We start from the raw sequence: 144179 nt of genomic DNA, 5'->3' as shown, positions 1-144179 counted from the left end.
ATAAAAGTTCACAGATTCATGATTTTGCAGTTAGGCATGTCTTATCAGTTTATCTGCATTGTAACCCTCTTATATATAACCATTAGTGGTATTTTTTTTTTTTATCCAAAATCATGTTCAGTATACGCAAAACTTTAACTGAAGGGGAGGACTTTCACATGATCCATGATTGCCAACAAATTATTTCTGTGACCTGTGATTTGAGCCTGTTTCTATTCCTGTGATGTGTGATTGAGAATGTTTGTTTGTGACCCCCGGGGCGGATCCATGGGAGGGGTTTAACCCCCTTTCAGCAACCAGGGGAGGAGGGGTATAAAAGAGTAAACACAACAGAAAGCTTGAAGCAAGCAAAACTATTCAAAATATGTTCAAATTCACTGAATGAACATGTACAGTTTCATTTTCCAGGGCGCCTTCGGGCCGCTCGCCGACGCTTTTCGTAGAAATTATCAATATCCCCCACTTTCTTTTCAAATCCAATCCCCGCCCCATCCCGCGACCCCCTCCACCACCCCACCCTGTTAACTTGGCGGGAAAAGGGCATATGCTGGCTGACCTCTATCCCATCATGCTTTGCGGCTCTGGATCGCGTCAGTCATTCAAAACCCGTTGGAGCGACTTCCGGCCTCCCAGGTTTTTTTTATTGGTGCGAAGGGAAGGTGTTTGGTGATTATTGGAGAGCTTTGATTTACAGAATCTTTCAAGCTAAGAATGTTACCCTTGCTATTGTTGTCACTATGTGAATGTAAGGTGATTAAGTCTGACGATATATTATATGCAGATGTTATCATTAAATGTTTATTTTAATGAATGTTAGTGTGTGAGTCTCCACCGCAGGAAAGCACGCCATGGCGCCATGTTGTTTGTGGGGGTTGATGAGCACATGGTGGAGATTATTTTATGAAAAAATAGAAACACTACTTGAATAAATGGCTTACATTTGTGATCTGTCAGTCTGAATATCTGTGTAGTGACATCCAGTACTAATAATATTACTTATTGATGTGTGGTATTTTGTCATAAAATCCAACCATTTTTAAATGTATGTCTTTAATTCATAAATGCATAATGCTCACTCGTTTTTATGTGGCCCATGACACTAACCATTTCCTTTTTATGTGTTTTTATAGATTATCAGAGAAAGGTTCTGATGCGCCTAGATGAAATTGTGCAGAATTATCTGTAGGTTCTTACCTCTTGTAAAAATTTTATGTGTACATACGTCACATAATCTGACCATATAATGGTAAACAAGGATTTCCCAATTTATCATTGATTATAATTATATTTGCAGGCTTGCGCTGCTGTGGCTGCAACAACTAAGGAGACAACTACTGTACCAACCCACCATTCATCTGATTCAGAAACCAGAGACAGTTGTTAGCTCTTTCACTGCTAGAATTTCATCTCATCTCATCTCATTATCTCTAGCCGCTTTATCCTTCTACAGGGTCGCAGGCAAGCTGGAGCCTATCCCAGCTGACTACGGGCGAAAGGCGGGGTACACCCTGGACAAGTCGCCAGGTCATCACAGGGCTGACACAGACACAGACAACCATTCACACTCACATTCACACCTACGGTCAATTTAGAGTCACCAGTTAACCTAACCTGCATGTCTTTGGACTGTGGGGGAAACCGGAGCACCCGGAGGAAACCCACGCGGACACGGGGAGAACATGCAAACTCCGCACAGAAAGGCCCTTGCCGGCCACGGGGCTCGAACCCGGACCTTCTTGCTGTGAGGCGACAGCGCTAACCACTACACCACCGTGCCGCCCCTGCTAGAATTTCTATTATTGAATACTGTTTCACCATTAAATATTTTCTAGAGCCAGAACAAAAATAATGGTTGGCATGTGTGTAAATATTGCAGTCAGTCTCTGTAGGTTTTTATGACATTTTAGTGTAATGTAATATCTGACCAGTGGCCATCATAAAAGTGCAGAATAATACCTTTAAGTTCCTTTGCATGTTCATGATTACATTTGATTCAGGTAATGCATGTATTAATCTTCTATTTCATCCTGTGAAACTACAACACATCACCTGTTATGATTGTCAATTGTACTAGTACATACAGTTTTATGTGCATATATATATAAAACTACAACACATGACCTGTTATGATTGTCAAGTGTACTAGTACACACGGTTTATAGTATATAAAATGTTCACATTTCTAACCTAACCTAGCTGATGCAGCTATTTTTTTTGTTGAAATAAATGCACTGACCATGCAAAATATTGTTGCTTCTTCCATAATATTACTCGGGTTTTGTAAGGTAGTAGAAAGGATGTGAAAATGTAAGGTGGTGAGAATGTGCCCATATGAGTGTGAAAGTATCCATAGGGTAGTGGGAAGGTGCCCATAAGGTAGTGGGAAGGTGGTGGGTACGTAATTTCTCTACCTAACTTTACGATGTAGTAAAAACGTTGCTGGTAGTCCAGAATTTTACGTAGTAACTACAACCCCGTTTCCAAAAAAGTTGGGACAAAGTACAAATTGTAAATAAAAACGGAATGCAGTGATGTGGAAGTTTCAAAATTTAATATTTTATGCAGAATAGAACATAGATGACATATCAAATGTTTAAACTGAGAAAATGTATCATTTAAAGAGGAAAATTAGGTGATTTTAAATTTCATGACAACAACACATCTCAAAAAAGTTGGGACAAGGCCATGTTTACCACTGTGAGACATCCCCTTTTCTCTTTACAACACTCTGTTAACATCTGGGGACTGAGGAGACAAGTTGCTCAAGTTTAGGGATAGGAATGTTAACCCATTCTTGTCTAATGTAGGATTCTAGTTGCTCAACTGTCTTAGGTCTTTTTTGTCGTATCTTCTGTTTTATGATGCGCCAAATGTTTTCTATGGGTGAAAGATCTGGACTGCAGGCTGGCCAGTTCAGTACCCGGACCCTTCTTCTATGCAACCATGATGCTGTAATTGATGCAATATGTGGTTTAGCATTGTCATGTTGGAAAATGCAAGGTCTTCCCTGAAAGAGACGTCGTCTGGATGGGAGCATATGTTGCTCTAGAACCTGGATATACCTTTCAGCATTGATGGTGTCTTTCCAGATGTGTAAGCTGCCCATGCCACACACACTAATGCAACCCCATACCATCAGAGATGCAGGCTTCTGAACTGAGCGCTGATAACAACTTGGGTCGTCCTTCTCCTCTTTAGTCCGAATGACACAGCGTCCCTGATTTCCATAAAGAACTTCAAATTTTGATTCGTCTGACCACAGAACAGTTTTCCACTTTGCCACAGTCCATTTTAAATGAGCCTTGGCCCAGAGAAGACGTCTGCGCTTCTGGATCATGTTTAGATACGGCTTCTTCTTTGAACTATAGAGTTTTAGCTGGCAACGGCGGATGGCACGGTGAATTGTGTTCACAGATAATGTTCTCTGGAAATATTCCTGAGCCCATTTTATGATTTCCAATACAGAAGCATGCCTGTATGTGATGCAGCGCCGTTTAAGGGCCCGAAGATCACAGGCACCCAGTATGGTTTTCTGGCCTTGACCCTTACGCACAGAGATTCTTCCAGATTCTCTGAATCTTTTGATGATATTATGCACTGTAGATGATGATATGTTCAAACTCTTTGCAATTTTACACTGTCGAACTCCTTTCTGATATTGCTCCACTATTTGTCGGTGCAGAATTAGGGGGATTGGTGATCTTCTTCCCATCTTTACTTCTGAGAGCCGCTGCCACTCCAAGATGCTCTTTTTATACCCAGTCATGTTAATGACCTATTGCCAATTGACCTAATGAGTTGCAATTTGGTCCTCCAGCTGTTCCTTTTTTGTACCTTTAACTTTTCCAGCCTCTTATTGCCCCTGTCCCAACTTTTTTGAGATGTGTTGCTGTCATGGAATTTCAAATGAGCCAATATTTGGCATGAAATTTCAAAATGTCTCACTTTCGACATTTGATATGTTGTCTATGTTCTATTGTGAATACAATATCAGTTTTTGAGATTTGTAAATTATTGCATTCCATTTTTATTTACAATTTGTACTTTGTCCCAACTTTTTTGGAATCGGGGTTGTACGTAAAAACACTATGTAACATCTACCAAACTACTACGTTGTAAGAACGTAGTTACTACGTAAAATTGTTACATCACGTGAAACCCAAGAATACCTGCAAAACTATAACTAACTTTAAAACTAAATAAAAACTAAACCCATGCTAGTTAATTCCTCAAAGTAAAAATCCAACTGAAACTAATTATACATTTGTAAAACTAATTAAAATTCAGCTGGAATAAAGATAAAACTGAAATACTGAATAAAAATAAAAAGTAATGAAAATTTAAAAACTAAAATTACTCTGCTGAGGAGATTGCTCTACCTCCCTGCTTCATGGTGTATGTTCTTCCCCACTTTTACTATGTAAAAAAATCCCCACTTTGTGGTGGCCTTTGTTCCATTCTTATGCCCTGCATTAGGTGTAGCACCAACCCTTAGTTATGCAGAGGAGATCGCTCTGTCTCACTGCACTCTGGAGGATATTGCGTCTCCTGATGGTTGTGCTAAGTGGACTGCTCCCAGTGATTTGTCGGCCTAAGGGCCCAAATCAACAGAGAGACATATTGCCCCTTGATCTTCTCTGGACTGTGTTTTGCTCTGCAGGAGCAGTGTGTTAAGGGAGAGTTCTGTCAGAGTAACATGAAATTACACTACCCGTCAGTCCCTGCACATCACACGAGCCTATCACATGCCTCATACATCACCCTAACTTGTGTCTCATTTAAGCTTTCTTAAGCACCTTATTTAAGTTCTGTTGGTTATGGGTTCCTTTGTTTAGCTTTTGTTGTGTGTGGTTGCTCCTAGTCTAAAGTCCCTGTTCATGCTTATAGTCTCATTTTGGGTTGTGGGGTTGTTTTTCTTCTTTTTAATTTGTTTTTCATTTTGGGAGAGGGAAAAGGGAGGATAATGGGGTTGATTCTGTCCACAGATCAGAAACACATGTGCACCACAGTGGAATGTGTCCCTTTTCCAGTGCCACACCTGAAGTGATATTTTCAGCAACAGTAGATGAAGGTGTTATTTACAGCAACAGTAGATGAAGGTGGGGTGAAGTTTAATTTTATGCAAAATGCAAAACAAAGAGATTTGGGGACTGCAAATGACAGTGAGGAATGGTGGTACATTTCTTTTTTACCCCATAACTGTGAAACATTAAACTTTTTTTTCCACATACAGTATCTACTACTTCTCACAGCTTCTGAACGTATATGTAGTACTTACTGTGCTGCTATATGTTTGTTTGATGTACACAAAATACATCATTGCAAACTGATTTACTCAAAATAGGAAGATGACACTGGTATTTTCATCTTTCTGTGAGGTATATAATTTGTGATTTACGCATAGTGGTACAGCTGGTAAGGGCAGATACAGGGTCCATGGTTCGGTCCTGCTCGGATACTGTCTGTGTGGAGTTTCTCACTCTGGGTTTCCTCCAGGTTCTCTGGTTTCCTTTATTGTCCACAAACATACAAGTTGGCAGACTGGCTATGCTAAATTGAAAGCTGGAGGCAATGAGTGTTTACCTGGTGTCACATCCAAGGTGATCCTCCCCATTCTTTGGATCCACCATGACCCTAACCAGGATAAAATGGGTACTTTAGATAAACGAAGCATCTGATTTGTGGTTAAATTATGATATACATACATACACACATGCATGCATGCGTCCAAATTATGTATATACTTTAGGTTGCGAGTAGTACAGATCATTGTTTGTGTGGATATTGCACTAAATTATTGAAACCATGGCAACTGTCAGGAAATTAGGTCTGCACACTAGTGACCAATATAATGACAAAATATGCACATGAGTGACTATCATGGATTGATGTAAAAAATAGACAGGAAGAAAAAAAACAGCAAGAAAAAGCAAAAGTAAGAGAAGAAAGCATGAATAGACATGACAAAATAAAAAGGAGGGAAAGGTGCAAAGGAGAAGATGGGACACAGAAGAACAGATGCAGGAGGAGAAGGGTGACATTAGTGGACTTGAATGAGGGCAATGCAGATTGAAGAACAGGGCAGAAGATGATGGATGTGCAAAGAGAGGTGTAGGAGTGAAGCTGCTTCGAGTGCAGATAGCAAGGAGACAAGAATTTCTGACAGAAAAAGGTAAAAGATAAAAGAATGATATGTCAGGGCAATTTGGATAGACTAAGACAGGAAGATGAAAAGCCAGACAGATGGTTAGGGTGGAGAAACATAGTGGGAGAGAGACTGAATATAAAGAGTAAAGGTTGAGTTCTACAGTAAATGCATTTTAGGGATTAGTGTTCTCCTGAACCTATTAAAGACACACACACACACACACACACACGCACACACACACCCACCACCTTCACCCCAATTAAAATGTCAAAAATGTGCTGCAATACCTAATACCCTTTTCTTTACTGGTACAAAGGTTCTCCAGGGAAATGCAAATGATGCAGTATGCCATTTTGTTTGCCAATGCTTCCTCATAATATTCTTGGGATATGAACAAAATATTGCAAGTGCTCATGCTTCTAACCAGAAGAGTGTTCCATGACCTTTGACCTGCCAAAGCATAACTCAATTTATGGCAACTTCAAGAAAGAGGTATGTTTTTTGACCACTTGCTGACTGGGAAAGATGCTAGGGAAAAACTGTTGGTGCTCAAACAAGGTAAATAAACAGTAGTTAACTATGCTCTAATGTTTTTCTCTTTTACCACAGAAAGTAGATGGAATGAAAAAGCACAGTGTTTCAACAATGCCTCAACAAACCCCTCCAAGCACAACCAGCATGCCAGGATGAGGACCTTTCCCTGAATCAGTTCTCCAGCTGGTGCCACAAAACCAAAGAATAAAAGGCTAAGTGATATGAATGAAATGCTTACACCCATGATTGACAATGTATTCTCACAGTTATAAGATATTGGTGTCCAGAATGTCATTATTTTCCTGCTCTCATTGACTCTAGAATGGCTGAGAATTTCATGGACGAAAAGGTAGCTCAGTTGCTGAATTTCCCACATCCCCTACACACACACTGATGGTCAGGGCACTTGAATGCAAACCCTTAGGAAGGGAGGAGGGTTTCTAAGAGCACTATCCCCCTCATAATGTAGGCTGGTATCTTTCACAAAGAGACTCAATTGTGATTACCCAGTCGCCGAGTAACCCAATTATGTTAGGGTCCCCCTGGTTGTTAACCCATGAGTTCCACATATTCTGGAAAATGGCTGAGCTACTCTCATGGAGAGAAAACTGCTAATAACTGCTGCTTTCTGCCTGATCACTCTGTCTATATAGAACGCCCTGAAACCAAGAAAGAAGTGAAGATTCATGAACCCTGGCTGAAGTCTTTAGCAAGACCAAAGCCACACAGCTGCCTCCTCGCCACCCACGGGACTATGTCATTGACCTCCTACCAGGTACAACACCACCTAGAGGTCGGTCATCTCCTTTAAATATCCCAGAAACTAAAGCTATGAAGGACTACATTTTGACACAGGGACACATTCATCCTTCCATGTCTCCTGCCTCTGCTGTTTTTTTTTTTTTTTGGGAAGGAACATGATGGCCTACCAGTATGACCTTGTATTGATTGAAGGCTAAGTACAGTGACTTATTGTTACCTACTTCTTCTAGTCCCATTAGCCATTGCACAGGTGAGAGATATACACATTTTCACAAATTAAACTTGCACAGTGCACATAACCTTAATCATATGGTTAGAGAAGGTAACTGTGGCAGGTGGGGGCCTGGTTTCATAGGAGTTTGCAGTGGGAGTGCAAGAGAATGAGCAAATTAACATGGCAAAGCTACTGCTTTTTCACTGCTTTAATCACCAAGGATGGGCACATGAATGTTGCTTCTGTTTTTCAGGCCTTTCTAAATAAGCTCTTCTGTGAGTTCCCTAATTCGTGAGCTTTATCTGGAGACTATGGGCATGTATGGGCAGTCCTCAGGAAACTCATGGATAACAATCTTTATGTGAAGCTTGAAAAATGTGAGTTCCTTCAAACGTTAGTGAAGTTCATGGGCTACATCCTGAATGAAAATGGGTTCAAGGTTGAAAAGAGTAAGATGAAAATATTTATCACCACTTTATTTGAGGGTTCAGGACTGTAGCAGCACAGTCCTGTGAAAGGGATTCTCAAATCCCTAAACTGGACCCTGCAAACCTATCAAGTCTTCAACACACTCAAGCACTGCTTTACCGCTGCTCTGATCCTCTGCCACCTGATCCAGAACTCAGTTCATTGTGGAGGTTGATATGTCTGAGAGCGGAATTGGGGCAGTCTTGTCTCAACTCTAAGGTGATCCTATGCATTCTTCTCCTGAAAACTGACCTCAGCAGAAAGGAATTATTACATGGCCAACAGGGAACTACTAGCCATCAAAGTAGTTTTAGAAGACTAGTATCACTGGGGGTAAAGGTAGGGGGCAAAGTTTCCATTTATCATCCTCACCAACCATAAAAACCTGGAATATGTCTGGTCAGCCAAAAGACTGAACCCGCACCAAGCCTGATTGGCACTGTTCTTTACACAGCTTAATTTCACTTTGACTTACCATCCTGGCTCGAAACATGACCCGTCATTCATTCATGAACGTAAATGAATTATTCCTGAGTCATGTATTGTGGCTCCAGTACCTGATAATGAAGGATGTTCAAAGAGCCACCATGATGATCCACCAATGAAAATTTACATGCCACAAACCATGAGCTCATAAGTACTGTGATTTGTACTGCCCTCCCCTGAATTCTAAATGGCTTCCCCAGATACCAAAAGGGCGTTGATTCGACGGGGAATCATTGGCATGTTCTTCGACCATACGCCGTCAAATCATCGTGGATCACCGGCGTTGATTCAACAACGCTTTGCTCATACGAGTTTGCGTTGAAACGACGTTGAAAAGTGGATGGTGGCCGACAGAGAATAGACCCCCTTTCACCCTTTATTCAACTACGGGTTTCGGTCGATTTATAGTTTAATTTTCGGCGATGATTCATCCAACTTTACTTCCTGTTTTATGTACAACAGGAAGGCTACAAATTAAGCAAAACAGGCTAAATTAAACTAGCTAACAATAAAGCATCGGGGCTCTTGCCTAGGATGAACACACACATGCATACTTCAACCATGAAAGTGAAACTTAATTTATATCAATGTGCTTAGGCTACGTCCTGTTTTATGTACAACAGGATATAAAAATGCATGCAACAATGCACCTCTCCTAATGTTTGTCAAGCCATCTAATGAGGCATAACTTTTAACATTTATAAGGAACAGAACACACTTGAACAAGTTCTTAGAAACATTTTATGATTTATTTATAATTTATAATTGTGGCCTATTCCTCCTGCGGCGCAGACACCTGTACATGGAAACAGAAAAACATAACCAAAATTAATTTGATGCAGCATTGATAAAGAAAGTCAGCAGTAGGCTATGGGTTTCTAAATGCCACCCTACCTCACGTCTCCTCATCCCTCCCTCTCTCTCTGGCGCATACTTAAGCCACTTCTTGATTGCGTCACTAAAAGTAGCGTGTGTGCTCCCTGGCAGCTGCTTTTGTAGAGCATCTGAAAGAAAAAGAACAAAACAACATTGAGACTTTGCATGGTGATAATTGTTAAAGTTTGAGTTGTTAAGACTATGCACGTCACACTCTAGTGGTAGGTGGCAAGTAATGGTACTAGTACAGAAAATATATGTAAAAATCAGAAACCATAGATGTGAACCTTGTGACAATTTAAACGGGATTAAAAAAAAAAAAAATTAATTTCCCCATTGACACAAAGCGGAAATAGAAATGCCACTACCGGACCATTTGTCACTCAGTCAGCCTCCCTGGACTTGCCTGCACACCTGCTTTTTCTGAGTAAGGCACCTGTTGAGTTTCTTAATCCTTTTTAATCCTTTGCATCTTTCACAATATGTTTGTCGTTGTCGTTATAATCGTAATGTTACAGTTAGTGAAGGAGTTATCAAAGAACGTTTAGAAGTAGTGTGCAAGTACTTGCGACAGCTTACTATTTTACCCTCTTTTACAGCTTTGTGCACATGCATAACCTACCAAACAGGACATCATGGATCTTGGTGTCCTTAAACGCAGTTTTTTTCCCCCTTTCCAGCCCAGTTAAATTGGCTGCCCAAGCTGTTGACCAGGAGGCTATGCAGCATCCGCCTCACTGTGACCCCTACGTCGGTTCCTCCACAAAGGGCTAAGGTAGACACCTGATAGAATAAAATGTAGCATGAAGACAATAATGAGACAATAATGAGGCTACACAAAAGAACAGGTCAGCTCAAAACGACATGCGACCTAGGCCTACATGCTCGATTTAAACGCTAAGTTTTCACACCAACGCTAAGTTTTCACTCCAACAAGACAACTACTTCGACTCGTTTTTCGATTGAATAATGCATCTGCATTGTTGTTGTTTCAAATGGATACTAGTTGAGGGAAATTTCTCCAACGCGTGATATGACTGAAGTTCATCATAACTTCTTAAACTGCTTGAAATTGTATTCGAAATTCCCTTTATTAATAGTGACTGAATAATGGTACGTACCAGATGTCCAGGGATGAATGAAAATGTAGCGTGGTCCAGTGTTTTTCTCAATGTTGTTTCAATGGTCCAAGCGTAACAGCAGGCCGATCCACAAGAGAGTCGCGATCCAACCGAGTGGTGTGGAAGTTTCACGTGCACCCAGGTATATAACGGAAATGACGTCATCCAGTAAACAGCAGTAGTAATCGCACTGCATTATGGGACAGCGTGGGACATCCAACGACATATCGCTACGTATACGTACTGGCCCTTTTTTATATCATGCCTTGAAATGAAAGTCAATACAACAGAGATGAGAGACACCGGGTATGAAAGTAACACCAGGATAAGTTGTAACACCACCATTCCCACCAGTTAGGTATAAGATGCAGGTTTTGTAACACTTTCAATCTTCTTAGAATTAATTTATGATCATCTTGGAAATGTTAAGTTATTTGCAAAAAAACTTTCAAAGATAGAAGGTCAAATCCATTGCTGAGTTAAGAAAGTAAACTGTTTTTTGTTCTTATCATTTACTTATCATTATCACTTATACTTATATCATTTACTCGTATCTATGTGTAAGCAGGATAAGACAAACAGTGGCAATTTCAGGCCCGTAGCCAGCATGGGGGGGGGGGGGGGGGGGGGGATTTTTTTTCCCCAAAGGTGGACTTCATCTGGCCCCCTACTCCCGTACCCCCCAAATACACGAGCACACTTCAAATCTTCTAATTTAGACATTTTAAAAAATGTTCTACAACACTCTAACCTAGTGACTTACCAGTAACAAAATAGACTTGAAGTATTCAGATCCGCTCTGCATAAAGCAGCTAAATCCTCTCTCTGTCTCCGGGCAGAAAGCTCCTTGGTTTGCTTGTGTCTCAATCACAGCTGGTATTCTGTAGAAAGACTTCTTTTCACCTTTCCCATCAGCTTTGTTAGAACACCCTAACACAGCACAAAAGTTTACCATTGTAGGTTTTTGATGAACCAAGTGCCGTGGGTTCACATACCGCACGCTGCCGTTATTTCCCCCTAATCACGAGTTTGTTGGTCTTCCAATATGGCGCAGGGTTTGTTTACTTCCGGTTTCGGGTGACGTCAGTGAAAGGGGTCTAATGGGGGCATTACCGCCACCCACTGGATTGGGGTGTAAAGCAGTCCGAACAAAACGTGTAAACATAAACATAGGAGAAATGAACCCGTTTTTCTAACTCGTCCTCACTTAGTCTAGTTTTCTTTTTTGATTAGTCTGGATTTGATATTGTAAATTTAAATGTGAATCAATGTATATTCATCGGACATGAACAAATGAATAAATCTTGAGTAATCTTGAGGGGCGTGTGTGTCCAGGGGGGGGATCGAACGAACCCTCCGATCCCCCCTGGCTACGGGCCAGAATTTATATTCTGAACAATTAGTTGCTCATCCAACCAATGTTGAAAACTGGCCGGCAAAAGTGACGATGGTTCAACATCGTATATTCGACCTTCTCTGACGGTCGACAGATCAACCTTTACCCACGGTGATTCAACAGTGATAAATCGACCTTCTCCGACGGCGGAGAAATCGACGTTTCACGGCGCCGTTTCAGCATTGATTTTCTGACTTACGACGGAAACCGACCATTCTGACCAAGAATTGGCGCCGTTTCAACGTCCCTCTGCTATCTGGGTTCTTTTTTTATGGTAACAAATGTAAATTTAGTGTCCAATAAATAAACTTGTTACTAATAATATTCACAATAAACTGAAAACAAATTCTTCCCCACACGCAATGTATTCTGTTGAGTAAGTTTTGGTTATGAATATAATGGACAAAGATTAGGGTATTCTATGGACAGAAGAGTGGTTTAAGGGTAATGGGATAAAGCCTGAGTATATTTAGCACAAAAGTCTTTTAGCACAAGTTCTAAAGTCTCTTAGCACAACCCTGGATTATGATCACAATAATCGAAAAAAAAATACTCATCTCGATATTGGAAGGGGTTTATTATGATTACTTAGGGACTGGAAGCTGGAATTTCTGCTGCTGTGCATGTTAAGGATCAGTTGTTGATCCCTGAAACGTGGACTGAAAATCCGATTCTTTGGTGTCTTTGGATATTTGTAGTTAAGCCATAACAAACCTTGAATTGTGAGCACCTTCATAGATAACTTCAGTTATTTCTGATCATATCACAAATTCAACTGACTGTCAATAATTACGCGTTTGCTGAATTAATTAACCGGGGGATTATTTCTCTTGCCCTGCTTGACAACATGTGTTTTGCTGACTAAGAAGTAACCAACAATTGTGATATGTAAACAAATGAAAGAAACTTCCACTAAAGTATCCTAGAATGAATGGCAATTAAATTAAAGTGCAATATAAACATTCAGGAATGACAAAACAACCAAAATTAATAAATTAATTGTTTGTAATACGGCAATCCTGAAGCAAGAAGATGATGAAGAAGAAGAGATTACGCTAAGATGTAAGGGTTGTTTGATCATCAAGACAAGTCTCAAAGCTGTGGCTAGTTTACAGGGAAATTCACTCTGTTGCAGCATGTTTATATTTGATTTCAATATTTCTTTTTTTGTTCAATGCTATCAACTGCTAAAAAATGTTATTTAACACTAAATTATCAAATCAATAAACCACAATTAAACGCTCATTTGTAGATTATGTGAAAAAAAATGCAGTGCATAGATTACGACAATTCATACAAGTTGACCAGATCAAGAACAGCTTGCACTTTATTTGAATAATAATAATAATAATAATAATAATAATGTCTATTGTTTTGCATCGTTCTTTAAACCTGTCATTGAAATAACAATGAGATGGATAGGTGGAAAAAATTTTCACTTCTCTAATCCTATTGTTTTCTTTTAATTGAGCACTCTGTGAACAGAAATGAATGCATATGATATTCACCGTAGTGTGGAAATTAAGTATTCATAATAAAGATTAAGTGTTCTTGGATCTTGTGCTACAGAACTTAGAGTTGTGCTAAAAGACTTGTGCTAAAAAACTGTAAACCAAGCCTGCTGCCTTAATAAATCCATCCATACTGCTTATTAGTCAGGGTTGTGGCAGAATCCTACCTGATTTGGGGAAGAGGCTGGGTACACCCTGGGTAGGTCACAAATCTAGTGCAGGGCTAACATAGAGATGAACAACCATTCACATCTAATCCATATATACCGTATCTTTGGACTGTAGAAGGTAACCAGAGGACCTGGAGGAAACCCCACTCAGGCATGGGGAGAACATGCAAACTCCATACAAAAACACCAGTTTGCCATGAGGTTTGAACCCAGAACCTTCTTGCACTGAGTCGACAGAGCTAACCGCTGCATCACTGTGCCACCTGCCTGAATACAGAATTCAGTTATTGTGATATGGCCATCAGTTGGCATACATCAATGACTTTACAACAGACTCAAACTCAGCTCAACCAATTAGATTTTAGTACAATTTGACTTGAGCTCTGAGCACAGTTCTAGTCCCGACAGAATTATAAATGTGGATTACATTTACTTCATTTGCCAGCTGAAATGTCAAAACTATTCTACTGATCTTCACCCACAAAGAACCTTATAATACTCAGATAACTCACCATTCACTCTACCTTTATATTTTGCATTTCATATGCACTTTGTATTTTATATTTCATATTTATATATATATATATTCCTTTTTATATTGGTAAGCGTAGTTTGGTCAGGCAGTTGCAAAATAAGAATTTCATTACCCAATAATAAACCACTGTGCCTGTTATTGTGTATATGACAAACAAATAAAAAAAAAATCTTGAATCTGTTAATCTCATCTCATCTCATTATCTCTAGCTGCTTTATCCTGTTCTACAGGGTCGCAGGCAAGCTGGAGCCTATCCCAGCTGACTACAGGCGAAAGGCGGGGTACACCCTGGACAAGTCGCCAGATCATCACAGCATTGACACATAGACACAGACAACCATTCACACTCACATTCACACCTACGGTCAATTTAGAGTCACCAGTTAACCTAGCCTGCATGTCTTTGGACTGTGGGGGAAACCGGAGCACCCAGAGGAAACCCACGCAGACACGGGGAGAACATGCAAACTCCACACAGAAAGGCCCTCGCTGGCCACGGGGCTCGAACCCGGACCTTCTTGCTGTAAGGCGACAGCGCTAACCACTACACCACCGTGCCGCCGCCTGTTAATGGTTCCAGTTTAATGTTTTTATGTAAACAATTTATATTGTTTATGTTGCTGGACAAGAGGCTATGATAGGTGAATGATTTGTTCAAGCATCCAGAGGGCTGTGAGTTTAAATCCCACTATTGCTAAAGAGCTACTGCTCATTCCTTTAGCAAATGATTCTTAATCCTTAACTGATTAGCTACAGGCTTTAAATCGAATCCTTCTTCACATATGTTGTTTTTGGAAAAAGGCCACTGTCAAAATAATATTTATTTTCTATGCTCTGTGTGTGAAAATTTCATGATTGCCTCATATATTTGGTTTGTGTTTACCATCTAAACCTGCATACTAAACAGACTTCACTACTCTTCACAGCCCCCTCCAGGGTCCCAGCTTCAATACTAAGCTCAAGTTACTGGAGTTTCACATGCTTTCCACATGGATTTCCTCTGTTCAGAAACTTGCCAGTAGGTGAAATGCCCTTAGGTGTGTGTGTGTGTGTGTGTGTGGGTGGGTGTGTGTGTGTTTCATGCCTTGCACCCAGTGTGCCCAGGATGGGCTGTGGATTCACTGTGACCCTAACCAAGATAAAGCTGTATGTATATCTTAAATATAAATCTGCATGATTCTGTTAAGAGTGAGGAAGCAAGGTGAGTGAAGAAACAGACGATGGGATGTGAGGATGAACAGAATTTTTACAAAATGCAGAAAAAAGTAAAACGTGTGTGGGTAGGAGGTGTGAGAGAGCTGGAGGTGGAGAGATTCACAACAAATTCATGTGTGTGTGTGGGGGGGGATCCAAAATGTTCACCTCCTACACATAATACTTTCTCACACACACACACACACACACACACACACACACACACACACACACACACACAATCCTCCCACAAGCGCTCATGAGGAAAGCTTTCATCACTGTTGTTGCGTGCCTCCATTCATGCCAGCCTGTGTGTGAAAATAACAAAAAATTTATCCTACATTCATCCCAACATGACAATGCTAAAGACCCAATACCTTCACGCTGTAGAACCTTTTTTTATGTCTACTATCAGAAGCATATACCAACTTGGTCTGACCTAGTCATTCTAAAGACAAAAATACCACAGTGGAAAACAATACCCTTTCCATCTATTTTTAGAAGAAAAAGGGCTTCAATGCCTTAGAAGTTGATTATTTCCCCAGTTTGATTTGGTGCTGCACTTACTGCTTTGTATCAAAGAGAAATGATTTCCCAGAGTGCACTAGGATTGTAAACTGTACACCTTCATTCTGAGAGCATTGTTTCTATTAAAGACTGACCCATGAAAATCACGGTGGCCCTTTTTATACAGTCATAGGATATACAAGTATTGCTTTTTCACTCTGTAATCAACAAAGATCTCAATGTGTGTAAAATCTGTAGACACTGCTCAGGTGTTCATACCTTCCATGATGTCCTCGTCTAAATACTATATTATGCCACAGGTGAAGACTGTGGGCAATGATGAAATGCACGTCCACAAGTCTGCATACTGTCTCCATAAAAGCTATTCTTACTATACTGAATTTCTCCTATGTCTTAGATAATGGACCTTGAATTATTACACACACACACACACACACACACACACACACACACGTTTCCACTGAATTGCAGCCACTGAGCTTGATGTGCATTCGTTCATTTAAAGTTTCTCCATGGGTCAAAAGATGTGAAATTGCTCACATAATGGGAATTATGCACACCCATACAATAGTCTCATGTTGGGATAAAAGTTTGTGCCATTCTAACAGCCATAGGATTTCTGGGGGTTAATTCAACCAAGTGAGCTAACTCAATAAGCCAGGCTTATTTGAATAAGCCTGGATAATTTCAGTGAATTTTGATTCCATGAAGGAAACTCAGGTTAAGTGACACTCATGACACTTGTATGCTTTTGGACAAACATACTCTGCGTTAGGTTAATGTTTAAGACAAGCTTAACTTGATTGATTCTCATGGACAAGCCATGCAATATCATTACGCTTTCAGACAAAAATTTTAAAATAATACTGAATGTTCTTTCATGGTACTGTTTATTTATTTATGTTTTTGCCAACCTAGCCTAAAACAATATGACATTACAAATTAATGAAAAAAAAGAGTAGCCTGCATATTATAAGTTCATAATATTTTTCATACCACCCCATTTCCAAAAAAGGAGGGATGCTGTGTGAAATATAAATAAAAACAGAATGTGATGATTTACAAATAATGGAAACCCTATGTAACACTCGCATTTTGGGGAAATGAGGAAATGGGAGACAGGCTTGTAGTTAAAGTGCACTCAAGGTGCACTTTATTGCTCAAGTCTCTTTCTCTCTCTGGTTACTGGCACATCTCTGTAAAACATACCCAAAGGACACACCTGTCCCAACTGTTTTTGAAATGTATTGCTGGCATTTAATTCAAAATAAGCATAAAAAACAAACAAACAAACAAACAAAAAAACCACAAAATCCCAAATGTTTTGGAAATGGAGTTGTACTTGGACATGGATAAGAGCCATTGCATCTGTTGTACTTGTACATGGATAAGAGCCACTGCGTCTGTGCATGCCTATCCATACTCCTAACCCCTGCATATACCCCCCTAAGGAAGAACGCTCCCCCCACCAGCAAAACTGTCAAAACATGGCCTGAAGGATCAATCTCACAGCTCCAGGACTGCTTTGGAAAAACGAACTATGAACGAGGATGCTCTTCATAGACTACAGCTCGGCATCCAATACAGTCATCTCAGACAGACTGATTCCCAAACTGTCTGATCTAGGACTCTCTCAAACCATCTGTCACTGGATCAAGGACTTCCTCACCAACTGCTCCCAGATGGTAAGACGAGGCCCCCACACCTCATCTACCCTCATACTCAGCACTGGAGCAACCACAGGGCTGTGTGCTGAGCCCCCTCCTCTATGTCCTTTACACCCATGACTGCACTCCCACCCACCCTACCAACACCATCATCAAGTTTGCGGACGACGCAACTGTGGTTGGACTTCTCAAGAGATGACAAGACAGTCTACAGGGATGATGTCCAAAAACTGACAAGGTGGTGTGAAGAAAACAGCCTAGCCCTGAACCCATCAAAAACAAAAGAACTCATAATAGACTTCTGAAAATACAAGGACTACACACCATTGCTAATCAGCGGGGTCAAATGGAAAGAGTGCCCACTTTCAAGTTCCTGGGCACACACATTGCAGAGGACCTCACCTGGACCATGAACTCCACAGTGGCAGTGAAAAAGGCACAGCAGCAACTGTACTTCCTAAGGATCCTCAAGAAGAACAACCTCCATGAGCAGCTGCTAGTGACCTTCTACCGTTGCTCGATCGAGAGTGTGCTGACATACTGCATTGCTATGCGGTACACCAGCAGGTCTGTAGCAGACAAGAAAGCCCTTCAAAGAGTCATTGACTCTGCACAAAAGATCACTGGCTGCCCACTGCCCTCTCTAGAGCAACTCTACACCACCCGTTGCCTCAGCAGAGCCACCAACATCTTAAAAGACCCTTCCCACCCTGGACACCAGCTTCCTGAACTGCTGCCCTCTGGTAGACAGTTCAGGTCCATTGCATCACGGACAAATAGACTAAAGAACAGCTTTTACCCGAGTGTCATACGTGAACTGAACAAAGCCAGTCATCTGCACAAATGCCAGTGGTACGAACAGAAACAGGACTGAACGGTAACACAAACTGTCTACACCTCTACATGTCTACCTCTTACCTGAATAGTATATGCCTTCACAACCACATGCACCTTATTCTCTCAATCACCTATAATTATTTATTTATATTGCTCCAGCTCAGCTGCACTCTGTTAACATGGGCAAATGTGCAATTATCACACCTAATTGTGCAATACATTCACTTATTACTGTGCAATAGCCTGCTGTATCATGGGTCACAATCTAGATACATAGCTCCAACGTTTTTGTTTTTTTCTCAAGCAGTTCTTGAAAAGATATGTTTATCTTTTTATTGACATCCATCTTGTAAAGATTTGTTTATCTTTTTACTTGAATGTTTATCTTGAACAGATCTGATAACCCCCCCCCCCCCAGTGCCCCAACTACTGTAAGTGTTTGTATGAATACACCGGCTGGAGATATAAAAGCCATAAAGAACACCAGAGTGATCCATCCAATCATTATCCATAACCACTTATCCTGTGCAGGGTCGTGGGCAAGCTGGAGCCTATCCCAGCTGACTATGGGTAAGAAGTGGGGTACATCCTGGACAAGTCACCAGATCATCACAGGGCTGACACATAGGCTACGTTTACATTAGACCATATCTGTCTCATTTTCTTCGCGGATGCACTGTCCGTTTACATTAAACCGCCTGGAAACGCCGGGAAACGGGAATCCGCCAGCGTCCACGTATTCAATCCAGATCGTGTCAGCTCCGGTGCTGTGTAAACATTGAGAATACGCGGATACGCTGTGCTGAGCTCTAGCTGGCGTCTCATTGGACAACGTCACTGTGACATCCACCTTCCTGATTCGCTGGCGTTGGTCATGTGACGCGACTGCTGAAAAACGGCGCGTACTTCCGCCTTGTATCACCTTTCATTAAAGAGTATAAAAGTATGAAAATACTGCAAATACTGATGCAAATACTGCCCATTGTGTAGTTATGATTGTCTTTAGGCTTGCCATCCTTCCACTTGCAAGTGGTAAGTGATATGCGCTGGGATCACACACACAGCGGCTCAGTCCCGAATCACAGCTTGTTCACTTCACTCGCGTGCTCTGTGAGCTGTGCAAGGCCGGAGTGCGCACCCTCCAGAGGGCACTCGCTGTTCAGGGCGGAGTGATTTGGAGCGCAGGATGCCTGCGGAGCCGAGCGTATCCGTGTATTGGTATTGCTGTGTGCACGCAAATTGTGTATTGGTGTTGCTGTGTGCACACTAATCGTTTTAAAAACGTTAATCTGATGATCCGCTGATACGGTCTAATGTAAACATGGGCATAGAGGCAACCAACCATTCACACTCTCACATTCACACCTACAGTCAATTTAGAGCCACCAATTAGCCTAACCTGCATGTCTTTGGACTGTGGGGGAAACCGGAGCACCCAGAGGAAACCCACACGGACATGGGGAGAACATTCAAACTCCACACAGAAAGGCCCCCGTCGGCCACTGGGTTCAAATCCAGAACCTTCTTGCTGTGAGGCGACAGTGCTAACCACTACACCACCGTGCTGCCACAGAGTGTTCTAAATTAGCTAAATTTTGGCTAATTTATATCACAGTTTTCAATATTCTCCAACTAATTTTACTAATGGAAAACATAGTTTGTAAAAACAATCGCCCATATTGACTGCTCCTGAATGACCAAACATCTTGTTCTTGTTTGTAGAGAGTGCAGTTGAAGAATTATGTGTAATGAAAATTGCAGGAGCTCAGCAGTTTCTGAAAAATATAAACCAGCTCATCTGGCACCAACAACCATGCCAGAACAGCATGCATTTCTTCTGACCACTTTCCCTAAATCAAGCAAATCCTTTCGCTAAAAGTTTATGATGCAGTATATTTATATAATAGACTTTAGCTAGTTGACTAAACATAATATATATGGGATTTTTTTTTTTCTCTGTAGGAAAAGTTAGTACTCTCCTGGACAAATGTGAAAGTTTAAACCTAATCCTACTCTCATTGAAAATATCCAGGAAGTAAGTGTATATGTGTATGTTGCTGTGTGAAGTTCAGCTGCATATTGACATTTTTGTATGTGGTTGTGGTTTTTCATGTTCAGTGTGCTTCACTCAGTGAGCTCTGCTTATCTGGCCTGTCAGAAGTAGCTTCCTGAGAAAGGTACTCTGGGTTTGGGCTTGACTGAACACCATTAAAGGACTATCAGCTCACACTAAGAGTTTTACACACACACACACACACACACACACACACACGCACACGCCTAATTTCCATACTAACAATTTCAAATAAGCGAAACAGATATGGTCATATCCTGTCCAAGACATGGTCCACACTAGTTTCATGCACACACACATCTTCATTATTGGGACATCTATTGCTGAAATCCTCCCAAGATGATTTTTCACAAGGTTGGGAAATTGTTTTCCTGATTACATGGGAAGAGAAGCAATCATTTTCATTTCTGAAAAAAGAAAGAAAGAAATGGTTTCCAAACCTGTTTTTACTGTCCTAATGGCCACTGCTATGTACAGTATATTAAAACATCAAGAAACAAACCAAGAAATATTAGCTGCAATACAACATTTGATGAGAACATTGTTAAAAGTCAGAAATATACACAGATAAAAGGTTCACAAAATATGTGGGATATTCAAACAATTTGTTTTTCAAATCATTTTTTATTTCAGGGGGAAAACATACTGATAAAAACAAAGTTGGGGGGCAAACTAAACTGAAATGAAGTAAACTCTCAGAAATATCAGGGTGGCTGCATTAGTCTACTTCCATGTTACATTCACTCCCATATTTCCTAATCACATAATGGCCTAATTTGTTACATGAGCCTATTCACTTCTCTGTATGCCAAATTTTCATAAAAGCCTCCATTTGGATAAATAATGTATCCTATTCACAATTTTTTACCCAAAATAATTTGAGTGATATATTCTTCCATTACTTGTTAGCTACATTAATCTTGTAGATCCAGTGCAAGCCAAAATCAGACACAAACATATCTTGGCTGATTGACTCCAGTTAGGATAAAAATCACTAGCAATTTTTTTTAAAAATGTTCGACAAATTGGAGATAAAATCAGGCTGATGATAGTAGTGTATGCCTGGCATAAGGCATAGCACAAGCCGGTGTGCCTAAAGAGAATGCAATTTGTCTTTTGATATCCTTCAGGCCATACTTTGATAAAAACTAGATCTCAGTGAACATAAAAGTGAACAATGGATCGCAGCAACTTTTGATAACATATCATGCTGTTATGTCAATGCCATTTTATTAAAGGAGTGATCACATATGATAGCCTTGTAATGCACAGACAATCTGATGATCTATCATTGTTAATAGTGCAAAAAATGGAAACCATTGTGTGAAAGGAACAAAGTATATTTTCTTTTTTAGTATTTTATTCAAACAGAGACACTGAGCATCATCTATTTATAAATCCAATAAACTGCCCTTTGTGTTCAAGACAAATAGTGTGTATAATAGACGGTGCTCTTATAAACACTTATATGGACAAACCTTTGTGGGCACCCACATGTGCTTTTGAACATCCCATTACAGATTCAGTCCTCCTTTTTCTGTTATAATAACCTCCATTCTCCTGGGAAGGCTTTCCACTAGATTTTGGAACATGGTTGTGGGGATTTACCCATTCAGCCACAAGAACATTCGTGAGATCATGCACTGGTCTTTGGTATGATGCACTGATGTTGGCCATGTTTCACAGGTTGTTTGATGATGACCACTTTAATCTTTCAAATATCCACAGGTTTGAATTAAGTAGTAGTAACGTACCAATGATGCAAAATTGTAATACATTGACAGTCAGTGGCATGCTTTCAAATGTACATGACCATGCGTTCCAAAAAAATATTTCGTATTGAATAGTATGATTCTGGATCACCTTCTTTAGATGAGGCCACACCAAAAACATCCTTATCTCAGTTGAAGTGGTACCATTTTATTCGAAAACATCAAAACAAAAAAAATCAAAGTCCCATCTGGTCTTCCTAGGCAGTCTCCTATCCCAGTATGTGGAAATTCGGATGGGTGGGTGGAGCACAGAAGGACGGCAGGCCAGAACTGAGTTCAAAAAAACCTCTTTATTGGCACTTTTCAGTGATTTTTAACCTCTCCCAGCCACGCACACACACACACACACACACACACACACACACACACACACACACACACACACACACACACACACGCGTCGTCTGGTTGGGGAGAGAGTGCTCTCCTCTGCTCTCTCTCTCTCTCTCTCTCTCTCTCTCTCTCCTTAGGGCGCAGTCACTGGGGAAGACACACAAACACACGTTAACTCACATCAGGTGCAGTGATTCTGCCACTTACCTTCCCTGACTCTGCCCTCTGGTCACAGACCGACGCTTGACCATGCCCCCGCTGCCACATACCCCCACAGCCCGACTCAGGCCGGGCAGCTGTCCGGCCTGCAGCCGACCCCCCCCGATGGGAGAGGAAGTCCGCCACGACCATCTGTGCCCCCGGCTTGTGGATCACCTTGAAGTTAAAGGGCTGGAGTACCAGATACCAATGGGTGAGCCGCGCATTGGCATCCTTCATGCGGTGGAGCCACTGGAGGGGTGCGTGGTCCGAACAGAGGGTGAAAGGGCGTCCCAGCAGGTAGTAGTGGAGGGCGAGGACCGCCCACTTGATGGCTAAGCACTCTTTTTCTATTGTGCTGTAGTGCCCCTCATGCACCGACAGCTTTCTGCTGATGTACAGCACAGGGCGATCCTCCCCCTCCACCTCCTGGGACAGAACAGCCCCCAGCCCTCTGTCCGACGCGTCCGTCTGCAACATAAAGGGGAGAGAAAAGTCAGGGGAGTGTAACAGTGGCCCCCCACACAGTGCAGCCTTCACCTCAGAGAAAGCCCGCTGGCATTGCTCCGTCCACTGGACCGGATCTGGTGCCCCCTTTTTAGTGAGATCAGTCAGCGGGCTGGTGATGTCCGAATAATTAGGTATGAACCTACGATAGTAGCCAGCCAGCCCCAGGAACTATCTCACCCCCTTTTTGGTCTTGGGTCTCAGGCAGGCCGCAATCGCTGCTGTCTTATTAATTTGAGGACGCACCTGCCCATTGCCCAAGTGGAAGCCCAGATACAGTACTTCCACCCACCCAATCGCACACTTCTTCGGGTTGGCTGTGAGACCCGCTCATCTCAGCGACCCAAAGACTGCCCTCAGGTGTTGTAGATGCTGCGGCCAGTCATTAATATAGATTATAATATCATCTAAGTATGCAGCTGCATCGGTGGTGTGGGGGCGGAGGACCCTATCCATAAGCCGCTGGAACGTAGCGGGCGCCCCAAACAACCCAAAAGGAAGTATGACAAATTGGTGTAAGCCAAACGGTGTGGAAAAGGCCATTTTTTCTCGGGATAGTGGAGTCAAGGGGATCTGCCAATATCCCTTTGTTAAGTCCAGTGTCGAATAAAAGCGAGCCGTGCCTAGTCGATCCAGCAACTCGTCAATATGAGGCATTGGGTACGCATCGAATTTAGACACCGCGTTGACTTTTCTATAGTCCACACAGAACCAGACCGACCCATCGGCCTTGGGAACCAAGACCACTGGGCTGCTGCAGTCACTGTGGGACTCCTCGACGATGCCCATTTCAAGCATGACCTCAAGTTCTTCCCGAACCACTTTTTTCTTGTGTTCGGGTAGCCTGTAGGGGCGGCTGCACACTACCACCCCCGGGGGCATCTCAATGTGGTGTTCTATGAGGCGGGTGCAACCGGGCAGGGGCGAGAACATGTCCGAAAATTCGGTCTGCAACTGGGCAACCTCCGCATGTTGGGTCGGGGAGAGGTGGTCTCCACAGGGGACCGGAGAGGTAAGCAATGTCCCTTTTTGAACCTCCGGCCCCAGCTCCGCCTTCTCCAGAACCAATGACACCAATGCCACGGGGACCTCCTCGTTCCAGAGTTTGAGCAGATTGAGGTGGTAAATCTGTAGCGCCCCACCCCTGTCCATTCACCTCACCTCATAGTCAACGTCCCCGACTTGCTGTGTGACCTCAAAGGGTCCTTGCCACTTGGCGACCAATTTGGAGCTCGACGTGGGCAACAGTATGAGTACTTTATCTCCCGGTGCGAACTCCCTAAGGCGCGTACCTCTGTCGTACAGGCAGGTTTGACGTTCTTGGGCCTGCCGCAAATTCTCCTGGGTTAGGTGTGTGAGTGTGTGGAGTTTTGCATGCAGATCAATAACGTATTGAATTTCATTTTTGCTCGGGGAAGGTCCCTCCTCCCAATTTTCCCGCAGTACATCTAGGATGCCGCGCGGCTTACGCCCATATAATAATTCGAACGGGGAGAACCCCATGGAGGCTTGTGGGACTTCTCGCACTGCGAATAACAGGGGTTTGAGCCATTTATCCCAATTGCATGCGTCCTCACAAACAAACTTTTTAATTATCTTCTTGAGTGTGCGATTGAACCGTTCGACTAAACTGTCTGTTTGTGGGTGATAAACACTGGTGTGGATCGGCTTAATTCCCAATAACCAATACAGTTTGCTCAGTGTGCGTGACATAAATGAGGTGCCTTGATCAGTCAGAATCTCTTTGTAGTGGAGCAGGTTAAGGCAGAGTTTGCTCCAAATCGTGCACTTTGTGATATAAGCATGAAACTTGGCACAATTGTTGCTGATAGGTCACTTTTTCAGAAAAAAGTGCTAGCCATGAAAAAAATTCAATATGGAGGCCATTTTTTTCAAGATGGCCACCAGACATGTCCCTGTTTTGTGGTTTTGCTAAAAAAAACACAGTGCAAATTATGATATGAACATGAAATTTGGCAATAATGTTCTGTGTAGGTCATGTTATCAGCTAAAAGTGCTAGCCCCCAAAAAAATTCAATATGGCGGCCATTTTTTCAAGATGGTCACCAAAAAATCCCCCATTAGTGGTCTTGCTCTGGTGTCAAAGTACAAAAGATGAATTGAATGAAACATTTTTGATTTATTTCCATTATAATACTGAATTACATACAGAAAAACAGAATGATTGCACAATTAGCCAATCTAGCATGATGAAAAGCCTATTTTTCACAGTGGATAATCTTGTGAAACCCTTACGTTCCAATGCTTTTTTGGGAAAATTCCCATATCTTTCCTAAGCTCCAAGAGTTGTTTCTTGCTGATTGATCCTTCCATCAAATAGTCCCAAATGAATTGGTCACATGATTTTCCAGCATGCTCATAGGCCTTTCAGAGAAAAACAAGTGAACGAAAATAATGCTAATGCTCAACAGTGAAAAATAACTTGGTCAAATCTATGACATCGACAAAAATATCCATTGCTGAGATCTATCTTTTATCCCTGAACTGCTACCCCCCTCCTCCAGCACCCAATTACACAGTTTTAGGTAGACAATGCCCCCTACCATAAAAATGGTTTGCCAGCTCTGATTTATGAATGGATGTGTACCACTGTCCAAAGTGAAGTTTGGTAGACCATTTGAATTTGGATTACTTTGCCATTGCCAGCATGGCTAGGCCCAAAGTTCAGTCACTGTTCCTTGCTTAAAAATCTCACAAGGGCAACTGCACAGTGGAGTACACCCTATTCCAGCCTTCGAGCACTTGCATTTGGGATACTAACTCAATGTTTAGCTGACATTGAACCCCATGCTGAGTTTCACAGCAGTGTCTGTCACCAGTGTGCCCTGGTAGTGAGCGACATACACTCTCTTCTTACGCCCTATGAACTGCCAGAAGATGTGCCATTACTCGGTGTCCTCATAGTCCTGTTCCAGTAAGTGCCATTACTCGTCCTCCTCATCCCCTTCCAGTTAGTGCCATTACTCAGTTTCTTCTGCCAAGAGCAACTGGTTTTGAGGCACCAGATACCTGCCTTTCGCACCACCTCTATCTGCAAAATCACCCCTGCCGGCTCTGGAAGGCTAGGGTGGACACTTGACTGCCAGAGGCTGTGTGGTTCGCAAGCCATTTGGGATATTTTGTAAGCAATGAGAGCTCATTGCCATCCTGGCAATAGCAGTCCATTTTAGGGGCACACATGAGCACAACCACACAATGGGGATGTGCGTCTGGCAGCCATCTTGAAAAATGGCTGCCATATTGAATGTTTTGGTCTGTTAGCACTTTCAACTGAAAACATGACCTACACAGAACATTATTGCCAAATTTCAGGTTCATATGACAATATGCACTGTGGCTTTTTAACAAAGCCACAAAATGGGTATGCGTCTGGCGGCCATCTTGAAAAATGGCCGCCATATTGAATTTTCTGGAGGGCTAGCACTTTTAACTGATAACATGACCTACACAGAACATTATTGCCAAATTTCATGTTTATATAACAATTTGCTCTGTGTTTTCTTAACAAAAACATGAAACGAGGATGCGTCTGGCGGCCATCTTGAAAAATGGCCGCCATATTGAATTTTTTTCGTGGCTAGCACTTTTTTCTGAAAAAGTGACCTATAAGCAACAATCATGCCAAATTTCATGCTTATATCACAAAGTGCACGATGGTTTGCTTAACCTGCTCTACTATTGGGGATTCCGACTCGGGAGATGATGCGGAAGAGCGCTTATGCAATACTACATGCTGAGATATTGCGAAGAGGCACTGCTTCCGGGGTATCGCATTGCATAGTCCACCAGAACTAAAATAAAGTGATACCCTCGTGTTGACCGATCTAATGGCCCAACGAGATCCATCCCAATTCTTTCGAACGGGGTCTCGATTAATGGTAGAGGGCGCAAAGGCGCTTTTGGAATGGCTGCTGGATTTACTAACTGGCATTCGTGGCATGCCGTACACCACCTACGGACATTGCCGTGAATCCCTGGCCAATAGAACCGGGCCATTACTCGGGCTAGTGTCTTATCCTGCCCCAAGTGTCCAGCCATGGGATTAAAGTGAGCTGCCTGGAATACCAATTCCCGGCGGCTCTTTGGAATCAAAAGTTGTGTAATTGGCTCCTTAGTCTGAGTGTCCTGCGTCACTCAGTATAACCTATCCTTCATAATGGAGAAATAGGGGAAGGACGGGGTGGCATTTGGCTGGAGCGTTTGACCATCGATTACTCTCACTGGGTTAAACGCATGCGGCAGAGTCTCGTCCCATGACTGTTCTAACGGGAAATCTGTGAGGGATTCCCCAAGAGAAGGAGGAGGAGCCTGTGGCTCCTTGCTCTGATGTGGTGATGACGTAGACGGCTCTGTGACAGCTGCTCCCGCCAATGCCACACCGGGACCTCCCCCTGCTGAACTACAGCAGGACCCACTCTTCACTAAATAAGTCATTAATTCCCGAAATCCCAGCCAATCCGTCCCCAAAATTATCGAGTGGGTAAGGCGAGGATTAACCGCCGCCTTTACACAAAATTTTTCCCCTCGAAAAAGAATGTGAACTGAACTGATCTGGACCACTGTGCCCACCTCCATTGCCAAGCACTTCTGCTGGAGGTGCCCCGGCTCCCCGCAGCGCCAGCAAACCGGCCCGGGCTTTCTCTCTGCACCGGCACTCTGGGGCTCACTCACCTGGGGGGGGAGACAGACACGGAAGTGGGAAACGGGAGGGCATCACGGGTGCAGCGGGCCGGCTGGGGTGGAACCGGCCCCCGCCTCCGTGGTGGGGGAACGGGGCGAGGACGAGACACAGAAGGGGAGGGGGAGAGAGAGAGAGAGAGGGGAGAAGAGGAGATCTGCTGTCCTGCCATCAGAACAGCCGCCAAATGGTCCTCTGCCAGCTCGATGGCCTGATCCAGCGACGCCGGGCGATGGCACTGGACCCACTCCGCGGTCCTTTCGGGTAGTCGGGTGATGAACTGTTTCAGTACCACCAGATCGACAATTCCCTCAGCATCGCGGTTGTCAGCCCTCAGCCACCGCCGGCAGGCGTCCTGGAGTTGCTGGCCAAACGCGAATGGCCGGCCGACCTCCTCCAGGCGTAGAGCGCAGAAGCGCTGTCGATGTTGTTCTGGGGTGCGCCCCACATGCTGGAGGACGGCCCGGCACAGGTCTGCGTAGACCAGCCAGCTGTCGGCGGGGAGCTGTAGCGTGGCCAGCTGCGCCTCGCCTGTTAGCAGGGGGAGGAGGCGCGCCGCGTGCTGTTCCACCGGCCAGCCCGAGGCCTCTGCTGCTTGTTCAAAGAGCACGAAGAAGGCCTCAGGGTCATCTTGCGGGCCCATCTTCATTAGGGTGAGGTGGGGAGGGCCCACGGCGGTGGAGGTGGTGGACCCTGCCGACGCGAGGAGGTGCCGGAACGCCTGACAATCTTCCTGCTGCGCCAGCACCAGGGCCTCGAACCTTTGCTCCTGCTCCTTCTGGAGGGCGACTAGCGCCTGGTGGTGGCTCTGCTGGGCCGTGGCGAGGGCGTGGACCAGGTCCGCGAAGGGGGGAGGACTCCATGCTGCTGTTCTTCTCTGTGCTCCGATCCCGGGTTTCAGCACCACTGTGGAAATTCGGATGGGTGGGTGGGTGGAGCACAGAAGGACGGCAGGCCAGAACTGAGTTCAAAAAAACCTCTTTATTGGCACTTTTCAGTGATTTTTAACCTCTCCCAGCCATGCACACACACACACACACACACACACACACACACACACACACACACACACACACACACACACAGGTCATCTGATTGGGGAGAGAGCTCTCTCTCCTCTGCTCTCTCTCTCTCTCTCTCTCTCTCTCCTTATATAGGGCGCGGTCACTGGGGAAGACACACAAACACATGTTAACTCACATCAGGTGCAGTGATTCTGCCACTTACCTTCCCTGACTCCACCCTCCGGTCACAGACCGACACTTGACCATGCCCCCACTGCCACACAGTACTAACCAAGTCTTTAAGGCATATGGGTGCGGTGCTGATCTCCATTTTGATCACCCTCAGCCTCTTGCCTATACAGCTAGGATTATAGCAGGGGGCTGGTCCTCTGGTAACTGTGAGAGTTTGACTTCCCCACTCACACCACCAACATCATCAGCATTAGAGCCATCAACACCTCCTGCAGATGGAATACACATCCACTCTCCCAGTCCCCCCATCTTCACCGCAGACCAAGTCAGGAGAGAGCTGAGGAGACTCCACTACAGGAAGGTAGCAGACCCGGACAAGGTATGTCTCAGGATCCTGAAGCCCTGTGCTGCTCAACTGGGGGAGCCCCTCCAACACATCTTTAACCTGAGCCTTCGCCTCGGGAGAGTTCCTGTCATGTGGAAGACATCATGCCTCATTCCAGTTCCTAAGAAAACACATCCAAAGGAACTGAATGACTACAGGCCGGTTGCCTTGATATCACACATGATGAAGACCATGGAGTGACTGCTGCTGAACTTCCTCAGACCCCAGGCCCACCATACTGAGGACCCACTGCAGTTTGCATACCGGGAGAAGGTGGGAGTGGATGACGCCATCCTCTATCTTCTACACAGGACTCACTCTCATCTGGACAAGGGGAGCGGTGCAGTGAGGATCATGTTTTTTGACTTCTCCAGTGCCTTTAACACCATCCAGCCCCTTCTACTGAGAGATAAGCTGCAGGAGATGGAGGTGGACACACATCTTGTCTCCTGGATCACAGACTACCTCACCGGGAGACCACAACACGTCAGGATCAGGGACAGCATTTCTGACATGGTGATAAGCAGCATGGGAGCATCACAGAGGACTGTGCTCTCTCCAGTTCTGTTCACTCTCTACACATCAGACTTCAAATACAACTCGGAGTCTTGCCACATGCAGAAGTTCTCGGATGATACTGCAATTGTGGGATGTGTTCATGATGGACAGGAGGAGGAGTACAGGAGCCTGATACAGGACTTTGTGTTGTGGTGTAAATCCAACCACCTGCAGCTGAACACTGGCAAAACAAAAGAAATGCTTGTGGACTTTAGAAGGTCCAGGCCAACTCTGCAGCTGATCTCTATTGAGGGGGTTGATATGGAGATGGTCAGGACCTACAAATACCTGGGTGTACATCTGGATGACAAGCTGGACTGGACAGTGAACACTGACACCCTCTACAGGAAGGATCAGAGCAGACTCCACTTCCTGAGGACGCTTGGGTCCTTCAGGATCTGCCGAAAACTGCTGCTGATGTTCTACCAGTCTGTGGTAGCCAGTATCCTCTTTTGTGCTGTAGTGTGTTGGGGAGGCAGCATTAAGAAGAGAGATGCTGGATGGCTTGACAGACTGGTGAGGAAAGCTGGCTCTGTGCTGGGAACTGAGCTGGAGTCCCTTACATCAGTGGCAGAGCAAAGGGCCCTGAGCAAACTGCTCTTAATCATGGACAACATTCACCACCCTCTGCACAGCACCATCATCAGGCAGAGGAGCTCATTCAGTGGCAGACTGCTGTCCCTGCCCTCCACCACAGACAGTTTCAGGAAGTCTTTTGTCCCTCAGGCCATTAGACTGTTCAACTCCTCCCGGCTCAGCAAAAATAAGACTCTGTGACTCTGCTGTACTCAGGACTAGTTACACTGCTCTTTTCATGTCCATTGCACTTCTCTGCTGCTTACATAGATGTACATTATATGCATAGATGGGTATATACAGATATTTGTAGATAAGCTGGTATGTTGTGCTTTACCTTATTATATACTTTATTTTTATATACTGTTATGTACCTACTTACTTATATATTATACATACTGACACACACTAACTTAATATTTATATACTAACTTAATATTATATATTGTATACTATCACACTATTACCTATACTATATGTACTGGTATACTTTAACTATGCTTATCATGTAATATACTGTGCTTTTTATCTACCATATGCCACTACACACTGCACATGTATGTAACTGTCCACAAAGTATTTGCACTGCTCATTACATGCTTATTTGCACTGTAACTGGTTACTGCCAACTGCACTACCTCACTACCTCCCACACTGAGAGCTGTATATTTTATTACTTGCTCTAATTGGCAATGTTTTATTTCTTTTGGTATTTTTGTTTTTTTGTATTTTATATGTATAATGCTATTTAGTTTTTGATTTGATCTTGTGCAATGCGGAAATGTTACCGGATACTTTGAATATCTATCTATCTGTATTGAAGCGTGCCTTGCCAGATGGTAGTAGGTACCATTTTTATAATGGTCTTTTTTATGACCCAACCATGAATAGAACTCACAATCTCCCCATCGAGAGGTGGACACGTTAACCACTAGGCAAATTCACGGTCATTTGAAAACATGACAAGAAAATAAAATATTTAATTTATTATGCCTTGCTGTTTACCACCAAATTTTTCTACTTATGTGAAACACCATGAACATGCAAACTTTTTGGACACTTCTCAGAAACAATCAAACCAAGCATTAGGAAAAAAGATGGTTAGAGAGGAAGAGGGGAGGGGGGGAAGTAAAACATGCAAAAAAGAGAAAAATCCTTCAGAGACTGGATATCATGGCCTAATGGTTAAAGAAGCAGCTTTGGAACCAAAAAGTTGCCAGTTCGATTCCCTGGACTAGTAGGAATGGCTGAAGTTCCCTTGAGCAAGGTATCTAACCCCAAACTGCTCCCCAGGCTGCTCTGGGTATGTTGTGCATTGCTCTGGATAAGAGCATCTGCTAAATACCTTTAGTGTAATGTAATATCACCTAGATGACTTTGCTGCAAATAAGTCCTCAAAACATGACTTCTAAAAGGATTTACCTGTTAACATTTCAGAGTAGAGTGTGTTGAGTATGTTGTATAACTGAAAAGAGGTTTGATGCTAAGCTTGTGTCTCTTGTACAGCAGTTATTTTTATATTCAGATATCTGGATATTTCTGGTCGAAAGTGCATGAACAGCACACCAAACAATCATAAGTATGTATGCTATGAATGTGACTGTCATGTGAATGCTGGGAATGGCATCCAACTACAATAACCAGAACACAACACAGCCAACATACATGGCCACCATGGATTAAAGCACTCAACAATAACAGAGGCTGCCACATTCATCAGTTGACTGACCACACACACCTGAACCCAATCACAGCTATACAGTATATAAGAACTCTCTCAACATCAGTTCACAGTGAAGTATATGCTCTGGGTTTAATAACAATTGATATCAAGCCTTTATATTGCCATAGTCTATCTAGCTTTCTGAACCTGTTATGGTTTTTATGTTTTTGCCTTTGCCTAGTTCAGTTCATGTTGTTTGTTCTCCACCTGACCATTCCCTGATTATTGACCATGGTCTTGTCTCATGCTTTGGACTATTCTGCAAACTTTTCAAATAATGTCATTGTTTACCTGCATCTATATCTGCCATGTGACAGAATATTCATTTTCACATGGATCCAGCAGGTGCTCTGGAGTGGGTTCAGGCATTGGACATACAGGACTGCCTATTCAAAGAGCAGCAACAGCAGGTAGCCCTTCTTAGTGCACAGCTAACACAGCTCCACACTGCTTCTCCACTCCTTGCATGCCCAGAAAATATACTGCCAATTCCACAGGATGCAAAGGCTTCCTACTCCAGTAATCACTCTACCTATCAGGACAAGAAGGACTGGCCGAGCACACCAAGATTCATCAGCCTACTGACTGACAAAGCACCTGCATGGGCAACAGTAGTTCAGTCCCGGGAGGGTGACAAAACACCTTCATTTGAACACTTCCTTCAACTCTTACAGATTGTAATTGACCACTCTCCTGAAGATAAGGAGATTGGAACGATCCCTCAAAGCCATTCATATTGGAGGTAGATATCTCTGAGATGGGAATGGGGACCAGCCTCTCAAAGCTGTTTGGGGAAAAGCCCAAGCTCTATCCAAAGACTTTCTCCTGGAAGTTGCATGTAGCTTTACCTAGCACAATGAAATTATGACATCAGCAACCAAGAGCTTCTTGTAGTAAAACTGGTGTGTGAAGAAGAGTGACACTGGTTGGAGGGAGCAATTGACCCATTCACCATCTTGTGGGCTTGATCCCATATTATGCTAAGAGTTACAAACTGCCCAGGGGAAGCCTTGGAAGAACTCCATTCCCAGAGGTAGCACTTGCCAGAAATGGCATCTAACTACAAGGTCCAGGCACAATGTGGCCTAAAGATATGGCAGCCATGGACTACAACATCCAACAACCACAGAAACTGTCACAATCATATTCACCAGCTTCCTGATCAAACACACCCAAACCTAATCACTCAATCAAAATACAGTATATAAGAACTCTCTCAACACCAGTTCCTGGTGAAGTATAGGCTCTGTTTTTAATACTAGTTGATACCAAGCTTTTATATTGTCATAGCCTACTGGTTTTCTGATCCTGTATTAGTGTTTTTGCTTTTGCCTAGCCTAGTTCATTTTATTTTAATCACCTGACCATTTCTGACCATCTCTCAAGTTCTCACATACTATTCTCCTTTTGTAATGAAGTGACTTACACAGTAAGGTAAGACAAACAATGTTGTGCCCCCATTGTGTTGTCTCTCTGGACTTCCAGACCTGATGCCAAGAACTGAACAAAACTGCCACAGACTTGATGGATATGGAAGTTGCCCCGCAGTGACAACTGACTTGCTGACTGGCCACAAAGCCATCAGGATCGCAGGTGACCCCACCCACCCATCTCACAGCCTCTTCAGCCTGCTGCCGTCGGGGAGGAGACTGCGGAGTCTCCGGGCCAAAACCAGCAGGCTCAAGAACAGTTTCTTTCACCAGGCGGTCAGGAGGCTCAACTCCCTCCCTGTTCTGCCCCTCCTCCCCCCTCTGCCCCCTGCCACAGATTCTGCTTGCACACCCCCCTGCCCCCCCTTCAGCATTTGACATGTCATCCTCACAGTTTCCCCCCAACACACACATACACACACATACATACATACATACATCTCATCGTTCATTAACACACTGAACTCAGGGACCGCACATCTCACTTTACCTCGTTCATTAATGCACTGAACTCAGGGACCGCACATCTCACTTTACCTCACTCATTTGCACTATTCCGCACTACCTCACCTTAATAGCTGCTAGTTTGTTTATACTGCTTATTTCATGTTTCATGTTTACCTGCTATACCTCAAGTACCCTTGGCTGTTTGGTTATTTGTACCAATTTATATGTGTGTGTGTGTGTGTGTATGTGTGTGTGTATATGAGTGTTTAGTCTAGTTCATATCTAGAGTGTTTATACTGTTTATATTGTCTGTTTGAGTGTTTAGTCTGTCTTGTTCTTATCTAGTGTTTATACTGTTTATTTATACTGTTTATATTGTTTGAGTGTTTAGTCTATGTCTAGTTCCTATCTAGAGTGTTTATACTGTTTATATTGTTTGTTTGTTTGTTTTTCAATTATTCTATTTTTATTTATTGCATTGCCAGTTTGCACCGTGGGTCAGAGAGGACTGATATTTCATCTGTGCTGGATGTCGAGCATGTATAGCATATTTGACAATAAAGTTGAGTTGACTTGACTTGAGTGATGCCATCCATTGGCCATTTGAGTGGCTCTTCCACATGCCATCTGGTGGTGTTTCATTGACCCTGTTGGGTTCATCTGCCACATTGCACCAAAAAGTGCCTTGCTGACAGTGTCTTATTGGTAATGTACTATTTAACCCATAGCTGGAACCCAGGCAGGTGCTACCACTCCAGGTCAGAGTGGACCTGGGAGCAATGGTGATTAAGGGGTAACTCCACTTTCCCCAATACTCAAGTCCTCACGGACCTGAGACTCACCACCGGTTGCAGTTTAAAGTCATACCCAGGACTAAGTAAGCTTTTCTAATAATGCCATTTTTACCAGCATCTGCATCTGCCACCTGACAGTGACATCAAAAGTATCGAGTACACCTATTTACTCATTTTCTCTCTCCAAGCAACTGTGTCACTGAATCATTAGGGACCACTCTAAATGCAAACCACTCCAACCAGATACTGCCCACACAGGTGAATTGATTAGTTGTATGTTTCAGTTGGAAATTATTAGAACACGATTAGAATAGCATCTTCAAAAAGCACCTTCTACAGCACGTTCACTAGTTAGGTATATTTAAACTCCATCCATCCATCCATTATCTGCAGCTGCTTATCCTGTCCTACAGGGTCGCAGGCAAGCTGGAGTCTATCCTAGCTGACGATGGGCAAGAGGCGGGGTACACCCTGGACAAGTCATCAGGTCATAACAGGGCTGACACATAGACACAGACAGCCATTCACACTCACACCTATGGTCAATTTAGAGGCACCAATTAGCCTAACCTGCATGCCTTTGGACTGTGGAGGAAACCCACGCAGACACGGGGAGAGCATGCAAACTCCACACAGAAAGGCCCTTGTCGGCTGCTGGGCTCAAACCCAGGACCTTCTTGCTGTGAGGTGACAGTGCTAACCACTACACCACCGTGTCGCCATATTTAAACTCATGTTTGAAAAAAACAAACAAATATGTATTTAAATAATGAACATGTATCTAAATAATTTTGGACAAATGATACCAATTGAGAAAAAATAATAATTAGGTACAATTAATGTATGAGAGTGGCTGTGTAGTTGCTGTTATGCCATAAATTGTCTGCTAAGCCAATGTCACCAGGATATTTTCTGCAAGGTTGACAATGTTGTGCTAAAACAATAAGAAAGAATATTGCACACCTTATCTACATTATACTACACCTCTGTGCACCGTTGGGAATTTTAATGCTTTCTGAACTTCTTTTGTGTTGTGTACTTTGTCAAAATAGCTGTGGGTCATTTCATTTTTGCTTGCCATGGTAATTTTCTTTTTTCTCCCTCTACTGCATGCATACACACACGCTCACCTTTGTATTCTTGTCTTGTTATGGCTATTAATTATAACTTATTTCAATGCATCTATTGCTCATTTCTCCCTATTTCTAATCTGTCATTCAGGTTCTGTGCTTTAGTTGCTATTCATAAGGGTTGCCTCTCTCCATCTCACTCAGCTCAGAGAATACTTGCTTTTTTCTGCTTGGAGCAGATGGAGATTCATGTCATGGTGCATGAATATGGTCCCAACAATGGTTCGAGCCCTGGGGCCCAACCACCCTGAGTCCACTGGTCGTTGGTCTTGATGTTGACTTGGTCTTGACCTCCTTAATGATCAGTCTTATCTTGATCTCTGCAAGTCCTGGTCCTGGACTTGTCTTGGATTTGGACAATGGCATGCTCGACTACAGCCCTAAAATAAATGGAAGAAGAAGAAGAAGAGTTTGATATCAGGTAGTTGAGAAAGAGAGAAAGGACATGGATTTGAAAATGGGTAAGTGGTGGGAAAAAAGAGCAAAAAAAATAAGAGAGGGTGAGATGATCAGTAGAAAAGAGAAAGAGGAGCAGCAAGAGAGAATGACAGAGGATGAGAGATAAGAAGGGAAATGGGAGGTGAGGGCACAGGGACTGAGCGGGAGAAACAAACTGAGAAACAGAGGAGGAGATGAAGAATAAGACAAGAATGGAGGTGAATGAGAAGTGAGAAAGGGAGGTGGAGACACGGGGTGAAAGGAAGAAAATGAAGCGAAGAGAGAGTGGACGTGACAGGGCGAGAGTAAACTTAAATGAAACACAGCACAGCACATCAGAAAGAGAGGTAGAGGTGACAGAGCGCACTGTAGAAACCACAGAAAGATGGAGTGGAAGAAACACAACTACATGGCTAAATTAAAGTGTGTGGAGGGATGGGTGGTATGGGGTTAGAGGCGGAGTTGAGTCAAAGACCTGGGCTTGAGACAGACTGTCAAGTCTGGCAAAGAATTCCATTAGAGGCAGGCAATGACTGACAGCAATGACGAACCCCCCCACCTCCCCACCACACACACACACACACACACACACACACACACACACACACACTTTTATCCAAAAAGTGCACCTGGTGCACCTGCATGCAAGACATGAAAACTATGAAATAACATATGGAACATATGTGAAATTATATGGTTAACAAAAAATGTTTTAAAAAAGTTTCATATTTTAGATTCTTCAAAATAGTCAGCATTTACCTCGATGACGTTTTGCACATTATTGGCCTAATCTTAACCAGCTTCATGAGGTAGTCACCTGGAATGCTTTTCAATTAACAGGTGCCTCGTCAAAAGGTAATTAGTGCAATTTCTTCATGTAATAGGACATAGAGTTTTTAAAAAAATGCAAACTATTAACATCATCCAAAATTCCAAGACATCATGACATGATCATGTAACTTAATCAATGGCAATCACTCAATAATTAGTCAGTAGGGCACCATTAACCAATAACAAAAATAAAAAATCTTTGAGATCATTCCATATCATTATCAGTTCATATCATACTCAAAGGCAGCACGGTGGTGTAGTGATTAGCGCTGTCACCTCACAGCAAGAGGGCCCGGGTTCGAGCCCCATGGCCGACGAGGGCCTTTCTGTGTGGAGTTTGCGTGCTCTCCCCGTGTCCGCGTGGGTTTCCTCCAGGTGCTCCGGTTTCCCCCACAGTCCAAAGACATGCAGGTTAGGTTAACTGGTGACTCTAAATTGACCGTAGGTGTGTGTGAATGGTTGTTTGTGTCTATGTGTCAGCCCTGTGATGACCTGGCGACTTGTCCAGGGTGTACCCTGCCTTTCGTCCATAGTCAGCTGGGATAGGCTCCAGCTTGCCTGCGACCCTGTAGAACAGGATAAAGTGGCTAGAGATAATGAGATGAGATAAAAAAAAACAGTGAGCTTCATATTGCAATAAGGTTACTTTAGTCAGTGTTGTTTCTTCGACAGACTGTGTGTGTTATCTTTAATTATAAAACATTATAAAGTGGAATAGTAGATTAAACTCTTCATAGAAATTCTTTCTGAAGATGAAATTTTCTTTTCAATTTTTCAATTTAGCTAATGAATGCACAGGTAAAAGTATGTGCACATATACAAGCTCACCCACATGAACAACAAAGTAGCAATATAAATAAATAATGAGTAAAATAAACATCAGGGGTCCTTGAAAAGCAATTTTGTTGACATCCTCTTGTAAATTGGAAAGAAGAGCTTAGTGATTACCTCACATTAATATTTCAGACTGTTGCAGAATCTTCATGAGAAACACACACACACACACACACACACACACACACACACACACACACACCTTTCTGGAGTATTTTCACTGATTTGTGTATTACTCTAATTAAATAATGCAAATGTCCACACTTATAACCAGGCTTGTAGTACTCGAGTCTGACTCGTGCCCTAATTTTAAGGACTTGTGACTTTACTTGGACTTGAGCACTGATGACTCGGACTCGTGCATTAACTGCATTCGGACTTGTAAATTGGAAACAAGGACTCAGATTTTTCCTTTATTTTTTGTAACATGCCATAATAATTTGGCATAAGATATTTATATCTACATTAATTTTTGTACTAATTTCATGCAAGAGTGTCACACCTGCACGCCTTGGCACGTGAATCAGATAGACTCTTGGGCGTGCTCCAGACAGCACGCATGCCAAGCGGACTCTCGCATGCGCCATAAATGACTCGCACCTGCACAGGATTAAGATACAATCAGTGTGCCTATATAAAAACTGTGAAAACGCACTTATTTTGCGAAGTATTGAGTTGCATTGTTGACAAATTACTGAGCCTTATTTCCTTGTTTGGTTTCTTGATCCCTGATTTCCTGTTCCTTGTCTCTGATTCTGCCAAGTCTACGATAGCCTGTTTGTGCCTCACTCGACCTGTTGCCTGTTTCACTGTTTTATGATTTTGCCTGCCATTCTGGATTGTTTACCTGTCTTCACTTGGATTAATAAACACACTTTCTGCACTTACATCCGTCTCCCAACCATCTCTGACAGAATACTTCACACTCCCTGACAAAGAGAAGCACATTCACCTGTTCATACGTCATGTTCAGGAACAAACTAATATTAATGGCGCTAAAACAGCCACCGTCAAATGGCGCGGTTGGAGTCTTGTTCTCGGACTCGACTCAGATCAGTAGTGGACTCAACTCAAATTTTTTTTTTAATGACTTGGCCTTGACTTGGACTTGAACACTGGGGACTTGAGACTGGACTTGAACTCAAGGTTTAGTGACTCGACTACAACACTGCTGATAACTAACTGTAACCTGAGTAATCTTGATTAAATTTATTTAATCACAAAGATGCTATTTTTGAAGCATATTAACATTGATGCTATTATAGTGATTATGGGAAGTAATCAAGTTTGTTAAAAATTGTAGCAGCCAACTTGAAGCTGGATTCACTTTCAATGCAATTTAATGTTTATTTGTGTAGTACTTTTAACAATAGATGTATCATCATAAAGTAGCGTAACAGAAGTAGATCTGGTTGTAGACCCCTGAGTAAGCTAGGGTATGACAAATCATGAAGATGTTTTGTGTATGCTTTCCTCCCATTTCCAAGTATTCTAGTCTATACTGACGAAATACTGTGTATTTATCATTGATTGAACTATTGGTTTTTAATTGTTTATTAGCCTACTTCCAACTTGAAAAAATGTTTCTGATAAAACAGGCCTACTTCACATTAAATTAGTTTTTTTGGAAATGGATGCTTGACATTTCTATCATAATGCTTCACCTGCTGGCCTGTTGGTTGTCTAAATTCTGCTCTGCTAACTGGCAGCTCCTTAGCTGCCTCCTTCATGTCTCTCTCTCTCTCTCTCTCTCTCTCTCTCTCTCACTGTTGAAGTCTCATCCTTTTAGAAGACATTGCCTACTGTAAAACCCCTCAGATTAACATTATATTAAAAATGCATTACATTTTAAAAATGTAAACATTGCATGTTATCATCTCATTATTATTATTATTATTATTATTATTATTATTATTATTATTATTATGAAGAAGAAGAAGGACTTTTATCAACTATATCTGCTTCTTGGTTGAAAATCACAACCTGAATGAAACATGTTCAAGAACATAGCTAGCAGCTGAGGTCACAAGCTAGAAAGAAGCCAATGCCCACATTAGCTCATTTCATATCACAAGCTAATGTGGACAATGTTAGCTACTCTTAGAAAGCTTGCATTATGGGGGGGGGGAAAAACAAAACTAATGCTGAATTATTTCAGATGTCCGCCTATATGTTAGCCTGCTAGATAGCTAAGACTGGTGATCAGATAACATAAGGAAACATCCATCCACCCATCATCTGTAACCGCTTATCCTTTGCAGGGTCGCAGGCAAGCTGGAGCCTATCCCAGCTGACTATGGGCGAGAAGCGGGGTACACCCTGGACAAGTCGCCAGGTCATCTCAGTGCTGACACATAGAGACAACCAACCATTCACACTCACATTCACACATGGGGTGGCCTTGGGCTGAGGTGCCCTTGAGCAAGGTACCGAACCCCTGACTGCTCCCCGGGTGCTCTGGTGTGGCTGCCCACTGCTCTGAGTGTGTTCACTGCTTCAGATGGGTTAAATGCAGAGGATGAATTTCACTGTGCTTGAAGTGTGCATGTGACAAATAAAGGTTTCTTCTTATGGTCAATTTAGAGCCACCAATTAGCCTAACCTGCATGTCTTTGGACTGTGGGGGAAACCGGAGCACCCATAGGAAACACACATGGACACAGGGAGAACATGCAAATGCCACAGAGAAAGGCCCCCCATCAGCCACTGGGCTCAAACCCAGAACCTTCTTGCTGTGAGGCAACAGTGCTAACCACTACACCACTGTGTTGCCATAAGGAAACATTGTGTGATGTAATGCAAATGTGACATGCTTCTAAAATATGTCCAGCTTATGTGGAGAAGTTTTGTCACAGGAAATCCCATGGGTTACACGATTCATCATTTGTCATTTCTACAACTTCAAAGGATTCACCTGGAGCCCTCACACAACATCAGCAATACCATGTTTTGATGCTATGGTGTCACATGACAGGGGGCATAGGGCATCCCTTTCCATCACATTCATTTTTTAATGCCTCTGGTCTGTCCTATCTCTGTATCCTCTGGAGGCATACCTCTCAAAAATTAAAAGTTTGTTTGAGATGATGATGTATTTGGTTCAAACTTTCACAGTTATGGCCTACTCATAATTATGCAACCACAACAGCAAAAATAAAACAAAACAAAAACATTTTTCTCTTGAGTATGGCAGCTCAGCCAAAGAGGGCAAATAGGCTGTTGCTCAGGCAACTTTAGCCCTGCCTTGTGTACATCATTGTTGAAAGGATGGTCACAGTCTGGGGATTAGAAAAAGAAAGTATTTATGATAAGTCTACAGTGAGATTTCCAATGAGATCAAGGGTGAGACTTGGGTACAAACTGTATGGACAATCCACAGTAACACAAAGTGAGTCACAAGTGCAGGATCCTCAATCAGGCATGTCCCAAGGGTCACATTAGAAGTGTGTCATCAGGATCAGACACCAGCATCACATGAGGCAACAAGAGAAGACAGTTGCAGGGGTAACAGCATCAAAACATCCATTCTATCATATACTTTGTCCATGGATCCCCAGATCTACACCTTTACCTATGAGGAAATCAGTTTAATAAAATGCCTGACTAAACAAATGGGTTTTTAACTTCAAATTAAGATTGAGACTGAGTCCCAAACACTAATTGGCTAGCCCACAGCAGAGGCTTTGTAGGAAAAGGTTCTATCCCCTACTTTAGTCTTCATTATTCTAGGAACTCATGCTTCAGGCATGGAAGAGCAAAATAAACCAAAAAATTGGTGAAGGTACTGTGTAGTCTTTTGTCCTCGGCACATAGTTTGGCATTTCAAAGAAGTATCTGAATCATGTAGGAGATGAGACCCAATGTTTAAACTCTGAATTTGGCAACAATGCAGTTTACATTTCATTTGCAGGCTATAATAAAAAAATAGAGACTTATTCTTCTACTTTGTGAAACTGTTTGTGTATAAATGGTATTATTGAAGCTAAACCAGAGGCTAAATAAAGCTTCTTGCACTTAAAAAAAAAAGAAGCAAGCTGACCTTTAGCTGGCCTTTACTGCAGCAGCAGATCATCAAGTCTATAGCTGCATCTTCAAAAGCCATCAAAACTCATAGCACAATACAAATTGTGAAGTTCTAGTGGTGTTAGCATCAAGTCACAGTGTTCAGGGTGAGTGTGCTGTCCTTCTGTGCTAATCCTGTTTAGACCAACCAAATGCCACATGCACACTCCAAAACACACTGTAGCAGAGCGGCACCAGCCTAAGAGGCTTAACAGAGAAGTGCAATGCCCAAATTGCTCAACCGTGTGTAGTGGTAGTGTGTTTAGACAGAGAAAGCAATAGAAAACTAAAGTATTTGTTATTATAGTTGAGCAGTGCCTCTCTCAGACACTTCTCATAAAGTGTAGCCACGTGTGATGTCTGTATTATAATTATACATACTATACACCAATCAACCATAACATATGCCACTGACAGGTAAAGTTAATAACATTGATTATCTCATTACAATGGCATTGGCCAAGGGGTGGGATATATTAGGCAGCAAGGGAACGGTCAGTTCTCGAAGTTGATGTGTTGGAAGCAGGAAAAATGGGCAAGCATAAGGATCTGAGCGACTTGGACCAGGGTTAAATTGTGATGGCTAGATGACTGGGTCTGAGCATCTCCAAAATGACACATCTTGTGGGGTGTTCCTGGTATGCAGTGATTAGTGCCTGCCAAAAGTGGTCCAAGGAAGGACAAAGAGTGAACTGGCAACAGGGTTATGGGTGACCATTAATTCACATGTGGCACAAAGGCTAGCCCATATGGTCCAATCCCACAGAAGAGCTACTGTAGCACAAATTGCTGAAAAGTCCATGTTGGCTGAAACAAAATGGCATCAGTGTTAACTTTGTTCAGCAGTTTGTGCTACAGTAGCTCTTCTGTGGGATTGGACCATAGGCTAGCCTCTGTGCCCCACGTGAATCAAGGGAGTATTTCTACTAGATCCCAAGACACCTCTAAACTGCTGTTTCTCCTCTTGCACTCTGCACTTGCCTTATACATCTTGGTGCTCTTTTTTCTGCTTGGAGCTTTTTGCACTTGTGACTCACCTTGTGCAGATGTGGATGGTCCCATATGCATATTCTAAAGATTTGAACTTCCTAAAATCCCAGGATGCACCCTTGTTAAATTTACTAACCCTTGATAATCTCACCTGGACAGATACTGTAGTCTTGTATCTTTGTAGAAATCATAAAAACATTGTGTTTATCTTAGGACTTGTACTCCTTCAGATACGTTGTAATACAAAGTCCTGTCAATTTCAGTACCTTGGTTGATTAATTTTCTCAAGGATCCCAGAACATGGCTTGGATATAGTGCAATTTACATATGTAAGGCCACATTAAATAGATATATCTATATCAAGAGATAGTTAGACCAACAATACTGGTTCACCCAATACACTCATACCATCACTACACACATGATAGAAGTGTAACTACTTTACTATATGGGTCCATTACGCATATAATACTGTATCTGCTCAGTGATGGTCTTTGGTAAACCATTTCCATTGATGGAGGCAGTAAATGAGAGCTGACACATTACGTAGGACAACTGATACAATCAGTAATTGTCGACCTGTTAGGTGCATTATAAAGTGGACAGAGAGTGTAAAGTTACATAGCGACTGAGTGCATGTTTAAAATATAAGAAATAAGGAAGATATTGGGTGGCACGATGGTGTAGTGGTTAGCGCTGTCGCCTCACAGCAAGAAGGTCTGGGCTCGAGCCCCATGGCTGGTGAGGGCCTTTCTGTGCGGAGTTTGCATGTTCTCCCCGTGTCCGTGTGGGTTTCCTCCGGGTGCTCCGGTTTCCCCCACAGTCCAAAGACATGCAGGTTAGGTTAACTGGTGACTCTAAATTGACCGTAGGTGTGAATGTGAGTGTGAATGGTTGTCTGTGTCTATGTGTCAGCCTTGTGATGACCTGGCAACTTGTCCAGGGTGTACCCCGCCTTTCGCCCGTAGTCAGCTGGGATAGGCTCCAGCTTGCCTGCGACCCTGTAGAACAGGATAAAGTGGCTAGAGATAATGAGATGAGAAGGAAGATATTGCTGTAATAACTTTGTCATAGACAACATGGGTAATTTTGTCAATTCTAAGTGTAATGACAACATTTTAAGCCTTTTTCCTTTCAGTTCAGGACAATTGCAGGAAAAAAGTCAGCAATCCACAGATCCGGATGTGAGGGAGAGAGCTATAGTGCAAATAGTTGGCCATTATTAAGATTTAGGTGACAGACCACAACATGTTTCTCCTGTAAAATCTCTTTAGCAATAATTAATTGGTCCGAAAGTGATCTGAAGCTGTTCAGGCCCTGACGCTTTATCGTTGGGATGAGTATTTAGTGTTGTTGTGGGATGTCTTTTTCTTCTAACAGGTGAGAGTGATTTCTTCTATGGTATATTTCCAGTAAATGAACACATGAACAGAAACTTATAAAGATAACTTATAATTAGTCTTTTTTCTTGCCTAGTTTCTTTTTCTTTCTTTTTTTTTTACCTCCTTCAGTGTTGCACATTGTGGTATGGGTGAGAGCTTTGCAAAATGCTACAATAGCAACAACAGAGAATTTCCGCAATTTGTAGATGATTTTTCTGATTGTGGAATGATATTACAACTCTAATTCAAAAAAGAGTTGGGACATTATATAAAACATAAATAAAAACAGAATGTGAAGATTTGAAAATCATGGAAACCCTATATTTAATTGAAAATACAACCCTGATTCCAAAAAAGTTGGGACAAAGTACAAATGTAAATACAAACAGAATGCAATGATGTGGGAGTTTCAAAATTCCATATTTTATTCAGAATAGTGTCAGAAAGAACAGACGAGGACCCAAGAGCACAAGTTAAATGTTGAGTTTTATTGATAACAGGGGAAAGGGAGTCGGGAAGATGTGCGTGTGTGAAGTTCAGCAGCAGGAGGACTAAGAGGCAGGGATGGCTGGTGGGAGCATGGTGGTGATGTCTGCAGTCTCCCATGCAAGCACTGACCAGGCTCGACCCTGCTTAGCTTCAGAGATCAGACAGGATCAGGTGTTGTCAGAGTAGGGAGGCTGTAAGCTGACGGCACTAGGTGTTCAGGCAGTCTCCCAGCGAGCAGTCCCTCAGCAGACAGACAGGACAGCACAACAGGCAGGAGTGGGGAACAGGCTGGAACACAGTCTCACAGATCAGGTAGCAAGATAAGGGACAGAAATGCAGGGTCAGGTTACTAGGACTGAAGAGTTGACGGAGTCGACGCCTAGAAGACGATCTGACACTGAAGCTTGGGAGGACAGCAGCTTAAATACACACAGAGGAGGAGCAGGTGATAGGCAACAGCCAATGACAGCCACTGAGAGTTAATAAGAGGAAGTGTATGCGGGCGTGGCCGGTAATGCTGAGTGGAAAGAAGATGTTACCTGAAGAGAGGAAACCCACATGTAGGACCATGACAGAACCCCCCCCCTCAAGGGATGGCTCCAGAAGTCCCTAGCTACAGATCCACCAAGACGGGCGGGAGGAGGGGGAATCCCGGTGGAGGGTCAGAATTCCTCTGACCGGTCAGTGTCCATAGCCTCCGCACCATCTTCACTGTCAGAAGATTCGTCATCCAAGGGCCCCCGCCCAGGATTCGGTTCAGTGTCAGGCTTGGGCACTGGAGCAGGGGCAGGGTCCGGAAGGGGATCCACACGGTGAGAACCCCTACGTCGACCCCATCGGATGGAGGGCTGGTCAGGGTGTAGTCGATGGAAGTCGGCGATGAGGGCCGGATCCAGAATCCTTCCAGCAGGGACCCATGCCCTCTCCTCAGGACCATAACCCTCCCAGTCTACCAAGTATTGGATGCCCCTACCCCTATGTCGTGAGTGGAGCAGTCGCCGGACTGTGTAGACTGGTCCACCATCAATGAAGCGTGGAGGAGGAGGCGGCAGTGTTGCCGGGACCAGGGGGCTCTCGTGCACCGGTTTGAGTTTGGAGATGTGGAAGGTGGGATGTATCCTCATGGTCTTGGGCAGCAGCAGCCGAACTACTGTGGGACTGATGACCTTCTGTACGGGAAAGGGTCCGATGTAGCGAGGCGCCAATTTGCGTGACTCCACCCGTAGTGGTAGGTCTCGAGCCGACAACCATACCTTCTGGCTGACATGGTAAACGGGTGCAGGGGTCCTCTGCCGGTTAGCCCCAATAGCATAGCTGGTACTGGACTTCAGGAGTGCGGTGCGGGCCTGGGCCCACATGCGGCAGCAGCGGCGGGCATAGGCGAGAGCAGACAGGCAGGTGGCTTCTCCCTCCTGGCTGGTAAACAGAGGTGGTTGATACCCATACACACACTGGAAGGGGGAGAGTCCAGTGGCAGAGCTGGTGAGGGAGTTGTGGGCATATTCCACCCAGAGCAGATGTTGAGCCCAGGCGTGGGGGTTGCGCGAAGCCACACACCTAAGTGCCTTCTCCAGTTCCTGATTCATGTGCTCAGTTTGGCCATTTGACTGTGGGTGAAACCCGGACAACAGACGGGCAATGGCCCCGAGGAGATGGCAGAATTCCCTCCAGAAACTGGCGGAGAACTGTGGGCCCCGGTCAGAAACGATATCCCTGGGCAGGCCGTGGACCCGAAAGACGTGTTCTAAGATGACCCGGGCAGTCTCCTTAGCAGTTGGCAGTTTTGGGAGAGGCACAAAGTGGGAATCCTTACTGAAGCGGTCCAAAATGGTGAGGATGACCGTATTACCTTCCGATGGAGGAAGACCAGTAACAAAGTCCAGGGAGACATGGGACCAGGGACGCATGGGTACTGGCAGGGGCTGGAGTAACCCGGCTGGGGGCTGCCTGGGGGACTTGTGCTGGTTGCAAGTGGGGCAGGCTCTCACAAAATCCTGGATGTCCCTCCTCATCAACGGCCACCAGAATCGCTGAGACAGCAGATGGAGGGAGCGTGTGACCCCGGGGTAACAGGCCAGGCGGGAGTCGCGTCCCCATTGAATCACCTGAGACCTCAGGTCGGCTGGGACATAGAGATGGTTGGAGGGGCAAGCGCTGGGGCCTGGCTGATCCCTAATGGCCTCTCGAACCTGCTCCTCGATGTCCCAGGTCAGGGCAGCAACGACACAGGGGCTTGGGAGGATGGGTGTTAATTCCTCCTTGGAAGCCTCATCCCTCTGAAACATCCGGGAGAGTGCATCTGGTTTGATGTTGCGGGAGCCAGGACGGTAGGAAAGGACAAAGTTGAAGCAGGTGAAGAATAGTGACCACTGGCGCTGGCGGGAGTTTAGCCTCCTGGCTGTCCGGATATATTCCAGGTTTTTGTGGTCTGTCCAGACCACAAACAGAACCTTAGACCCCTCCAACCAGTGGCGCCACTCCTCGAGGGCGAGCTTGACCGCCAGTAGCTTGCAATTGCCGATGTCGTAATTGCTCTCTGCTGGGGTCAGTCTTTGGGAGTAGAAGGTGCAGGGGTGCATTTTTCCATCCTCAGCTGCCCGCTGGGAAAGCACAGCCCCAACTCCCACATCCAAAGCATCTACCTCCACCACAAACTGCCGCTCGGCGTCAGGCATCCGGAGGATGGGAGCTGAAGTGAAGCGGGCCTTGAGGGTTTCGAAGGCTTTGTCAGCTGCTGCCGTCCATTGGAAGGGCTGTTTGATGCTGGTCAGTGCGGTGAGTGGGGCTGCCATGGTGCTGTAGCCCCGGATGAACCTCCTATAGAAGTTGGCGAACCCCAGGAACTGCTGCAGCTTCTTACGGCTCTCTGGGACCGGCCACAACATCACTGCTGACACCTTCGCAGGGTCCATTTGTATGCTGCCCTCGGTAACCACATATCCCAGGAACGAGACAGACTGAGCATGGAACTCGCACTTCTCGGCTTTCACAAACAACGAATTCTCAAGCAGGCAGCTCAGGACCAACTGGACGTGGTGGGTGTGTTCAGACAGGGTTTTAGAGAAGATCAAAATGTCGTCCAAGTAAACGAAAACGAACTTGTTGAGCATGTCTCTGAGGATGTCGTTTACCAGCGCCTGGAACACTGCTGGGGCATTGGTGAGACCGAATGGCATGACCAGATATTCATAGTGTCCCATCGGGGTGTTGAACGCAGTCTTCCACTCGTCGCCTTCTCTCACTCGCACCAGATGGTAAGCGTTCCGGAGATCTAGCTTGGTGAACACTGTGGCCCCTTGCAGTAGTTCAAAGGCGGAGGAGAGTAGTGGCAGAGGGTAGCGGTTCTTAACCGTAATGTCGTTCAAGCCCTGGTAATCTATGCATGGGCGAAGAGAACCATCCTTCTTCCCCATGAAGAAAAATCCAGCTCCGGCAGGAGAGGACGATGGACGGATTAGGCCGGCAGCCAGAGAGTCGTTTATGTAGTCCTCCATGGCCTTTCTCTCCGGGGCTGACAGGGAGTAGAGACGGCCCTTAGGGGGTGCGGTGCCTGGGAGGAGGTCGATGGCGCAGTCGTATGGTCGGTGTGGGGGCAACGACGTGGCCTTGGACTTGTTGAACACCTCCCTCAGGTGGTGATAGCAGACAGGAACCTTGGATATGTCGGGGGTGGAGCTGGTGGTCTCCTCGTTGGTTGGCAGGACGGTTCCCTTCAAGCAGGTCTGATGGCAGCCCCTTCCCCACTCTCGTATGGTGCCAGTCTCCCAGTCGAGTTGGGGGTTGTGTAGATGGAGCCACGGGTACCCTCGGATGAGTGGTTGGCCGGCTGAGTGTAGGAGGTGGAATTGGATGGATTCCTGGTGGTTTCCTGACAGCAGCATTGTAACGGGGGCTGTGGTGTGTGTAACTGTGCCGAGACGATGCCCACCCAGCGCTCGTACAGGAACGGGTGGAGTAAGATGGTGGCACCCCACAGCCAGCTGCCGTGCGAGCTCTGTGTCCATGATGTTAGCTTCAGCTCCAGAGTCCACCAGGGCAGCCAGGGCACAAGCGGTGTCGGGAAGCTGAAGGCGGAGCTGAAGCAGGGGTTTACGGATGGAGGTTAGGCAGTGCTGTCGCTCCTTGGGGGTGAGGGAGGCACGGCCGATCTCCATGGGCTCAGACTGATTATGTCGGCTTTGGGGCGTGACAGGCGGGAACTGGGCAGCGGAAGACTCACCCCAAGTGCAGGTGGCAGGTTGACTAGGACGCCCCTTCTCTCGTCTACGGATCTGGATACGACGATCGATGCGTACGGCGAGGGCAATGGCCTCATCGAGTGTCGGGGGTTGCTCATAGGAAACGAGCTCGTCCTTGACGTAGTCCACCAAACTGTGGAGGAAGGCATCCACCAGCGCCGCCATGTTCCACGAACTGTGCCTCGCCAGGGTGCGGAAGTCGATGGAGTAGTCTGCCACCGTCCGGTTGCCCTGACGGATACTCATCAGTGCTCGTGATGCCTCTGTTCTTGACAAGCCCAGGTCGAACACCTTTAACATCTCCGCGGCGAAGGCACTGAAGGAGGCACAGGCCGGGGTCTGCCAGTCGAATTCAGCTGTCCCCCACAGCCGAGCCCGGCTGGTCAGGTGAGTGATGACATACCCCACCTTGGCTCCCTCCGTCGAGAAGGTCCTGGGCTGCAGAGAGAACTGGATACAGCAGCTGGTCAGGAATGGCCGGACCTGGTTTGGGTCACCATTGAAACATTCCAGATTACCGATCTTCAGTTCCGGATCACCGGGAGCCAGAGCAGGTGGAACATTAGCAGATGGAGTGGTGAGGTTGGTGAGAACTTGCAGGACCTGGGTTAGCTGATGTTGTTGCTGCTGGTTAAGCTGAAGCAGAGATACAATGTCGCCGGCCATCCGGTTTATTTCTCCCTTTGTACATTCCAGTCACTTCAGGCTCAATCACCATGCTGGTCAGGGAGGGCACTGGGTCCATGATATTCAGATCATTCTGTCAGAAAGAACAGATGAGGACCCAAGGGCACAAGTTAAATGTTGAGTTTTATTGATAACAGAGGAAAGGGAGTTGGGAGGATGTGCATATGTGAAGCTCAGCAGCAGGAGGACTGAGAGGCAGGGATGTCTGCAGTCTCCCATCCAAGCACTGACCATGCTTGGCCCTGCTTAGCTTCAAAGATCAGACAGGATCAGGTGTTGTCAGAGTAGGGAGGCTGTAAGCTGATAGCACTAGGTGTTCAGGTAGTCTCCCAGCGAGCAGTCCCTCAGCAGACAGACAGGACAGCACAACAGGCAGGAGTGGGGAACAGGCTGGAACACAGAGTCACAGATCAGGTAGCAAGATAAGGGACAGAAATGCAGGGTCAGGTTACCAGGACTGAAGAGTTGACGGAGTCGACGCCTAGAAGACGATCTGACACTGAAGCTTGGGAGGACAGCAGCTTAAATACACACAGAGGAGGAGCAGGTGATAGGCAACAGCCAATGACAGCCACTGAGAGTTAATAAGAGGAAGTGTATGCGGGCGTGGCCGGTAATGCTGAGTGGAGAGGAGTGGAGATGTTACCTGAAGAGAGGAAACCCACAGGTAGGACCATGACAAAATAGAACATAGATGACATATCAAATGTTTAAACTGAGAAAATGTGTCATTTAAAGAGAAAAATTAGGTGATTTTAAATTTCATGACAGCACCACATCTCAAAAAAGTTGGGACAAGGCCATGTTTACCACTGTGAGACATCCCCTTTTCTCTTTACAACAGTCTGTAAACGTTTGGGGACTGAGGAGACAAGTTGCTCAAGTTTAGGGATAGGAATGTTAACCCATTCTTGTCTAATGTAGGATTATAGTTGCTCAACTGTCTTAGGTCTTTTTTGTTGTATCTTCCATTTTATGATGTGCCAAATGTTTCTATGGGTGAAAGATCTGGACTGCAGGCTGGCCCGTTCAGTACCCGAACCCTTCTTCTACGCAGCCATGATGCTGTAATTGATGCAGCATGTGGTTTGGCACTGTCATGTTGGAAAATGCAAGGTCTTCCCTGAAAGAGACGTCGTCTGGATGGGAGCATATGCTGCTCTAGAACCTGGATATACCTTTCAGAATTGATGGTGTCTTTCCAGATGTCTAAGCTACCCATGCCACATGTACTAATGCAACCCCATACCATCAGAGATGCAGGCTTCTGAACTGAGTGCTGATAACAACTTGGGTTGTCCTTCTCCTCTTTAGTCCGAATGACACGACATCCCTGATTTCCATAAAGAACTTCAAATTTTGATTCGTCTGACCACAGAACAGTTTTCCACTTTGCCACAGTCCATTTTAAATGAGCCTTGGCCCAGAGAAGACGTCTGTGCTTCTGGATCATGTTTAGATATGGCTTCTTCTTTGAACTATAAAGTTTTAGCTGGCAACGGCGGATGGCACGGTGAATTGTGTTCACAGATAATGTTCTTTGGAAATATTCCTGAGCACATTTTGTGATTTCCAATACAGAAGCATGCCTGTATGTGATGCAGTGCCGTCTAAGGGCCCGAAGATCACAGGCTCCCAGTATGGTTTTCCGGCCTTGATCCTTATGCACAGAGATTCTTCCAGATTCTCTGAATCTTTTGATGATATTATGCACTGTAGATGATGATATGTTCAAACTCTTTGCAATTTTACACTGTCTAACTCCTTTCTGATATTGCTCCACTATTTGTCAGCGCAGAATTAGGGGGATTGGTGATCCTCTTCCCATCTTTACTTCTGAGAGCCGCTGCCACTCAAAGATGCTCTTTTTATACCCAGTCATGTTAATAACCTATTGCCAATTGACCTAATGAGTTGCAATTTGGTCCTCCAGGTGTTCCTTTTTTGTACCTTTAACTTTTCCAGCCTCTTATTGCCCCTGTCCCAACTTTTTTGAGATGTGTTGCTGTCATGAAATTTCAAATGAGCCAATATTTGGCATGAAATTTCAAAATGTCTCACTTTCAACATTTGATATGTTGTCTATGTTCTAATGTGAATACAATATCAGTTTTTGAGATTTGTAAATTATTGCATTCCATTTTTATTTACAATTTGTACTTTGCCAGAGTCATCCACACAGAAGATAATAAACATCAGCGCTGGATCAGGGAGGCCATGGAGATCCGTAAGCGAAGTCCGAGGACCATCAACAGGGATGAGGGAGCATACATGCTCTCCCATACCTGGAGTGCCATCTTGCAGGGAACAAACAGACAGTTTGTCAAACCAGACAGGAAGGCCACGTCTTTGGAAACATCAGCTGATAAAAAGATGCATCACCAACAACATCCGGTGACATTCTGAGGAAGACGACAGTCGTACGTCGAAACATGTCAGGTAAACAAACCTAAAAATTAGATGTCAGATAAAAAAAGAAAAATACTAACTATATGTTCTGTGGTCAGACGAATCAAAATTTGAAGTTCTTTATGGAAATCAGGGACGCCGTGTCATTCGGACTAAAGAGGAGAAGGACAACCCAAGTTGTTATCAGTGCTCAGTTTAGAAGCCTGCATCTCTGATGGTATGGGGTTACATCAGTACGTGTGGCATGGGCAGCTTACACATCTGGAAAGACACCATCAATGCTGAAAGGTATATCCAGGTTCTAGAGCAACATATGCTCCCATCCAGACGACGTCTCTTTCAGGGAAGACCTTGCATTTTCCAACATGACAATGCCAAACCACACACTGTATCAATTACAGCATCATGGCTGCGTTGAAGAAGGGTCCGGGTACTGAACGGGCCGGCCTGCAGTCCAGGTCTTTCAGCCATAGAAAACATTTGGCACATCATAAAACGGAAGATACAACTAAAAAGACCTAAGATAGTTGAGCAACTATAATCCTACATTAGACAAGAATGGGTTAACAGTCCTATCCCTAAACTTGAACAACTTGTCTCCTCAGTCCCCAGACATTTACAGACTGTTGTAAAGAGAAAAGGGGATGTCTCACAGTGGGAAACATGGCCTTGTCCCAACTTTTTTGAGATGCGTTGTTGTCATCAAATTTAAAATCACCTAATTTTTCTCTTTAAATGTTACATTTTCTCAGTTTAAACATTTGATATGTCATCTATGTTCTATTCTGAATAAAATATGGAATTTTGAAACTTCCACATCATTGCATTCCATTTTTATTTACAATTTGTACTTTGTCCCAACTTTTTTGGAATTGGGGTTGTAAAGATGGGGAGGGGTTCATCACTCTGTGAAAGACTGCATGGACAAATAGTGCAACAATTTAAGAATAATGTTCCTCAATGTTAAATTGCAAAGAATTTGGGGATCACATCATCTCTGGTCTATAATATCATTAAAAGATTTAGAGAATCTGGAGAAATCTCTGTATGCAAGAGACAAGACTGAAAACTAACATTGGATGCCTGTGATCTTCAGGCCCTCAGGTGACACTGCATTAAAAGCAAACACGTGTCTGTCATGTAAATCACTGTATGGGTTCAGGAACACTGCAGAAAACCATCGTCTGTGAAAACAGTTCATTACTGCAAACACAAATGCAAGTTAAAACCAGCTATAAACAATATCCAGAAACACCGCCACCTTCTCTGGGTCCAAGCTCTGTTATGATGGACTGAGGTGAAGTGGAAAATTGTCCTGAGGTCTGACGAATCAAAAGTAGAAATTCTTTTTAGAAATCATGGACACTACGTCCTCCAGGCTAAAAAGGAGAGGGACCATCCGGCTTGTTATCAGTGCACAGTTCAAAAGCCAGCATCTGTGATGGTATGAGGGTGTATTAGTGCACATGACATTGGTAGCTTGTACATCTGGGAAGGCATCATTAATGCTGAATGATATATACACATTTCAGAGCAATATGCTGCCACTCCAGACAAAATCTTTTTCAGGGAAGGCCTTCCTTCTTTCAGCAAGACAATGCCAAACTGCTTTCTGCACATATTAAAACTGTATGGCTCCATAGTAAAAGAGTCCGGGTGCTAAACTGGCCTGCCTGAAGTCTAGACCTGTCACTCATTTAAAACATTTGGCGCATTATGAAGCACAAAATATAACAAAGGAGATCCCAAACTGTTGAGCAACTGAAATTGTATATCAGGCAAGAATGGGACAATATTTCTCTTTCAAAACAATAGCAATTGGTCTCCTCAGCTCCCAAACAATTTGTACAAATTGTTGTTAAAAGTAGAGATGATGCAACACTGTGGTAAACATGCCCCTGTCCCAACTTTTTTGAAATGTGTTGCTGACATCAAATTCAAAATGAGCATATATTTTTCAAAAAACAATAAAATTTATCAGTTTCAACATCTGATGTGTTGTCTTTGTACTATTTTTAATGAAATATAGGGTTTCCATGAGTTTCAAATTATCACATTGTTTTTTTTTATTTATGTTTTACAGTGTGCCAGCTTTTTTTGTAATTGAGGTTGTACTTTGTAGCCTTATCCAACCTCATTCAAATCAAAATTACTCAAAGGTTATCTGATTTTTTTTTTAATTTAATGTAATTTTTTTGACTGCAGCCAATCAGTAACCAAATTTGTGTGCCTTCTGGTTGGCACTAAAGCTGTGCATTTGGACTGGGATCTCATCAGGGAACACACCAAAACACACAAGCAGAATTCATATCTGACTTCTCACTCAGATATGAATCTCCCAGGACAAAGAAAGATCATGATACTTAACCTGAACATGCAGTGCTGCAAGACATTTAGAAAGACCATTCATCCTTAGTAACTGCCTGGCCAGTAGCCATCCTGTCAGCTGAAACTACTCTGTCCATTCTTTTCTTACCTCTCACATCAATGAGACATTTCTGTCCACAAAACTGCTGCTTATGGAATGATTTTTGCTTTTCGCACCATGCTGTATTATGTCTAAGGGACTGCTGTTTGTGAGAATCCCAGGAGATCAGCAGTTTCTGAAATATTCAAACCCTCCATATGGCACCAAAAACCATGCTACAGTCAAAGTCAATGAGATTAGTTATTATAAGAAGTCACAAAATTAGCATGGGACTATCCAGCTTTTGTATCCTGTAGATGAGTATGGGTGAAAATTTCAAAAGATCAAGCCAATATTTATTTTTGCTTCTTTTTTTCTGGTTTAAACAAACAAACAAACAAAAAACTTCCCACTTACCTTGCTGAACACAATACAGAAACAAATTCATCACTGCAAAAAAAAGAAAATATTTTGTTCAGAGAAAATATCTTTAAAATGGGTGAATTTATCTAATATTTCTTATTAGAAGATTATTATAATTCAAATATAAGATTATTTATCTTACTTTTTGACATTTTAACTCATTTCAAGCTTTAAATTTTCTTATGCTACTGGCAGATAATTTTGCTAATTTTAAGCATTTAATTCAAGAAAGAAGAAAAGTTATCTGCCAATAGAATAAGAAAATTTAAAGCTTGAAATAAATAAAAGCAACTAAAAGTAAGACACACAAGTGTTGCCAGGCAAACCAAACCTCGCTTGGCAGCACTTATTTTATACCTATATGTTGATAATGGGCAATGTTTCTCAATCATCAGCTGTCAGGTTATAGTCCTATGGAAATCCATGACCTTGAGTTTGGCATTTCAAAATCATTCAAAGTCAAAGCTCATGGGGCCAAGTGAAAGCCCATATGGCATTTCCTAGAAGTTGATCATGGTAAATATCTATCTACTATCAACCATTTTCAAGTTATAGCCCTCTGAAAATCCATGACCTTGAGTTTGACCTTTCAAGGTCACTCAAGATCAAAGATAATGGTGTGTAATGAATGGCCATATGGGAGTTCCTATATGCTCATAATAGTAAACATTTGTCTATTGGCAACTGTTTTTGAGTTGTAATGGAAATGTTATTTTGACTGAAAGGTTGACCTTTCAAGGGCGGCACGGTGGTGTAGTGGTTAGCGCTGTCGCCTCACAGCAAGAAGGTCCTGGGTTCGAGCCCCAGGGCCGGCAAGGGCCTTTCTGTGCGGAGTTTGCATGTTCTCCCCGTGTCTGCGTGGGTTTCCTCCGGGTGCTCCGGTTTCCCCCACAGTCCAAAGACATGCAGGTTAGGTTAACTGGTGACTCTAAATTGACCGTAGGTGTGAATGTGAGTGTGAATGGTTGTCTGTGTCTATGTGTCAGCCCTGTGATGACCTGGCGACTTGTCCAGGGTGTACCCCGCCTTTCGCCCGTAGTCAGCTGGGATAGGCTCCAGCTTGCCTGCGACCCTGTAGAAGGATAAAGCGGCTAGAGATAATGAGATGAGGTTGACCTTTCAGGTGACCTTGACCTTCACCTTGACCAGAATATCCCCAGAATTTAATCAGGTAATCTACAGACCATTGCCCACCTACCCTGAAAATTTGAAGTCAAATCAGTGCAACCGTCTAGATGCTAGATTGTTAACAAAATCGAAGGTCATGGTGCCAAATGAAAGCCCTTATATGATTTCTTATATGTTAATAATGATAAACATCTCTCTCGCTCTGTTTGAGTTATAATAGAAAATATGCACATTTTTGCAATGACCTTGACCCCCCCCCCCGACATTTGACCCCCAACTGCTAAGAAAACAGAGATACCTCATGATGTAGCATATCAATGGAAGCAGAATTGAAAGATGAACATGTTGGTATTGGTTTGAAGTAAAATATGAAGGAAGATATCATGAACAAAGAATTGACCTTTTTGGTGACTTTGACTGGATGACCCTCAAAATGCTGGAGGTTCTATTTGAGACCAATGCCCATCTATCCTGAAAGTTTCATGAAGTTTGGTCCAGCCATTTTCCCATAATATTGCTAACAAAACAAACAAACAAACAAATCCAACCGAAAACAATACCTCGCCCCCTGGTGGACTCCATCCCGGGCAAGGTAATAATCTTCTATTCGAGTTCTAATATTTTCTCATACTAGATAAATTCACCCATTTTAAAGATAGTTTCTTTGAACAAGATTTTTTTTTGCCATGATATCTACATTGTCTATGCATAACATACTGGATAAACTGTGGGAAGATAACTGTTAAACTGGTTACTACTATGGGTTGTCCATTTTCACATAGAATAGGTTATTTTGATAAAAATCATATTTAATTGCTCACAGTTTGTCCTTTCCTTTCTCCCTGCTTGTAGCCAACGAACTTAAACCTTGTTTCACTTATGAACATTAGTTTGTTAAATGCTGCTACAGGCTTTCAGGTCATACAGTATTAATGTCCAAAATAATTAGATAAATGACTAAAGTCAGTAAAAAAAAATAAACACTTTAATTTTACTCCAGTTGTAATTTTACACGCATCTATCAGGAATGTAGGCAGCAGAGAGATGCAAAAGCTGAAAGAGTTTATTCAGACAAACTGGCAGACAAATCCAAATCGTGAGGCAGAAAGTAGAATAAAAAAAAGATTCAGGTGAGGTACAAACTGGATGTCAGAGGCAAGATCAAAAGGCAAAGTCAAAAACAAAGTCAAACCAGAATCAGCAGAGTAACAGTAGAAGGCTTAGTAAAGTCAGACACAAGAAACCGAGTGTATACAACACAATGAGTGAGTATGCTGAATGGCCTTTTATCCTGTGGCTGTGTGACTGTGAAGTGATTGAGTTCAGGTGTGTGATTAGAACTCCGGAGACTGTGAGTGGTGAAGTGCAGGATGGATGTTGTAGTCCATGGCAGCCATGTTTGAAGACTGCTGTGAATACTCTGAAGCGGAGTCTTGAGTGAAAGCGTGTGCAGACATGACAACATATTAAGCTGTAAAATCATTAAATAATACTGGCTGGTGTTGAGTGGTATATCAGATATATTGAACTAGTTGAAGATGAGTTCAATATCATGCTAGCTGAATGGAATATCTCTGATACAGTACCTTGAAAAAGTATTCATACCCCTTGAACTTTTTCACATTTTTCCACCTTACAACCACGAACTTAAAAGTATTTTTTATTGAGATTTTATGTGATAGACCAACACAGAGTAGCACATAATTGTGAAGTGAAACGAAAATGATAAATGGTCTTCAAAATTTTAAACAAATAAAAATCTGAAAAATGTGGTGTGCATTAGTATTCAGCCCCCTGTACTCTGATACCTCTAAATACAATCCAGTGCAATCAATTGCCTTCAGAAGTCATCTAATTAGTTAATAGAGTCCTACTGTGTGTAATTTACTCTCAGCATAAATACACTTGTTCTGTGAAGGCTTCAGTGGTTTGTTAGAGAACACTGAAGAACAAACAGCATCATGAAAACCAAAGAACTCACCAGACAGGTCAGGGATAAAGTTCTGGAGAAGTTTAAAGCAGGGTTAGGTTATAAAAAAATATCCCAAGCTCTGAACATCTCAAGAAGCACTGTTCAATCCATCATTCAAAAATGGAAAAAGTATGGCACAACTGCAAACCTACCAAGATATGGCCGTCCACCTAAACTGACAGAGTGAGCAAGGAGAGCACTGGTCAGAGAAGCAGCCAAGAGGCCCATGATCACTCTGGAGGAGCTGCAGAAATCCACAGCTCAGGTGGGAGAATCTGTGCACAGGACAACTATAAGTCGTACACTCCACAAATCTGGCCTTTTTGGAAGAGTGGCAAGAAGAAAGCCATTGTTGAAAGACAGACATAAGAAGTCCCATTTGCAGTTTGCCAGAAGCCATGTAGGGGACACAGCAAACACGTGGAAGAAGGTGCTTTGGTCAGATGAGACCAAAGTTGAACTTTTTGGCCTAAATGCAAAGCGCTATGTGTGGCGGAAAACTAACACTGCTCATCACCCTGCACACACCATCCCCACTGTGAAACATTGTGGTGGCAGCATCATGCTATGGGGATGCTTTTCTTCAGCAGGGACAGGGAAGCTGGATGGAGCTAAATACAGGACAATCCTGGAAGAAAACCTGTTGGAGGCTGCAAAAGACTTGAGACTGGGAAGGAGATTCATCTTCCAGCAAGACAATGACCCTAAACATACAGCCAGAGCTACAATGGAATGGTTTAGATCAAAGAATATTCATGTGTTAGAATGGCCCAGTCAAAGTCCAGACCTAAATTCCATTGAGCATCTGTGGCAAGACTTGAAAATTGCTGTTCACAGATGCTCTCCATCCAATCTGGCTGAGCTTGAGCTATTTTGCAAAGAAGAATGGGCAAAAATTTCAGTGTCTAGATGTGCAAAGCTGGTAGAGACATACCACAAAAGACTAGCAGATGTAATTGCAGCAAAAGGTGGCTCTACAAAGTATTGACGCAGGGGGGCTGAATACTAATGCACACCACATTTTTCAGATTTTTATTTGTTTAAAATTTTGAAGCCCATTTATCATTTTCATTTCACTTCACAGTTATGTGCTACTCTGTGTTGGTCTATCACATAAAATCTCAATAAAAAATACTTTTAAGTTCATGGTTGTAAGGTGGAAAAATGTGAAAAAGTTCAAGGGGTATGAATACTTTTTCAAGGCACTGTATACGATGAAAAAAGCCAGCCAATATTATTATTATTATTATTATATATACACATTCCTTTCATATCAGCATTCTCAAAGGCCAGCGCTAGCTAAACCATGAGTCTGCGCCATCAGTGCAGTGAAGTCACCTTCCAGCCAGTGTAGCGTTCATCAGTAGTGTTAGTAATGTTAACAAAGCAGTCAAGCCAGTGCTATCGAGAGCAAATAGCACAGACTAACGACTGAGAAACTAAGATTTCTGTCTCCACACTTTTCTTCCATATGCTCGCCACACTATTTTTCACTAAGATTTAAGTATTCATTTCCCAATGTAATTTACTTAGTTACTTTTAAAATCAACATCGACAGCTACACACAAAGGAGTGACCTGGCAGCCTGCTGCTAATCCCTTGCAAAATCCTTTGCCCTGTTGCTTTTTTGGTGTCTGGCTAAGTTTTGACTGAGTTGAAGTCCCAGCTCTAATAGTAATGCTTTGCCACAGCATGTAAATATGCGTGAAGAATGTCTTATGAAGTTTTGGTAGCCTTTTGGGTGTTCAACACATCTTTCTCTTTCCTGGCGAACAAAGAAATGCTTCTGTGCATGCACAGCAGAAAACTTTCTCATTGAATATTCACATAAGTTCTGATGTGTGACATCATGTGTTGACAACCATGCAATACCATAAACAATATTCAACGCTCATTCTCCATTGGGTAGAGTGATGTAATATACGTAGGATAAGTGATACGATAACAATATTGCATGATATCAAACCAAATGAATGAAACCTGCTTGAAGGGAATAGAATACATGTTTTTATTCCATCAAAAAGTCCTGTAGGTATAATACTATACATTATTAACCGGGATATCAAAGACACACTTCCAATATGCAACTGATGCAGTAGCCATCAATTGGGGTACATGTGAAACTTCATTCGGTGAGAAGCCAAATTCCCAAACTGAGAAATATAAAAAGAGACAAAAAGAAATGGGAGTGAAAGAAGCAGCAACACAGAGATATCAAAATAAAATAAACAGAGGTCTATGTATCTTTATGTCTTACAGTAAAAATACTGTGTTAAAAAGATTAGAGGCTTCTTTCCCCCATTGTTATTTTTGTGAAATCCCATTTATCTCTCTCTTACTCTATTTCTCTCTCTCTTGCTTTTACCAGGGTATTTTTGCTCTCTTAGTGACTCACTTGGCTCCTCAGATCACTCATTCGCCACTTGCACAGCTACTGCATCATCTACAAGAGGTTGTATGTGTGAGGGTGTCAGGTCTTTGGAACTTTTTTGATATTTTGTCTTTTGTTGCATTTTGAGAGCATCGTCCTTGCAATGGTCAAGTTATTAAGAAATTTTTAGTCACACATACCTACATGCATGCACAGTGAATGTGATGGAGCCAAAAACAGGAGACAAAGAAGCAAATACAGACTTACAGACAGTAATGTATTTCTCCAGACATCACTGATACACACACATGCATATTTTTGTCATTTCTTATTGAACAGTACAATCACATGCACTTCTATTTTGAAATATATTGTTTAATTAACTACATACATTTTGAAATATGATGTTTATCCTGATGTGGATCAACAGAAATAATATTGACAGAAATGGCAGCCATAATTCTCATCTCATCCTTTTGATGGTAGGATGGGACAAACACGGACAGTCACTAGCATCACTTTTTCCAAATAGTTCTAGCATCATTGGGATTCAGCTCTAAGAGTGTACTGAAACCTTAGACAGTTATACTATTCAGGAGATAGAATACTGTTTGACTGACACAGAACCTCTGGGTAAAAGAAAAGAACTGCTTTCAGGAGACATGGTACAGCTCCTTTCAAGTAGATTTTTTAGAAGCAGATTGTCTTTTTTTTTTTCTTTTATGTGATTATTTGGATCAAGGCTATAGTGGAAGAAGTCAGACTCTGCTCGTTTTTTTTATTCCTGAAGCACCTGCAACTGAATGCACAGCTATTATTTTTGTTTTCAGAGGGATTGGTCCAGCGTATACAGACAAGAAGTCACGTATTTCAGTTTACATAGGGAAATAAAAGCAGCTCTCAATTACTGTTCTGTGAAGGCCACAGACAGAAGTCTTGAGCTTTATTTATAACATGAGGCATTTTGCTAACCTTAGTGAACCTGGGAGATTTTCTGAGAAGATAGATATATATAAAGTTTGAATTATATCCATGTTCACTGGATATGAGCAACTGCACACTGATTGGCTACTCTACTACTAGGATATCAGCTCATATACCATGAGTCAAGAAAAACAAAATGGCAGAGCATGTTGCTGAATCAACTGAGGACAACTTAAAAACTACTCAAAAACAAAACCTGAAAAATTGTAAACAAGTATTCATCCATCCATCATCTGTAGCCGCTTATCCCGTGCAGGGTCACGGGCAAGCTGGAGCCTATCCCAGCTGACTATGGGTGAGAGGCGGGGTACACCCTGGACAAGTCACCAGATCATCGCAGGGCTGACACATAGTGACAAACAACCATTCACACTCACACCTACTGTCAATTTAGAGCCACCAATTAACCTAACCTGCATGTCTTTGGGGGAAACCGGAGCATCTAGGCAGAACATGCAAACTCCACACAGAAAGGCCCCCATGGCCGCTGGGCTTGAACCCAGAACCTTCTTGCTGTGAGGCGACAGTGCTAACCACTACACCACTGTGCTGCCTTTAAACAAAACAGAAATAGCTAAAAAAATATAGGGTCCCCCCTCCAATAGCTCCAGTTCCACACTCCAGCCCAGTCAGTGGCAGTAATGCACCTTAAAGTTGTTTTGCCAACCACCAAAAAAAAAAACCTCTAAAGAAGACCCCCCCCCCCCCAAAAAAAAAAGAATAAAAGTATTTGATGGTAAGAACATATCTTTTGTATTTTTCAAGAATTATTCTAGGATTTTTTTTTTTACAAATTGCTACTGTAATTTCACCAGCTTGTTCACATTCTAAGTGGAAATTATTTTGTCAGACATTTTGTATAAAACTTTTATTTACTGAATTTGAAAAAAAAAACAACTCCCTTTATCTAGTGAAGGTGGACAGAATTAAACGGTTATTCCACTCAATCTGGTCGTAAATGGCTCATAGCTGACTCAGCGGTATGCACCTTGTTGACTATACACTCATGTACGACTTGATTTCACGGAATAACTTAAATGTTCTTCACAGCTAATGCTAGAAAGTTAGATAATATAAGCAAACCTGACTGTCAGGAATGCAGGCAACAGATAGATATAAAAGCAGTAGAGAGTTAATTCAAGGCAAAGCTGGCAGACAAGTCCAAATTGTAGATCAAAGGCAGAGTCAACAAACAGGCAGTGGTCAGGTGAGGCACAGACAGGATATTACAGGTGAAGACGGACAGCAGAAACCAAAATACAAAACTATATCAAAAACCAGCTGAAATCAGCACAAGTAATAAGGCTTGGTAAAGGCAAGGAAATACTAAGTGTTTACTTCACAATGTTAATGTGAGTTGAGAGTCCTTTTATGCACTGTGGTAATGACGCTGTGACTTGGAACAGGTGTGAGTGATTCTCAATATTCTGGAGACTGAGAGCAGTGAGGTGCAGGATGGCTGTTGTAGTCCACAGCAGCCATGTTTGAAGGCCACTGCAAACTCTGAGCAGGTGCAGACATGGCACTGACAAGATATTTTAATAAACATTAAAGTCATAAAACTACTTTTGAGCATAGGGAGGCATATTCAGAGTAGACAAAAAAAAGCTACATTAATATTTACACAGAGATATGTTACTCATATTCAGGTTATCCATCCATTATCTGTAGCCACTTATCCTGTTCTACAGGGTCGCAGGCAAGCTGGAGCCTATCCCAGCATCACACTCACATTCACACCTATGGTCAATTTAGAGCCACCAGTTAACCTTCTTGCTGTGAGGTGACAGTGCAAACCACTACACCACTGTACTGCCTCTATTCAGGTTATGCATAGAAGATATTACATGGTCGCACAAACATATGAAGTTTGAGTGGTGAATGTATATATCACAAATGAACAAAGTGAACAAGTGATATATTTTTCAACAGGAGAAGATAAACTTCATATCTTCACGCGACTGGTTATGTTCTTTATATTATACGGACACATCCACAAAAAAAAAAAGCAAGTGGTTCATCAAAAGAATTTTAATTTGGTTCGCCATTTTGACAACATGTGTCAAGTCAGTGGGAAAACACTGGGAGTGACGTCATCAGAGTGAAGATATCGGGGAAAATGTCACCCAGATACGCAATATATTTCGGATGAAAAATACGAGTTTTTCAACATGAGAAGATAAACTTCATATCTTCATGCCAACATGTGATTTTCTTTGTATGATATAGACACATTCACGAACAAACTACCCAAATTTATCAAAACAATTCATTGATTTTCTCACAAGTGACTTATAGAGACTTATGTCACAATTTTGGTTCTCTATGTCCCAGATGTAGCGCGTATGAAAAAATAAGAGTGGTATGTTTCCCCTGTAAAACACTCGTGTCTATATAATATAGATACTTGTGTCAGTTTTCTAAACTTTTGATGTTGTGCCAAATTCTAACTCAGTCCAACTCCCCTTTTTTTGCAAACTTTGTTGCACCACTACAGAGTAGACATACCTATGCTGCATATTTACTTGCAGTTTCTATTGTTTCTGTTGTCCTTAGAGTAGATTACAGTTAATAACTGACTTTCCTACAGTGTAAGAACCAGAACAGCACACAAACCCAAACAAAATAGAGCATTGAAGGCACATTTCATCTAATGATTTGAAAACTTTGTTGGTACAGCACTTGGTAGATTGAATGTATTTCAGTCACGACTACAAGTATTAATTGAGTATTACAAATACAAGATAGTTTGTTCTCTTTTGTGTGTTATTGTCCTCAGCTATGGTATATACAACATTTCAAGTAGACAATAAAATTAACGTAATTTAATATGAACTTCCTTTCACTTTAATTCCCAAGTTTTGCACAACCACTAAGGACAGACATAATTTGTATTTCTAGTTTATGAGATTTTGGAAATAGTCATATAGATGATCTATTAACCCTTGTCTCTGAACAACAACAATTATCTTTATTCATATAGCACATTATATAGCCTAGCACTTTGCACTTTGAAGTGAACATCTCAATGTGCTTTGCACAGAAATGAATAAACAAATTATTTTGCTGAGAATAATATTACTACACATCAGGAAATGTAAAATAAAATTAAAAATTAATTAAATTGAAGAAACAAACAACAAATGAAGAATACATCTGATTAGGGAAGTAAGGCTTTAATTAAGATTTAAAAAAAAAAAGGCTCACAAGCTTCATCGACTTTCTGGAAAACAGTTCCAGAGTTCCAGAGCTACATGAGAAAAACATATTCCAACAACTGAGTTGTAAGTGACACTAAGGACTAACAGTAAACCTGCCTTAGCCATGTGAAGTGATTAGGATGAGCTGTAATGCTTCAAGAAATCAGCAAGATATATCAGAGTTCAGCCATAAAGGGCTTTAAATGTCTAAAGCAAATCTTTTTAGTCAGTGTCGGACACAGTGAGTGAAAACTGAAGGTTATTTAAAGAGGCAGCCAGCCAACAAAACATTGCAGTATTTTTAATCTAGAGGTTATGAAAGCATGTACTCAAATCTCAGCATAATGAAAGGTTACTAGAGCAGCAGCTACAATTATCAACACCTTAACGATCTTTTGGCCATTGCAAAAGTAGAAAAGACTTTCAATATGTAAACTGTGCATGAATAATTCCTCAAACTTGTAGTGGGAAAAGTGAGTTGATTTCTGATTACTTAGCGTATCAGATCATGTGACACCATTCCACAATTATCGACACCTTTGTCCACAGTTATCAACATTATTCCACAATTATCAACACCTGATGATGATTTATTAAAAAAATTATCTGGTATTAAGTTAACAAAACATAGTTTTTGGGCGGCACAGTGGTGTAAGTGGTTAGCACGGTTGCCTCACAGCAATAAGGTTCTGGGTTTGAGACAATCAGCCAGCAGGGACCTTTCTGTGTAGAGTTTGCATGTTCTCCCCATGTGTGCATGGGTTTCCTCCCGGTGCTCCGGTTTTCCCCACAGTCCAAAGACAAATGCCGCTTTTCCATTACAAACGCGGCTGAGTCGGGCTGAGCCGTGCCGTGCTGAGTTGGGCTGAGTCGAGCTGAGTGGGGCTGTTGGAGTTGCATTTCGACTACAACCGCGCTGAACCGTGCTGGCTGGAAGTGGGTGGACACATTGGGCGCAGTTAGTGAAAGTGGGTGGACGTCACGTGATGTCGTTAAGCAGCGCAAACAGTGACATCAGTGAGCTTTTAAGTGGTAGTCTCACGACCCGAATAGTAAACAATAAACATGGAGGACATGGAGTCGTTAGTGTTGCTGGTCTTGGTTCTGTGGCTTGTTGTCACCGACAACGCCAACAGATACTGGCAAGAGCGTATAGATGAGGCAAGGCGCAAAAGGCTTCAGAAATTCTCGTAATTCTTCTTCTTCCGGGTTTACGGTGTTTACAGATCCCAGCATGCTCGCGGGGCGTGTGTGGGCATGTGAGGACACTCCTCCTCACCAATCAGTGCACAGGGGAGTGTCTGCTCACGCCCCCAGCCTCACTCGGCTCGGTTTGGCTCGCTTCAGCCCCACTCCAAAACGGTGCGAGTTTTAGGGGCTAAGCAGGGCTGAAGCGAGCTGAGTCATGCTGTTCTTTGGTAGTCAAAACGCGAGCCGTGTTGGGCTGAAGTGAGCTGAAGCGAGCTGAAGTGAGCTGAAAAAGGGTAGTGGAAAAGGGCCAAAAGGTTAATATGGGATGGCCTTGGGCTGATGTGCCCTTGAGCGAGGCACCTAACTCCCAACTGCTCCCCGGGTGCTGTTAGCATGGCTGCCCACTGCTCTGGGTATGTGTGTGTGCTCATTGCCACATGATATTATACCATGTTGGTATTTCTTGGTATGTTGGTATGTTTTCTTTTTTGTTTGTTGCTTTTGTTTTCTTTTGTATATATAGTTTATTATGGTGGAAAGTGACATTTGATTAGCGGTGGTATAGAGGGTTAGGATTTGATAAGTTATTTACTTCTTCCTAATCCTTTCTGAACATTATTATGTTACTGCCTTGTGGCTACGCTATTCTGTTTGTTTATGACGATGTTTTGATTATTGTATTTTTATTTTTAATTTTTTTTAAATTTTTATATCCTTCTTTACTGTTCAGAATCAATCAATCAATCAATTGCTCATGTGTGTGTGTGTGTTCACTGCTTCAGATGGGTTAAATACAGAGAGGAATTTCACAAGTGTGTGATGAATAAAGTCTTCTTTTTTAATTTAAAATTTGTTTTACATAGACTTATATTTAGTACAAAATATCTTTTATATAGCCCTGTGATGACCTGGCGACTTGTTCAGGGTGTACCCTGCCTTTCGCCTGTAGTCAGCTGTGATAGGCTCCAGCTTGCCTGCGACCCTGTAGAACAGGATAAAGCAGCTAGAGATAATGAGATGAGATGAGATCTTTTATATAAATGTATCGATGTTGGTGCTTACGTAAATGAGGAACTAATTGTAATGTTTGGAAACAAATGAACTGATAATGTTTAACCTGCATCAGAAAATAGTTTTGTTCCACTTTCTACCCACTGTCTAAGTATTTTTGTAGATCACATTTTGTAAATTATTCGTTGTTATTTGTATTAATTTCTAGTTTTGTAGTTTACCAATAAATGTCAACAGGCAATTGACATTGTAACCACATGGAAATCCAGGTCAAAGGTCGCATGTCATTCCTCGAACCAAAATATAAAATGTCTACTGATATTGTAACATGTGGTAGATATTTACAACAAACTGCAAAAATATTTTCTGAATGGAATAGAAAAATCTGAATATTTCAATCATGTAATTTTTTAATATGCTAGGAATTTTATCACAATAGGATTCCAAATACTCTATAAACATTCCATTCTGTTATGAATCAGAAAAAAATATATACCATATATATATATATATATATATATATATATATATATATATATATATATATATAATAAATCACAGCATTTTTATTTTTTAAAGTACTTCATCTACTTCAACAAAGTTACACAAAGATCGATCCATAACAGTTGTAAATGTCACTCAATTCCAGAGGCTGTCGATAATGGTGGACACCGGTGAAAGTGATCACTATATCACTATGATCGACACCTCACGTGACTTCTCAAACACGTGTTTAGATACAAAATGGCGACTGTCAAATGAAAGAGTAAGAAACAAAGTAGGTTTTGACAAGGAGATCATGAAATATTGGTGAATTTGATCAGTAAAAATATGTCCACGATCTTTCCACCATGCTTACGTACCTGTGATGATAACATCCAGGTTTTCCTCAAATTGCTGATCATGCTGAAAAAAAGTCCATCTCCGGTAATGAGCTGTCATCAGACGACAAGATCAAAGGGCGAGGCGGGTCTTCCAGTTGATTAATTAACCAGTGATAACTGTTGTAACTGAAACTCACCTTTGTAAAGTTCTGTTTTATTGGTGAATCTGAAAAGATGCTGATAATTATGGACTGTTGATAATTGTAGCTGCTGCTCTATATGTCTTAGTCTGAATACAGTACTAGTCAAAAATGTGTACACCCCTACTCATTCATATTTTTTTTCTGTATTTGGATTATTTTCCATATTGTAGAACAATACTGAAGACATCAAAACTATGATTTAACATATCTTCCTGAGAACCAACCCATAGACTTGTGTCCTCTGTAGTTGACATTTGTTTTACGTGCACACCCTCTTACTCTTTCAAGCTATTCACTTGAATCCTGGTGTCTTGTAAAGAGTACATCCTGGGCTTTCCAATGATATATCATGTGACTTGGAGGGTTGCTAGTAAGGAAATCACAACAAAAGAGAAATTGAGAGACACTTTTTTTTCTTGGTTCCCAGGAGATTACGGAACATAGATGGAATTATGTGGAAAACAAAAAATGTTAAAAAACAAAACAAACCATGTTTGATATTTTAGCCGCTGTTTACCTTGATGATGCTTTGCACACTATTGGCAGTATCTCAACCAGCTCCATGAGGTAGTCACCTGGAATGCTTTTCACTTAACACGTATGCCTGGTCAAAAGTTAATTAGTGCAATTTCTTGCCGTCTTAATGCATTTGAGATCAAACAGTTAATAATAATCAAATATACCATGTACTGAGAGGCTCCAGTTGAAATTATGGATTCTTTAAGGTAACTGAGGGGCGCAGCCCTGAAGAAGATAGTACGATACCAGTCACCAAAGAGAATCCACAGTATATTAGATTTATATCCATCATCAAAAAATTCCAAACTAAAAGTGTGAAGATTGAATCTCGGCATAAACTCACTGGAGGCAGCCATGTTTGTTGTTTACGTTGGAGTGACCTTCGACCTGCGCATGTACAATGTACCATGCTATCGCGTGCCTTGCCAGGCACGATCATGATACGTCAATCTACATAGACAGAAATGCTTGCAGAGCCACAGCTGTGACTCGAGTCGGCCATGTAGCTTGAAACTGTGGCATCAGTTCATGGTATATCCAGGATATACTATGACTGACTCACACCATATCATTTTTTTTTACATCATGAGATGCATTGCTTCATCAATGGTGGATCTATTTTATATCAGGTGAGCCATCCTTGGCCAATCCCTGCATGGGAATTTTTTGATGAGGGATATAATAGTGAATAATAATACAGGAAATAGCCTTATTGTACAACTGTTGTAATCCATATTATATCAAGAACCTCTCATGATAGGGCAGTATCAATGGTTATACCAAGTACCTAAACTGTAACTTTAGGGTTTATAGAACAACTATTTGAGAATGATACACTCTGAGAAATAAATGTACTGCATGGTATGTTTCCTGTCACTGGGGTGGTGCCAACAGTGTTGCATATTTTGTACATCTACAAGTTAAAAAAGATTGATAGCACCACCCTAGTGACAAGGGAAGGTACATTTTGGTACCCTTCTTTCTGAGAGTGCATTATGACACCTGCCAAAATTATACTCCTCTTCACATCTCCACATACAAACACTCAGACACTTTAGGACCAACAAGTCCAATCTCCCAGAGTCTGGTGATGTCTTGGCTGCATATTCTCTCTCTCTCTCTCTCTCTCTCTCTCTGTCAGTCACTCCCCCTCTCTCTCCAACCCCATCTCTCCCTGTAGTCTGAATGCTGCATTTAAACACTATAGTATTTCATTATTTTAAAATGATCAGGCAAGGTTTGAAACTCCAGTCAGTAAGATAATGTGCCTCTCTTTCTGTGCTCGTTTCTTTCTCACATTCTCTCTCTCTCTGTCTGCATCCTGTCCTCTTTACTCTCTTGGAGTGGTTCTTTATGAAATGCAGCTAATTAGCAGCAGACACATCATGTGGGTTAAAATAAATTGCAGAGCGACAGAAAGGGTGGAGGTCAATAGCTCTATAAAGACTGGCACAGCTGATAATTGGGCACATTTTTACTGTGCATGGAGAGTGCACTGACCACTTTCTCCATACCAAAGGAGAGAAAAGTGTATATATATATATATATATATATATATATATATATATATATATATAATTATTGTTACCCTTTGTGTTTGTCTTGTCGCATTACAAGCTGGAATTAAAATGGATTTTTGGAGGGTTAGCACTATTTGATTTACACAACATGCCTACCACTTTAAAGGTGCAAATTGTTGGGGGTTTTTTTGTGACACAAACAGTAATTAAGATGAAATAACAGAAATCTGGAGTGTGCATAGGTATTCACTCCCTTTCGTATGAAACCCCTCGATAAGAGCTGGTCCAACCAATTCACTTCATAAGTCACATTTGATTAAGATCCACCTGTGTGCAATCAAAGTGTCACATTATCTGTCACATGATGTCTGTATAAACCAACCTGTTCTGGAAGGACCCTGACTCTGCAACACTACTAAGTAAGCAGCATGAAAACCAAGGAGCCTCCAAACAGGTCAGAGACAAAGTTGTGTAGAAGTATAGATCAGGGCTGGGTTATAAAAAATATCCCAAACTTTGAATATCCTACAGAGCACCATTAAATCCATTATAGCACAATGGAAAGAATATGGCACCTCTACAAACCTGACAAGAGAAGGCCACCCATCAAAACTCACAGACTGGGCAAGGAGGGCATTAATCAGAAATGCAACAAAGAAAAGACACCAAAGATAACACTGAAGGAGCTGCAAAGATCCACAGTGGAGCTGGGAGTATCTGTCCATAGGACCATGTTAAGCCGTACACTCCACAGAGCAGGGCTTTATGGCACAGTGGCCAGAGAAAAGCCATTGCTTAAAGAAAAGAATAAGAAGATAAATTTGGAGTTTGCCCAAAAGCATGTGGCAGACTCCCCAAACACATGGAAGAAGATTGTCTGGTCAGATGAGACTAAAATTGAACTTTTTACCAACATAGGAAACGTCATGTGTGGTGCAAACCCAACACCCTGAGAACACCATTCCTACAGTGAAGCATGGTGGTGGCAGCATCATGCTGTGGGGATGTTTTTCATCTGCAGGGACAGGAAAACTGGTCAGGATTGACAGAAAGATGGATGGCACTAAATACAGGGCAATTCTGGCGGAAAACCTGTTTGAGTCAGCCACTGACCACTTTCTCCATACCAAAGGAGAGAAAAGTGTATAAAAAATTGTTACCCTTTGTAACAATAATTTGAGACTGGGACGAAGATTCACATTCCAGCAAGACAATGACCCTAAACATACTGCTAAAGTTACACTGGAGTGGTTTAAAGGGAAACATTTAAATGTCTTGGAATGGCCTAGTCAAAGCTCAGACTTCAATCCAGTTGAGAATCTGTGGCACAACTTGAAGATTGCTGTACACCAAGACATCCCATCTAACTTGAAGGAGTTGGAGCAGTTTTGCCTTGAGGAATGGGCAAAAATCCCAGTGCCTAGTTGTACTAAGCAAATAGAGATATACCCCAAGAGACCTGCAGCTGTAATTGCAGCAAAAGGTGGCTCTACAAAATATTGACTTTGGGGTGGATACCTATGCACACTCGAGATTTCAGTTATTTCATCTTAATTATTGTTTGTGTCTCTCTCTCTCTCTCTCTCTCTCTCTCTCTCTCTCACACACACACACACACACACACACACAAATCACCTTTAAAGTTGTTGGCATGTTGCGCAATTCAAATGGTGCTAACCCCCCAAAAATCCATTTTAATTTCAGGTTATAATGCGACAAAACAGGGCAAACACCAAGGGGGATGAACACTTTTGCAAGACACGCACATATATATATATATATATATATATATATATATATATATATATATATATATATGAAAGAGAGAGAGAGAGAGAGAGAGAGAGAGAGAGAGAGATGTACTTTCTTTAAAAAAAAGTTTTTTGAAGAGGATTGAAAGTTTAAAGTGCTTGGTATTTTTTTCTTGATTTTTTTTTGTATTCTTTTTAAGATGTGTGTGTGTGTGTGTGTGTGTGTGTGTGTGTGTGTGTGTGCAAATTTACTCATATTTGTCTGGGCCATTGTAATGAAGGCAAGCGGCAGACAGAAGAGGCAGCCATAATTCTCACTACATGGAGCGTAATGCTTTATTCCTGTGTTTGGTTGGTTGTGTATACACATGTTTGTTTTATGTACTGTATGTCTTCACTTGATTGTCCATGCTAACTGCAAGTTCTATTTTAAATCCATGTGACATGCTGTAAATATACAGTATTTTTACAGCAAAATATAGGTTTATTATTTTTACAAGATTGTACTGTAAATGAATGGGCAATGATTAGAGCAGTGCATCGGTTTACAGTAAAATGCCAGAAATTAAATGTGTGTGCAAAATGTGGATCTAACATTTCACCTTATGTCAATATCTGCAAATTAGTGGATTGTTAATTGCTCACTATGTCAGGGAAACAAAAATCCTCTTTGATTTTGATTTTAAGGTTAGATACTAGTAAAGACTTTGGTTTCGCAAAGCACTGAAATTTGTCTTTTAGTATTGAATTCATCCTACCATACAGGTAATTGAATCAGTGCAAGCTATTTAATGGAACTGGTGGCTCAGTGGTTAAAGCTTCAAGCAACAGGTCAAAAGCTTATTCAAATGGTTGCATCTTAAACAAGACCCTTAACCTTCAGTTGAATCCTGCCTCAACTGTAAGTCGCTTTGGATAAAGGCATCATAAAATATTTACAGTAACTTCACCCTGCTGCCAGAGAATTACCGTAAAATCATCCTCATGGCATATTACTCAAAACATACAGTGAGAGACTGTAAAAAGTGCAGTGTCTATCTGTACAACCCCAAATCAGAAAAAAAAAAAGTTGGGACGGTGTGTTGGAATTGAAATCAAAGCTGAAAACAATTTTTTTTTGTAAATAATATTTGACCTGTATTGCACTCAAAACAATACAGCAGCACATTATTTGATATTTTACTTCATCAAATTTACTGTTTTTGTTTTTTTTTTTCAAAATAAGTGTTTATTTCAATTTTGAATCTTGCTACACAATTTAAAAAAAAAATGCCATAAAGTATTTACCACTCTATAATGTTGCCATTCCTTCTCACACTTAAAATATGTTTAGTTACTGTAGACACCAAGTGATGGAGTGTTTCATGTTATTTTGTCCCATTCTTCATGCAAACAGGTCTTAAGGTGTGCAATAGTATGGAGTCGTCATTGTCATATTTTCTGTTTCAAAATTCAACACACATTCTCTATTAGGGACAGAGGGGACAGGCACCCTCTTCTTCCACAGCCATGCCTTTGTAATGTGTGCAGAATGTGGTTTTGCATTGTCTTGTTGAAATATCCCTGGAAAAGCTGTTTTGTCTTTGCCCCCCAGCACATGTCATCCATTTCTTTCAAAAAAGACCTGGACTACTGATTTGTCTGACCACAATACATATTTCCACTGTGTAATGGTCCATCCTAGATACCCCTGAGCCCAGAGAAATTGATGATGTTTCTGGGCACAGTTAACATAAGGCTTCCTTTTTGGACAGTAATGTTTTAACTGGCATTTGTGGATATACAGTGGTGCTTGAAAGTTTGTGAACAGGGGGGTAACTTACCAATATTGAATGCTGATTATGATCGAATGTAATTCAATGTTCTGTCAAGCCAATGTACATGTAGAAAGTTCTAACAATAAACTATATGCAGTGGTGCTTGAAAAATTGTGAACCCTTTAGAATTTTCTATATTTCTGCATAAATATGACCTAAAACATCATCAGATTTTCACACAAGTCCTAAAAGTAGATAAAGAGAACCGAGTTCAACAAATGAGACAAAAATATGATACTTGGCCATTTATTTATTGAGGAAAATGATCCAATATTACATATCTGTGAGTGGTAAAAGTATGTGAAACTCTAGGATTAGCAGTTAATTTGAAGGTGAAATTAGACTCAGGTGTTTTCAATTAATGGGATGACAATCAGGTGTGAGTGGGCACCCTGTTTTATTTAAAGAACAGGGATCTATGAAAGTCTGATCTTCACAACACGTTTGTGGAAGTGTATCATGGCACGAACAAAGGAGATTTCTGAGGACCTCAGAAAAAGTGTTGTTGATGCTCATCAGGCTGGAAAAGGTGACAAAACCATCTCTAAAGAGTTTGGACTCCACCAATCCACAGTCAGGCAGATTGTGTACAAATGGAGGAAATTCAAGACCATTGTTACCCTCCCCAGGAGTGGTCGACCAACAAAGATCACTCCAAGAGCATGGCGTGTAATAATCGGCAAGGTCACAAAGGACCCCAGGGTAACTTCTAAGCAACTGAAGGCCTCTCTCACATTGGCTGATGTTAATGTTCATGAGTCCACCATCAGGAGAACACTGAACAACAATGGTATGCATGGCAGGGGTGCAAGGAGAAAGCGACTGCTCTCCAAAAAGAACATTGCTGATCATCTGCAGTTTGCTAAAGATCACCTGGACAAGCCAGAAAGCTGCTGGAAAAATATTTTGTGGATGGATGAGACCAAAATAGAACTTTTTGGTTTAAATGAGAAGCGTTATGTTTGAAGAAAGGAAAACCCTGCATTCCAGCATAAGAACCTGATCCCATCTGTGAAACATGGTGGTGGTAGTATCATGGTTTGGGCCTGTTTTGCTGCATCTGGGCCAGGACGGCTTGCCATCATTGATGGAACAATGAATTCTGAATTATACCAGTGAATTCTAAAGAAAAATGTCAGGACATCTGTCCATGAACTGAATCTCAAGAGAAGGTGGGTCATGCAGCAAGACAACAACCCTAAGCACACAAGTTGTTCCACCAAAAAATGGTTAAAGAAGAACCAAGTTAATGTTTTGGAATGGCCAAGTCAAAGTCCTGACCTTAATCCAATTGAAATGTTGTGGAAGGATCTGAAGTAAGCAGTTCATGTGAGGAAACCCACCAACATCCCAGAGTTGAAGCTGTTCTGTATGGAGGAATGGGCTAAAATTCCTCCAAGCCAGTGTGCAGGACTGATCAACAGTTACCAGAAACATTTAGTTGCAGTTATTGTCACACAAGGGTTCACACCAGATACTGAAAGCAAAGGTTCACATACTTTTGCCACTCACGGATATGTAATATTGGATCATTTTCCTCAATAAATAAATGACCAAGTATAATATTTTTGTCTCATTTGTTTAACTGGGTTCTCTTTATCTACTTTAAGGACTTGTGGGAAAATCTGATGATGTTTTAGGTCATATTTATGCAGACATATATAAAATTCTCAAGGGTTCACAAATTTTCAAGCACCACTGTAACTCTGTATTTTAGTACTTGACAAATGTTTGCCAAAGTAATCTCAAGCCCATGTGTTTATATCAGCTCTAGATCAATGATGGTTCTTGATGCAGTGCTGTCTGTGGGATCAAAGATCACGAGTGTTCAGCTTAGGCTTGTGCCCTTTCCCTTTATGCACCAAAATTCCTCCAGATTCCTTGAATCGTTTACTGATATTATGCCCCATAGAGGGTGAAATATCCAAATTCCTTCATATTTTTCTGTGAGGAACATTGTTTTTAAAAATTTCAATAATTTTGTCATACATTTCTTGACAAACCTGAGATCCTCAGCCCATCTTTGCTCCTCAAAGACTAGGCCTTTCCTGAATATTGAATTTGTCTGCAATGAAATACAAGTCAAAATAAATTTAGAAATCACTGCTTTCTTTTTTATTTGCATTTTCCATACCGTCCCAACTTTTTTTTGTTTATGGTTTACAAAGTACAAAGCATCCCATTCGAAACTCATGGCTGACTTGCCATGATGTTCTGTGTGGAGTTTGCATGTTCTCCCTGTGCCTTCTTGGGATTCCTTAAGACACTCCGGTTTCCTCCCACAGTACAAATAGACCATAAGGTGAACCCCGTTTTCATTTTAGGTCGCTCCGATGTCTCTGAACCACATGCTCTTTAGCTGATAAAAAGGACCAAGTTATGTTACACTTATAGCAAAATTTCCGCATCACAGAATCGCACTCATTTTTTAAATCGAGACATTTTCTGAAGAACTATTTTCCTCAGAGCGGAATGCGATTTTGACGTTACGAGACACCACGTGACCGCGCTAAACCAATTGCGTAGCCGATTTACGACAACAAACTGGAAAAATGACAGCCTGCTTGTTGCTGTCAAATGTAACCAACATAAAGGAATCTCCCAAAATATCCTTCTAAAGTGGGCCAAATTGATTCTTAACAGTGCTTTATTTATAGCACGAAGAACATTGATGGAAGTGGATGATAAAGGCAGACATTTCATGTTGTCATTTTGATCAATAAATGGAAATAATTCTAATTATCAATGATAATGATCATTCATGTATTTCTAAAGTAGGCCAAATGGATTCTAAATAGTGCTTTATTTATAGCACGAAGAACAATGATGCAAGTGACCTTTCGTGTTGTCATTTTGATCAATAAATGGAAACAATTTAATTATCAGTGATAACCATTCATGTATTTCTAAAGTGGGCTAAATGGATTCCAAACAGTGCTTTATTTATAGCACAAAGAACAATGATGCAAGTGGGTGATAAGGTAGACCTTTTCATGTTGTCATTTTTATCAATAAATGGAAATAATTCTAATTATCAATGATAAGGAACATTCAGGTATTCATTTGTTCATTTATTCACTCACAACTATATACAACACATAAAAACAATCATAAGTATACATTGACTGGCATAAACTTATATACATATATAAATAAACATCATAATAAAATGAATGATAATGATATCAATGGAATAGAATAGAGGAAAAAACCACATGACATGCTATTGGAACACAAGCTGAGGAAAATCACGGGTGAGTCTCCTCTTCAATGTATCCTGTCTGTAACACAACAAATCAACAACAATAAAGAGTCATATGAGTACCAGCAAAGGGGGGGGCTTCATGTTGTGGCTGATATAGCCACTTTCACAAATCAACACAGAGAGTGAATAAAATATTACAGGCTGGAGTTTACTTGCTATGCAGCAGATTTAATACCAAGTATTCCCAAGAGAAGCACATACAGTAACTAGCATCACACTATCAAGAAGACTGCTGTCTTCCTTATTGCAAAATAATACGTCTGTGCAGATGGCAAGCTGAGTGGTCACACACATATATGAAATTTGCCTTGGATGTGACAAATAATAAATTTCCTTGCAATTACCTGTAGCTTGAAGCATCAACACCTTCACTTGACTGCACCAGGTCAATAAAGGTCTTCCTCAGTTGGCTCATTCTCATCACCTCTTGGTTGATCAGCAGCCTTTGACAGATTACCCTCTCACAGAACAACTTATAGCTGAGATCAAACGTTGGCTCAATCCTTAGAAAATAATATAGAAGAAGATATAAGTGTTGTGATTGTGTTCTCATACATAGGACACACATTGTACTGTATGTGTATTTATGTAAAGTTAATATATGACTTACTGTTCTTTCTCTGCTCTGTCAGGATCACTCAAAAACCTTGTGTACAGTCGGTAGCAACTTTTGTGGTACTGCACCTCCAGAACCACACAGTCTTTGTCCTTGACGTGAACGAGAATGCTATGGTCGTCCTTTACTTCAGCAGCTTCCTGCAACTTGCCTTGTACAAAAGAAAAGAAAAAAGGATGGATAGATAGGCAGACAAACAGTCAGACTTCATTTTTCCTGGTGGACTGGTATTCAGTGGCATATTAACATCAAAGCACAGAGACATACTATGACATCCATACAAACATACACACTACCCTATTAAAGTCAAAGTGTACTTTATTGTCAAAAATCTTTGCAACAGACATTAAGACAGAAGAAGGGGGCAGTCCTTAACTCAAACACTGCATTTTGGTCATTTATGGTATTGGAATATTATAGGCATGGGGAAGTTATGTATTGGAATGTTATTTTACTCACACCCACACACATACACAACACATTATAGTTCACACACACACACACACACACACACACCAGCAAAAGTACAACCAATAGACATCTTTCCATATTCATACAGCCATCCATACATCTGTACGTCAATGTACTATAAATCCACACATACATTCAAATTAGACAAATGCAAGGAGATTGTGTGCAGTCAGTAGCAGTGTAGTCATTCAACTACTCTCTCTCTCTCTCTCTCTCTGTGTGTGTGTGTGTGTGTGTGTGTGCTGGGGGTTGGGATGCATTTGCATAGAGTACCTACTGTGTAGTGGGGGATGAGGGTGAGACGCCTTTTAGCTTACCTGCGGTTAAAGTCTGTGTCTTTGACAAAGCTTCTTTTTGTCGTCTGCCAGCCTTGACGACATATTTGCAGGTTTTCTTGCATATTACAACCCCTGGCAAAAAGTATGGAATCACCAGTCTTGAATAAGCACTCATTCACACGTTTTATTCTGTAGAACAAACTGAGATCACAAACATGATACAATAATAAAGTCATTCCAAAGTGCACCTTCTTGGCCTTCAGAAACACTAAAAGAAATGAAGAAAAAGCATTGTGGAAGTCAGTAAATGTTACTTTTATAGACCAAGCACAGGGAAAAAAATATGGAATCACTCAATTCTGAGGAAAAAAAATATGGAATCATGAAAAACAGACAAACAAAAGAACATTCAAAACACATCACTAGTACTTAGTTGCACCACCTCTGGCTTTTATAACGGCTTGCAGTCTCTTAGGCATGGACTTGATGAGTGACAAACAGTATTCTTCATCAATTTGGTGCCAACTATCTTTGATTGCAGTTGCCAGATCAGCTTTGCAGGCCAGAGCCTTGTCATGGACCATTTTTTTCAATTTCCACCACAAGTTTTCTATTGGGTTGAGATCTGGACTATTTGCAGGCCATGACATTGACTGGATGTGTCATTCACCAAGGAATGCTTTCACAGTTTTTGCTCTATGGCACGATGCATTGTCATCTTGGAAAATTATTTCATCATCCCCAAACATCTTTTCAATTGAAGGGATAAGAAAACTGTCCAAAATGTCAATGTAAACCTGTGCATTTATTGAAGAAGTAACCACAGCCATCTCCCCAGTGCCTTTGCCTGACATGCAGTCCCATATCATCAAGGATTGTGGAAATTTGGATGTTTTCTTCAGGCAGTCCTCTTCATAAATCTCACTGGAACAGCACCAAACAAAAGTTCCAGCATCATCACCTTGTCCAATGCAGATTCGTGATTCATCACTGAAGATAACTTTCATCCAGTCATCCACAGTCCATGATTGCTTCTCCGTAGCCCATTGTAGTCTTGTTCTTTTCTGTTTAGGTGTCAATGATGGTTTTCTTTTAGCTTTCCTATATGAAAATCCCATTTCCTTTAGGCGATTTCTCACGGTTCGGTCACATACTTGTACATTGACTCCAGCTTCCTCCCATTTATGCTTCATTTGTTTTGTTGTACTTTTTCGGTTTTCAAGACATATGGCCTTAAGTTTTTTGTCTTGACGCTTTGATGTCTTCCTTGGTCTACCAGTACGCTTGGCTTTAAAAACCTTCCCATGCTGTTTGTACTTGGTCCATATCTTAGATACAGCTGACTGTGAACAGCCCACATCTTTGGCAACCATGCATGAAGAGTTACCTTCTTTAAGAAGTTTGAAAATCCTCTCTTTTGTTTCAAGAGACATCTCTCTTGTTGGAGCCATGATTCTTGCCAATCCACTTGGTCCAGCAGCCCTCCAAGGTGTGATAACTGCACTGTTTCTAACTGCAGACTAACGTGCAGATCTAATCTGAGGCAGGTGTCAATTTAGGGAAAGGAAATTGACTGGGTGAGTCCTTATATTCTACCTGAAAATTGAGTGATTCCATATTTTTTCCTCAGAATTGAGTGATTCCATATTTTTTTCCCTGTGCTTGGTCTATAAAAGTAACATTTGCTGACTATCACAATGTATTTTCTTCGTTTATTTTAGTGTTTCTGAAGGCCAAGAAGTTGCACTTTGGAATGACTTTATTATTGTATTATGTTTGTGATCTCAGTTTGTTCTACAGAATAAAATGTGTGAATGAGTGCTCATCCAAGACTGGTGATTCCATACTTTTTGCCAGGGGTTGTATACAGATGGCAGGAAGGACGGGGCCAGAGCTTGAGATGGGCATTTCAGTAAGTATTCCACCGTATGCTGGTGAAATTCTGTGTTTTTTCATGCTTCACAGAAGATATGTGCATATAACAAGTCTTACGTGTCGAAGATTTAGTTTTTTCAACAGTTTCGGCCGAGTTTTCTTCTTCTTCGGTACTGTTGGATGATAGCACTACTACTCCGGTGGCTGCCATGCTGCTTCTGTTTACCTAGCACAGCTGGTAGCTACCAGCTACCCGATTCGTCCAGTCTGATGACGTTTCAACCGTGGCACCTCTCGCGAGCCAAAGTGTTATTACGCCTGCCGAATATGTACATACGCCTTGGAGATACTAGTTCTTCATTAAATGTTGCGATTTAAGAAATGAGCGCGATTCTGTGACGCGAACTTTTTGTTGTAATCTTACCACAACTCATTCTTTTTTATGAACTGAAGCATGTGCGGTTCGGAGAGGTCGGAGCGGGATCCCTTTTCGGAAGGACTTTTCAAGGTTCACCTTACGGCCTAAAACACATGGTTTTGGTTAACTGGCTACCCTAATTTGCCCATAGGTGTGAATGTGTGTGTGAATGGTTGTTTGTCTCTGTGTTAGTCCTGCAAGATATTGACAGCCTGCCCAGGGTGTATCCCTCCTCTTGCCTGAAGTCAGCAGGGATCGACTCCAGCTGCCCCCATGACTCTGACAGATAAATTGTATAGAAACTGGATGGATGGTTGGATGGATTAAGACAGCAGGCTTTAAACCATTACCCTTACAGGGGCGTAGCTTGGGGGGGGGGGCGGGTCCTGGGGTGCCCGTGACCCCCCCCCGTCGGACCATACATTTTTTCAATCACCTCATAAGAATATTAGAAAAGTGCCCACTGTAATTTTTCTAACATTTTTATTTAAAACTAGATTGTCACCTCAGCCTCATTAGGGTTTCTATAACCTTGACTTCCTGTGGTTTGGGCATGAAAACCCAGTTTGTCAGAGTGTGTGCGGGAGAGGCGGATGTAAGTGCAGATATGTTAAATAATACACAGTGTGATACGAACATAAAGTGCGTGAAACGCACACAACAGGCAAACAGTCCAAAACAGCAGGCAAAGTCATCATCGAGGAAATAGGCAGGAGGTCAGTTGAGGCGCAGACAGAATATCAGAGACAAAATTATATAAGATCAAGGGACGAGAAACAGGAGTCGAAAAAACAGGAGGTCAACAGGAACAGGAAACAAGGCTCAGTAAGGCACACTAGACGCGGCGTAATACTTTGCATTATCCTTGCATGGGCGCAGTCCTTAAATAGCCCAAACATAGTTCACTGATTAAAGACAGGTGTTCTTTGTTAATGGCGCGCGTGCCGGAGCTCGTTAGGCGTGAGTGCAGCCCGAGGTGCACCTTCAGGTGCACGAGCCAAGGCGTGCAGGACTGACACAGTTCTGTGCAAGCGAAACACGATTGCACTAGAAAGCATGGTCAAGCTGCCAGTGTAGCTGCAGTCTAGCTGCAGTCTTTTTAGTTGCGAATTATGAGTATTTCCTCTTGTGTTAATAATTCACCATGTCAAAACAAGTGAAACTTTCCTCCTTCTTTTGACGTGAAGAGAGGTAAGCAATTTATTATATATATATATATATATATATATATATATATATATATATATATATATATATTTTTTTTTTTTTCCATCAAAGTTGCAGTTTGTGGCTTCGAAGCTAAGTTTTAGTGTGCTGTTTCTAGAACATAACATCAAGAAAATGTGAAAGAAACAGCAATAATGGAAGAGCTGGTTTCTAAGCTACCTAAAACTAGCAATGGTAATTATTTTTGTTACATATGTGTAATGTACTCAGGCTGCCAGTTAATCTGTGAACCCCCCTTTGAAAAAGCCTAGCTATGCCCCTGCTTAAGCCACCATTCTCTCCAAAGAATACTCTAATATTAAATTTAAAAAATGATTAAGAATTCATGAATAATAATTAATAAATAATTTACTCATTATCACAAGAAAACAAGCTTTGTTATCTCAAGATAACACAACAATTAACTTGTGATCTAGGAGAAAAAAATATTGCAAGCATAGCCATTCTCAGTTTCCGTACATTCATGCTAATTTCAAGTTTGTAATTTCTTGTTATAATTATCTGGCAATAAAATGTCAAGATATGGATCTCATAAAGTCATTCACTTATATTGAAAAATATAACACAAAAGAAATACACTTTACCCCTTAGAGTCCTGGTTTATTATTAAGTTACTCATCTTAAAGCATACCATTCAGTAACTACAGGAAAGTAATCAGAAAAAAGTATGCAATACATTTGAACCCATTGAACGCTTCAGAAAGTTTAAAGGGTTAATTGGACTTTGTCAAACAAATAGTGCAATCTAGCAAGTTAGCATGACTAGGTTATATCTGAAGGGAAACCTGTCTAGCTAATGATTCTTCAAGTGTCACTTGGAAATACATAACCAAGCAAATATCATATACCCTTATAACAACATCATTACACTGATGTCATAAAATTTCTCGACAGATACAATACTTGAAATGGAAAATGTGGCACTTTGACTTTTCCACTTTTTATCTGCATTGTTTGGGAATATGCTTTAATTATGACCACAGACAGATTTAATCGAGTAATGAGGAAGCACCAGTATGGAATTGCAAATAGATACTGCGAGAGAAACATTGCAGAGGACACAGAAAGGATGAGTAGTCAAACACCCAAGTGTAGGGGCCAAGACATACAACTAATGACAATACAGAAAAGCTCTTATGGGAGAGTTATCTCTCCATGAGGAGAAATGGAAAATGATAGAGAGAAAGAGGAAAGGAAAAAGTCGAGCAAAGGACTGAGGAAGAAGGTATAAGGAGGGAAAATGGAGTGAAGGAAAAAGAGGAAAGCAGAAGGAAGAAGAAAGTGCCATTCACTCCTATCACCTCTAAAAGTCACGGAAATGCCAGGTCACCTGCTCTGCCTCCATCAAATCAAACGCACACTCTTTCAAAAGAATTCTCCAACACATTACCGACGCACATCCGTGTTTCCAACAGCGCTGTCAACAACTGACTTTTCTGCCTGCCTTTGATGGCTTCGTTACAGGTGTACTCGGTTTTTTTGTTCCTTGTTCTCTCTGTCCTTTGATGATCACACTTTTAATAAAAACAGAAACACATTTCCTTGAAGAAATGTGTGTGCTAGTCGATGACATGCATCCAAAGAATTTCTGGGACATGACATTACAAGATCACAAAGTAATTGGATACAATGTAAAATTGTACTGTCACTACAAAAACTGAAATCAATATATACAAATACACCACCTGACATCCTAGAACACAATATAATGAGACTATGAATGTATGACTATCTGTAAAAATTTGTCTGAAGTGTCAACATATGTGATATTGAAGTGATGCTGGATTATTAGATTAACACAAAATGATTTAAATACTTTACAGTGGTATTATGGTGATTATATTAATGCACCACATGGCTCTTACAACCGCAATAGTGTATTATACAGTGGCAAACTGTTACTATGAAAGCTGGGACTTCAGCTCAACCAAAACATAGCCAGATACCCAAAAAGCAACAGGGCAAAGGATTTTGCAAGGGATTAGCGGCAGGCTACCAGGTTGCTCCGTTGTGTGTAGTTGTTGATGTTGATTTTAAAAGTAACTAAGTAAATTACATTGGGAAATGAATACTTAAGTCTGAGTGAAAAATACTGTAGTGAGTGTGTGTGTGTGTGTGTGTGTGTGTGTGTGTGTGTAAGAAGAGTCTGGAGACAGAAATCTTAGTTTCTCGGTTGTTAGCATGTGCTACTTGCTCTCGATAGCACTGGCTTGACTGCTTTATTAGCATTTGCTAACACTACTCATGAACGCTAGACCGGCTGGAAGGTGATGTCACTGCTGCGCTGACGGCACTGACTCGCTAATGGGGTGATACATTTTTGGTCCCTCCTACTATGAATCAAAATCTGATTGGTTAATTCATCTGTCACTTCGTACATAAACATACACTGCCATGGCTTTCTGTCCCAGCAATGAAGTCTTAACCAATGAGTGAGCCAGCTCTAAACTCTTCTCAGCTTAAAGACAACAAACAAACAAATCTCATTGGAGAACTCTATTTTAATGTTTTGAGGACAATAACCCTTTCATTTCTGAAGCAAATTTGATAGAACATGAGGCCAAATTAGAGTTAGAGGAGAATAATTATAATGATTTTTTTAATGAAATAAATTAAATATAACATTTGAAATGCTGATATGTTTTGGCCTTCTCTGAAGGCCTAGAAGGCCCCGAAGGTTCTCCTCTGGTATTATCTGTCCAAACAGGAGTCACTCTGAGATTGTCCCTCTGTCTCTGATTATTTGTGCTTAATTCTTATTTAGCTGGGTTTACACTGCACACAATGATGATTCCAAGAAAATGTTGGCCAAGTTGTATAATAAACTATGTGATAATGTGTGTACAGATTATATGATGAAGATTCTCTACTAATTGCACTGTTCTGCTTATGTAATCATTCAGCATGATCGGTGCTCATGCAGAAAACAAACCTTCTCCAGAGGGAGCTTGGAGGTAATAAGGTTATTTTTTCTGCCCATTAGCATGTTTCATTTCCAATTTGTCTTTGCCTTAAGTGTACTTGTAGTTGTACCATGAGCTTCTCATCATCCTATGTCATCCTCATATTGGTGGCTATATGACCTCCTATTGGTGGCTTTTTTTTCTAAGTGTCATAGTAGTAGTCACACTCTAGTCACAGTGCCAGAACTTTTTCATCTACTCTTGAAATAGCAATAATTCAGCTGCCATTGAGGGTGTCACATTATGTGTTCCAAGACCACCCTTGGTGAATGGCTTGAGACACAACTGCACTTCATATAAGATGACATTCAGCCAGGACCTCCAAACTGGGAACAAAGAAAATAAAAGCCCAAGGCAGGGAAGTCGAAATAAACTGATTCATCAGACATAGTATGGGAAATCAAAAGCAATTGAGATTATCTTAGATAATATTATATTCCTGAATTCTACATCCAACACTAATGACATGCAGCTTGTATGAAGTTATTACATTGCCAAAGGCAACAATAAACAGCGGGACTATAATCCTCTACCATGGCAATAAAAATGGAAATGGCAAACTTCACATGTAGCGAAGTGGAAAAGGGTGGTCATCAATTTGCAAAATAACAAAACATGCAGCTCTGATGAAGTTATATACAAAAGTATAAAAGCTTTGAGGGATATTTCACTCTGGCCAACAGTTTAGAATGTCTTTATGAAGTCATTTTGACCACATTTTGCCTTAGCATGTGGAAACCAGAATTCTACCATCAAAGCAAAAAGAACTTGTTACCTGCCTAAAACTGATTTAAACATTATTATTTAATAAAAATATTTGTCTGACATGTTAGCACTGTCGCCTCACAGCAAGAAGGTCCTGGGTTCAAGCTCAGTGGCCGGCGAGGGCCTTTCTGTGTGGAGTTTGCATGTTCTCCCTGTGTCTGCGTGGGTTTCCTCTGGGTGCTCCGGTTTCCCCCACAGCCCAAAGACATGCAGGTTAGGCTAATCGGTGGCTCTAAATTGACCGCAGTTGTGAATGTGAGTGTGAATGGTTGTTTGTCTCTGTGTGTCAGCCCTGCGATGACCTGGCAACTTGTCCAGGGTGTACCCTGCCTCTCACCCATAGTCAACTGGGATAGGCTCCAGCTTGCCTGTGACCCTGTAGAACAGGATAAGCGGCTACAGATAATGGATGGATGAATGGATTTGTCTGACATGCTTGAAACTGGTACAGGCTGGTCTGATTGCTACTTGTTCTTTAAACTGGTACAGGCAGTCCCGATTGCTACTTGTTTTGGTTAGTTAAATCTTTGAGATTTATCTTCGCTCACACATTCTGCTCTCTGCTTAATGAAAGTCATTTTGACCAGTAATGTCTTTCTTTTTTCATAAGTCTATGATCCTGATGGGTGATGGAATGGTCCATAATGTTTTTCATACATTAGTGTAGTCTAAACCATTGATGCAATGTTTCATCACCCATTTATATTATACATACATAACTTAGCTTCGTCAGTTAAATCATCATCATCATCATCATCATCATCATCCAATCACATAGCTATAACACACTCTTGAATGTGAATATACACTTATGTTTGTCCTACAATAAACTCAGAAACATCTCCAAACAGATGTGTCTGTGTCAGTAACTGTTTGCTCTCGGATTGATCCATGAGGCGGAATCTCTTAGGCAGCTGAGGTCTACATTTCTAGTTCATACTTTGTCAATTCAACCTCCTTCAGTACAGACAGATCAAAGTCTAACATTATTTTAAACATGAATCTGCAAAGGTCTGTTAGGGTTTTTTTTTAGATTTTCATGACATACTAAATAAAACTCCCTTTAACATACATTCATATTATGGGGGAGATTGGAGACATTTTTAATACAGGTTATGTGCAAGAGCTTTATCACAGAGTCAATCCAACTGAACATCGGCATTAATATAGGATGCTCCAGGATGCACAAAACTTTGTCCATGGATATACAGATGATGTCCAATTACTTCACAAGATGAAAATACAATTCACAACATTCCTGTAAATTTGCGCATTAGATCATATTTGCATGAATTTTGTGCTCAATAAGCATTAAAGTTATAGATATAGTTATGTAATGGTCAAGCTCCAACTGATTATTTTCATGTTTGGGAGTCTGGGGCATGTTCACAAATGTGTGCTCTATGGGTTGTGCTTGAAAGACAAATTATTAGCTCATCTGGCCGACAGGCAATGAGCTCATACCATCGTGTGTTATCCTTCGTCTGTCTGTCGTCCATCATCATCCACATAACACAAAAAATCACTTCTCTCTCAATTTTTCACTGATTTTTATTCTTTTTGGCAGGAAGGTAGATCTGCCTGGGGTGCATATGGCTTCTACCCAAGTTTGCATAATTGCAATTAATAATGAAGTAAGCACTACTGAGCAGTTTCCACACAAATTGCTTCTTCTCCCTCAATTCTTTGCTGGTTTTGATTCTTTCTGGCATGAAGTTGGGGTACTAAGTGTGCATATAGCTTCTACCCAAATGTGGGCCAGAGTGAGCTACGCCATCATTGACAGTCTCGTTCATTTGCTCTTATCAAATGGAACCCCTTTATTAAGAGAAACAGTTGTTTTGTGTACTCTTTTTTTTAGAATATTTTATTTTCAATTTTCAAAATTAACAAGACATACACAAACATACAAACATACAAATAACATGAATCCAAACCCCTTCCCTAACCCACCCATCAGCTGAAGAGGTAACTAAAAAGAGAGGTGAGACAAACAATACTTAAATACTTATGATCAAAGGCTTGTTAATTCTAATAACCTTTCTATATCTTGTCCACTATAGAAGTTGGCAGAGTGTCCATATATGCCAAATAAGGCTTCCAAATCTCTACGAAAGTGTTGTAATCATTTCTAAGTGTGTACTGTATGTAATCTTATCAAGTGGAATACAACTGTTCATTTCCGAAACCTATCTTGGTATAGGGAGTTGGGAGTCAGACTTCCATGTAATGGCTATGCACTTCCTGGCAACGCACAGGGCCAATGCAAGAAACTTCTTTTGGGCTTTTCTTAACTGTGATCAATATTTGTTGTATCTCCTAATAAATAGATTTGAGGATCTGGTGAAAGACATATCCCTAAAAGTGTTGTCATGATGTTAGAAAATTCGTGCCAGAATGTATTAAGTTTTGTGCAAGACCAAGTGCAGTGCAGGAATGAACCCTCTTCTATACCACATCTAAAACATAAGTTGGATATCTCAGGTTTATATTTATGTAATTTCTGTGGCATAATAGGTTTGATGGAGAAAATTATAACGAGTCAGTGTGTATCTGGAGTAAATGGTGGCAGTTTGACTTTTTTGACACAATTCAGACCAAAGCTCTGCACCGATTGTCACACCCAAGTCAGACTCCCATTTCTCCCTTAATTTATGTAACCCTGGTTTTAGAGCATCATTCATCAGAAGAAAATACACTTTAGAAATGAGACGAGGTGCGTTTCCCTCATGAAGCAGTCCCTCCAGATCACTGAACACAGGTAAAGTCATCTCAGATCCCAGAGCAGTTCTAAGAAATGATCTTAACTGTAAATAACAAAAAAAAAATTTACTGGAGAGATCATACTTCCTCCTCAGGTCCTCAAAAGACATCAGTAATCCGTCCTCGTAGCAGTCTTCCAAGTAATGAACCCCTTTCTGGTGCCATATTTCCAGGGTCTTATTATCCACTGACATAGATATAGTCCATTCTCTTTCAAAGGTGTTTTAGGTGAAAAAAAAAATTTTTAGTCCAATACTTTCCCGGACTTCATACCACATTTTGATTATATGTATCAAGACAGGGTTGCTAGTTCTGTTGGAGACAGTTGTAGGTGTCCATTTGTAGACAAAGTCTGCTGGAACATTTTCTTTAAGAGCATACATTCCAATTGAAACCCAAGGTGGAACATTTTCCTTTTCAAAAAGAAAAGAAACAAGTCGCATTTGAGCAGCCAAGTAATGCTTTTCAAGATTAGGTAATCGAAGGCCCCCACGTTTATAGTCCCATGTAAGTTTTTCTATTGAGACCCTTGGGGTCTTACCATTCCATATGAATTGTCTAATATGTTTATTAAGGTTTTAAAAAAAAAAAAAAACTGCATGGCACTGGAATCAGTAAGGACTGAAAGAGATGCTGTAACCTTGGTAAGATATTCATTTTAATGCAATTTATTTGACCAATCAAAGTAATTGGCAAACTTATCCATTTCTGTAAGTCCTCTATTATTTGACTAACTAGTGGCAAATAATTAAGTTTGTGCATATTTTTAAGGTTATTATCCACCATTATCCCAAGGTATCTTATCCCATTTGGTGACCATTTAAACAGGCCCCTCGGCTGATATTCAGCATAATCAATCAAAGTTGGAGAGGGGGAGAATGTCACTTTTTTTTCGTAGTTTACTTTATATCCTGAGACAGACCCAAACGTATGTAAAACTGTTTGTAATTTAGCAAGGGAATCAAATGGATTTGTTAAGTATAAAATTATGTCATCTGCCATAAGATTGATTTATGTATTGTCTGACCCACTTTAACACCCTTTATCTCTGAATCTTGTCTGATTATCTCAGCCAGAGGCTTGATGGCTATAACAAAGAGCCCAGGGGACAAGGGACACCCTTGTCTGCTAGAGCTGCTCAGGGGAAGACAGTGGACATTTATCCATTGGTAATTATTTTGGCTTGTGGTTTCTTATAAAGTGCACTGACCCAATTAATAAAATAAGTGCCAAAACTAAATTTAGACAGGACCTTGAATACATATGGCCACTCAAGCTTATCAAAGGCGTTTTCAGCATCTAAGGTAATAGCTATACTAGGTTCAGTACTGGAGGTTGCCACATGAATAACATTAAGTAACCTACACAAGTTATTGGCAGAGGATCTCTTCTGGATAAAGCCAGCCTGGTCTGGCTTTATCAATTTTGGTAAGTATTTACTCAGTCTATCTGCTAAAGCCTTAGAAATCAATTTATAATCTGTATTCAAAAGTGAGATTGGCCGAAAGGAGGAACATTTTAAGGGGTCTTTTGTTTTTCTTATGGATTACTGTAATTATAGCCATTGAAAATTAATCGGGGAGACTGTGTGTTTTAGATGCTAGGTTAATTACATCCATGAGAAAAGGTATAAGCAAATCCTTGAACTCTTTATAAAATTTGGGGGGAACCCATCCTCTCCTGGTTATTTATTAGATTGTAGCATAGATCAAGCTTTTTCAATTTCTTTTGACGTGAATGGTGAATCCAAATCCCTTTGGTCATCCTGATTCAGTTAAGCTAACTCAATATTAGATAAGAAAGTATCTATCATGGATAGATCTTCTGGTGATTCTGACTTATACAGATTAGCAGAAAAGTTTTTAAAAGTTTCATTTATTTCCTTTGGGTTCTGTGTAATGCAGCCACCTTCATTTTCAATTTGATTGTTTTTGGACTCTCCTCTTTCCTTAATTGCCAGGATAGGACTCTATGAGCCTTCTCCTCCAGTTCATAATACCTTTGTTTTGTTCTTAAAATATTTTTCTCAGCCCTATATGTGTATAATGTCTCATCTCATCTCATTATCTGTAGCCGCTTTATCCTGTTCTACAAGGTCACAGGCAAGCTGGAGCCTATCCCAGCTGACTACGGGCGAAAGGCAGGGTACACCCTGGACAAGTCGCCAGGTCATCACAGGGCTGACACATAGACACAGACAACCATTCACACTCACATTCACACCTATGGTCAATTTAGAGTCACCAGTTAACCTAACCTGCATGTCTTTGGACTGTGGGGGAAACTGGAGCACCCGGAGGAAACCCACATGGACACGGGGAGAACATGCAAACTCCACACAGAAAGGCCCTCGCCGGCCACGGGGCTCGAACCCGGACCTTCTTGCTGTGAGGCGACAGTGCTAACCACTACACCACTGTGCCACCCTGTGTATAATGTATTATATTTAAGTTTTTTTTATTAACCAATAAGCTGTATATATTCTTATCTCTATGTTGTTGAAAGTCTTTTTCCAGCCCAAGAATTTCTCTAATTGTTCCATTTCTGCTGTGTGTGATTTTTTAAGCCCTTTTGTATACAATATTATTTGTCCTCTTAAATAAGCTTTTAATGTATCCAATAATATGAAACTATTGGGAGAGAAAGGACAGTTTGTTTCAAAAAATAGTTTTATATGCTCCCTAATAAATTTACAAAAATCACTTTTTTTTTAAGGAGGGTCAGATTCAATCACCATCTGTACATACTGGGCATTTTCTCAGGCATTTCTATTGATAAAATAAGTGGAGAATGATCAGAAAGTATCCTAGACAAATAATCAGATTGTAAATGCTCTGTAAGTCACTTGTGCTGACAGTAGGAAAAGATATATTCTAGTACGCGAGTTATGACGGCTTGAGTAAAAAGAGTAGTCTAAGGTTTGAGGATGAATTTGCCTCCAAATATCTGTTAGATTTAAATCCTTCATGAAGAGTAGTGGACTTTGAACCAGCTGAAAGATCAGGACCCATCTCCTCCCGGGAAGTCTCGGAGAAAAGATGCCGCCGCTTCGGGTGTCTTGAAAAACTTCTTCTCTCCTTTAGGCAGGATGACTCTCAAAATCGCTGGATGTAGAAGGCTGAATTGGAGCTTCTTTGCATGCAGTTCCTTCTTAATGTTGTTGTATTCCTTTCTGCGCCTCACCAGGTTTGCACTCAGATCCAGGAAAAACAACACTGTGTTAGGGTTTTGCTGGGATTTGAACCCGGGTTGCTGGTGTGATAATCCAGCAAACCCCCACTAGGCCACAAGGGGGATGACTCAAGTGCAGAGGTGTGAGGCGAAAGTAGAGTATCAAAAACAGTTTATTTACAATCTGTACAATCCAAGGGAAAAAACAAAAAGAATAATCCAAAGCTAAGAAGATAAACAAAAATAAAATATCCCAAGGTTCAAAGTCCAAAATCCAAATAAGAAAAGAAGAGGCAAAAACTCAAATGCTCAGAAGATAAAAAGGTCAAAACAAAATCCACAAAGTCCAAAAGAAAGAAGCAAAAAACCAAGAATACGAAGACACAGGCAAGGTACATGGGACAGAGGGAACTAGCACTAACAGCATAGCAAAGGAAAAAGACTCCGTGACAAGGGAACAAACAGAGGGGTATTTATACACACACTAATTAAGGAACAGGGCGGGGCAGGAAACAGGCAATGAAGACAAACACAAAAAACACAGTGGTGGCCTCTAGAGGCCAAAACAAACATGACAAGATGGAAATAACAGCGGCCTCTAGAGGCCAAAACAGTCCCAGTCCTAAGACACTGCATTTCCAGTGAAAGTGATTGGCCCACCTTTTTCTCTGGATATCTTCGCGGCTTTTCGGAGAATTTTATCATGGTCCTGGTACTTCGGCAGATGGATGAGGATGGGTCTGGGCCATTTATCTGTTGATTGGCGGGATGTCGGGGACCGATGCGCTCCTTCAATAATCAGTAATTTTGTGTACTCTTGATCACTATTTTTAGATTACGTAGCAGATTGTTTATAAGCTAGTACTTATTTACTAGCTTACAAACTGAGAGTTAGTGGTCAATGATTATTCACTATAATGTGTGAGGATGTGTCATGCCACTTCTTCTATTTACACTCAAATGACCACTTCAATTGGAAAACTTGTACCCTTTCTCATTCATGTAATTATCCATTCAGCCAATCATGTGGCAGCAATGCAGTCCTGCAGATATACAGTGGTGCTTGAAAGTTTGTGATCCCTTTAGAATTTTCTATTTTTCTGCATAAATATGACATAAAACATCATCAGATTTTCACACAAGTCCTAAAAGTAGATAAAGAGAACCCAGTTAAAGAAATGAGACAAAAATATTATACTTGGTCATTTATTTATTGAGGAAAATGATCCAATATTACATATCTGTGAGTGGCAAAAGTATGTGAACCTCTAGGATTAGCAGTTAATTTGAAGGTGAAATTAGAGTCAGGTGTTTTCAATCAATGGGATGACAATCAGGTGTGAGTGGGCACCCTGTTTTATTTAAAGAACAAGGATCTATCAAAGTCTGATCTTCACAACACATGTTTGTGGAAGTGTATCATGGCACGAAGAAAGGAGATTTCTGAGGACCCCAGAAAAAGCGTTGTTGATGCTCATCAGGCTGGAAAAGGTTACAAAACCATCTCTAAAGAGTTTGGACTCCACCAATCCACAGTCAGACAGATTGTGTACAAATGGAGGAAATTCAAGGCCATTGTTTCCCTCTCCAGGAGTGGTCGATCAACAAAGATCACTCCAAGAGCAAGGTGTGTAATAGTCGACAAGGTCATAAAGGACCCCAGGGTAATGTCTAAGCAACTGAAGGCTTCTCTCACATTGGCTAATGTTAATGTTCATGAGTCCACCATCAGGAGAACACTGAACAACAATGGTGTGCATGGCAGGGTTGCAAGGAGAAAGCCACTGCCCTCCAAAAAGAACATTGCTGTTTGTCTGCAGTTTACTCAAGATCACGTGGACAAGCCAGAAGGCTATTGGAAAAATGTTTTGTGGATGGATGAGACCAAAATAGAACTTTTTGGTTTAAATGAGAAGCATTATGTTTGGAGAAAGGAAAACACTGTATTCCAGCATAAGAACCTTATCCCATCTGTGAAACATGGTGGTGGTAGTGTCATGGTTTAGGCCTGTTTTGCTGCATCTGGGCCAGGACGGCTTGCCATCATTGATGGAACAATGAATTCTGAATTCTACCAGCGAATTCTAAAGGAAAATGTCAGGACATCTGTCCATGAACTGAATCTCAAGAGAAGGTCGATCATGCAGCAAGACAACAACCCTAAGCACATAAGTCATTCTACCAAAGAATGGCTAAAGAAGAATAAAGTTAATGTTTTGGAATGGCCAAGTCAAAGTCCTAGCCTTAATCCAATTGAAATGTTGTGGAAGGACCTGAAGCGAGCAGTTCATGTGAGGAAATCCACCAACATCCCAGAGTTGAAGCTGTTCTGTATGGAGGAATGGGCTAAAATTCTTCCAAGCCGGTGTGCAGGACTGATCAACAGTTACCGGAAACATTTAGTTGCAGTTATTGCTACACAAGGGGGTCACACCAGATACTGAAAGCAAAGGTTCACATACTTTTGCCACTCACAGATATGTAATTTTGGATCATTTTCCTCAATAAATAAATTACCAAGTATAATATTTTTGTCTCACTTGTTTAACTGGGTTCTCTTTATCTACTTTCAGGACTTGTGTGAAAATCTGATGATGTTTTAGGTCATATTTATGCAGAAATATAGAAAATTCTAAAGGGTTCACAAACTTTCAAGCACCACTGTAGGTCAAGTGTTTCAGTTAAAATTCACATCAAACATCAGAATAGAGAAAAAAAATGTGATCTAGTAACTGTCATTATCTTTCATGCATGTGAGTTTGCACAGAATGGTGTGAAAGAAAAAAAAAACATCCAGCAAGAGGCAGTTCTATGAGCGGAAATGCCTTGATGAGGGATGTGTTGACCATAAGTCAGGGAATGGTGATTTAAAGGTAGCTATTCACCTGAAAATGTCCATTATGTTAGGACAATAATACATAAGTGGACACCAGCTGGAACTGGAAAAGGAGCCAAGTCTGTTTTGCCTCCACGTACAGTGAGGAGGAGGGTAAGAGAGGCAAAAAAAAAAAAAAAAAGATCCAATGATCACTGTTGGTGAATTACAAAAATAAAGTAAAATCTTGGGGTTTCCAGGTCTCCAAAACCACCATCAGACTCCACTTCCATACCAACAGGTTGTCTGGAAGGTATGCTAGAAAAAGTCTTCTCTGTCATTTAACAACAAACTTAAGTACCTGAAGTTTGTAAAACGCTCCTACAACTTTGGCTGGAACTGTGTTCTGTAGTCTGATGAAACAAAAATAGCTTTTTGGCAATAAACAGTCAAGGTGGGTTTGGAGTAAAAAGTAGGATGGCTATGATGAAAAGAACATGATCCCAACTGTAAAATATGGTGGAAGTTCTGTGATGTTTTGGTGCTGTTTTTCCTCCAAAGGCCCTGGAAACCTTGTTAGGGTGCACGGCATCATGGACTCCATCAAATACCAGGACATTTTAAACCAGAATCTGGCTCCTCTGCCAAGAAACTAAAAGGTCATCATTGGATCTTCCAGCAGGACAATGATCTGAAGCATATGTCCAAATCAACACAAAAAAGTTTAGCTGAGCACAGAATCAAGCTTCTGCCCTGGCCATCTCAGTCCACTGACCTGAACCCCACTGATAACCTGTGGGGTGAGCTGAAGAGGAGAGAGCACAAGAGAGGGCCTCAGATCCTGGATGCTGTGGAGAGATTGTGTAAAGAGGAATGGTCTCAGATGCCCTGCTCTGTATCTCCAACCTTATAAAATGTTACAGGAGAGACTCAGTGCTGTTTTACTGGCAAAGGGAGGGTGTACAAAGTATTAAATGCAGGGGTGTCAATAATAGTGGGGCATGTCTTTTTGGTGAAAACAATTATTTCTTGATGAGGGATTTGTTTTTCTCTGAAGAAATATATTTCAGTTAAAGTTGGTGACTTCACCAAAAGGTGGATTTTTTTCTAACCCTTTTTACTAATCTTTACAAGGGGGAGACAACAATCATGGAGGGCACTGTATATAGAGACTCCTATGGAGCTCTGTTCCAAAATTTACAACCTCCTTGGCTCATTCCAGTCATGAGACACAGCAAAAGACTAAATATATCACAAACGACACAAAATATCGCTAATTTAATTTTTTGTACAGGATTGTAAATTCCTGTTATTGAGCTCAGGACCTAGCCAATACAGTCACAGAAAACTTTTATGATGTCATCTCAATGAAATTAAGAATAAATAATGTGCTAGGTAGGTTGTAATAGTTTTGCTGGAGGCTTCACACATTTATTTATCATTTGCACATTCTCCTCTTAAGTCCTGTAAAAAGTTAGAGGTAATAAATGCCCCCACTTCCCCTACCTTGGGCTTATGGCAGGGAGAGTTGAGGTCAACCTACCCCGCCCCCTCCCCGTCTCGTATTTCTGAGTGGGAGACCAGAAAGTAACCTGCCTAGCTCACAAACTGGAATCAAGGCTCCAACAGGTTAATGGACCCACACAGTGACATGATATCATTGACATGATGTGGAAATGAGTGACAGAAAACCGATCACACAAATGTCACCATTCTGATTTCTTTTTTGTGTGGGCACTCAGTGCCACCCCTGCCAAGATGCCACCCTGGGTGGCTGCCCATGTCGCCCATATCTAAACCTGTTACTGGATGGACTACAACAGCAGAAGACCACATCAGGTTCCACTCCTGTCAAACAAGAACAGGTAACAGTAGGTGCAGGATCACAAAAACTAACCGTCAAAGACCAGGTGATCTGTTTGTTCAAGTGTTTGAGTGTGTGTCCAATTTCAGTCAGCCTATGCTGAAACTGCATTTTTGATTTTAGATTTTAAATGCCTTTACTCTTGCTCCAAATCCAAATAAAATCATTATCTGTTGTCCGCAACATGGGTTTTCATGACATAATTGATTTGTATGCACATTGGGATTTAAAAAAGTGCTATCAGTTTTATGCTTTGAGGCTTTACAAGAAAACTGTTCCAAATTCTGATTAAAAATAATACACAGTCCTGAACACAAAGGTTCATGGGGTTTTGCACAGTGCACTGACAGCATCAAAACAGATGACGTCTCAGTCATTATATTATAAATGAAGAACTGTGTCACAATACTGCAAAAATGACTTAGATTTTATGCCACCATGACCAGGGCATCAAAGAGCTGTGTGTGTGTGTGTGTGTGTGTGTGTGTGTGTGTGTGTGTGTGTGTGTGTTGTGATTGAGGAGTCATCATAATTTTGTATGATATCAGCCTTGGCTTGGTTCAAGGTGCAACGTAGCAAAAAAGATTGAAATAACCATTCTGAAAGTCTCTCGCTCCCTCTTTCTCAAATATACAATGATAGCCGACTGAGTGCGCTTTATTGTTATTGTTTTGTATTGACTGCTGAAATTTAAGGCTAATGTGGTGGAAGGGCTACTGACCTTCATGCCATTGTGTGTGTGCAAGTATCAGACCCTTCAGTGTGCATCAATAAGTTCTGAAAAATAAATTACTAGTAAGCTGTCCACACACACACACACGCACACACACACTTTGTAGTCCCACAAAACAGGAGATGTTTCAGAAATGTGCTGGTGTGGTTTAAAACACATCATGACTTACTGGTATCTGTTTATTCAAAAAATAAAAAAACTTATTATGGGAAGCTGTACTGTCACGAGGAAGGTATTTTGGACATCCAGAATCACTTAGGGCAGTGGTTCTCAAACTTTTTTCACCAAGTACCACCTCAGAAAATAGTAGGTCTAAGTATTCATTAAAAACAAGGCGGAGGTTTGATTTAACAAGTATATTTAAAGGCCCGGTCACACAGCACTCCGCGTCTATATCACGTACAAAAAGATACAAAAATCTGGTGGACGTGGTCGTAAGTGGTAATTTTTGGTCAATTTTGGCTTTGCCGTGCTTTGTACGGGGTATGGCCGTCGGCGGCTGTTTCACTGCCATAGCACTGCCAAATCACGGGTAACCGCGGCTCAGCGTCGTTGGAAGAGCGGCTTGCTGCGCATATAAAAGCGGTAGGATATGTTGAGCCTGTATCAGTTGGTTCTGTTGGTGCTGGAGCATTAAGATGAGGACATCACAGCGTTGAGGGTTCATGTTCACCCCTTGACATCTAGACTGCAAGTGCCGAGGTCTCAGAAAATTACGGTATTTACATGCCGCAAATCAGAAGTGATGCAGAAGTGATTAGACAGTGATCAATCGAATTTAGAACTTGTTTGAGACGTCGTTTAACGGGCTTAGACAGTGCTATGTACGCGGAAAAATCCATTTCTCAGTGATAAGCCGCTAAACACACTCTATATCCCGTGATACCAACGCGTAACACCCGTCCGATGACCGTGCTCTGCCCGTGATAGACCGCCAAACTTTCGCGTCTTACCACGTCTCCCCAAGTTTTAATAACGGCCGGGACACTGATTATCACGTGTTTTTCACGTGTGTTGCACGTCTTTACCACGTGTGCCGGCCGTGGTTGTCCGCGGTCTAAAGTTTTGAGCAGTCCAAAACTTTTTACCGCGTCCGACGCCGTTCCGATTTTCCCCTGCGTCCTGTCACGTCTGTATATCGACTGTAACACGTCTTAACTTCGACATCAACACGAACAATATCGTCTGCTTCACGGGAGAGCACTTTTTGACGGGTTTTGGCCGTGATAAAGCCGTAAAGCGCTGTGTGACCGGGCCTTAATATTGTTGGCCACTGTAACATTACGCACAGTACTTTGAACAGTAACACTGTGTTTAAATATAGGAAAATAAAACACTGTCCTTAAATAATGAATCAAATAAAATTAATTGCACATAAAAGTGAAATAAACATTGTACTAAAATAAATATTAAAAGACAGTTCTTAAAGATTAAATGAAAATGTACTTAAAAGTTAAATAACTGTACTGTTCTTAAATATTCATATCTCACATAAACCAATAAATTGGCCAAATCTGCAACATCTGTAGTCTCATCAAGCTGTATGGCAAAATATCTACTGTTCTTAATGCGCTCAATCAGTGTCTTTTTAACATCGTCAGCCATGTCGTTTATTCTCCTTGACACGGTGTCATTTGAAAGCGGCACCAAGTTTAACTCTCTGGCAGCTTTCTCTCCACACATGATACGTGTCATCTCTTTGGCTAATGGTAAACACAGCAGTTCCCCGATTGTGTGCGGCTTACTGGCTCTGGCGATCAGGAGGCTGGCACGATATGAAGCTTCCTGTGCTTTGGCTACGGGTGTACCATAGGACAGAATGGTGGACTTGGACTGCGTCAGTTCATCCCGTTTTCATAAAAAAAAAAAATCCATTGGTTTGTCCTTTAGTGCTGTGTGTTTGGTTGTAAGATGCTGTTTGAGATGCCATGGTTTCATGGACTCATTGCTCAGAACGTCCCCGCATACAACACACTGCGGCCTGGGCAGCTCCTCTGTCCCGCTCCAAATGAATCCCAGTTTTATGTATTTTTCGTCATACTTCCTCCTTACTGGTTTCTGCTGTTTGCTAGCAGTTTTGGGGCTGGTTTTGCCACTGTCGTTAGCATCTGCGCTCGGCTCACACACGTCCTCTTCAGTTCTCCCTCTCTCCTGATCCACACTCCCATTCGCAGATTTAAGCCACGACAGTAATTTTGTCCTACTCGTCATAATTAGCAAAGCCACCTCCACCTTTTCCCATCACAGCCTAGTCTACCAATGGCGGATAACCGTCTGTCAGCGGAACCGGCGGGAATGCGTACATACGCTACGTATGGCTACCCAGAAGCACTTGCAAACTTTTTTAAATTATTAACTTAATTTGTATTTCCTTTCATGTTCTTGTCATCGGTTGATAAGATATTTTCATCCATTTGGATATTATGGATAGTATTTCACTTTTTTTTAATTTATATTTAATTAAGTGATTCTTTGGCGTACCACTAGAATGGAGCCCGCGTACCACAGTTTGAGAATCTCTGACTTAGGGCATGCATTCTCAACCAGTTTGTAGCCAGGGACACTTTAGCTGTTAAATACTTTACATAGATCCTCTCAGTACATAGTACTTTTGCACTACTCCTTCACTGCCTTATCTTTTTCTCTTTATATATTTTTGCTGCTGTAACAATGTAAATTTCTCCTTGTGGGATAATAAAAGGCTATCTTATCTTATTTAAACATATACAATAATAATGTGTGTTTTGTCTATTTATTAAAGCCAGAGAACTTTTTGAAGCAAAATTTCCAACAACAGAATCCACTCACCGGCCACTTTAATAGGAACTTGTTCTTGATTCTAAGATTCTTGTTCTTAGCTGCAGGATTGAAACCCAGTGTGGTCTTCTGCTGTTGCATGCTGAGATGCTTTTCTGCTCACCATGGTTGTAAACAGTTGCTATGGGTTACTATATCCTTCCTGACAGCTCGAAACAATCTGGCCATTTTCCTCTGACCTCTCGTATCAACAAAGTGTTTCCACCCACAGAACTATCACTCACTCTATGTTTTTGTTTGTTTGTTTGTTTGTTTGTTTGTTTGTTTGTTTGTTTGTTTGTTTTTCGCACCATTCTGTGTAAACTCTAGAGACTGTTGTGTGTGAAAACCCCAGGAGATTAGCAGTTTCTGAAATACTCAAACCAGTCCATCTGGCTCAAACCAACCCCCATGCCACAGTGAAAGTCACATTTTGAGATCACAATTTTTCCCATTCTGATGTTTGAAGTGAACATTAACTGAAGCTCTTGATTTATATCTGCATGATTTGATGTATTGTGCTGCTGTCAAGGGATTGGCTGATTAGAGAACCGCATAACACAGCAGGTGGATGGGTGTTCCTAATGAAGTGGCCGGTGAGTGTACAGTGCAGCTAGGATAATAACTATAAAAACTCAATGATAATTATAATAACATCGATAATGGGTTTACATTGCAGTAACTAACTAAATAAATAAAAATAACCTTATGGAGCCACTTGTTATGCCACCGTGTGTTCCTGGGCCCCACTTTGAGAACTATTGCATTAGTGTAGCTTGGTCTCATTACGCACAAGTTATTTTGCCAAAACTATTCCTTCAAAGATAAAGAAATTTGCATTCTGGAGCTGAGTAGGTGATCTAATGCTAATTCTAGTTAATGCTCATAATCATTTATAAAATGTATGACAGCAGTGTTTACTCACACTCTCTAGTCTTCATATAAAAGAGGGTGGAAATTAGAAAAAGACTAAATTTGGGGAAATAATGGGCTAAAATGTATATTAAACAAAAAGCGGGTGAGAACACACACCCTCACACACAGACACATGCATGCATGCGCTCACGCATCTCTCAGAGTGCACTTGGAGCTTCATTAGCAAGGCCAGCCTGAGCTTTTGAACACACCAGTATTTATACAAGGAGCTTCATATCACAGGTAGCAAGTTAATTGCTGTGACTCTGACATGGGGAGGGGACGGAGTGGAGCACGTGATCAGAATCAAAGAACAAGAAGGCATGAGAAGGGAAGGGAAGTGAGATTGAAAGAAAAACAAAAACATGAAGACAAGGAAGTTACTCATATGATAATGTGAGGAGAGAATGCAAGTTATGAGAAATTTAAAAAAGAGAATGAGAGAATAATGTTCCAAGCAGGTGTTTTTTGCACATTCTACAACTTTCCCAGTCTTTTGTTGTTCCTGTCCCAACTTTTTTGGAACATGTTGCAGGCATCAAATTCAGAATGAGTGTATACTCACAAAAAAAAAAAGTTTATCAGTTTGAACATTAAATATCGTCTTTGTATTGTATTCAATTGAATACACAGTACTGTGCAAAAGTCTTAGGCACATGTAAAGAAATACTGTAGATAAAAAATGGTTTAAAAATAATGAAATTAAATGTTTCAATATTTTAAAAAAATATGAGAGTGGCAGCTACATTATCGACACCCTAACGATCTTTTGCCCGTTGCAAAAGTAGAAAAGACTTTCAGTACGTAAATTGTGCATGAATAATTACTCAAACTTCCACTGGAAAAAAAAAAAAGAGTTGATTCCCGATTACTTAGCGTATCAGATCATGTGACACCCTTCCACAATTATCAACACCTTTGTCCACAGTTATCAACACTGTTCCACAATTATTGACACCCAGATGATTATTTATAGAAAAAAAAATTGGTATGTGGTATTAAGTTAACAAAACATAGTTTTATTTAAAACTTGTTTTACATAGTACAAAATATGTTTTATATAAATATATCAATGTCAGTGCTTACATAAATGAGGAAGTAATTCTAATGTTTGTAAACAAATGAGCTGATAATGTTTAACCTGCATCAGAAAATGTTTTTGTTCCACTTTCTACCCACTTTCTAAGTATTTTCGTAGATCACATTTTGTTAATTATTCATAGTTGTTTGTATTAATTTCTAGTTTTGTAGTTTACCAAGAAATGTGAACAGGCAATTGATATTGTAACCAAATGGAAATCCAGGTCAAAGGTCGCATGTCATTCCTCAAGCCAACATACAAAATGTCGACTGATATTGTAATATGTGGTAGATATTTACAACAAACTTCAAAAATAAATAAATAAATTCTGAATGGAATAGAAAAATCTAAAAATTTCAAGCATGTAATTTTTTTTTTTTTTACATGCTCGGAATTTAATTCTGGTCTAATTCTATTTATTGCAAGAGGACTCCAAATACTCTATAAACATTCCATTCTGTTATGAATCAGAAAAAAAATTATAAATCACAGCACTTTTATTTTTTAAAGTACTTCATCTACTTCAATAATGTTACACAAAGATCGATCCATAACAGTTGTAAATGTCACTTAATTCCACAGGGTGCCGATAATGGTGGACACCGGTGAAAGTGATCACTATGATTGACACCTCATGTGACTTCTCAAACACGCATTTAGATACAAAATGGTGACTGTCAAATGAAAGAGTAAAAAACAAAGTAGGTTTCAACAAGGATATCATGAAATATTGGTAAATTTGATCAGTAAAAACATGCCCATGATCTTTCCACCATGCTTACCTGTGATGTCTGGGTTTTTTCTCAACTTGCTGATCATGCTAAAAAAAATCCATCTCAGGTAACGAGCTGTGTCATCAGACGACAAGATCAAAGGGTGAAGGTGGTCTTCTGCTTGATTAATTAACCAATAACTGTTGCAACTGAAACTCACCTTTGTAAAGTTGTTTTTTATTGGTAAATCTGAAAAGATGTCAATAATTATGGACTGTCGATAACTGTAGCCGCCGCTCCATAAACAGCAGTAAGCCATAATAAATGAAACAAAGTCAATATTTGGTGTGAGACGACCTTTTGCTTAAAAAAAAAAGTAGTCTCAGGTACACTGAGTGCAGTTTTATGTAGAAATGAGCTGTAGGTTTTACTGAGCGTCTTACAGAACCAGACACAGTTCTTCTGGACACTTTGACTGTCACACTCGCGTCTTCATTTTGCACCAAAACCCAGTAGCCTTCATTATGTTTTCTTTTCTAATCTGCAAAGGGCTGTTCTATGTAATATGCTGCTAAGATACAAACTTTTTTTTTCTTGTAACATTTAATTTTGTGCTGGAAAAAATACGAACGTTTGGACTCTAGAATGTTTTTGTACTGACTCGATAATGTAGAAGTCATCAAATAGAAATCTATAACAAAGTTTGTATGAAAAAAATCAAGTGCCTAAAGACTTTCACAGTACTGTATGTTGAAAAAGATTTGCAAATCATTGCATTCTGTTTTTATTTACGGTTTATAGTGTCCCAATATTTTTGGAATCAGGGTTGTAATTCTATTATTGTCCTTCAAGTTGTAAAAATTTCTTACATATCCTGCAAGTTCAGCCCATGTGAGCCAGTGATTATAAACATGTATCAATATGACTTAATGGGCACATCTTGGGACTCACTTGATCACAACAACAACAACATACAAACATAGTAGCAATTTTTTTCAACATTTATTTCCACAGCACGAGAGAGAGAGAGAGGACAGAGGGGGATATACAAAATGGTGGCGGCGTTCAGATGGCTCTTTTGCTTGTCCACCATTATCTGGATTTTTGCATCATATACGAACTCTGGTTGTTTATTTTCAGGATCTATCTTAAATAAGTATGCTGATGGCTCAACATTCCTCATCTTAACAGATAAGGAATGCTTTTTGTGGTGTTATTTGAGGGACTTGAAATGGATGATTTTAAATTTCCCGCTAAAGCGCCATCCTCTAACCTTTGACACCCGTGGCAATAACTTCGGTATTTTGCTACCTATTCTTCTTGCTGGAGATGTAAGCATCAACCCAGGACCTCCCAAAGACCAATTAAAGGGGAAACAAGGTACAGTACAGTTCCAGCCAAATGCCTTGTCATCAATGCTCGAAGTCTTGTAAGCAAGCATTTAAGCGAAGGTAAACAAATCTGTCATCTAGCTCGCTTTCAGGAGTTAATTTACTCTGAGCTTGCTGACATTGTTTGGGTAACTGAGACATGGCTTAAGGACAACATCAATAACTCAGATATCCTGCCATGGGGCTATACAATATTACGAAAAGACCGGATTTTATGTGGTGGTGGAGTTCTACTTGCAATAAATTCAAGCTCTTTCCCAATAGTGCGGGAAATTAACTTCAATACGGATTTTGAACTTGTCATTGTGGAACTGGCATCAAGCTCAAACCTAAAATATTTAATCTGTTGCTGTTACAAGTCCCAACAAAATGCTAACAGACAGTGGATGGATAAATTTAATATATTTTTAGCAAATTCATGTTCTGGATATTCAAATATGTTAATATGTGGTGACTTCAATTTCCCGAAAGTCTACTGGGATTCACCAGAACTTACTATAGGTGTTGATGAAGTCTTATTCACTGAATTGTTGAACGATTATCATCTTACTCAACTCAACACCTTTCCCACAAGAGAAGCGAATATTCTAGATCTTGTCCTTACCAATGCTCCAAATCACATGACAAATTTATCAGTTTTTAGCCCAGAACAGAGCGGACTAATAACGGATCATTCAGTAGTTGTTTTCAATCTCAAGATGTCAATCAAAGCAGCGCCGCGGCTTAAGAGAACAGTGTATGATTATAGTAGAGGCGATTTTGATGGACTTTGTGCTGCCTTGGAAGCTACTGATCTATCGAACGCTGTCAACTCTGAGTCCGTCATTAACATCTGTTGGACTAAATGGAAAAATATGTTCCTCGCGGCAGTTCAGGATTACATACCAATGAAAAAGATTAAAGTCAGGAACAACCCTTCTTGGATTACTGGCAATATCATTCATGCCATAAAGAAAAAGGAAGCTGTCCGTCGGAAACTAAAGGTCTCGCCGACTGACGCGATGATAAAGAAATTCAAAGAAATGAGGGCCAATATTAAATCACTGGTCCGTAATAGTCATGCTATGTTTTATAATTCTTTAGATACTGACTTTGTAAACAACCCTAAAAGATTCTGGTCACTCTTCAGATTGAACGGCAAGCAATCTAGTGTTCCTGACAAGTTATCAATGGGCCTATAGGAAGGATTACATCCAGCTGCTGCTCACAATGCTTCCACACCTCGTGATATTGCAGAACTTTTTAACATCTATTTTATGTCTGTGTTCAATGATATTGACTTGAACATGACGACTATAGACCCTCCTGTAACTGTAATTAGCCTAAACCCCACTCTGTCAAACCTACAGCTCTCCACTGAAGAAGTACTAAAGGCACTACAATCGCTCGACGTTAACAAAGCAACCGGACCAGATACTATCCCGGCTAGGTTACTCAAGGACATTGCTCTGCAAATAGCACCATCGTTGCATCTCCTATTCAACAAGTCTCTTGCATGCGGATCACTCCCAGACGAGTGGAAGCTTGCCAATATAATACCCATATTTAAAAAGGGGGATAAGAGTTTTGTTGAGAACTACTGTCCTGTCTCGCTACTCTGCATTGTGTCTAAGGTTCTTGAAAAATGTGTGCTCAGCAATTTGCGCGACCATCTGTTGCAGTTGATCAATTCCTCTCAGCACGGGTTCATTCCAGGCCGCTTGTGTACTACCCAGCTTATGGAGGTATTGGACCACATCAGCTCCTTACTGGATGGTGGCAAACAAACTGATATTGTCTTTATGGACATGTCTAAGGCGTTTGATAAAGTAAACCATGTTGCTCTTATTAACAAACTCAAGGGTTTCCATATTTCTGGGATGCTCCTTGAATGGTTCAGATCGTACCTACACGGTCGCCACCAGCGTGTGACCATCCTTGGGACAACTAGTTCAGAAAAATGTGTGTCTCAGGAGTTCCACAGGGCTCAATCTTGGGGCCTATTCTCTTCTTGCTGTATGTTAATGACCTTCCAGATGTCGTCGATAATTGTCAAATATCTTCCTTTGCTGATGATATCAAAATCTACCGGTGTATAGACTCTGGCGCGGATGCTGATCTCTTGCAAATGGACCTTGACAATCTTGTCTCTTGGTCTTCCACCAATGGCCTCACTTTCAACCAAGCCAAGTGCAAGTGTCTGCGAGTCACAAGGAAAATTAAACCCATCCTCCATCCATATAGGATCAAGGGAGACGCCCTGGACACTCCCACAGCTGAAAAAGACCTCGGAATCTGGGTATCAAACGACCTCACCTGGACCAAGCACGTACTGGATAGATGTGTCAAGGCCAACAAATTACTGGGGTTCTTACGAAGAAGTGCAGTTGAAATCACAAGCACAAGGACTCGTCGTGCCCTTTATCTTGCTGTGGTTCGCCCTATCCTTGGTTATGCAAGTCAGATTTGGTGTCCTCAGACCATTGAGCTGATCAAGCGCACTGAGAGGATCCAAAGACGGGCTTCAAAATTCATATTGAATCTTCCCTTCCTCTGTTGTGAGTCATGCACAGACAGGCTTACCACATTGGAGCTGATGCCAATTTCATACTAGCATGAATACATGGACCTTGTCTTCTTCTTTAAAGCTACAAATAGCCTTGTTCAGTTGCCTGCTGATGTGCTACCATCCCCTGATATTCCTAGACGAGTGACAAGATCTACGTCCAACACAAACACGATTCTCTTTTGGCCACGCAAATGTAGGACTGCAACTTTTCAACGGTCCTATCTTGTCCGAGTTACACGTGTCTGGAATTGTCTACCATCTAACTTAAGATGCAAGAACTTAAATCTGCTGCAATTTAAAACATTACTTAAGAAATACTATAATGACGCTCTTTCCAATTACAATTATGAGGATCCTCGTAGCTTTAAGTCAATTTGTTTGAAATGTAATACTGCAAGAAGTTTAGCGAGCCAAATTACCTGCTGCTATTAATGTTGTATTTTGTATTTTTACTGTAATATATTTTTGTTTTTATGGGCCCACAGTAATTGGTTTTTACTGTTGTGGTGTCCCTGCCTATCCGTCATATTATTTATTAGGCGAAGTTAAATAAATAAATAAATAAATAAATTTAGTAAATATATTTAGTATTTATTTAATAAATAAATATAATTAACTTGCCATTTGAATTTCCCGGCAAACATTGATTTTCGTGATGTCGCGTGCAGGATGCCTCCTTCTGAATCCCATGTCAGTGTTGGTTTGTTTATGAGAAAACAACCTGGTGGTTTTCTGCAAATTTCTTCAACGTTATCATGTAATTATTAAAATGGTTAACAGATGTATCGTAGGAGGGTGTAGCAACACCAATCATGATGGGATTAGTACTCATCATTTTCCAAAAGACCGGACAATGAGAGAGAAATGGGAGCACTTCATGCGAGGCACCTGGAAAAACTGGCAACATGCAACAGACCACAACATCATATGCGGGGCTCACTTCATAAAGCCTGATGACTATGAGAACTATTTGCAGTGGGAAATGGGCTTCAAGAAGCAACTTGATCTGAAAAAAGATGCAGTTCCATCTGTTAGAATGGCCAAAGCATCACCATCTCCATTTGTGTCAGCGTCACCAAAGGAGCCAGCCATGCTTGTCTCCCCGACAGAAGGCGAAGTGCTGCATCCACTGAGGCCCTCGAAGCCGAGGACCAAGCAGAGCCAAGAAAAAGACCAAGAAAATCGACAATTCACAAGTTGACTGTTGCCAGGGTAAGAAATAAGAGAGACTATACTCTAAATTAGGTGTTCTTGTGTTTGTGTGGTACATGGATAATGTTATTTATTGACACACAATAAACAGTAAACAACACGAAAGCGCTGGGCAATAATACACTTACTTCACATGTATCAAGGGATATGTGTGTCAGAGCTTGAGATCTTGGGGCCTGTCAAACACATTAAATGTATATACAACCCTGTTTAGCCGATTCCATGTGTGTAGCTTATGAAATCTTTCTCCTACAGTAGCCAGTACTCTTCTAAATGAAGAAATATATAAATATATAATAGTAATTTTGAATTACTATTGAATACTTGAATCATCATCAAATCCGAATAGATGAAGCCCCAATTCTGACATCTCATTATTCTTCATCCAAAGGTGAAGTAACATTGCGCTCAGGCGACAATTCCATATTTCAATGTAAAATCGCTAGCTGCTAAACTTGGTCTACACAGACTGTGCACTGAATCCATGCAGGGTCTCTCAGCCTGCTGGCGGATCCACACGTGACGTCACAAATCTGGATCAATATGGCTCCAGACTCCCTTGGGATTTTTCCAGATGCGTTTTGTTATTATTTTTTTCTGCTGTAGACAGATGGCCTTGTGCAAAATTACCCTTCTGGATGAGTGTGTAAAGGGACATACTTTCATATAAAAAAACACTAAATTGGTCCAGGATATGCACTTTAATGAATCTCTCAGAAATCCTGCCGTTACTGCAGTTTAGCTAGCTGGCTAGAATTAGCGGTGGAACTTCTGAGTATGTCCACTGTATATGGTTGCCAAAGACCCTTTATAATTGAAGATTTTAAGCATAGAATTAAAAACACACTCACATTTGCATCAATGGCCATTAAGGGACGCCCGCTCTCATGAACTCCTTGTAGAATCTTTTATAGTCTGTGATCTGCACTGCAGAAAATACAAATCCTCTGTTAATCATAATCACTGATTTTCATAGTACTAAGTAATCAGTCAACAAAATGGCAAAGCAGAATATACGGACAATGTAGATAGAGGAGGGAGTCGAGGAAGAAGATCAGAGAGATGAGGTGAAACATGAAGAGTAAAGAGAAGTGAGATAAGACGGAGCAGTGCAGCATCTCTTCTGTGGCCTTTTAGGGTGCAAACATCTAATGAGGCCTGTCTTTTCCTTTTCTCATTACCCTCTCTGCATTTTATCATGCACATGAAACACACAGCCACCACCACCACCACTGAAATGCCAGCCCACAAAAGCCAAAGCACAGCTCTGTGTTCTTTCCTTCACCCTGCCTTTAATCTTCTCCTTTTTTTCACTTGTTCTCTGATACAACTCCAACATGAAGGTTAAAGAATAGTTTTCACACATGCTTAGCTGCCTAATCATTGCTACACAAGCAGGGATAAAGGGAAAAGTATTAAATAGGACGACAGAAGAAAGTAAAAGATAAACAAAGAAATAAAACAAAAACATGAACAGGGATACAATGGACAGGATTACCTAACTTGAAGAGATGTGTCAGGTTCAATTGTGAGCTTGGGTTATTCTCTGTGTAGAGTTTCTCCTTGTACCTGGTGGTTATTTCAAACCTTCCAAAGACTTGCTTGTAAGCGAATTCACTACTAAATTATCTAAATTTCCCCTAGTTGTGAACGGTGCCCTGTAACAGATGGGTGTTCTGTCAAGGGTGTGGTTCTGCTTTGTGCCCAATGGATCAAGATCCTGTTTCAGGAACACTGGACGTTGCTGAAAGGAAAAGATTTTAAAGGAAGCAAAGGAACAATGTGATTAAAGATAAAGGAAATCTTGCTACTAGATTTGAAAACAGAAAGCTACTTGTTAGGATGTTTAATGCAAACTCGCAGAGAAAAAAATTCTCACAAATTTAGCATGAGCCGAGGATGATGACGTTCTTACTATTTACTGTGTGATGATATTAAACACATTAAGAAGGCAAAGAAATTCCACTACTAGTATGTAGAAATAGTTTAAGGTGGGTGGAGCACAGAAGTGCGGCAGGCCAGAACTGAGTTTTCACAAACTCTTTTATTGCACTTTTCAGCATCTTATATTTTGCTCACTCGCCCGCCTGCCTGCCTGCCCACACACACACACATACACACACAAGTGTCCAGGTTGGGGGAGAGCTCCCTTCCTCTGCTCTCCCTCTCTTCTTATAGGGCACGGTCACTGGGGAAGACACACAAACACAGATTAATTCCCATCAGGTTCAGTGATTCTGCCACTTACCTTCCCTGACTCCGCCCTCCATTCACAGACCGACGCTTGACCACGACTTCGCTGTCACACAGTACTAGTCAACAGTTTGGACACACCAAGTTCAATGGGTTTTCTTCATTTTTATTCCTTAAAAGTCACTTCATGTCTTAAAGTAATGATGGATGTTGTTTCTCTATACTTAGTTGAGCGGTTCTTGACATCATATGGATTACTATAGTTGTGGAACTACAGTTACTACAGAACTACAGTTGTAGCTCATCCAGAATGCTGCAGCTTGCCTGGCCTACAACCTCCCTCGTTCTTCCCATGTCACCCCTCTGCTTGCCGACCTGCACTGGCTACTTATCTGGCTACTTTAAGACACTGGCACTAGCTTACCAGGCTCTCAAGGGGTTCAGGTCAGCATACCTCCAGAGTCTGATCCACCCCTACACGGAAAGATAAGAGAATATACAAACCAAATGAGCGAGAAGTGTGTTGACATTCCTAATTCAGGGAATTATGATAAAAACTGTTGCTCCTTTCATACAGTTAACAAAACATTAAACTGCCACTTCATTCTTTGGTTAGCCTATCTAGTTAGCTTATCTATTTAGCTTTTACTGAATAATGAAATGCCAGAAAATAACAGATTTTTGTGAAGGCAAGCAAGGGGGTGGTGATGTTTGTATGGTTATTTGGAGGAGTGGGGGGTTGATGAGGGGCTGTTGGTTTGGGGCTGATGGACTCAACCATTTTGAAATGTGTTCTGTAGTCCATGATATGCCAGGAAATTTAATACACAGGAGAGGGCATGCTAACTAGACAGGACAACAGCAACAACAATTTGGATGGTTTATATGGCATAGCTGAGAAAGAACTGAAATAACTGTGCTGGAAATAACTGATGTAAACAGTCCCAGGAGCTGCAGTATTGGGATAAAAGTGTCCCATAGTAGTATAATAAGCACTGTCTCTCAGGGCATAATACAGTTTGTGAGATGTAACACTGACAGCTAGGCACATTTTTAAGCCTTATTATTTGAAATATTAGCTACTTATTTAAATTTTCCAAAAATTCTGTACTGTCACTGCAATGCTCGCTAGCCTCTTTATTTCATGAAAATTAGCTACTTATTTTTACCTGAATTCAATTAATATCAATTATATTTTATTTGTACAGTATTTTAATGTAAGTGCACACTTCTTTACAGAAACCTGGATGTAGATTTAGGTCCATAAACCAAGCCATAGGCAGCAGTGGAAACTCCCTGAGACAACACGAGGAAGAAATGTTGAGAAGGACCAGAGTCAAATCCCATCCTCTTCTGTGGGTTTATAAATCATTATTCCTCTACATTCTTCTTGTATAATATAAAGTCAAAACAATTCTATGTTGGGAGGCAGTTTTTAGGTACAAGTCTACTATTTTAAGGTGAGATTATCTACTGATGTAAAGGTAAGACATAAACTGTTTTGGCGAAGTGCAATCCTTGGAATATCCACGTGAGACCATCCACAGTAGCAGCACAAGTGCAGAAACTCTAAGCAGAAGTAGAAAGATGAATCAGAAAGATCTAAAGGGCAAGAGGAGTCACAGCAGTCATGATATGGCATCATACACTATATGGCCGAAAGTATGTAGCCACCTGACCATCACATGCATATATGGACCTTCCCCAAATTGTTGCCACAAAGTTTGAACCACACAAATATCTAGTATGTCTTTGCATGTTGTAGCATTAAGAATTCCCCTTTACTGAACTTTTTTGAGTTCAGGGGGTCTCAGCATGACTGTGCATCTGTGCATAAAGCAAGGTCAACAAAGGCATGGTTTGCCAAGGTTGGTATGGAAGAACTCAAGTCATCTTCACAGAGCCCTGATCTCTGCCAGGTCTAACTGTGGCAGCATAACTAACTAAATTCAGCCAATGGAAGATGACATGTTCAACAATGGGCACTTATTTAATTCCTGAAGAAGCTATTTAATAGGTCAAAATCTCTAGACTTTAAAATGGTACCATTACCAGTTATCCACTTCAACCTCTACAGGCTATGTGTGCCTCATAAACTGCTCATACGGTCTACAAAGGAGTAAAGAACACCATGACAACTGCTTTTCAAAATTGTCAGTAAACACCAGCAATTAAAAAAAAAAGAACATCAGTGACAATCAAACTGCCATCAATCACATAGCACATGTGTGGGTGCAAATAAAGAAGGGAACCAGGCGAGGCTGTCAAAGTGTGTTTGGGGATGTTATTATCTCTACACACAATTGAAACAGGAAAAAGAACGAGATTAAAAAAGCAAAAGAGAAACAGTGGCAGGATTAAAATGAAGGGGGGAAATAAGTATGGAGTTCAGACTGTAGGAACTCAAAAGGGAGTCTTTTAATTCGGGCCTGGCGGAGCATCAGGAACCTCATTATATCTGTCATATTAACAAAGGAATAAATCTGCATTTCTCCCAAGAAATAAAAGCAAGTGACAGACACATTAATGGAGAGATAGAACAGGGAAAGAAAGACAGAGAGGGAGTGAAATAGAGAGAAAAAGGGAGGCATAAATAATGGGTTGAAACACAGTATTCTTTTTGAGGAGAATGAACAAGCAGTACAGAGAGTGAAAGGAAGAGTGGGATAGGTATATTTTGAGTATTTTGAAATGTTCTCTCCATCCGATGGCCTCTGGCCTTGAATGTACATGAGCACCTTTTTCTTTTCATGCTCCATTCACAGTGTGGCTATTCCATCTACTATCTTGTACTTAAACCGAATATCTCTCTTTGCCAGTTTCTGTCTTTTAGCGGTTTCAGGGATTTGAGTTGGTTTTGAGCCCTGACCTCAGCCATCATGAACTTCCAAGCTACACACACCGAATCCGATAATGAGAATGCCTCAAGATAACACCACGCTCTGATAGTGCAAACAGAGGAGAAAAAAGATAAAGCATTTACCTTAACTTGTGCCCCCACATGTTCCTCTCTTTCCCTTTCTGGATGAAATAGTGTTTAGAAAAATGCTCATAGTTTCTCAAAGGACTATAAAACTACACAGTCATGTGCATGATATATTTAAGTTACATATTAAAAATAAAGTGAAACATGGTATCATGCTTGTAAATTCATCACAAATATGAAATAACATATGGAACATATATGGAAATATGTGGTAAACAAAAAAGTATAAAAAAATGTTCCATCTTTTAGAGTCTTCAAAATAGCCAGCGTTTACCTTGATGACGCTTTGCACAATATTGGTATTATCTTAACCAGCTTCATGAGGGAGTCACCTGGAATGCTTTTCAATTAATAGCTGTGCCTCGTCAAAAGGTAATTAGCACAATTTCTTGCCTTCTTAATGTAACTGTAGTAATCCATATTATGTCAAGAACCGCTCAACTAAGTAAAGAGAAACTACATCGATCATTAATTACAGAGCAGGGCATCTGAGACCATTCCTCTTTACACAATCTCTTCACATCATCCAGGGTCCAAGGCCCTCTCTTGTGCTTTCTCCTCTTCAGCTCACCCCACAGGTTTTCAATGGGGTTCAGGTCAGGGGACTGAGATGGCCAGGGCAGAAGCTAGATTTTGTGCTCAGTGAACCATTTTTGTGTTGATTTGAACATACGCTTCGGATCATTGTCCTGCTGGAAGATCCAGCGATGACCCAGTTTTAGTTTCTTGGCAGAGGAGCCAGATTCTGATTTAAAATGTCCTGGTATTTCATGGAGTCCATTATGGCATGTACCCTAACAAGATTTCCAGGGCCTTTGGAGGAAAAACAACCCCAAAACATCACAGAACTTCCACCATATTTTACAGTTGGGATCAGGTTCTTTTCATCATAGCCATCCTACTTTTTACACCAAACCCACTTTGAGTGTTTATTGCCAAAAACCTCTATTTTCGTTACATCAGACTAGAGAACATGGTTCCAGCCAAAGTTGTAGGAGCGTTTTACAAACTTCAGGTGCTTAAGTTTGTAGTAAACTGACAAAAAAAGCTTTTTTTTGACATACCTTCCAGATAATCTCTTGGCATGCAGACAGAGTCTGATGGTGGTTTTGGAGACTTGGAAACCCCAAGATTTTACTTTTTCTTGAAATTCACCAACAGTGATCTTCGGGAATTTATTTATTTATTTTATTTATTTATTTTGCCTCTCTTACGCTCCTCCTCACTTTACATAGGGGCAAAATAAACTTGGGTCTTTTTCCAGGAAACTTTGCAATGGTTCCAGTTGGTGTCCACTTTTTTCTTATTGCCCTAACAGTAGAAATGGACATTTTCAGGCATGAATTAACCATTAACCATTCTGTGACTTACTGTATGAAAATCAACACACTTCTCCCTCATTTGGTTTCTGTGTTCTCTTATCCTTCCCATGTTGATGGATGACTAACCCTGTGTCTGAAATCACTCCCAATTCACGATATAGTGGACAATATAGTGATTTTGCCATTTTGTAGTGCTGTCTGAATGTATAGTGAAAATTATTATACCCTATATAGTGCACTCAAAGTATCCCACAATGCATCATGAAAAATAGTGCACAACCGACGGTCACTAACTAAGCAATATATACCATCAGGCATTATGATTGACTGAAAGAAATCAAATCAAAAGCCTCAAATTTGATTTAATAAAAGCCAGCAGAAAAGAAGAAAGTATTCAGCCTTGATTTAAAAGAACTGAAAGATGCAGCAGACACAAAGTACTTTGTATTTATTAATGTGGGAAATACGCTCAGTATAATATGTATTTATCACAAAAATACATGCATGTATTTATTATTTTGAAAACCCGCCAGCTGACTGATCTGGCACGTTTTAATTGTGCGACAGTAATGACGTAAATAATGGCATGACAGAGTAGTGTCCGAAAGCATTTTTTTCATTTTATCAAAGAGCTCACTATACAGTCCTCTACCTACAGTATATATAGTAATTCCCTATATAGTGAGTAGGTAGTAGTGAACAAGTGAGTGATTTCAGACACAGGGTAAGGGAATTTGGCTTCTGTGTCACCTCATATTTGTACCCCAGTGTGGCAGCAGGGGCATGGCCAAGCGTCAGTCTGTGAATGGAGGGCGGAGTCAGGGAAGGTAAGTGGTGGAATCATTGCACCTGATGGGGATTAACCTGTGTTTGTGTGTCTTCCCCAGTGACCGCACCCTTTAAAAGGAGAGGAGAGGAGAGCAGAGAAAGGCAGCTCTCCCCAACCAGAATACTTGTGTGTGTGTGTGTGTGTGTGTGTGTGTGTGCGCACGCGTGCACGTGGCTGGGAAATGAGTGAATGAGCTGAAAAGCCGCACATATTGTAAAAAATAAATAGTTAATTGAGAACTCAGTTCTGGCCTGCCGTGCTTCTGTGCTCCACCCACCTGGTCCAATACCACAGTGGTGCCGAAACCCGGGACCTCTCGCAGAAGGGAACGGCCACATGGAGTCCTCCCCCTTCCAGGACCTGGTCCATGCCCTTGCCACGGCCCAACAGAGCCAGCACCAGGTGCTGATCGCCCTCCGGAAGGAGCAAGAACAACGCTTCAAAGCCCTGGTGCTGGCGCAACAGGAAGATCGCCAGGCGTTCCGGCACCTGCTCACGTCGGCGGGGGCCCCGATCACCACCGCTGCGGACCCTCCCCACCTCACCCTAACGAAGATGGGTCCGCAGGACGACCCCGAAGCCTTCCTCGCTCTTTTCAAGCAGGCAGCCGAGGCGTGGAGTTGGCCGGTGGAACAGCGCGCCTCCTCCCCCTGCTAATGGGCGAGGCACAGCTGGCCAGGCTACAGATCCCCACCAACAGCCGGCTGGTCTACATGGACCTCTGCAGGGCCATCCTCCAGCGCATGGGTCACACCCCGGAGCAGCAGCGGCAGCGCTTCCATGCGCTGCGCCTGGAGGAGGTCGGCTGGCCTTTCGCGTTTGGCCAGCAACTCCGGGATGCCTGCCGGAGGTGGCTGAGGGCCGACAACTGCGACACCGAGGGAATCATTGATCTGGTGGCGCTGGAGCAATTTGTTGCCCAACTTTCCTACTTCCGTGTCTGTGTCTTCTCCCCCTCAGGTGAGTGATCTCCGGAACACCGGTGCAGAGAGAGAGCCTGGGCCGGTATGCTGGCGCTGCGGGGAACCGGGGCACCTCCAGCATCAGTGCTCGGCGATGGAGGTGGGCACGGTGGTCCGGATCCCCGACACACCGGAGACTGCCCTTGATCAGGCCAGAGCGTATCAGGGGATACGTATCAGTCTTTGGTGGACTCCAGCTGTAATCAGACCTCAATCCACCAAAGCCTGGTGCAAGACAAGGCATTGGGAAGAGCACAGTTGGTCAAGGTGTTGTGTGTGCACGGGGGTGTTCACAACTACCCTTTAGTGTCAGTCCACATTTTGTTTCGAGGGGAGAAATTTAGAGCACAGGCAGTGGTTAATCCTCGCCTTACCCACTCAATAATTTTGGGGACTGATTGGCCGGGATTTCAGGAATTAATGATGCACTTAGTGAAGAGTGGGGCCTGCCATAGTTCAGCGGGGGGAGGTTCCGGAGTGGCATTGGTGGGAGCAGCTGTCACAGAGCCATCTATGTCATCACCGCGTCAGAGTGAGGAGCAGCAGGTTCCTCCTCCCTCTCTCGGGGATTACCTCACGGATTTCCCATTAGAGCAGTCGCGAAACGAGACTCTGTGGCATGAGTTTGACCAAATGAGAGGAATCGATGGTCAAATGCTCCAGCCAAACGCCACCCCATCCTTCCCCTATTTTTCCATTATTAATGATAGGTTATACCGAGTGATGCAGGACACTCAGACTAAGGAACAAATAACCCAACTTTTAATAAGAGCCGCCGGGAATTTATATTCCCGGTTGCTCACTTTAATCCCATGGCTGGACACTTAGGGCAGGATAAGACACTAGCCCAAATAATGGCCCGGTTCTATTGGCCAGGGATTCACGGCGATGTCTGTAGGTGGTGTACGGCGTGCTGTGAATGCCAGTTAGTAAATCCCGCGGCCATCCCAAAAGTGCCTTTGCACCCTCTGCCATTAATCGAGACCCCGTTTGAAAGAATTGGGATGGATCTTGTCGGGCCATTAGATCAGTCAACACGAGGATATCACTTTATTTTAGTTCTGGTGGACTATGCAATGCGATATCCGGAAGCAGTGCCTCTTTGCAGTATCTCAGCACGTAGTATTGCTGAAGCACTCTTCCCCGTCATCTCCCTGGTCGGAATTCCCAAAGAGATTCTGACTGATCAAGGCACTATGTTTATGTCGTGTACACTGCGTGAACTGTATGGATTACTGGGAATTAAGCCTATCTGCACCAGCGTTTATCACTCACAAATGGATGGCTTAGTCGAACGGTTTAATCGCACCCTCAAAAACATAATTAGAAAATTCGTAAGCGAGGACACATGCAACTGGGATAAATGGCTCGAGCCCCTGTTATTCGCAGTGCGAGAGGTCCCACAAGCCTCCACAGGGTTCTCCCCGTTCGAATTACTATATGGGCGTAAGCCACGTGGCATTCTGGATGTGCTATGGGAAAATTGGGAGGAAGGACCTTCAACCAGTAAAAACGAAATTCAATACATTATTGACCTGCGTGCCAAACTCCACACACTCATGCACCTAACCCTGGAGAATTTGCGGCAGGCCCAAGAATGTCAAGTCCGTCTGTATGACAGGGGCACGCGCCTTAAGGAATTCACACCGGGTGATAAAGTACTCGTGTTGTTGCCCACGTTGAGCTCTAAATTGATCGCCAGGTGGCAAGGACCCTTTGAGGTCACACGGCGAGTCGGGGACATCGACTATGAGGTGAGGTGAACGGACAGGGGTGGGGCATTACAGATATACCACCTCAACCTACTAAAACTTTTGAATGAGGAGGTCCCTGTGGCGTTGGTGTCGGTGGTTCCAGAGAAGGCGGAGCTGGGGCCGGAGGTTCAAAAAGGGAAATTGACATCGCCCACCGCTCCAGTCCCCTGTGGAGACCACCTCTCCCTGACCAAGCTCACAAAGGTCACCCAGTTGCAAACAGAATTTTCTGACGTGTTCTCACCGCTGCCCGGTTGCACCCACCTCATAAAACACCACATTGAGACAACCCCAGGGGTAGTAGTGCTCAGCCACCCTTACAGACTGCCCGAACACAAAAAAAAAGGTGGTTTGGGAAGAGCTCAAGGCCATGCTCGAAATGGGCATCATCGAGGAGTCCCACAGCGACTGGAGCAGCCCGGTGGTCTTGGTTCCCAAGGCCGACGGGTCGGTCCGGTTCTGCGTGGACTATAGGAGAGTCAACGTGGTGTCTAAGTTTGACGCATACCCAATGCCTCATATTGATGAGTTGCCCGATTGACTAGGCACGGCTCATTTTTATTCGACACTGGATTTGACAAAGGGATATTGGCAGATCCCCTTGACTCTGCTATCCTGAGAGAAAACGGCCTTTTCCACACAGTTTGGCTTACACCAGTTTGTCACACTTCCTTTTGGGCTGTTTGGGGCGCCTGCTACATTCCAGCGGCTTATAGATAGGGTCCTCCGCCCCCATGCCACCTATGCGGCCGCCTACTTGGACGACATTATTATTTATCGTAATGATTGGCCGAGGCAGGTGGAACACCTAAGGGCCGTCCTTAGGTCGCTGAGGCGAGCGGGTCTCACAGCCAACCCGAAGAAGTGTGCGATTGGGCGGGTGGAAGTACGGTATCTGGGTTTCCACTTGGGCAATGGGCAGATGCGTCCTCAAATTAATAAGACAGCAGCGATTGCGGCCTGCCCGAGGCCCAAGACCAAAAAGGAGGTGAGACAATTCCTGGGGCTGGCTGGCTGCTATCGTAGGTTTATACCTAATTATTCGGACGTCACCAGCCCACTGACTGATCTCTATAAAAAGGGAGCACCAGATCCGGTCCAGTGGATGGAGCAATGCCAGCGGGCTTTCTCGGAGGTAAAGGCTGCACTGTGTGGGGGGCCACTGTTACACTTCCCTGACTTTTCTCTCCCCTTTATTTTGCAGATGGATGCGTCAGACAGAGGGCTGGGGGCTGTTCTGTCCCAGGAGGTGCGGGGGGAGGACCACCCGGTGCTGTACATCAGCCGGAAGCTGTCGGTCTGCGAGGGCAGGTACAGCACGATCGAAAAGGAGTGCCTCGCCATCAAATGGGCGGTCCTCACCCTCCGCTACTACCTGCTGGGGCGCCCTTTCACCCTCTGTTTGAACCACGCACCCCTGCAGTGGCTCTACCGCATGAAGGATGCCAATGCACGGCTCACCCGTTGGTATCTGGCACTCCAGCCGTTTAAGTTCAAGGTGGTCCACAGGCCAGGAGCGCAGATGGTCGTGGCGAATTTCTTCTCCCGTCAAGGGGGGGGGGGGGGGGGGGGCGGCTACAGGCTGCATGGCTCCCCAGCCTGAGTCAGGCGGTGGAGGTATGTGGCAGCGGGGGTGTGGCCAAGCGTCGGTCTGTGAATGGAGGGCGGAGTCAGGGAAGGTAAGTGGTGGAATCATTGCACCTGATGGGGATTAACCTGTGTTTGTGTGTCTTCCCCAGTGACCGCGCCCTTTAAAAGGAGAGGAGAGCAGAGAAAGGCAGCTCTCTCCAACCAGAACACTTGTGTGTGTGTGTGCGCGCGGCTGGGAAATGAGTGAATGAGCTGAAAAGCCACACATATTGTAAAAAATAAATGGTTCATTGAGAACTCAGTTCTGGCCTGCCGTGCTTCTGTGCTCCACCCACCTGGTCCAATACCACACCCAGTTAATCAGGAAGTCATGGATGACAGCTTGAAAGTTGCTACAACACTCCAATCAATTCAAACGTGTACAATTTAAATGGGAAACATGCTTCAGTTACATTGTGTTCATTACAATTTCCCGGAGTGCCAGTAATAGTGGAACATGTGTTTTTGTTGACAATAATTATTTCTTGATGAGGGATTTGTTTTTCTCTGAAAAAAAATCAATTAAGGTTGGATTTTTCTCTTTTTTTTTCAGTGTGAGATGAAGCTACTTCACCAAAAGGTAGATTTTTCCGAACGTTTTTTTTTACAAATCTTTACAAGGGGTGCCAATAATAATGAAGGGCAGTGTCTATATATGGCACTTTAGTAAAATTAAATTAATCTGACCCTGCTGAGTTTTATGGGTAAAACTCAACTGTAATTAAGTGATCACCATGTGATAGCAGGTCATTAAATAAAAGTAAAGCTCATTTTAATCTATTTTTATTAAACCAGGTGTGATTATGCATGCTGCTGCTTATGCATGTTGCAGTCACATGTTCTGCTGAACAGTACAGCTTTTAAAATAACCTAGAAGGGAGAAATAGCAGTGCACAGAGCACACACACCACAATCATACCTCATTTTACTGCATTCCTTAAAGCATATATGCAGAACCATGGCCTCACATTTTATTTACAAATGCCTAAAACCTCAATAATGGCACAGGAATACTTTTAAGTGTTAACAATAAATCTAATATAGTATTTTTTATGATTAAAGTGATTCATATAGGTAGCGATCTCAGTGAATGACCTTGAGATCTGTGACATCACAGCAGGAAGTCTATCGGTCTCATGGCCATTTCCACTATACTAAAACACAGAGCTGACTGCAACTCCAATCCTCCATTTTGAGCTAATTTATCGCCATGCCATGTAGATGTGTTTTTGGTGGGTGCAGCAACATGACAGAAGGTGGATTTATGTTGCATTCATGGCCCAAGAATGTTCAAACTGCAAAGATTTGGAGACATTTTGCAAGAAATTCATGGGGACATTGGGCACCTACGAAGTGGTCTCTCCTCTGCTCTGCACATTTTACTAAAAAACTCATACAAAACCTCTGATCTGTTGAAGAACATTGGCTATAAGCCCGTATTGAAAGAGGGTGCACTACCAACAATTAAAGGAAAATAATACTCTAAGAAAAGGGAAAGCAAGTTCAGTTGCACCAGTTCTCCCAGAGTGTGAGCTGAGGGTTGTTGCTAAAACCCGGGATGGAACGGGACATATTATCGCTCGGGCAGTGACCTCCCCGCGGTTGTTGCTAAAACCGGTGATGTCCCATCCCGGGTTTTAGTAATTGCCTGAGCCGAGCAGTAATGGCGGATTACTCAATATGGAGAAAATGGAGAATGAGTGGACCAGCCGTCTGACTTCTCCGCTGGATATGCTTGCCTCAGCAGCAATATCTCGCCCTTACGTGGAAGAAGCAAATGAACCGAGAACTGAACGAACAACTGAAAGTCAGATTGTTTCAAAGCAATCAGCTACAAGATCTGCCTTCAAGAAGCGAGAACACAGATGGGTAAGCTCCGACTCAAATTTGGTTAAAAAAAACAACAAAAGCAACAACACTGGTTGTTTACATGCATTTAGATTAATACATGTAACTTGTATTGTGTATTTAAGTTACTGGTATAGGATTATTTAATTTGCTTCAGAATGTGATTGTCTCAGTTAATCTGATTATTTAATTAACCTTTTACATTTTATCAGTGAAAATGCATGCATGTACATGTATGTTGCATAAGTTATAACACCTATCCTGTTTTAATGAGAGTCAACCCACAATCAATGAAGTCAAATCAGTTTTAGTTGAGCAAGTCGGTAATGGTATTTCTTACTTTCACCATCAATTTTTATTTATATGACTTTGGTCTATAGCTATCAAAGGCCTCGGCCTTAAAACGGGTTACCGCAGCGATGTCACGCACTCAGGGCTGGCTGGCTCAGCGGGGCAGCTCGAATGCCAACTTTGCGGTCGATTTTAACTCTCAAAAATATATATGTATTTTTATTCCCATTTATGCAGCATACAAGAGTCAAGGATGGAGATACTCTCCACTCAGAAATTTATTTAAAAATAAAGGTTCTGCATATCTCCTTTAACCTAGAAATAGTATGTAGAAAATACAGCAAGACACCACACAAGATTTATGATTCATGTGAAAAAAAAAGACGTGGAAGTGTAACTTTATAATTCCTAAACCTCTTTTTTTTCTGTTACTAGCAGTTTCTATCACCTCAGTTGTTTACATTGCCAGAGAGACACTACTGTCGATTATTGTGAGATCTGACACACCCACACAATTCCCATCAGGCAGTAAAGAGCAGCTTTTGCAGCTTTTAGTTCTCATGAAATTAGATTTATATATTTCTTGAATCTGCTCTTGGAACATTCTTTTTAATGACAGATATTTAGTATCGCAAAGGTGTTAATTAAGTCTAATTAATTATTTATTTATTAATTTTTAATCATGTCAGCAGGATTTTAAGGACTTTTCAGAAATACGAGAGCTTCCCGTTAGATAACCTCGGAACCTCGGAGAAAGTACAAAGGATTGGTGTCCACCGATCAGCCATAACCTTAAAACTACTGATGGATGAAGTGAATAACATTGACTATTTCATTACAATGGCACCTGTCAAACGGTGATGCCCTGGGAACCCTTAAAAAATAAGTTTATTCAATTGTGCTTCTAGTATACTTCTTTTAAACTAAAAATAAGAGAGTATGCTTTCAGTTTACTTTTTATTTACTTATCAGAGATATACTTAATAAATTTATACATAAGTATACTTGGCTTATACTGAAAAGTAAACAGAAAAGTCTGAGTATATTAAGCTTATACTTAAACTTCTGACCACGATATACTTAATAAAAGTGTAATAAAGTATTAAAATATTTGTGCCTTATACAGTGGCACTTGAAAGTTTGTGAACCCTTTAGAATTTTCTATATTTCTGCATAAATATGACATAAAACATCATCAGATTTTCACACAAGTCCTAAAAGTTGATAAAGAGAACCCAGTTAAACAAATGAGACAAAAGTATTATACTTGGTCATTTATTTATTGAGGAAAATGATCCAACATTACATATTTGTGAGTAGCAAAAGTATGTGAACCTTTGCTTTCAGTATCTGGTGTGACCTAGCCTAGTAAACTAGACCCACCCGCCTAGCGGCCAAAAATATTTTTTGCCTGCGAGTGGGTCTAACCTCGCACCATATCAACAAAACACCCCGGGCATCAAATCGTGCCTGCCAATCACAACGCAAGGTTTTTGTTTGGATTCTTTGGGCGGGCTTTTGCAGGAGTGACAACAAAGCTGCGCGACGCTGGAGAAAGCACAACAGGAAAGATGGCTACGGCTAGTGAACAGCGCACGTTTGACTCCGCTTTGGAATCAGTTTTAGAAAAATTAGACTTGGAGTTTTCGTTGAAACATGAGCAGGAAGAGGCTCTCCGCTCATTCCTTTTCAAGAAGGACGTTTTCGCTGTTTTGCCGACCGGCTATGGCAAAAGTCTGATCTACCAGCTGGCTCCGCTGGTAGCCAAAAGGATGGGGCTAGTTTGTGCAGTACGAAGAATTAATAAACAGCTTTGAAACATTAATTTTTGATTGTTTCTTATTTTACCGTTATTTTAAATTTAAGGGAAATTATTTCACCAAACACCACAAAATAAAAATAAAATCTCTCAAAAACAGTTTAAGCAAACCCTTGAAAAACACTTGAAAAAAATAAGAGTGTATGTTAAGTATGTGGTACAGACTCCAAACTTGTGGTCATTATCTCCAAACTTATTAATATCTAGAACCTGTTTATTAATTAATATGCATTTTGAAAAATTATTTATTTCAAGGCCTCCCCCACTGCTTTCTGTCGCTCTGACTACGTCACAGTCACTGTTGCACTGATTGGTCAGAGCATTGGCCTATACGCACAGAGACAGTTTGAAAGACAGCGGGCTGTTCCACTCCCACCCTTCGGAAATGTCTACGAGCGAGGCCAGACTAAATATTCACATTTAGTTTGGCTTGCCAAGCTAGGTGTGACCCCCTTGTGCAGCAATAACTGCAACTAAACGTTTCCGGTACCTGTTGACCAGTCCTGCACACCGGCTTGGAGGAATTTTAGCCCATTCCTCCGTACAGAACAGCTTCAACTCTGTGATGTTGATGGGTTTCCTCACATTAACTGCTCACTTCAGATCCTTCCACAACATTTTGATTGGATTAAGGTCAGGACTTTGACTTGGCCATTCCAAAACATTAACTTTATTCTTCTTAAACCATTATTTGGTAGAATAACTTGTGTGCTTAGGGTCGTTGTCTTGCTGCATGACCCACCTTCTCTTGAGATTCAGTTCATGGACAGATGTCCTGACATTTTCCTTTTGAATTCGCTGGTATAATTCAGAATTCATTGTTCCATCAATGATGGCAAGCCGTCCTGGCCCAGATGCAGCAAAACAGGCCCAAACCACGATACTACCACCACCATGTTTGCATGAATGCAGGGTTTTCCTTTCTCCAAACATAACGCTTCTCATTTAAACCAAAAAGTTCTATTTTGGTCTCATCTGTCCACAAAACATTTTTTTTCCAATAGCCTTCTGGCTTGTCCACGTGATCTTTAGCAAACTGCAGATGAGCAGCAATGTTCTTTTTGGAGAGCAGTGGCTTTCTCCTTGCAACCCTGCCATGCACACCATTGTTGTTCAGTGTTCTCCTGATGGTGGACTCATGAACATTAACATTAGCCAATGTGAGAGAGGCCTTCAGTTGCTTAGAAGTTACCCTGGGGTCCTTTGTGACCTCGCCAACTATTACACGCCTTGCTCTCAGAGTGATCTTTGTTGGTCAACCATTCCTGGGGAGGGTAACAATGGTCTTGAACTTTCTATATTTGTACACAATCTGTCTGACTGTGGATTGGTGGAGTCCAATATCTTTAGAGATGGTTTTGTAATCTTTGCCAGCCTGATGAGTGTCAACAACGCTTTTTCTGAGGTCCTCAGAGATCTCCTTTGTTTGTGCCATGATACACTTCCACAAACATGTGTTGTGAAGATCAGACTTTGATAGATCCCTGTTCTTTAAATAAAACAAGGTGCCCACTCACACCTGATTGTCATCCCATTGATTGAAAACACCTGACTCTAATTTCACCTTCAAATTAACTGCTAATCCTAGAGGTTCACATACTTTTGCCACTCACAGATATGTAATATTGGATCATTTTCCTCAATAAATAAATGACCAAGTGTAATATTTTTGTCTCATTTGTTTAACTGGGTTCTCTTTATCTACTTTTAGGACTTGTGTGAAAATCTGATGATGTTTTAGGTCATATTTATGCAGAAATATAGAAAATTCTAAAGGGTTCACAAACTTTCAAGCACCACTGTATTTAAATGTATTTGCCCTGTAGTTGTGCTTATCCTTTTGATAGTAGCCTATCAAGATGTGAGACGCATTATAAGAAAAAAAAATGCAACAATGAAAGCTACACAAAGCAAGCTGCTGCAAAGAAGACCACATAAACATATTTATTTCCATCAGTGAGAAGGATTTTCAACTGCAACATTTAAGCTCGACAGAAACTATAAAGATAGTAGAGAATTTGTGCACAGTTGTGGACTGAGAGAAATGACAAAGAACTTGTAGTTCACACATTTCATAGTTCAGACATTTACAATATTTCTTCTGCCTGTGCACTAGTTCTGTCACTGCTCTTTGCTGGGTTAGACAGCATTGTTGACTCTTAGGTATGTCTGTGGTTCCATATAAGGTTTGTTTGTTTGTTTGTTTGTTTGTTTGTTTGTTTGTTTTTCTCCTGAGTGGGATAATTAATTAATTAATTTATTTATTTATTTTTCTTTCGAGCTTGGATGTCAATTTCAGTTGTCATTGCCATGTTTTTATATTTTGGCATTTAATACAATGTTGCTTTAAATTTTGATTTTGAAAGAAAATGAATATGTTCTTAATCCTGAGTATTTGTTGTTATTTTGTGAATTCTTACCTTTATAACTTCATTGTACCTTAAGGTACAAAACACTTAAGTTGTCTACTGGTAGTGTGCATGAAGTAAGGGTTAGGGCTAGAAAACTCATAGTATATCTAGAAGGGTAATTGCAGTATACTTCAAAAAAAAAAGTGGACTAGATGTATATAACCAGTAACTAATAATATATTTCCAATATGCTATAAAGTATACTTTTATAAACTAAAAAGTGGACTAGAAGTGTGTAATGAGTAAACCAATAGTATATTTCCAGTATACAACAAAGTATACTTTAGTAAACTAAAAAGTGGACTGAAGTATAAAACAAGTAAACTCATAGTATATTTCCAGTATACTATAAAGTATGCGTTTGTAAACTAAAATGTGGACTACAAGTATAGAACTAGTAAACTATTTGTATATAAGTTTACTTGTGGCATACTTGCAGTACAAAATAAAAAATACTAGTTGTATACTCAAAGTTGATTGATTGATTGATTGATTGATTGATTCCGAACAGTAAAGAAGATATAAAAAAAATAATAAAAATAATTTAAAAAAAGCAATAATCAAAACATCATCATAAACAAACAGAATAGCGTAGCCACAAGGCAGTAACATAATAATGTTCAGAAAGGATTAGGAAGAAGTAAATAACATCAAATCCTAACCCTCTATACCACCGCTAATCAAACGTCACTTTCAGCCATAATAAACTATATATACAAAAGAAACAAAAGCAACATACAAAAAGAAAACATACCAACATACCAAGACATACCAACATGGTATAATATCGATCAAATCAAATCCTATATACAGATACTTATGTTATGCATATGTACACACATACAATATATATATACAGAACACACATATACACATACACTATATTGCCAAAAGTATTCACTCACCTGCCTTGACTCACATATGAGCTTAAATGACATCCCATTCCTAATCCATAGGGTTCAATATGACGTCGATCCACCCTTTGCAGCTAGAACAGCTTCAACTCTTCTGGGAAGGCTGTCCACAAGGTTTAGGAGTGCGTTTATGGGATTTTTTGACCATTCTTCCAGAAGCACATTTGTGAGGTCACACACTGATGTTGGACGAGAAGGCCTGGCTCTCAGTCTCCGCTCTAATTCATCCCAAAGGTGTTCTATTGGGTTGAGGTCAGGATTCTGTGCAGGCCAGTCAAGTTCATCCACACCAGACTCTGTCATCCATGTCTTTATGGACCTTGCTTTGTGCACTGGTGCACAGTCATGTTGGAAGAGGAAGGGGCCAGCTCCAAACTGTAAAAACAGTCTGCTTGCCTAGGTGTTTGATTTTATACACCTATGGCCATGGAAGTGATTGGAACACCTGATTCCGATAATTTGGATGGGTGAGCAAATACTTTTGGCAATATAGTGTACCTATAACTATACACATATCCATACATACACAGACACCCATATCATAATTATGCATATTGTGCATATATATTATATACAATTATGCATATGCATATATATTCATACTCACACACATATATACATACACACAATACTCATCTCATCTCATCTCATTATCTGTAGCCGCTTTATCCTGTTCTACAGGGTCGCAGGCAAGCTGGAGCCTATCCCAGCTGACTACGGGTGAAAGGCGGGGTACACACTGGACAAGTCGCCAGGTCATCACAGGGCACACACAATACTCATTATGATATAAATATATATCTGTATGTACCCATACCCACATATATACACTTATATTATCAATAGAATGTTATTGTAATTCCTCCTCCCTATACCTCATAAAGATCTGTTCCTTATACCTTTTTTTGAACTGGTTTATAGTTGTACATTTCATGAGCTCCACATTCAAACTGTTCCATAGCTTTACTCCACAAATAGACATACTGAACATTTTTAACGTTGTCCTAGCACTGCAAATTTTAAATTTCAATTTCCCCCTAAAATTATAGTTCCCCTCTCTATCCGAGAACATTGTTTGGATATTCCTTGGTACTTTATAATTCCTTACTTTGTACATTATTAAGGCAGTTTTATATTTTATAATATCCCTGAATTTTAAACATTTTGAATTTAAGAATAGTGAATTAGTATGATCTTGGTAACCAGCACTATGAATTATTCTTATAGCTCTTTTTTGAAGTATAGTTATTGCATGAAGTGACAATTTATACGTATTTCCCCACACCACTGAGCAATAATTTAAGTATGGTAAAACCAGAGAACAGTAAAGAATGCGGAGTGAATTATAGTCCAGGACATGCTTAGCTATACTCAACACAGATATGCTTCTTGATAGTTTAATTAGTATGTATTTTATATGTTATTTCTAAGTAATTCTATCATCTATTATTACCCCAAGAAATGTATTATTAGAAACTCTTTCAATATCAACACCATCTATCTGTACATTTATTGCCTTATTTATTTTATAATTATTAAATAATATAATTTTTGTTTTAGCCAGATTTAATGATAATTTATTTCAATCAAACTAACTTTTTAACCTGCACAATTCTGAAGAGATTATGTTTTCTAACTCATGTAAATTTGTTCCAGAACAAAACATATTTGTGTCATCTGCAAATAATGCCATCTTAAATATCTTTGATACATTGCACATATCATTTATATAAAGAATGAACAGTTTAGGACCCAATACTGACCCCTGGGGGACACTACAATCAATATTCAAACGAGTTGAGACAGAGTCACCCAACTTCACAAATTGTGTCCTGTTGCTCAAATAACTTCTTATCCAATTTAATACAACTCCCCTTATCCCATATTGTTCTATCTTATTAATTAATATATCATGATTAATAGTATCAAAAGCTTTTTGAAGATCAATAAATATCCCAGCGACATATTTTTTTATCATCTATAGAGTTGCTGATTTCTTCAATTGATTCCATTAGTGCCATCTCTGTTGATCTATTTGCTCTAAATCAATATTGACTATCAATGAGTAGTTTGTATTTTTCAATGAATTTATCTGATCTGTTATTGAATAGTTTTTCAAGAATTTTGGAGAATTGAGGAAGTAAAGAAACAGGTCTGTAATTTGTGAAGTTGTGTTTGTCCCCAGATTTATACAATGGAATGACTTTTGCTATTTTCATATTGCTTGGAAATGTACCGGTTTGAAATGACAAGTTACAGATGTATGTTAATGGTTTAGAAATCCCCCCAATAATAGTTTTCACTAGTTTCATATCAATATCATTACAATCTGTGGATATTTTATTACTACATGTATTAACTATATCAATAATTCCCCTCTCATCTACTGGTGTAAGAAACATAGAACAAGAATTCCTCTTTATAATAATATTATTAATAATATTATTATCAATACAATCATCATTTGTTACCGGATCAGAGATATTTTGAGCTAATCTTGGGCCAACATTAACAAAAAATTATTAAAACTATGAACAATGACATCCATGTTATAATTTTTGATGCCTTTGTCATCAAAGTATTTAGGGTAATGTATTTGTCCAGAGCCATCTTTAATAATACTATTTAATATATTCCATATTCCTTTAATATTATTTTTGCTATTATATATTAATTTACCATAATAATCCTTCCTACATCTCCTTATGATACTCGTTAACTTGTTTTTATATTTTTTTTATATTTATTTTCTGCCTCTTTGGTTCTTAATTTAATAAATTCTCTATATAGAGTGTTTTTCTTCTTACAGGCATTTTGTAATCCTTTAGTAATCCAAGGTTGGTCATTATAGTTTTGTTTTGTATTATATTGCTTCAGTGGGCAATTTTTATCATATAATAATTTGAATATACTTAAAAAGTTATCATATGCTCCATCAATGCTGTTCTCTATATAAACTGATTCCCAGTCTTGCATTAATAAATCATTATTTAATGCAGACATGGCTTCCTCTGTCCTAACTCTTCTATACTTAATTTTATGGTCTGTCACATTTCTCTTCCAATTATAGTCATAAATTGTAAAAACTGGTAGATGATCACTGATATCATTGATTAATATTCCACTTATAATGTTATTATGTATATCATTGGTAAATATATTATCTATTAAGGTAGCACTATGGTCAGTAATTCTGGTGGGTCTGGTAATTTTTGGGTGAAGACTCATACTATACATGGTATTAATAAATTCCTCCGTCATACTGTGCTTATTAGGGTTCAACAGATCAATATTAGTATCCCCACCAATGAAGATAACTTTTTTATTATCTACTGTAAATGTCTTTTCTACCCAGTCCTTAAATGCCTCTATACTAGTTTCTGGCGCTCTATATATACAGCTAATTAATACATTTCTACTTTTTCCAATATTAATTTCGATTGTTAAACATTCTAATAAGTTATCAATCACCGTTGTCATGCCATCTATTAGCTTATAATTCAAATTACAGTCCACATACGCCGCCACTCCTCCTCTACTTTTATTTTTCCTGTTTATATAATTAAATTAATATCCAGCCAGTTCGAAATCCACTCCTTTCTCCATGTCAATCCAGGTCTCCGATAGGGCAATTATGTTGAATGGATGAGTAAACTGACTGAAGTATTTCTTGATGTGTTTGAAGTTAGCGTCCATGCTTCTGCTGTTGAAGTGTATTATTGATAATTTTCCCACAGCCTTAGTGGACTGATTGTACTGTTCCTCTGTGTAATAGTGGCAATTGTCATTAATGGTTGAGAAAAAGTTATTGTCCGGGTCTATGTCATTTTCTGTATCCAATAGTTTATGGTCAGTGAATTCATGTGGTTTCAGTTCCAGGTTTTCATAATCAACACGCAGTTGCGTTAGCCAAGTAGTGTTGCGAGTAATGGGTGAAAAAGTTATTTCGGTGTGTGTCATGGTTGAGTTTGGTGTAGTGTCACGTCGGTATTGGTTACCATACAGTCCCGATAGCTATCACTGTATTTGTCCAAGTCCTCAATGTTTCGTATGACCAGAACTCTAGCCTCCTCCAGTGTACAGAGGAGTTTACTTCTCTTAGACTTAAAGTATACTTTTTATAAACTAAAAGTGGGCCAATTTAGTCCCAAGAAGTATTAGATTAGTTTACTTACAAGTATACTGTAAGTACATTGATATCAGTATACTTGGTACACAAAAGTATACTTAAGGAAATATACTTTAACTTTACTTAAGTATACTTAATAAAATGAACTTGAAGTATACTTCTTTTTGTTAAGGGAAACCTTGGGTCCTGGCTTTCATGTGGCTGTAACTTTGACACGTACCACCTACCTAAATATTGATACAGACCAAGTCCACCCCTTTTGTGTCAGTGGTGTTCCTGAATGGCAATGTCCTGTTCCATACTGCAAAAATTATTCATGATTAGCTAGCAGAACATGACAAAGAGTTCAAGGTGTTGACCCCCAGATTCCCTCGATCTCAATATGATCAAGCATCTGTGGGATGTGGTGGACAAAAATGTCTGGTTCATCGAGGCTCCACCTCACAACTTGCAGGACTTAAAGGATCTGCTACTAGGTAGGACTGATACTCGGATCTTGGTAACAGATACCACAGAACATCATAAGAGGTATCATAGAGTCAATGCCTTGATGGGTCAGAGCTGTTTTGGTGGCACAATATGGTGCATAATATTATGGAGATGCTTTTCATGTTATGACTGACTGAGGGGACGTATTAGTACTCAGGACCTGAAGACTACAGACTAGGCTGTTGAAATAAAATTGCTCTAGTTTTTCAAAATTAATCTTTTTTTTATTGTTTTCATCATTTTCTGTGCTCTTTTTAATAGCTGTTTACAAAGTAAGCTAAAGTCTCTAAATGGGCATGATGCGACTTCACTGTTTCCAGTCCATCAGCAATGTTTATGTATCCTTAATTACAAATGTGCTTCATTTATTTTTAGCTTTAGTGCTCTAATGGGTCTTTCAGGGCCAAATTCATTTCAGTGCTATCTCGCTAACTGAATTAGCCAGCTACAAAGAACAGGGCCTCAGGGCCAGTGCTAATGAAGTGCCTGAGATGTGGGAGCAAACTAACCTTTATCCACACAGATCAACTCAACTACTGGGAGTTGGTGAGAAAAAGTGCTTATACAACAGATCTTTGTCTTTTTTTCTACAATACTTCATAGATTCGCTTCAGTGGTGTCTAATCTACTTTTTGATAAGTATCAGTCCCGTGTTCAGCTGAAGCCAAGGAGAGAATGTTCCACAGAAATGATCTCAGACGGAATCAAGTTTCCTAATAGTTCCATTAATTTTAAGAGATCAGTATAACCCAGATCATAAAACAGAAGATACTACAAGGCAACACAGTGTGATCTGAGACACAATCCTTGTAATGTTTCAGAAAACCGATCTCTGATGGAATACAATTCAATAATGGTCCAATTAATTCTATGAAAAAATAAAATCCAAATTGTCATATTCAATGATACTGCTAGGTAACAGCTGGGAGATTTGATGACACCCCTCTTCATTCCTAATTTCATGTGACATATGCGGTATGCAAAATGTTGCAATAATCTGGGCTCTCATGCTGGGCCGCGTTAACCCTTGCCAAGGCCCTGGGCAGACACCCCCTGAGGCCCCACCCCCACCTGTTGTCAACTGCGCTCAGCAAATTCACCCCCTCAGGCGTGCCTGTCTAACTAGACACAGAAACTTAAATAATGACAGTGGCACAATTAGAAATACTATTGAACAATAAAACTTTATATCCATCATCACCTATTTAATCGAGAAAAAGCAATGGTGAAATGGGCAACTGCATGGTGAAAAAATCCATCAGACATCACGGTTAACAAGTCTGGTTAACTAAAGTTTAGCCTCGAGAAGCCTTTGAATGAGTGAGTCAATGAACAACATGTCAAGAACATAACCTAGGCCTACAACAGTTTCTTTAGTATTCAGAACAAGAACATTCATTTGGTATATAACCGTTCGTTTTCATTTTGGAATCCAGGCGACTTTTAACTTTTGAAAACAAAGAGCGATAACAAAGAAAGAAAAATATCTTGCTTCTCAGAAATAAATCTCAAAATGTTAGGCTATGTGAAACATTTCATCCTTTCACACACATAATGTCCCAAACAGCAGTGGCACACAGCTTTGCGCATTCAGTTTGACAGCCATGGGTCAACTTACAAGGGCACTTTCCTACTTTTCTGGAAAGCGAAGTCATTAATTAAATCATTGAACTCAAGCTGGCGTAGCGTGTGAAGACATGGTGGACAGTGATCATATTGATAATGACAGGTGATTTATGCAACGGGACAAGGTGGGCTTCCTTACGGATGGCGAAATGCATCAAAAATGTTATCAATATGATCAAAACTTCTGAAAATATCGTTTCATGTTTTCCGATCTCGCTACCTCCGAGGCCCCCTAGTGGCCGAGGCCCTGGGAAAGCTGCCCATGAAGCCCATTAGGATAACGCGTCCTTGCTCTCATGTAAATGTCGTTTTAAAATGTTCCACGTCTTTTACAAATTAAATAAGAAAGTAAGACCATCATGGAAAGAGAGCTATCATGGCAACTCATTACATGGGGCAGACATGGCCTGAAGGTTAGAGAAGCAGCCTTGGGCGCAAAGGGTTGCTGGTTTGATTCCTGGGACCAGCAGGAAAAAATGTGAGGGGTGTTTGAGTGAATGAACAGTATTTCCCCTTCCTCTGTTTCATGGCTGAAGTGCCCTTGAGCAAGGCACCTAACCCCCAACTGCTCCCTAGGTGCTGTAGCATAGCTGCCCACTGCTCTGGGTAGTTAGGTAGGTGTGTGTGTGCTTAATGCTCACTTGTGAACACAAGTTCACTTCAGATGGGTTAAATACACAGGAGGAATTTTGCTGTGCTTGAATGTGCATGTGACAAATAAAAGCTGCTGCTTCTTCATATCTGTCTGATTAAAGGCATTATTTCATTGATGGCTTTCAGCTCAAAGTTTGATTTTGTCATATCTCACTTTGGTAATGCTCAAGATGCACACTGGCTTTGATTATTGGAAGTTAAAGTTTGGATAAACAAAGAAGAACAGATTCCTTTATTAGCATTGTAACAGAGTACAGAGTTTAATCATTCTGATTATAATTAGCGCTGTATAATTTGAGGCCACTCACATGTGAGAAAAATACTGCTCAAAAATATTAATGAAATAAAATAACAATTTTATTCAAGAGTTGCACTCATGACATTTTGAGGGCACTATAGGGCATATGTGTGTGTGCGTGTGTGTGTGCTGGAGAAAGTTCTAGAAAACTCCATCGCACTGCAGTTACGGTACATTATAAGATATAAAAATTAGTGCTGTCAAGCGATTAAAATATTTAATCGCAATTAATGTCGCGACTGTCATAGTTAACTCGCGATTAATCGCAATTTAATCGCACATTTTTGTCACATGAAAAACCATTGTAATTCTCTTATCAGCATAAAAACGTGAATGGGCTTGCTTTGTATTGCAAAGCATAACACGTCTTGATACAGCCACTGCAAAGTGAAACCTAAGCCGAACACCGGGGCTGGCAAAAGAACCATGAGTGAAGTGATCTACTGTTTGAGTTAGTCTACAACTCAAAGAGACAGGTTACACAGTGACGGTAGGCTTGACATGCTTGATTATAATATAAAGTACACTATTATATTAAGTTTAAGTTGTTCGTTGATAAATATTGCATTGAATCTGATCTTTACTGTTTCAGCTCACTTAACACATTTTGTACTTTTACACTTTCTGCCTGTTGATGCGTCGCGCTGTCCAATCAGAGGCGGCCAAATTTGCATATTACAGGAAGGATTTCTGGGATAGCATTGAGTTTACAGTTCAGAGGGATCTGGCTTCTTTAGACGCTGTCTTCTGAAAACTGAATAAATATTTAAAAAGAGCCAAATGAGCCAGTCTTTTGAACGGCTCTTTTCAAAGAACGGATCACAAAGATGCGGATCCCATCAAAGAGCCATAAATCACATCTCTACTAGCGCGCCCTGCCTGCGCTGGTTCTTTGGGGGGAGGAGGGCAGAGGACTCTGGCTGTGCGGGGCATGGCATTACAGTCTAGCTGCTATCGGTTTTCTAAGCAAAGTCTATGTTCCAAGTTCTTGGCAGTTTCAAAAGCTTATGAAAAACCTACATCATGTCACAGAGCATTAATCTCGCGATAAAAAAATTATCGCCATTAAAATTGAGTCAAGTTAACGCGTTAATAACGCGACATTTTTGACAGCACTAATAAAAATACAATCAAAAGCTATCCATTATATGAATCAGTTGCTTAGAAGTTACCCTGGGGTTCTTCGTGACCTCACCGACTATTACATGCCTTGCTCTTGAAGTGATTTTTATTGGTCAACCACTCCTGGGGAGGGTAACAATGGTCTTGAATTTCCTCCATTTGTAAACAATCTGTCTGACTGTGAATTGGTGGAATCCAAACTCTTTAAAGATGGTTTTGTAACCTTTTCCAGCCTGATGAGCATCAACAATGCTTTTTCTGAGGTCCTCAGAAATCTCCTTTGTTCGTGCCATGATACACTTCCACAAACATGTATTGTGAAGATCAGACTTTGATATATCCCTGTTCTTTAAATAAAACAGGGTGCCCACTCACACCTGATTATCATCCCATTGATTGATAACACCTGACTCTAATTTCACCTTCAAATTAATTGCTAACCCTAGAGGTTCACATACTTTTACCACTCACAGATATGTAATATTGGATCATTTTCCTCAATAAATAAATAACCAAGTATAATATTTTTGTCTCATTTGTTTAACTGGGTTCTTGTTATCTACTTTTAGGACGTGTGAAAGTCTGATGATGTTTTAGGTCATATTTATGCAGAAATATAGAAAATTCTCAAGGGTTCACAAACTTTCAAGCACCACTGTATGTGGGTTTCCTCCAGGTACTCTGGTTTCCCCCACAGTCCAAAGACATGCAGTTAGGTTAACTGGCTACTCCAAATTGCCCACAGGGGTGTGTGTATATGTGTGTGAGAGAGAGAGAATGGTTGAGAGGAGAAAACCTCTATAATAATCCAGTAGAAGGCAACAGGAAAACACTACTGTAATTCTTCCCTAGAAACTTTGATGGATGAAACCGTCAGAGTGGCCATGTCACTGCAGTGATATGCCAAATAAAGAGAGAGAGAAATGTTTGCAAAATTACAATACTGCTGAAGAACATGCTGACTAAATCACACATTGAGACACATCAGCATGATTTCTCAGAATTAGAATATCAAAATAGTCATAAAAAACACATTTCAGCTTGGTACGCTCTCCTCAGACATCAAAATGCATGAGGAGTGAAAAAAGGTGACAAGTTCACTAACCCTATCCCACTGTAGAGTAGTCTGGGGACATCCTCGCCAATCAGAAAATTAGGCATCTTTTTTATCAAACCATCATTTTGAAAAAAAAAAAATCAGTTTTATATCACTGTAACTACAAATACTGTATTTAGAAAACTTTACTGAAAAATGAAAAGCAGTCTTATTGATTAAACATTCAACAACAGACAGCAGCTGACAGCTGGGCTATGGCCATCATGTGCTATACTGGCTAGCCAACTGGATATTTTTTTTTCTTTCCCTTCACATTTGTTAAATTACTTGTACTGACCCTGATAGAATACACACTGTAATTAAACAAGCTTGGATAGGTTTTTCTTATGGGACTGAAAAGCAGAATAGCGTCACCATCTCAAGTCATCATCTAACATTAACCACCATAATTAGATCATATTGGCTGGCTTTTTTTCATGGTATATCAGATATATTCCATTCAGCTAGCATGAACGAGTCGAAGACAATATATAACGCTGTTATTGTTGCTTGTGTTGACTTAACACCTTACTAGGACACTTTTGCACTTATTTCCAATCGTTATTTTCAGCTTTCAATACACAACACAGTTGTGGCAGCGGGGGCGTGGTCAAGCGCCGGTCTGTGACAGGACGGTGGAGGCAGGGAAGGTGAGTGGCAGAATCGCTACACCTGACGGTAGTTAACCTGTGTTTGTGTGTGTTTTCCCAGTAACCGCTCCCTATTTAAGGAGGCTGAGAGAGAGCAGAGGGAGCGCGACCCGGGAGCGGAAGCAGAGTGTGTGTGTGCGTGTGTGTATAGGAGCTTACGCTGAATCCGACTGAAAAGTGGATTAATAAATATCCTTCTCTGCATCTAAAACGTTGTCCTGCCGTCCTCTGTGCTCCACCCACACTTGATTCGCGCTACAGTGGTGCCGAAACTCGGGAAAGGTGGAGCACCAGCTTTGCAGCCCCATGGAATCCTCTCCATTCGCGGACTTGGTCCACGCCCTCGCCACGGCTCAGCAGAGCCAGCACCAGGCACTCGTCACGCTCCGAAAGGAGCAGGAGCGCTGCTTCGAAGCCCTGGTGCTGGCCCAGCAGGAAGCTCGAGAGGCGTTCCGGCGTCTCCTCACGTCGGCGGGGTCCACCAGCGCCCCGGCCGTGGGCCCATCTCCCCTCATCTTGACCAAGATGGGCCCGCAGGACGACCCCGAGGCTTTCATCACCTTGTTCGAGCAGGTCGCCGAAGCCTTGGGGTGGCCGATGGAGCAGCGCGCTGCACGCCTCCTCCCCCTCCTGACGGGAGAGGCGCAGCTGGCCGCACTACAAGCTCCCCGCCGACCGGCCTACGCCGACCTTCGCCGGGCCGTCCTCCAGCGTGTGGGGCGCACGCCCGAGCAGCAGCGCCAGCGCTTCCGCGTGCTGCGGATGGAGGAAGTCGGCAGCCCGTTCGCGTTCGGCCAGCAGCTCCGGGACGCCTGCTGGCGGTGGCTGAGGGCCAACAATCGCGAAGCCGAGGGAATCATCGATCAGGTGGCGCTGGAGCAGTTCATCACCCGCTTACTAGCCGGAACCGCGGAGTGGGTCCAGTGCCACCGCCCGGCGTCACTGGATCAGGCCGTAGGACTGGCGGAGGATCATTTGGCAGCTGTTCCGGGGGCAGGATGGCTGATGACATCGTCTTCTCTCTCCTCTTCTCTCTCTCTTTCTCCCCTTCCTTCTGTGTCCCGTCCTCGCCCCATTCCCCCACCACGGAGGCGGGGCCGGCTCCACCCCAGCCGGCCCGCCGCACCCGTGGTGCCCTCCCGTTTCTCCCTTCTGTGTCTGTCTCTCCCCCCCCCTCAGGTGAGTGAGCCCCAGAACACAGCTGCAGAGGGAAGGCCCGGGCCGGTTTGCTGGCGCTGCGGGGAACCGGGCCACCTGCAGCAACAGTGCGCGGCGATGGAGGTGGAGGCGGTGGTGCGGATCCCCGACGCGCCAGAAGCTGCCCTTGATCGGGCCGGAGCATATCGCATACCGGTAAGTGTACAAGGGGCTACATATCAGGCATTGGTGGATTCGGGTTGCAATCAGACCTCGATCTGCCAAAGCCTGGTGCAAGACGAGGCATTGGGGGGAGCACAGGGGGTGAAGGTGTTGTGTGTGCATGGGGATGTTCACAGCTACCCGTTGGTGTCGGTCCACATATATTTCAGAGGGGAAAAATCTATAGTGAAGGCGGCGGTTAATCCTCGCCTTACCCACTCTTTGATCTTGGGGACTGATTGGCTGGGATTTTGAGGTTTAATGGCACGCCTAGTAAAGAGTGGGTCCTGCCGGTTGACAGGGGAAGGTCCCGGTGTCGCTTTGGCTGGAGCTGCGGTCGCAGAGCCGTCTACGTCATCTCCGCGACAGAGTGAGGAGCCGCCGGCCCCTCCTCTTTCCATTGGGGAATCCCTCACGGATTTCCCACTGGAACAATCGCGAGACGAGACTCTGCGACACGCGTTTGACCAAGTGAGAGTAATCAATGGTCAAACGCTCCAGCCGAACGCCACCCCGTCCTTCCCCTATTTTTCCATTTTGAAGGATAGGTTATACCGAGTGACACAGGACACTCAGACGAAAGAGCGAGTCACCCAGTTGTTAATTCCAAAGAGCCACCGGGAATTGGTATTCCAGGCGGCTCACTTTAACCCCATGGCTGGACACCTCGGGCAGGATAAGACACTCGCCCGGATAATGGCCCGATTCTATTGGCCGGGGATTCGCGGCGATGTCCGTAAGTGGTGTACGGCGTGCCGCGAATGCCAGTTAGTAAATCCAGCGGCCATTCCAAAAGCGCCCTTGCGCTCCCTACCATTAATTGAGACCCCGTTCAAAAGAATTGGGATGGATCTCGTCGGGCCATTAGATCGGTCAACACGAGGGTACCGTTTTATATTGGTTCTGGTGGACTATGCAACGCGATACCCGGAGGCGGTGCCTCTTCGCAATATCTCAGCACGCAGTATTGCAGAGGCCCTTTTCCACGTCATCTCCCGGGTTGGAATCCCGAAAGAGATTCTGACTGACCAAGGCACCTCGTTTATGTCACGAGCACTGAGCGAACTGTATGGGCTACTGGGTATTAAGCCGATCCGCACCAGCGTTTATCACCCACAGACGGACGGTTTAGTTGAACGGTTCAATCGCACCCTCAAGAATATTATCAAAAAATTCATAAGTGAGGAGGCACATAACTGGGATAAGTGGCTCGAACCCTTGTTGTTTGCAGTGCAAGAGATCCCCCAAGCCTCCACGGGGTTCTCCCCGTTTGAGTTATTATATGGGCGTAAGCCGCGCGGCATCTTAGATGTACTGCGGGAAAATTGGGAGGAGGGACCTTCACAGAGCAAAAACAAAATCCAGTACGTTATGGATCTGCATGCAAAACTCCACACGCTCACCCACCTAACTCAGGAGAATTTGCGGCAGGCCCAGGAACAGCAAGCCCGCCTGTACAACAAGGGCACGCGCCTTAGAGAGTTCACTCCGGGAGATAAGGTACTCGTCCTGTTGCCCACGTCGAGCTCCAAATTAATCGCCAAGTGGCAAGGACCCTTTGAGGTCACACGGCGAGTCGGGGACGTCGACTATGAGGTTAGACGAATGGACTGGGAGGGGGCACTACAGATCTACCACCTCAGTCTGCTGAAACTCTGGAATGAGGAGGTCCCCGTGGCGTTGGTGTCGGTAGTTCCGGAGAAGGCGGAGCTGGGGCCGGAGGTTCAAAAAGGGTCATTGGCATCACGTACCTCTCCGGTCCCCTGTGGAGACCACCTCTCCCCGACCCAACTCATGGAGGTTGCCCAGTTGCAGGCCGAGTTTTCGGATGTGTTCTCGCCCCTGCCCGGTCGCACTAACCTCATAGAACACCACATAGAGACGCCCCCGGGGGTGGTAGTGCATAGCTGTCCTTATAGATTACCCGAACACAAAAAAAAGGTGGTTCGGGAAGAACTTCAGGCCATGCTCGAAATGGGCATCGTCGAGGAGTCCCACAGTGACTGGAGCAGCCCGGTGGTCTTGGTTCCCAAGGCCGACGGCTCGGTCCGGTTCTGTGTGGACTATAGAAAAGTCAACACGGTGTCTAAATTCGACGCATACCCAATGCCTCGTATTGATGAGCTGCTCGATCGACTAGGCACGGCTCGCTTTTACTCGACACTGGATTTAACAAAGGGATATTGGCAGATCCCCTTGACTCCATTATCCCGGGAGAAAACGGCCTTTTCCACACCGTTCGGCTTACACCAGTTCGTCACACTTCCGTTTGGGCTGTTTGGGGCGCCCGCTACGTTTCAGTGGCTGATGGACCGGGTCCTCCGGCCCCACGCCACCTATGCGGCCGCTTACCTAGACGACATTATCATTTATAGTAATGACTGGCAGCGGCACCTGCAACACCTGAGGGCCGTCCTTAGGTCGCTGAGGCGGGCGGGACTCACTGCCAACCCAAAGAAGTGTGCGATTGGGCGGGTGGAAGTACGGTATCTGGGTTTCCACTTGGGCAATGGGCAGATGCGTCCTCAAATTAATAAGACAGCAGCGATTGCGGCCTGCCCGAGGCCCAAGACCAAAAAGGGGGTGAGACAGTTCCTGGGGCTGACTGGCTACTATCGTAGGTTTATACCTAATTATTCAGACGTCACCAGCCCGCTGACTGACCTCACTAAAAAGGGGGCACCAGATCCGGTCCAGTGGACGGAGCAGTGCCAGCGGGCTTTCTCTGAGGTAAAGGCTGCACTGTGTGGGGGGCCACTTTTACACTCCCCTGACTTCTCTCTCCCTTTTTTGTTACAGATGGATGCGTCGGACAGAGGGCTGGGGGCCGTTTTGTCCCAGCAGGTGGAGGGGGAGGACCGCCCGGTCCTATACATCAGCCAGAAGCTGTCAGTGCGTGAAGGGCGCTACAGCACGATTGAGAAAGAGTGCCTGGCGATCAAGTGGGCTGTCCTCGCCCTCCGTTACTACCTGCTGGGGCGCCCTTTCACCCTCTGTTCGGACCACGCGCCCCTCCAGTGGCTCCACCGCATGAAGGATGCCAATGCACGGATCACCCGTTGGTATCTGGCACTCCAACCCTTCAACTTCAAGGTGGTCCACAGGCCGGGGGCGCAGACGGTCGTGGCGGACTTCCTCTCCTGTCAAGGGGGGGGGGGGGGAAGTCGGCTGCAGGCCGGACGGGCGCCCGGCCTGAGTCGGATGGTTGGGGTATGTGGCAGCGGGGGCGTGGTCAAGCGCCGGTCTGTGACAGGAGGGTGGAGCCAGGGAAGGTGAGTGGCAGAATCGCTACAACTGATGGTAGTTAACCTGTGTTTGTGTGTGTTTTCCCAGTAACCGCTCCCTATTTAAGGAGGCTGAGAGAGAGCAGAGGGAGCGCGACCCGGGAGCGGAAGCAGAGTGTGTGTGTGCGTGTGTGTATAGGAGCTTACGCTGAATCTGACTGAAAAGTGGATTAATAAATATCCTTCTCTGCATCTAAAACGTTGTCCTGCCGTCCTCTGTGCTCCACCCACACTTGATTCGCGCTACAACAGTATTACCCCAATTCTTTTGGGAGCCAATAAAAACACTACAACTAGATTCAGATGTGACACATCTGCTCAAACCACTTAAATTACAATAGCTATTGTTACATCTGGGCGGCACGCTGGTGTAGTGATTAGCGCTGTCGCCTCACAGCAAGAAGGTCCGGGTTCGAGCCCCGTGGCCGGCAAGGGCCTTTCTGTGCGGAGTTTGCATTTTCTCCCCGTGTCCATGTGGGTTTGCTCCGGTTTCCCCCACAGTCAAAAGACATGCAGGTTAGGTTAACTGGTGAGACTAAATTGACCATAAGTGTGAATGGTTGTCTGTGTCTATGTGTCAGCCCTGTGATGACCTGATGACTTGTCCAGGGTGTGCCCCGCCTTTCGCCCGTAGTCAGCTGAGATAGGCTCCAGCTTGCCTGTGACCCTGTAGAACAGGATAAAGCGGCTAGAGATGATGAGATGAGATTGCTATATCTTGGGTGGCATGGTGGTGTAGTGATTAACACTGTCGCCTCACAGCAAGAAGGTTCTGGGTTCAAGCCCAGTGGCTGATGGGGGCTTTTCTGTGTGGAGTTTGCATGTTGTTTGTGTGGGTTTCCTCCTCGGCTATTTGGCTGCTCTAAATTGTCCATAAGTGTGAATGGTTGTTTTCCAAGCCCATAAATGGGAGGGTTGTGGCAGGAAGGACATCGCTCCAATTAATATATGACATGTGGCTCAGTAGGGTCCACTAACAGACACACCTGCAGGACCGGGCTTTACATTAACTTTTTTGCTCACCGGCCACTGTGGCTAGTGGTTTTGCCGAGTCACTAGCCATTCAGTCTTTTCTCTAGCCACAATTTTGTTGCCAGGAAATTGCAGTTTTTTCTTCACCATGATGTGTTAAAGTTTGGAAGATCTAGATTAAACTAGATTGCATTTCCTCTGCAGAAACTGCTGGAGTGTGCTTGCTCAAATGAAGCCACATTCTCTGCTTCTCTCTCTCTCTCTCTCTCTCTCTCTCCCTCTCTCTCTCTCTGTGTCTCTCTCTCTCTCTTTCTCTGCATCTCTCTGTCACCCAATCACTATCCCCACCAAGACACATTGTCCTTGTTTTAAATGGCTTTGGTCAACAGCTCTCACTCCTTCTCTGGCTCAAAGTCTCTTTCACATCATTTTGAAGGGAGATTTCACTGCGCGAAGCGCAGTGAAATCTCCTCTCCACCCTTTTATATGTTTTTCAATTTAATTCAGAGGTTTTACAGGATTTAAAACATGGATTTTGGCTGTAAAATCGCAGTTTTAATTTTTTTTTTGCTGCGGCTCCCACTCTAACATCTAGAGTGGAGGAGCTCCTTATGACATCATCACTCCAAAGTTCTACCCATTCATTTCAATGGCACTGAATTTTGCCGAAAAACGGGAATACCGAACGAACGACAAGGGATAGTGCAACCATTTTAACAAGCACGCCATTCCAGATCGGGCCCTACGTTTCAGCATTGGAACGGTGTCTCTATCTCGAAAGCCCTAGGAGCAGTAGTGGATCCAAAAAACGGGTGAAAAGGAATAATAATAATAATAATAAAAATAAAACTTAAGAAGAACAATAGTGTGCTTTTGCAAGCACACTAATAATAAAAATAAAACTTAAGAAGAACAATAGTGAGCTTTTGCAAGCACACTAATTATGAATGGCAGCATATAATATATCTCTACAGTAGCACTCAAGTATTCAGTGCTGTTAAGGTAGCTCCCTATATGAAAACATGCAACCAATTCAGACAAAAATATAGAGATCTTGCAGTCACGTGACCGGAAAGTACACAACCCCCATCTTGTCGGTCAAAAACACCGCTGAATACTGCTGCAGTCATGTACAGAATGGATCAATTTCAGCCGACAGACTACACGGCTCATTTTTCTAATGAACAGATAACTAGATATATGTCTAAAATAAACGATCTACAGATTTATAACCCTTATGGCTTACCGGACGGAGTTTTCACGACCGGATTTTGAACTGCCAGCGGAATACCCGGATGTGTATGATTACCTCATTAACTTTCCCTCGCTGTTCAGTGGTGAAGCACTGCGTGCTTATAAATCTCTGGACAGTTTTCTTTACAGAAATTCAGGATTTGTCAGCGACTCAGATGTGGCATCTTGTAAACAAGAAAATAATCCTCATTGGATGGGTAAGTCACTTAAGTATTGAGTATAGCACTGACCAGCCGATTATAGAATAGAATAAGGTAATTCCAAATCGTCCGTCTTGTTTACATGGATCTGGCATTGGAGAGGTAGAGGCTTGGCAGTAGAGGTTTGAGTGGCTGTTTTCTGAGCTTAGTCAACAGGCCGGCTCTGCCTGTAGCCTCGCTTTTGCTTCAGCTCCCGGCGCCGCCTCCTTCACTTTGCTTCCAATAACAATCCACGGAGACCCCGCTGGTCTCGCCATC

This window comes from Neoarius graeffei, chromosome 21, assembly GCF_027579695.1.
Source record: "Neoarius graeffei isolate fNeoGra1 chromosome 21, fNeoGra1.pri, whole genome shotgun sequence".
Lineage (NCBI taxonomy): Eukaryota > Metazoa > Chordata > Actinopteri > Siluriformes > Ariidae > Neoarius > Neoarius graeffei.
This window is presented reverse-complemented; position numbering follows the sequence as displayed.